The following is a 121,896-nucleotide window of genomic DNA, read 5'->3' as shown; positions in this document are numbered from 1 at the left end:
AGTAATTAATGTGTATTCAATAAATGATCCACTGACACAGGCTCTGAAACAGCTTGTTTGTTTCCTCTTTGTAAAAAACAAAACACACTTGTAGTTTCATAGATGGCTTCACAATAAGCTTATATATGTTCTGAAGTCCAGATCCGGGACAAGTAAACAGCAAGTGTATATATTTAAAGTTGTGTTTTTTTTTAAATCTTAAAAGAATCTAACATAGCCACAATGATATACCATACAAATTTATGACTCACATGCTTTTTAAAATAAAAAGCACACATCTATTAAACATATTAAAATATTTAATTATTTTTTTAAAATAAAAAAATGAATTTAAGCAATGGGCAGATATGTTGAGTGGATTAAGTGTGCCTGCTTCTCCACAGTCTTTAAATGTCCAGGAGGAATATCTACGATGGAGACTTGCACCAAAAAGAATTTTCAAAGAGCAGGCAGGTGGCAAGGGAAACTTCCCATTGTGTTACATCATTGGCATAGAATCTCCCACTCAAAAAAGCTGAATCCCACTCTTCAATTTATGAAGCTCACTCTGGGTCCATAAGAGTCCTGCCGTAAGGAAACCAGACCATTCTGATGAGCTGTAGGAAAAAAGAACAGGACAACAGTGAGGTGACAGAACCATGGCACACAATTACTTCACCAAATGTGGTTATATCATGTGGCAAAAACTGGGGGAATGGTTGGGGTACACCATCTCCTCCAGGAAATCATGGGGCACATGAAATATAATGGAATTGACTCATTCCGAGCTTCTTTAGGAGATTTTTGGATAATCAGACAATTTCAATCAAAAAGCAAGGCAGGGAATGGGGAAATTTATCTGGGTCCTGGTTTATTTAGTTCCGAACTAAATACAAACCTGATCAAGGCCTGAATTTGACTGGACAACAATTGATTACAAATAGACATAGTTTATTTTGGCATTGTGAATTCCAAATGGTTGGTTACATACATCTTTTACATAAAAATGAATAATTTATTAGAGGCAATTTAAACACAGGTTATTTTTAATAATGATTCTTTTGTTTCTTTTCTTTTTTTTTGTTTTATGCTGCCAAAGTCATGTTTGAGTTGGACAGATGGAACGTTGGCCCTATCTGAACATTCTTCTCAGCGTGGCACAGGACGGTTCAGAAGTGGGTTGTTCAATCCTTATTTGCCCAAGAGACTGAGTCATAATTGAAGCCATGCTTCCAGCTCCTTCCTGCTTGGCTCCAATTCACAGTGATTCTTCTGGGGTACAGGTGTATCCTGTGCCTCATAGGCCCGAGCAATGCAACCTCGCAGCCAGCACCCAATAGTGGAAGGTGGCACCCTGGAGCCCACAGCGGAAGGCTGAAACTAGACAAACAATGCCTCCATCTTGCTAGTGGACGCCGTCCGCTTAATGTAAATACGGAGAGCCCTCTGCATATCTAACATATGCCAGTCTTTCTCCCTATCATGAGAGGGATTGGGGCAAAAATCCAGGAGAACTATCCCCTGAATCCTATGAAAGTAAGAATTAACCTTGGGAATGAAAGTAGGATCAGGTCGCAGCACAACCGTATTGGGATGGAAGGCACAAAGGTCCTCCCTCACTGACAGATCCCCCAGCTCAGAGATCCTTTGTGCAGATGTGATGGTGACCAGGAAGGCCACATTCAAAGTGAGAAACTGCAAGGAAGTAGTTCTCAGTGGCTCAAAGGGGTCACTAATGAGAGCCAAGAAAACCACGGACAAATCCCAGGATGGGACCCTGTGAACCACCAGGGGCTTAAGGTTGGCCGCCCCCGGAGAAACCTTTTAACAACCGGATGGCGGCCTAGACTCACACTACCGTCCAACACCAGGACAGGGCTTCCACCTGTCTATGAAGCGTATTATGGGACAGACCCTTCTCCAGTCCACCAGGAGGAATTCCAGGATGTGCAGCAGAGATGAGCCTTTGGGATCCGCGTGTGCCGCATGACACCATTTACAAAAAGCAGACCACGTGGCGTTGTAGATTCTAGTTGTGGAGGGGCTCAGCTGGAACCACTGAGGTTCCAGATGGACCAGGATCCCTGGCAGAGGGAGAGCCCCTCCTGTGGGATCCTCCAGGGTTTGTTAGTGGACAGACCTACTCGATGCACGAACCAAGGCCTGTGCAGCCAGTATGGAGCGGCCATGATTACCTCCGCCCCTTCCGCCACTATCTTCTCCAGCACCCTGGGATGAGAGGAAGAGGGGGAAATGCATAAAGCAACTCCCGAGGCCACCTGCTGCGCAGGGCACTACTCCCCAAGTTGGGAACCGCATGAAAAACCTGGGAAGCTGGGCGTTCTCCGGAGACACGAAGAGGTCCACCTCTGGCCATCCTAACCTCCAGCAAATCTCTTCAAACAGCTCCTGATCCAGTTGCCATTCCATCTGGTCCACCGTGGCTCTGTTGAGCCACTCTGCCTGATGGCTCACCTCCCCGGAGATGTGATCCGCCTTGCTAGGCCCAATGGCCTAGCCTCTGAGACTCCTCCCAGAGAGCCCTGGAATGCATCCCTCGCTATCTGTTCACATGTGCCTTTGCAGCCACGTTGCAGCAGGATGTGACTATGCACAACACAGGCCTGAAAATGGCGAAGGGCCAGATGAGCAGCCCGCAATTCCAGCCAGTTGATGTTATTTGCAAGATCCTTGGGCCAGCTGGGTCCCAAGTAAGGCCCCTCAGCCATAAATACTCGCATCAGTGGTCAGCATGAGCCTCTGCGGTTTCTTGAACACGCACCCCTTAGATAAAGACTGGGGAATCGCACCACTTCAGGGAGAGCCACACTTGAGGAGAAACCCTAACCGGGAATGTGGAAACACTATGCTTGCTCCTCTGATACAGGAGTAAGAACCATTGCAGGGTCCTGGCGTGAAGCCTTGCCCAGGATACAAGATCTATACATGAGATCATTTTTCCTAACAACTGAGACAAGGTAACAATGGGAACACACTGCTGCACCTGGCGAACTAGCTTCACCAGACTAGCCCTGTGATCTTGAGATAGAAAAACCATCCCCATGGCAGTATCTATGATTGTGCCAGGTGGAGCAATCTGATAGTGGGTCTCAGGTGACTCTTCTGAAAATTAAGAGAATCCATACAGTTGCAGTCTCCACAGTCAGGCCAATGTCCTGAAGAAACTGCTCCGGTGACTCCACCTGGAGGAGGATTCAACCAGGTAGCATTGTAATCTGACTGGGATGGACCTGAGATGAGCCGCTAGGGCCACCAGCACCTTCGTAAAAGTTTTGGGAGCTGACGCTAGCCCAAAGGGGAGAGTCCTATACTGGTAGTGAACGCCAGCATAAGAAAACCTAAGGAACCTCCTATGTTGGTGAAACAGTAGTATATGCAAATATTCCTCCATTAAATCAATGGAGGCCAAGAAATCACCATCCTTGATACTTTCCAGAATCGACTTAAGGGAAGTGATCTTGAACCTTTTATATACCAAATAGCGATTCAATCTTTTAAGGTCTAGAATCGCTCTCCACCCCCCTGAAGACTTCGGAACTACAAAAAGGTTGGAGTAGAACCCCCTGCACCTTTCATTCTGCAGGACCAACTCAAACGCTTGGATCTCCACCAGGTGGGCAATAGCCTGACCATGAGTTCCCTCTTCATTTCAAACTTGGAAGATGTGAATGTTCTGAAGGAGTTTGGGGGGATGGAAAGAAATTCCAGCCGCAGGCCAAATCTAACCATATTTAGGACCTAAAGGTCAGAGATAATACACTCCCACTAGTCAGCAAACAATGCCAGCTGGCCTCCAATGAGAGCTGATGCCAATCTTTTTGTTTCTGCAGAAAGGGTGTCCACTCGCCCCCCCAAAAGAGTTAGTTAGTTAGTTAGTTAGTTATTCTGAGGCTTGAAACAGGACTTGTCCCTGTAGGATGATCTATCCTGCCCCCTGTCCTGGCACGATTGAAACCCCCTGGGCTGGTAATTATATTCATTACCTGAGCCCCTATAGTTAGGCCTACGTGTGTAAGGTATAAACCGGTGTTCCTGTTTCTTGGCCGCGGATAGCAAAATCTTACGTTTGTTCTTATCCTCAATAAGAATCGGATCCAGGACCTCGCCAAATAGGTTCTTCCCCATATATGGGGTTGCCACCAACTTCCACTTCATCTTAGTGTCTGTTTGCCAATACCAGAACCACACCATTCTCCTAGCTGAAACAGAGGAAGAAAGAGCCCGGCGAGAATTGAGTCGCAACGATGACCTTGCTGATGTTTTGCAGCAACCTCACATCGTGCAGCCTTAATCACCCACGTCGCAGCCAGGAAGGTCTTACGTAAGGCCAGTTCAGTCCTCATCCTCTGCTTTCAAGTTGTCCATCACATCACTCGCGACCAGGGAAGCCGGGGATGCCAAGGCAGCCACAGGGGCAGCCACTGCCGGGACCTCCAGTGCTTGAGAGAAATCAGGCTCCATACTATAGAAGTGCCTATCATTCCCACCCGGGGTGGAGAAAATACCAGGCTTAGCCCAGTGCTTTTGAACCACATCCAGAAACAATTTCGGTGCCAGAATCTCCTCCTTTGCAGCAGGTTCCGCAAAAAGAGCCCGTTTCCTAGGGGCCTTTTTGGACGCCAAAGCCTCGACTGCCAGATCCTTCTCCTTCTGCTTCTCCACCTCTGTCTCGATGGCCGTGGTCCTCCTGGCCTTGAACAGCAGAGAACGAAACAAATCCAGGGAAAACAAACAAACCTGAAAAAGTGGGAACATTGGGCGCCAAACCTTCGTCATCAGAGACCTCCAGTTCCTTCTGCTCTTCATCCTCCTGGGCGGATATCTCACTCCTCAGCAAAGGAGACACAGCCCTCTATGCCTTGCCTGACTTAGAGGCTGGTGCCTGGGCTTGTTTATGCCTGGCTGCCATCAGCTCCATATCTGCCTGGTCAGAAGACTGCCCACGAAGAGCTATGCCATGAGCTATGGCCCGATGAATAAGAGATCGAATGTTATCAGGCAAATCATCAAATTCACCCTCAAATTGGCTGGGGCCGGCCCGGGTGCCAGTCTCTGCTTCTGTGCTGGTCCTGAAGTAGGTTCTAAGCATGCAAAAGAATGAAAAGCACTATCTTCTTCGTCCACCTCCGAAAGAGGAGAAATGGAACTAGCCCTCAGAGTGCCTAGGTGGAGATGGAGAGAGGGAGAGTTGCACCGCCCCCAACACAGGAGGGGATCTCAGAAGGGACAAAGAGGCCTTGTCTCCATCATCCTGCCTGGACTTCTCTGCCCCCCCCCCAATGCTCCTTGCTGCCATGTGTGGAGCCAACCTGCTTAGAACTGGCTGGAGGGTCAGCCAAGGAAGTCTTCCTCTTCCTGGAGCCTTTCTTGTTAGAGGAAGAGGCAGCTTTAGAAGTACCTTCACCAGGGGAATCAGCCATTGCTGCTCCCCCACTCCCACAGACCGCACACTCAAGGCCCAAAATCTGCTTGGAGGAATAAGGCCCCGCTGCCACTCTCAACCTTGTGACTGTGCTTGCAGGTGCTAGCAGCCAAAATGAGCTCCGTGTCGGCAGAAAGTGCAAACAAGTTGGCTGCCGCCTCGTGACTCAGCAACAAGGTGACCCAAAACGGCCACCGCCTCATGGCTTCACCAATATGGCCACTGCCTGGGAAACTTCAAGATGGCCACCCCCAGGGACCGTAGTACTCACCAGCAGCCATTTTCCACAGGACAATTGGCAATGCAGACAAACAGCTCCGTGAGCACCGGAAAGCCGAAGAAACGCCGCTCTGCAAGCCAGCACTAATAGCTTCGCCGAACAGAGCCGCTGCCATGAGGAGGTGCCGACACTCTCCCGAAGCATCCCTGCAGCGCCGCCGAAACAGCCTGCCTCTGATAACCAGGAGGCAATTGCAGGAGCTCCCAACTGGTCCAGCAGCAGCCCAGCAACATGGCAACAGGCAGGAAACCGCAACAAGCGTCCGATAACTGGCGCAGCCAGCAGCGCTCCCCCCAATGCCCAAGGAGCCTCCAACAACAGAAATCTAACGTATCAAACTAAACAAGGCAGAACGACTCAAAGAGCCAAGTCAGCCCCAAACCAGGAGAAAACCAAAAAACCACCAATAGAAAGGTAAAACAAACGCTTAACTAAATACCCAACTCACGAGCAAACCAAAATTGTGTCTCTTTACGGGCAAGACTGAGTCAGAATTGGACCCAAGCAGGAAGGAGCTGGAGGCGTGGCTTCAATTATGACTCAGTCTCTTGGGCAAATAAGGATTGAACATCCCACTTCTGGACCATCCTGCGCCATCAGCTGGAGAACTATAGATGTTTGTAATCAATCCATCCATCATTCAAATCACATCGGAATCCAGAGAAATTGAACTGGAGAAATTAAGTAATTTGTGGCTTGGCACCCTGGGACACAGTTTAGCAACTTATTCATGGAATAGTGCAAGAACAAAACAACCAGCAATGTAATTACAGAAGCTTTTTCTTCCAATTATTAGAATCACTTCCCCCACAATTCCTTCCAGATTCTGAGATTTTAGCAGCTGGTCAAAACTTTGAGTATATTGACATACATGTAAACTCTACAGAGGATAATTTATTGTCCCATAAAACAGTTGTCTACATTAACTTGGTACAGGTAGAACTTGGTACAGGTAGTCCTTGACTTACAACCACAATGGAGCTCAAAATTTATGTTATGTGAGACATTTGTTAAGTGAGTTTTGCCCCATTTTACCATTTTTCTTGCCATAGTAGTTAAGTGAATCACTACCATTGATATGTTGGTAACCTGGTTGTTAAGTGAATCTAGCTTCCCCATTGACTTTGCTTATCTTGATATAACCACACCAGATGTTACACAAAATGGAATTCATACTGGTGCAGAGAAAAGCAGGTAATATTTACAATGGCCCTGCTCTGAACTTTAGAATGAGCAAAGCCTTATGAAAGAAATGTTTATGGCTATTCTAAAAATTTCGCTGTCCGACCTCAATTTCTCCCAGAAAGCAGGTGCATCCTGTACATCAATCAAGTTCTTCCTCTGGCTTGCGAAAGCAGATGGGGAAAACAGACGCTAATCCCCATCAGTTTCTCTCTTTGCCCTTCAGCAACAGGTGCAATCTCCAGGAGTGACATCTGACAGGAAACACACACACAAACACGCCTGCTCAGAAGGAAAGCTGCTCTCCAAGCATGATTTCCAAGTCAGAAAAACCTCCTTTTCTTACAAGCCACACCTCCATCAAGAGGCATGCACTTTTACTTGTTTGTGAGAACAAATGCTGCTAAGGATTCAAATAAAACATCAAGGAAGATGACAGCGAAGGGAAAGAAGGGAACACAAACGAACAGAATCGCCATCGGAAACTGGTTCAGAGAAAATCCTTTTTTTATATATAGCAATAGCATTTAGGTTTATACAAAGAGTCCTCGACTTACAATCACAATGGAGCCCAAAATTTATGTTAAGTAAAACATTTGTTAAGTAAATTTTGCTCGATTTTACTATCTTCCTTGCTACAATTGTTAAGTGAATAACTGAGGTTCTTAAGTTAGTAACACTTAAGAGGTTGTATAAGAGTTAGGGTAGTGGCTCCATGGCTAAGACTGAGCTTGTCAATAAGAAAGGTTGGCAGTTTGGAAGTTCAAATCCCTAACACCGCGTAACTGAATGAGCTCCCATTATTTGTCCCAGCTTCTGCTGTTCAAAAGCATGTAAAAAGGCAAGTAGAAAAATAGGGACCACTTTGGTGGGAAGGTAACAGTGTTCCATGCAGCTTTGGCATTTAGTCATGCTGGCCACATGACCATGGAGACGTTTTTGGACAGCACTGGCTCTTCGGCTTTGAAACGGAGGTGAACACTGCCCCCTAGAGTCGTGAATAATGAGCACATATGTGCAAGGGAACCTTTACTTTAAGAGGTTGCTTTGAACCTGACTTCCCCATTGACTTTGCTTGTCAGAAAGTCTCAAAAGGTAATCACATGACCGTGGGATACTGCAATTGCCATAAATATATGTCAAGTGTCTGAATTTTGATTGTGTGACCATGGGGTTACTGCAATGGGCAAAGTGTGAAAAGGGGTCATGAGTCATTTTTTTGTGCCATTGTAATTTTGAAGGGTCACTAAATGAACGTTGTAAGTCAAGGACTATCTGTGCTTCTGACCGAGGAGCTCAGCACATAATTATATTTCTCCTCATTTTATTTTAACAGTAGCCCTTAGAGACATCTCAAATTGAGAGGAGAGGAGGCCCACCACCTCAAAGCCTTCCTCATTAATCATTCTTATTCAGCCAAGACTGAACAAGCCTCCCTCTTCCTTTTTCCAAGAGGTAACATTAACTCTTCTCCAACAATAGACGTTTCCCCAATCTCTAGGAAAATACTCACACGTTGTTGTGGGAATTTTTCCTGTCTCCATTCTCCAGTTGGTCAAGAGCCGACATCATGGTATAGTTATCCACTAGCAGGGCATCAGGATCATCCATTTGGCCTGGTAGTTTTCCCAGAGGAAAATTTCTCCATTTCAGTTCATCTGGGGGGGGGGGGGGGGGAGAGAGAATGGCTAGACCTTAGCAAAATCAAACACAGCCAATGATGGATAGAGTCACCCAGGAAGTCACAGGAGCTGAGTTCAAACACTGCACTGAGCCAAAAGGGAACACTAGGAGTATCCAACCTTGGCAACTTTTAGACCTGTGAACTTCAACTCCCAGAATGCTCTGATATTTGGAAATTGGGAAAGGCTGCTTGAGAGCACCTTGGTCTTCTGCTCTTTCAGAAACGGTCCCATCTTGGAATCAATCTAATCCATGGTGTGGCCCAGTGAGGAAGGACAGAGTCACAGCCATCTGAACATGATGTTCCATATGACAGGTCCTCAGCAGAGAAGCCACGCTCCCTTGATCCCACTAGGTGACTTCTTTGAGAGAGGAATTCAAAGCATGCCAACTCTGCTGGATATTACAAAACAAATAGTTGGATACAGGAGGTCCTACAAGTAATCTAATTGGAGTAGATGGGAATCTAAATTCACACCCGTTACTTTGTTCAGTTCAACTAACAATGGTGATTTATGGTTTAGCAATTGTTCAGAAGGTCCCACCTTTGTTATGTTTTTTTCTTAGCAGCAGCTCTCTAAGGTTTTGGCAGGCTCCAAATGCCACATGGAAATTCCAAGGATCAAGCTTAAAAGACATAAAGCCTCTTCCTCTAGACCAGAGGTGTGAAACGATGGCCCTTTATGACTTGCGAACTTCAACTCCCAGAATTCCTCAGAAAGGGCCATAATTCCCCACCCCTGCTCTAGACCAAACATGTTCAACCTTTTGTTTGCCTGGGCCATACTGAGTAAAGATAAATTGTCTTGGGCCACATATAATATATATATTATAGTTAAAGCATATACATAACCATCTTTTTTACATTCTTATACTATCTTATGGGGCCATATTTCTAGCTGTCCAGAGCCAGGGAGTCCATGAACTGCATATGCTTGCTTTGGACTATAGACAGGTGCTATTAAAAGAGATATCCCATTAAACAAAGGCAATTATGGGGCATAGTTTATCTAAACTCTATGTTCCTTTCCTCCTGCTTTTACCATTCTCCACGTTCGCACCTTCCAACCACAGTCTTATTTATACAAGACATTCAGAGATAAACTACAAAGCTCTCAGGCCCATTTTTTGCCCTTAACATGCCAAACATGCAAACTCCCAACAGATTAGAAGCCAGGTTTTACCTGAGCCAACTTGCCAGACTCCCCCCTGAAGAACTTTTCTTTTCTCAGCCAAAGCTGCTGGGTCTTCCAGGAAGAGAGGTTCTTGCTGTGATGGTGATTGAGTGCCAATCTCTTCTTCTTCTTCCTCCTCCTCCTCCTCTTCCTCAGCCAACCCTTTCTCTTTAACCATTCCTGGCAACACCTCTGTCTGCCCTGCTCTCTTCAAGAATTTGTGGGCAGCAGCAGGAGCATTGAGCTCCAGCAAGCTCTCCACGGTGTAAATGGGCTGCTTGCAAATGTCCAGTGTGGTGCCAGAATTGGGGAAGACGCCATCTTCTTGGGTGTAAATAGAAGTCAGGTAGAGGAGCTTCTCTTGAGCCTCAGCCGGCAATGGAGGTTCCATACTCAACAGAATCCTGGCAAGCAAAACCAGATTTGTACAGGTAGTCCTCGAGTTACGACCACAATTTATGTGCTAAGTGAAACAGTTGTTCAGTGAGTTTTGCCCCATTTTACCATCTTTCTTGCCACAGTTGTTGTGACTCTTTTCAAGTGTAAAGTTAGTAACACGGTTGTTAATTGAATCTGGCTTCCACATTGACTTTGGTTGTCAGAAGGTGCCCAAAGGGGTTCAGGTGTTCCCGGGACCCTACAACCATCATAAATATGAATCAGTTGCCAAGCAGCTGAATTTTGATCATGTGACCATGAGGATGCTGCAATTGTTGTAAAGTGTGAAAAATGGTCATGTCACTTTTTTCAGTGCTGTTGTAGCTTTGAACAGTCACTTAATGAACTGTTGTAAGTCGAGGACTACCTGTGCTAAAATTAATAAAATGTGACCTCACATATGGAGTTCACAAAGAAAAGGAGACTCATTGATTACTACCTTAAAGGAGGTTCCTTGCACTACTCATCTGTCCCTCCTGATCCTTTACCAGTCAGCAATCTATACAGGTAGTCCTCACTGTACAACCAACATTGAGCCCAAAATTTCTATTACTAAGCAAGACATGTTAAGTGAGTTTTACCCCATTATATGACATTTCTTGCCACAATTGTTAAGTGAACTACTGTAGTTGTTAGGTTAGTATAATGATTGTTAAATGGCTGTCTTCCCCATTGACTTTACTTGTCAGAAGATCATGAAAGATTATCACATGACCTCAGGACATTGCAACAACCTTAAATTTGAATCAGATTCCAAGCGGCCAAATTTTGATCATGTGACCATGGGGATATTGCAATGGTCATGAGGAAAACAGTCATAACTCACTTTTTCAAGCGCTGTTGTAACTTTAAATGGTCATTAAATGAATGGTTGTAAGTGTTCAAGAACATTCTTGCAAAATGAATATGTCCTAAGAATTGTTATTATGGTATGGGTAAGGCAATACCGTGGCTCAGTGACTGATGCTGAGCTTGTCGATCAGAAATGTCGGCAGTACGGCAGTTCGAGTCCCTAGTGCCACGTAACTGAGTGAGCTCCCGTTACTTGTCCCAGCTTCTGCCAACCTAGCAGTTCGAAAGCATGTAAAAATGCAAGTAGAAAAATAGGAACCACCTTTGGTGGGAAGGGAACAGCATTCTGTGTGCCTTTGGCATTTAGTCATGCCGGCCACATGGCCACTGAGACGTCTTCGGACAGCGCTGGCTCTTCGGCTTTGAAATGGAGATGAGCACTGCCCATTAGAGTCGGGAATGACTAGCACATATGTGCGAGGGAACCGTTACCTTTTTAAGCCAATGGCAAATAGGGGACCTTTAAAAATTCTGGAGACTGGAGAAGGCCTACATGCTCTCTTCTTTGCTAGAAAACATAAGCTCTTGTGTTCTTGAAGAGGAAAGTACAGTGAGGGGAACTTTGCATTGACTGATGGTTCTGGCATTTTCTGAACCTTTCTTATTGGCTCAATGACTGAAAAAAAATTGGAAAGTATTGATTGAGTGAAACTCTGCTGATGGATTCTCAGAAATGAGCCTCTTTCTAAGACCTTCCAGAATTTAATTTAGATCTTGAAACGATGAAAGCCAAAATGGGGAGATCCAAAACTTGCCTTCCTGCTACTCTCTCCTGCCCTAGAACCACGAAAGCCACTTTGTGGCCCCAGACCCACTACTTCGATGTACTTACAGATGCAAGAGGTGAGGACTGGCCCAGCAAGGCGCATCTAGGCAATATCTGAGAAGCTTCAGCCACTGTAATGAAATATGGTGATGGAACAATCTCAAGCAGCTTCGTTTCTTCTTGGCTTTGGAAGACTTTAACTTCTTTTCTAAACCCAGAATCATGGAAAGGAAAGAAGAAAACAGGAAGGAAGGCTCTCACTACCCAACTCAAGAAAAGATTAGAGGTGAAAAAGATATGAGTTGAAGTTCAGATGTTACAAGCATCAGTTGCACTGGTGTGTTGCATGGGGTCATTTCCCAAATTTAAACCTCAGTTCCGTCTATAAAATGGAAGCATAGGAAGGAGACAGAAGCATGTCCATTGACCAAAGCTGTTGCACTGGATCCAGTCTGGCATTTATACTGTGCACTTAAGAAGCTTCTTGGATGAGAAGCGAAACATCTTCAAGGAAAAACAAAGTCCAGTTGCCTTTTGAAAAAGCCCCTTTGGGACAACCATGACCTGGATGATTGAGAATCTCCATAGAAATTTACTTTTGTGTTTCAATAAGGATTTGTTCAGTTAATCATGACTGCTACTTATAGGGTTCACACAACACAACTACACTGGAGTGAGTGCAGGCAAATTACTGAACTACCAACTAGACTTCAACACTTCAGTCTAGGGCTGTGAATGTCCAACTTTCAATTTAGTACAAACAGTTGATCACCATTTTATGGCTTAGGAGCTTAAACTGAACAATACTGGAAGCTTTCCAAAGCATGTGTAGTGTTCAGCCTGCTCTCTTTCGATGTATATAGGTAGTCCTCAATGTATGAACACAATTGAGCCCAAAATTTATGTTGCCAAAGTAGACAGTTGTTAAATGAGTTTTGCCCCATTTTACAACCTTACTTGCTACAATTGTTAAGTGAATCACTGCAGTTGTTAGGTTAGTAACCGGGTTGTTAAGTGAATCTGGCTTCCCCATGGACTTTGCTTGTTAGAAGGTCGTAAAAGAGGATCACATGACTGTGGCACACAGTAACGGTCATAAATATGAATCAGTTGCAGAGTATCTGAATTTGTGATCATGGGGATCATGGGCAAAGGTTGTAATCGTGAAAAACAGTCGCTTTTTTCAGTGCTGTTGTAACTTCAAAACAGTCACTAAGTGAACTGTTGTAAATCGAGGACTACCTGTATAATATTGCTAAAGCAGCAATCAGGAAGCTGCTGAGCTAACTAATACAATTGTAATTGAAGCATTAATGCCAGTGTTTTATTTTTAAAAGGACAGCAATTAATTTGGAAAGATCATTAGCAGTAAAACAGGTTGTGCCATGCTCCGGTGATGGTTTTTGTGTTCTGCAAAGTTATCTGGAACCCAAACAATGATAATGATACACTGCAAAGCATATTGTTGACCATTAGACTCACCCATTTCTTTGTTCTCTCAACATATGTAATCTGCAAGACACACTTGGTTGCTGGTCACAACAGAATCTGGAAAGCTGTTGTCGACTTGATTTGTCTCTTCAAGACAAGCTTTCAGAACACAGCCTGCTTCACAAATGTGATAAAAAATACCACAAACATTCACAAAATGTACTGGTGTTTAATGCACCCTTTGCTTGATTCCTGTCCTGGTAAAGATCACTGCAGAGAATGGTATCTTATGTCTTTGCTAAATTACATCTTTTAGTCTTTTCATGCATTTTATAGGTGAGGATATATTTTTGTAGAACACAAAAGCCTCCACTAGAGCTTCACGCAACCTGTTTTTCTGCTAATAATTTTTCTTGTCCCCTAATTAAGTTTTCCATCAGCCCCCACACTGATAAAGAGAATAATGGCAAGTGAAAAACGTAAATCTTGTCTGAATACCTCCCAATACTTACTAAGTCGCAAGTTAGCCTTCAGAATTTTTGTGATCCAGCTGTTGAGGTACTGAGACCGAAGTGACGTGATCCTTGCGTGGGCCTTCAAATCATCAAACATTTTCTCCAGCAGAGTCTGAGTGAAATGTTTGGAGTGCAAACCTCTCAGCAGGGGCTGCCAGAAACTAAGAAATGCTCGAGGGATCTTAAAATCCAACTTGTGAGTTTCTACACTCCAAACAACAAGGCAAAAGAGGGGCAAGGAAAAAAAATAGAAACTGAATATTATATATGAACAATACTTAATCCCCAGTGCCCTTAAAAGTTACAAAATTAATTTTTGATATTAATTCCTTGGGGTCCAAGGAAATAAAACCATAATCAATATTCCCAAGAGAGAAAGAAGTGTAAGGACAAACATCATCAAATATGTGGCTACTATTTTAAAAAGGGCAAGAAAAATAAAATAGATGAGGCCCTTGGGCAAACATTTTCTTGGAAGACGAAGAATTTAAAAGAGCTGCAACTGTAAAAATAATTCAGGATGATTGGGGGTCAGAGGGCAGAGACTACCAAGCAATCTTAGTGAAGAAAAAGTTACTCTTTCCTTGAATTTTTGAATTCTTCACTAGTATGAACTCATTTTTCACTATGTAGATTGGGGGGTGGGGTGTCAAACGAATTTCATTGAGAGCCGCATCAGGATTGTGGTTGACTTTCGGGTACTGGGGTTGGCACATGGTGGGTGTGGCCAGTCCCCACTGCTGCTGTGTTCTTCTTTGTTTCTCTCTTTCTTTGCCTCTGAGAAAGGAGAGATTTGTTTGGAAATGCTTTTTGTGCCAAGAATGGATGATCCTGGGTGCTATAATATTGCGCAAATTCAGGCACCCATCCTGTTTTGCAGAGAGGCAAGGACCCAGGAACTTTCATTCTCGGTGCGAAAAGTGTTGCTGTCCTCCATTGTCCATGCAAATGGAGGGGTGGGGGAGAAAGAGAGTGCGAGAGCAATCAATGTGTGAGTGAGTGAATGAGGGGGAGGGAGAGAGAGAGGAGAGAGAGAGAGAAAGAAATAAATCTTCAGCCAGGGCACCCGAGCTGCTGGTAGCAGCGCAGGTGGTAGGAGGCACCTGAGCAGCAAGGTAGGTGGGGTGGAGTATGAAGCAAGGCAGGGTGTGGAGCCCCCCCCCCCCCCCGCACTGGCTTACCTGAGTTCCATGCCAGCGAGACAGAAAGATAGAGGAGGGGGGCCCTCTCCAAACTTTGTTAGTGTGTATGTATGAAAGAGAGAGAGAAAACTATCCCTGCTTCAGTCGGGGGGGGGGCATTCAAGCTGCTGGTAGCAGGGGGGGGGAGCCACCTGAGCAGCCTTTTTCTCCCCATCCTCCACACTCAACCAGCGGTGGGCTCTGCGGGACAGGTGGGCTTCTCATTTCTCCCCTGGCACAGTAAACTCCAGCTTCAGTCGGGGCATTCAAGCTGCTGGTGGCAACCAGCTAAGCAGCATGATTGCACCCTCCCCAACCAGCCAGCCAGTCCCGCCTGACCTGCTCTCTGCCTGGCCAGCTGGTGCAAAGTCTTGCCGTTCTCCTCCTCCTCCTGGTCGTCTTCCCTGCCCAAATGGCAGTGGGATAGGGTCTCATTCCTGTCCCGCTGCAGCCAACTCTGGCGGGCTGGACACAGCTATGAAGAACCTGGCCCCACAGTGCTTCCTCACTCAGTTGAAGGTTCCATTCAGCCTTCAAAGAGTAAAGCTGGCCCACGTAAGCAAGCAGCGCACCAGGGCCACGTACAGCGTTGGTTCTTGTACCTGTCCAATTCAAATTCCACAGCCGTCCTTACTGTTTGAAGGCTGAATGAAGGCTTCAACTGAGCAAGAAAGCACTGCAGAGCCAGGCTCTTCACACCCATGTCCAGTCTGCCAGAGTTTGCTGCAGGAATGAGACCCTGTCCCGCTGCCACTTGGGAGGGGAGGACGAGAACGAGGAGGAGAAGAATGATGGTCCCTTGGGTAACATCTCAAATAATAGAAATTAATCATGATCTACATCAGGGGTGTCAAACTCAAGGCCCTTGGATCATCCTGGAAACTGTAAGGATCCAGCCAGCGTCATTTTGGCCCGGCCCACGCCATCCCGGCATGTGTGTGCTCGCACAAGCCCAGTGCTCCATTGTCACGTGCAGAGCAACTTAAGTAGTCTGTGGGACTATGGTATAAAAAATAGTTCAGACCTTCCAACTTCTCACAGACACAAAAAAAAGATCTGAACTATTATTTTTTTACTCAGACTACTTTAGTTGCTCTGCACGTGGCAGCGGCAAAAGGAGCTTGAAAGATTAGTAAAGGGAAGTGGCTGCCCTGGGTGGCAGGGGTGAGGGTTTGGCCTGGCTGAAGGGCCCTCAAGTAAGGCAAGGTGGGTTGGGCAGCTCTGCACCCTGATTGCTTCATCCTCCCTCCTTCATCCTCCACCTCGCTTCATTCTTCATCACTTTTTCTTGCTCTCTGTTGTAACCTAGTAGGAGGCTGAGCAACTCACTGGTATGACAGCCACAAAGCAAGGCGCAGGAGAATGCAGAGCTGCCACCCCATGCCCCGCACCGGCTTACCTGAGCTCCCCACCAGCCAGGTGCTGAAGTATTTATTTATTTATTTATTTTATTTGTTAAATTTCTAGGCCGCCCAATCCCGGAGGACTCCGGGCGGCTTACAAAGAAAGAAAAAAGAAAAGCAAAATAAAAGAATAATTTAAAAATTCCCAACACGCATACATTTCTAATGGGTGCTGGACCTTAACAATAAGGTCAACAACCCCAGCCCTGCCGGAACAGCCAGGTTTTAACAGCTTTTCTGAAGGCCATGAGAGTGGGTAACGTCCGGACCTCTGGGGGTAGCTGGTTCCACAGGGTCGGAGCAGCCACAGAGAAGGTTCTCCTCCGGGGGCCCGCCAGCCGACATTGTCCAGCTGATGGCATCCGAAGGAGGCCCACCCTGTGGGATCTTATCGGCCATTGGGAGGTGTGTGGCAGTAGGCGGTCTCGCAGACACGATGGTCCTGAGCCATATAGGGCTTTAAACCAACACCTTGAATTGCATCCGGAGACTGATTGGCAGCCAGTGCAGCTCATGGAGGACAGGTGTAATATGGGTGTATCTTGGTACACCCAAAATCGCTCGCATGGCTGCATTCTAGACTAGCTGTAGTCTCCAAACGCTTTTCAAGGGTAGCCCCATGTAGAGCGCATTGCAATAATCCAGCCTTGAGGTGACAAGGGCGTGAGTGACCGTTTGAAGTGCCCCCCGGTCCAAGTAGGGCCGCAATTGGTGTACCAGGCGAATGTGGGCAAAGGCCCCCCTGGTCACAGCCGACAGATGGTGTTCCAGTGTCAGCTGTGAATCCAGGGGACCCCCCAAATTGCGAGCCCTCTCTGAGGGGTGTAAGTCTTCACCCCCCAGGATCAAGGACGGACTGTCTGAACTGTCCTTCGGGGGTAGCATCCAAAGCCACTCGGTCTTATCGGGATTGAGCACCAGTTTGTTCATCCCCATCCAGATCCTGACTGCTTCCAGGCATCGGCAAGTGGCGCAATTGCTGCCACAGCAAGACAGAAGGGGGGCTCTCTCCAAACTCTGTTTCTGTGCCTGAATGAGAGAGCAAGCGATCTCTCCTTCAGTTGGGGCATTCAAACTGCTGGCAGTGGCAGCGGGGTTGGGATGGGCAGGAGCCATCTGAGCAGCCTTTTTTTTCCTGTCTGCCCCACTCAAGCATCAGTGGGCTCTGCAGGACAGCAGGGCTTCTCATTTCTCCCCCGGCGCGGTGAATTCCAGCTTCAGTCTGGGCATTGAAGCTGCTGGTGGTGGCAGCCACCTAAGCAGCCATGATTGCCCCCTCCCCAACCAGCCAGCCAGCACCACCTGACCTGCTCACTGCCTAGCCAGCCAGCGCAAAGCCTCGTTGTTCTCTCTTCCAAACTGCCCAAAAGTTTAAACCTGCAGGAGAAACTTTTCTGAACTATTAGAGTCCTGCTGATCTGGCTTATGGTAAAGAGTGTTTGGTAGTTTCAGATGATTAAATTAAAATTAAAACCTTTAGAAAATCACTCAAAATCTCTTTTTAGCGCTGAAAATCCTACCAATTTGAAGTTTCATAGCTTTGGTTTTTATCTTAACAAACCAGTCCTAGTAATCGCTTTGAGTGTTTGGAATGGCCATACTGCACAGACAACTAAATCGATTGCCAGGATCCAGTGCAGGTAATCTGCACAGATTTTGAACAGCCAATGGTTGGAGAACTTTGCTTGTTTGACCAAGGAAAAAAAGCAACTTGACATACCAACCTTGAGGAATATTTAAGATCTGCACAGTGTCAGCAGTTGGAATGAGAAAGCCATCTTCAAGCAACGTATCAGCCACAACTTCCCTATAGGAATTTAAAGCCCAGTGAGTATTTTCCACAAATGTCCTTTTACTCCCCAACATTATTATTATGGTTGGTTGCTCGTTCAGCCAGATATTTAGACTGGATTTGGCACCCACCCCCCACCCCAGTCCTTCCCTGGGATCTGGGATAGTGGATGTCATTGTTTAATAATATCAAAGGTACCGTCACAGGATTTAAGCTGCTCCAAGTAAAGCTGCCTTTTGACTGATGGTGATTTTGTCAATGCCACAACTATTGACTGTTTTTCACACTTATGACAGTCGCAGCATCCCCATACTCATGTAATCAAAATTTGGATGCTTGGCAGCTGACTCATATTTATGATGGTTGCAGTGTCCTGGGGTCAGGTATTCACCTTTTGTGACTTTCTGACAAGCAAAGTCAATGGGGATAGCTAGATTCACTTAACAACTTTGTTACTATTTTAACAACTGCAGTGACTGACTTACCTTTGACAAGAAAGATTGTAAAATGGGGCAAAACTCATTTAACAAATGTCTTGCTTAACAATAGACATTTTGGGTTCAATTGTGGTCATAAGCCGAGGACTTGTATTTTAAAAGGGATTTACTTTGTTGTTGTTGTTGTTAGTTGCAAAATCATGTCCAACCCATCACGACCCCATGGACAACATTCCTCCAGGCCTTCCTTTCCTCTACCATCCTCTGTGCTAAGTCCTGAGGTCTCGAGAAAGACTTGTCAATCAATGGGCAAAAGTAATCCGTTGACTCTGGCGCGGATGCAGGCTCGCAGAAGTCGGGCAGTCTTCCTATTGGTTAACAGTTTGACAGCTCGCATATATAAAAGGTTGTCAGTTAAGTTTGTTACTTTGTTCGTTGTCAGCTACGTTAATAAAAGGTTATCCTTACATTGTGTCCTGAGGTTTCTTCAGGAGAATACTTTTCACTGGCGACGAGGCTGGGATCCCAAGAGTAACCGCTAGTACAAAGATACCGTCTGATAATGATTCGCAGCATGACGGCTATACCTCCATTTGCCTCTTTTATGCCCGACAGAGAGTCGTGGGAGGCGTTTATTCAGCGGTTCAAATGTTTCCTTATTGCCCATGATTTGACGGGGATAACCACAGAAAGAAAGAGAGATTATTTTTTGAGCTTATGTGGCCCAGAGATGTTCTCAATGGCCCTGCCTCCGTGCATACAGTGCCTTGGGAAGTCGTAGTGGCCAAGCTAAAAGGACACTATGCACCGGTGCCATCCCGTTTTGCTAGACGTTTCGCATTTCACCGGTGTGTTCAAAAAGAAAATGAGACTATTAGTCAATTAATGGTAGCTCTCAGGCAAGCCATGTTACTGGAACAACTGATTTATGGCAGCAGGGATTTAAGGCTTCAGCGCCGCCTGCTAACTAAAATGGAGCTAACCTTAGCTATTGCTTTAGATGAAGCTCGAGCAGCTGAACAGGCAGCCCAGTCCGCTGCTGTAATTCAAAAATGTCAAGCTTCCCACATGCCATCCTCAGCAAGCCGTTGTTAATCAGCAATCTGCTGAGGAAACAAAGGAACAGCAAACAATTGACAAAGTAGCACGTATCAAGTTAGCAGCGGATGGCAGATGGAAGCCAGCCACAAATGCTTCTCAGGCAAGTTGCCTGAGTTGTGGAGGGAACCATCTGTGGTCTAATTGCCAGTTTAAATCAGCCATCTACCGGCATTGTGGGAAGACGGGTAATTTAGCCTATGTCTGCCGTGCCATCCTGCCTGCCACAGATGTTGGTCATCCTGTGAATAGAGCGGCGCAAAGATGATCAGCCCGCGCTAAGGAGACCTGCAACGCCGTCGACCGGGACAGCGAGGAAGAAGGAACTGTCAACATAGCCTCTAAAGCAAAAGGCAGCTGCCAGAAGATGTTTACCACTGTTTTAATTGAGGGGTCTCCTTGTAAAATGGAGATCGACATGGGGTCAGTGAGATCCATTATCTCCTGCGGCAGCCTCAAAAGAATCCTGCCCACAATTTCTAGAGCAGAATTAGATCCAACTAGCTGCATTATAAAAGATTACCAAAAAAGGGCTATTCCAATTGTGGGTAGCGGGCAATTTCAAGTTGAGCATGGCAAATTTAAGGGCTCTCTACCGTTAATAGTTGTAGAGGGGCCACTGGCTTCATTATTGGGTTTAGATTGGTTCGAGGCATTGGGATTCTCTATTTCAGGAATTCACTCTACAGAAATTGCTGCCGGTTTTGAAGACCTGACACGGGAGTTCAAGGACGTTTTTAGCAATGAATTGGGTAAATATAATGGAACACCAGTTTCTTTTAATTTAAATCCCAATGTAGCACCCATTAGACTTAAAGCTAGGCGAGTCCCTTTTGCACTGCAAGAAAAGGTGGATGTAGAGCTAGATAATTTAATTAGGCAAGGAATATTAGAACCAGTTGATTATGTGAAGTGGGAGACTCCTATCGTAATACCAATTAAATCAGACGAATCCATAAGGATCTGCGCAGACTATAAAACCACAATTAATAAAGGATTGCAAGCTCATCCCTATCTAGTACCTGTAGTGCAACACCTATTGCACTCGTTAGGTCGTGGACACCTTTTTGCTAAGCTTGACCTAGCTCAAGCTTATCAACAATTATCAGTAGATGATGCGATGGCAGATGCCCAAATGATCATCACATATCAGGGAGCATTCTGTTGCCGTAGATTCCAATTTGGACTCTGCGTGGCTCCCGGCATTTTTCAGAGCATTATAGAACAGCTGCTCCATGGGTTACCTGGAGTGTTACCATATTTTGACGATGTGCTCATCGCAGCACAGTCAGGGGGAGCTACTCAATAAACTTAGAACACTTTTCCTCCATTTCTGGGAGGCAGGTCTGAAATAAAAAAAAATAAGCGTCATATTGGTGTGGAGGCGGTAAATTTCCTCGGGTTTCATATTGACGCCCGAGGTATTCATCCAGCCCCTTCAAAAGTAGAAGCTATTAAGAAAGCTCCAGCTCCAAATAATAAGATGGAGTTACAAGCTTTTTTGCGTTTATTAAATTTTTATGCTATGTTTTTACCCCATAAGGCTTCTGTAGCGGAACCTTTACATAGACTGTTATACGCGTCAGCAAACTGGAAATGGGGCAGTTGTGAGGAACAAGTGTTTACAGCTGTCAAATCACTCCTGACGTCATCTTCTGTCCTCATTCAATACAATGAAGCACTACCTCTAATATTAGCTGTAGATGCTTCTCCGTATGGCATAGGGACTGTACTCAGTCATCGATGTCCAAATGGCAGTGAGGCTCCAATAGCGTATTTCTCACGTTCATTATCCAAGGCAGAAAGAAATTACAGCCAATTGGACAAAGAAGCGCTGGCAGCGGTGGCTGGAATCAAAAGGTTCCACCACTATCTACATGGTCATTCTTTCATATTACAAATCGACCATAAACCGTTGCTTGGCATAATTGCAGGAGATAAGCCAACTCCTACAATTTTTTCACCTCGTATGTCTCGATGGACTGAATTCCTTGCAGCATACAGTTACCAGCTGGAATATAGACCATGCTGATGCTTTAAGTAGATGTCCGTTGCCTCAGAAGGCTCAAGATCCCACTCTCTGCTTCTGATATAGCAGGCCATTCTAAAACTGATCCTATTTTATCTCAAGTCATTGAATGGGTCAGTAGGGGTTGGCCTCGAGGAGAGCGGTCAGAACAGTTTTTGCTGTTTTGGAAGAGACGCCTGGAACTGTCAATAGTAAAAGGTTGTCTTTTATGGGGGAACAGATAGTAGTTCCCCAAAATTTAAGGGTACAAATTTTACAACGCCTACATGAAGGTCATCCTGGCATAGCTAGAATGAAAGCATTAGGCCGTAGCTATGTCTGGTAGCCCAACTTGGATGCAGGAATAACAAATTGGGTGACCAAATGCTCTCCTTGTCAAGCATCATGCCCTAATCCAGCAGCTGCTCATCCTCGAGTTTGGGAATTACCACAATCTCCGTGGGCAAGAATTCATATAGATTTTGTTGGGCCAGTAAAGGGGCATACCTTTTTAGTTGTGGTAGATGCATTTTCAAGGTGGGTGGAAATTGCATCCATGAATACAACTACATCGAAGGCCACTATTAAAGAATTACAAGAACTATTTTCCACGCGCGGACTAGCGGACACCTTAGTATCCGATAATGGCCCTCAAGCCATTCCAAGCTTTTTTAGCAGGGCTAGGAATAAGACATGCATTGATAGCACCTTATCACCTGGCCAGCAATGGTAGAGCGGAACAGGCAGTCAATTCCGCTAAAGACGCTTTGCAACGTTTAGGTTCAGGTCCTTGGGAACAGAAAATAAATCAGTATTTATTAGCACAGCATTCAACACCTTGCCCGTCAACTGATAAAAGTCCAGCTGAGTTATTAATGGGATGGCGTCTTCGCACCATTTTAGACAGATTACATCCTCGTTATCATGCAAATGCTGCTCCAGAGTATTTTTAAGTTGGGAGAAAGAGTATGTGCAAGAAATTGCATAGGTGATCCTAAATGGGTACCAGGTCAGGTAATTCAAATAACTGGCCCGTGTTCTTATAGGGTCCAGTTAGATGATGGTCGGCAATGGCGACGCCACATAGATCAACTTTGGCGCTGCCATCAACAGATAATTCAACATGATACTACCCCATCACAAAATTGTTCGTCCTTGCCTCCGCAATCAGAAGAAAACAACGTCTGACCAGCCTGCTACCAATTCAGTTTCAACGCTTCTACCTTTCCCATATCTTTGTCGTAGGAGCCCTTACCTGTTGACCTATGCCTGACAACAAGGGAGGGACCCCTAGAGGGGCCTGCTGAGGAGTCGGCAACTTCAGAGGAGATGCTTGGAAAGGATCTCCCGGAAGCCCGCATATCTCAGAGACTATGTGTGTACAATCCGGGGGGAACGAGTGCTAAGTTCTGAGGTCTCAAGAAAGACTTGTCAATCAATGGGCAAAAGTAATCCGTTGATTCCAGCGCGTGTGCAGGCTCGCAGAAGTCAGGCAAGCTTCCTATTGGTTAACAGTTTGACAGCTCGCATATAAAAGGCTGTCAGTTAAGTTCATTACTTTGTTCGCTGTCAGCTACATTAATAAAAGGTTATTGTTACATTCTGTCTTAAGGTTTCTGCAGGGGAATACTTTTCACTCTGGAGTCCATTTAAGCTCACGCTGACTGCTTCGGTGACTCCATCCAGCCACCTCATTCTCTGTCGTCCCTTTCTTCTTTTACCCTCAATCTTTCCCAGCATGAGGCTCTTCTCCAGTGAGACCATCCTTCTCATTAGGTGGCCCAAGTATTTGAATTTCATCTTTAGGATCTGGCCTTCTAAAGAACAGTCAGGGTTGATCTCCCCTAGAACTGACCGGTTTGATCGCCTTCTGTTCCAAGGGACTCGCAGGAGTTTTCTCCAGGACCATAGTTAAAAAGCTCTCAGCCTTTCTTATGGTCCAACATTCACAGCCATACATTGCAACTGGGAAAACCATAGCTTTGACTATTTGTACTTTTGTTGGCAGGGTGATGCCTCTGCTTTTTAGAGACATCTGTCTAGGCTGTCTAGATTTGCTAGATTTCCAGGAGCAAGCATCTTTTAATTTATTGGCTGCAGTCCCCATCTGCGGTGATCTTGGAGCCCAGGAAGATAAAATCCGTCACTATCTCCATTTCCCCCCATCTATTTGCCAGATGCCATGATCTTAGTTTTCATAATGTTGAGTTTCAAGCCAACTTTTGCACTCTCCTCTTTCACCCACATCAAGAGGCTTTTTAGGTCCTTTTCACTTTCTGCCATTAGAGTGGTATCATCTGCATATCTGAGATTGTTGATATTTCTCCTGGCAATCTTAATTCCAACTTTTGATTCATCTAGCCCCGCCTTTCTCATGATGTGCTCTGCATATAAGTTAAATAGGCAGGGAAACAGTATACAGCCTTGCTAGACTCCTTTCCCAATTTTGAAACTATCAGTGGTTCCATGTCCTGTTCTCACTGTTGCTTCTTGAACCGCATATAGGTTTCTCAAGAGACAAATAAGATGGTCTGGTACTCCCATCTATTTAAAAACTTGCCACAATTTGTTATGATCCACACAGTCAAAGGTTTAGGATAGTCAATGAAGCAGAAGTAGATGTTTTTCTGGAACTCCCTAGCTTTCTCCATGACCCAGCGTATGTTGGCAATTTGATCTCTAGTTCCACTGCCTCTTCGAAATCCTGCCTGTATTCCTGATAGTTCTTGATCCACATACTGCTGGAACCTAGCTTGTAGGATTTTGAGCAAAACTTTACTAGCGTGTGAAATGAGTGCAATGGTGTGATAGTTTGAACATTCTCTGGCATTGCCTTTTTTTATTTGGAATGTAAACTGACCTTTTCCAATTCTGTGGCCACTGTTGAGTTTTCCAAATTTGCTGGCAAATTGAGTGTAGCACTTTTACTCCATCATCTTTTAAGATTTTGAATAGCTCAGTTGGAATACTGTCACCTACATTAGCTTTGTTGTTGCTCAGATTTTCTAAGACCCATTTGACTTCACATTCTAGGATGTCTGGCTCGAAGTCAGTGACCACCCCATCTTGGTTACCAGAGACAGTATGTTCGTTCTTGTATAGTTCTTCTGTGTAATTTTGCCATCTCTTCTTAATCTCTTCTACCTCTATTATGTCCTGATCCTTTATCATGCCCACCTTTGCATGAAATGTTCCCTTCATATCTCAAATTTTCTTGACGAGATCTCTGGTCCTCCCTATTCTATTGTTTTCTTCTATTTCTTTGCACTGTTCATTTAAGAAGGCATTCTTATCTCTTCTAGCTATTCTCTGGAATTCTGCATTCGATTGGGTGCATCTTTCTCTTTCTTCCTTGCCTTTCGCTTCCCTTCTTTCCTCAGCTATTTGCAAAGGTTCCTCAGACACCATTTTGCTTTCTTGCATTTCTTTTTCTTTGGGATGGTTTTACTGGCTACCTCTTGCACAATGTTGCGAACTTCCGTATTTCAGGCACTCTGTCTATCAGATCTAATTCCTTAAATCTATTTGTCACCTCTACTGTTATTCATATATATTCATATATTCATCAGGGACATGATTAGTTCATACCTGAGTGGCCTAGTGCTTTTCCCTATTTACTTCAATTTAAGCCTAAAGTTTGCCACGAAAAGCTCATGATCTGAGCCACATTTAGCTCCTGGTCTTGTTTTTACTGACTGTATAGAGCTTCTCCATCTTTGGCTGCAGAGTACACAGTCACTCTGATTTCTGTGTTGACCATCTGGTGATGTCCTTGTGTAGAGTCGTCTTGGGTTGTTGGAAAAGAGTGTGTCAGGGTTAACAAAATAAAACTCCAAGGCCTGAGTTTCCTAAAAGTTCCATTTTGTTAGAGATGTCATGTTGGCACATCTTGGAAAATGTGGAAACTTTCAGATTCAGGTTTTCCCACCCAGCCTCTCCTCAGAAGAAAAGTGTGTCTTGTAAAAAATGCAGAGAGTTAATATTTACTAACTAACCCCCTCTTCCCCACCCCGCCCCACCAGAAGACCCTTCAGCTTATCTGGAAATTTGTCATGAAATTGCTTCACTAATTTGTCAGCTTTCACATTCCAACTTTTCACCCACGTGGCTTCAGACAATGGATACCCCTTTCAATGCACTAAATATTTTAAACGACCTCTATACAATCTAGAATCTAGTCTTTTCTTCACTTTGTAATGTGATTCTCCCTATATTACTAAAGGAGGAGTTGGCTCTGCAGTCTTAAATTAAACCCAATCACAGGTTTCAGCAGGCTACAATGAAAAACTGAGTGTATCTTCTCTAGAATTCTAGGCAGACTGAGCTGACCCGTTTACTGGGTTAATTATTTTGATAATTGGGGACATAAAAACTTTGGCCCTAATTTCTTGCTAGACATCCTTAACTGGATGTATTTGGTAGATAGGAAAACTTTATCTCCCACATGAAAGGGGAGTTGAAGCTTGTTTTTTGTATTCTTCCACTACGTCTCCCAGAGCTTTTCTTGTATTCTCCCACCCCTTTTTCAGAGTGTCCATCCATTCAGTCAAAGACATCGAGGAGGGGAGCTCCCTGGGCAGCTCAGGCATGAGGACAAATTCCACGCCACCGGTAACTTAAAAAGGAGTTAATCCAGTGCTGCTGTGAACAGCATTATTATATGGTACTTTGGCGAACAGTAGCAGGTCTGACCAATTGTCCTGTTAGTAGTCTACATAACAATGGATATATTGTTCCACCATTGTGTTAGTCCGTTCCGCTGCTCCATTTGTATTCGGATGAAAAGCCAAGCTGAGTCCTTGCGTGGACCCAATGGACCTCAGGAACTCCCTCCAGAATTTAGCAGTGAACTGGACTCCTCAGTCTGAGATGATTCTCTAGGGCACACCATGAAGGCAAGAGATGTGTTTAACAAACATCTTCACTAGCTTCTTCGCTGACAGTAACCCTGCACAAGCGATAAAGTGGGCTTGCTTGGAAAATAAATAATAATGCTGACCACATCGATAGCCCTTTATGGCTCCCACCAATTTTGGGATAGGCCTTTCAGCTTGCTTTGTTTGTGCTCAGCGACCTAGATGTCTCCTGGCCGGCTTTTTGGTGGCTGGCTTTCGGTGGAGGTTGAGCTCCAAGATGACTGTAGCATTGTACCAATTCTGGATACGTTCAGGCACCCCCTGGATGCCACATGCCTTTCTGAGTTCATAGGTGTGTACAAGGAGGCGCTCTGGCCAGTCTTGTAATTTCCCAGCCAGTCTCCAAAGGTCACAAACTAGCTTTTGTCGGTTGGGCGGCTTGCTTCAACTTTTGAATTTGCGCTCCCACCTCCACTTGATGTTAAATTGTTAAATTTGATTCAGTCCAAATCAGTTGGACAAATCCGGCGGCAGCATCTAGCTCAGAAGCCACTTCATTGTGGAGTTCAGCCATCCATTCCAACGCTTCCCCTTATTCATCCGACTCAATATAACTGAAACCAAATCCCAGTCGGAAAGGTATTGATCCCCATTTTGATCAATATGTGCTCAAACTCGATTCAGGGAATAGATTAACTTTACAGGTGTCCCATCAAACGTCACCTGGAATCGGGGGGTGGGAGCCGGTGGGGCTTGTGGCTGAATTTGTGTGGGCGGTTGGGCAGGCATGTTGCAGCAATACTACCGACAGCTGCTGTTGGACCATGATTTGTGGGGGGATTGCAGCTTGGGGCTGCATTTGCGGTTGCAGCAATACCAGGATCACTTGGGGGGCCATGATCTGTGGGTGGAACATCCCAAGCAGCTGCACCGGCACAGGTTGTGGGATGGGGGCTGGCATCCACTGATACTGCACCCATCCTTGGCCCAGGTAGAAAGCCCACCACGGTGGGATCTGGTTCGCTGGCAGTAACCCAAATGCTGACTGCTGATTTGGGGTCGGAATTCCCCAAAAGCTCTGCTGCAGGCTTGCCATCAGCTCTCCATGCTGATTCATCCAACCCAGTTGTTGGGGCATTTGCAACCCAGGTTAATTGGGGCTGCAGTTGGCCCCCAGCTGTGGGGCTGTGGGCTGATCAGCTTTCCACTGAATGGAAGGAGACAGAATCTCCACTCCATGGTGCTATGGGGTCACGGCCGGGAAGGTGAATGTTGGCTGGGCCAGGGGATTAAGGAGTTGCTATTGGAGCCACGGGGGGGGGGGAGCAGCCTTGACCCATGAGTGGAGGGGACCAAAGCAGACACTAACTGGGTGCTCCAATGATTGGGGATCCCAGCCACCCTCAAGCAGTTAGACTCTGACCAGCCTCCCAGACCAATTCGGACAGCTTAACATGAATGGAATCAATGCTTGCCTTAGCTCCGAACCACCCAGGTGGACCATGGCCCAGCCGACATTTGCCTTCCTGGGTCAAAACTCCGCAAAGCAATGGAATGGGGATTTATACTCTTTCCATACAGTGACAAGCGGGTCAGCACAAAACCTCACCACTGGAATAAGACCAACAACAGTGCCCCTTTGCCCTGGGGCACAGACAGCCCATCAACCAGGATGGGGAAATCAACCTAGCCAAGCAGCAGAGGGGGTGGGGATTTCGCCCCCTAGCCAGCCACCAATGTTTGAGTTGCAACCTGTGAGTCAGATTCCACAGGGTGGGCTTTCTTCCTGGACCATGGCTGGGCAAAATACCAATGGATGCTTGCCCCTCCTCAGCAGATGGCACCATTTCAGATAACTAGTCCAAGGCAACCCCAAGGACTGCCTCAACAGGTTCCAGCCCAACCGCTGCTGCAGGGGCAGCCCCCAGCGCAATGCCTCAACACGTTCCTGTCCAACTGCCGCCACAGGAAGCAGTGCCGCAAGGAGTGCTCCAGCCACAAGCGCCCACCCAACTGCCTACGCAAATCCAGGCACCAGTTCCGCCAGCTCCCATACCCCCTTGATTTCGAGCAACATTTGATGGGACCCCTGGGAAACTAGCCTACTTCCTAAATTGAGTCTGGGTGCACATTGAAATTTGGGGATCAATGCCCTTCTGACCGGGGGCTGATCAGTGATAACTGATGGGATGAATGAAGGGGAAGCTCCACAACAAGGCGGCTCATGAATTAGAAGATGCAGACGGGTTCGTTCAGCTGATGCGAATTTGATTTAGCAATGTGGCCCAATATGTGGAAGCAGAAGAGTAGATCCAAGGATTGCGACATGTTGGCTGTCACAAGTAAAGGAATTAGTTTGGGAGTTTAGAAGGGCGGCTGGAAACAGGGTTCGCAACCTGGGAGTCCTCCTGGACCCACAGCTGACCTTCAACCATCAGTTATCAGCTGTGACCAGGGGGGCATTTGCACAGGTTCGCCTGGTGCACCAGTTGCGACCCTACCTGAACCGGGAGGCTCTCACAACAGTCACTCGGGCCCTTGTGACCTCTAGGCTGGAATACTGCAATGTGCTCTACATGGGGCTGCCCTTGAAGAGCATCCGGCGACTTCAGCTAGTCCAGAATGCGGCCGCGCAAGCGATCGTGGGTGCACCTCGGTACACCCACATAACACCTATCCTCCGCAAGCTGCGCTGGCTACCTGTCGATCTCCGGGTGCGCTTCAAGGTGCTACTTACCACCCATAAAGCCCTTCATGGTAGTGGATCTGGATACTTGAGAGACCGCCTCCTGCCAATCACCTCCTCGCGACCCATTAGATCACATAGATTAGGCCTCCTCCGAGTTCCATCTGCCAGTCAGTGTCGACTGGCAACTACGCGGAGGAGAGCCTTCTCGGTAGTAGCTCCGACCCTTTGGAACGATCTCCCTGTGGAGATTCGCACCCTCACCACCCTCCAGACCTTCCGCACAGCCCTTAAAATCTGGCTATCCCGTCAGGCCTGGGGTTAAAGAATGTAACTCACCCCCACCCGAATGGTATGAATGTTGTGTTCTATTTTTAATTATGTATTGTCCTTATGTGTTATTGTCTGTATCCCCCTCCCTTTGAGTTGTAAGCCGCCCTGAGTCCCCCCAGAGAAAAGGGCGGCCTATAAATAAATTTTCAAAAAAAAAACAAAAAAAAACTAAGGGACTGGCCAGAACAACTCCTTGTGTACAATGCCACAGTTATTCTGGATCACAAACATCACCCCCATCAAAAGCCAACTGCCGAAAAGCTGACTAGAAGTCCTTTGGGCCACCGAACACAAATGAAGCAAGGCGAAACGCCTCCCCACAAGAGCAATAAAACTGGTGTCAACATGGGCAAAGAGCGTTGCAATGCTTGGCCCCGGCCCCAATCCCATAAGCGTGCACCCAAGCTGCCAAAGGGGCAAAAAAACCACCCAAAACCACCCAAAGAGTGTCATCTTGCCCAACAAACAGAAGGATCCGAAACCCCAGCCTGAAGAGATGGAGACTCTGCCAGATGGGGAAACCCTTCCCAGTTCAGAGGAAGAAAAAAGCAGCAAACACGACCTGATGTTAAGTGCATCCATCCACCCTTTTGCCATCAAAGCCAAACTCATAGTGCCCGAGATGTGGATAGAAGGGGCAGTTGTGGACCTGGTGCTTAATCAACATGTCCATTGTAGAGCAGCTGGGCATATGCACAAGACCCTTAGCCAATCCCATTCAGATTGAGCAAGTGGACAGGACACTAATTGGAGGGGCCCCTGCCAAGCTAATTACTGACTTGGTGAAGTTGCAGATAAAGCACCATTATGAACATTTCATGCACCTCAAAAGTAATCAGACCTCCCTGAAAATAAGGCCAAGCGTTTATTTTGGGGGTCAAAAGAAAATAAGACCCTGTCTTATTTTGGGGGAAACACGGTACTATAATAAGCTGTATTCACATGAGAGGGTACCAGAAGGGAAAATAAGACAATTCTTAGAGAAAACCTGAATAACTAAAATAACAGAAAATTTTAAGAAGGCACTAGAAGAAAGAATTACAATGATGGAGGTAATAGAAGGCATTAATTAAAAGGCAAAAGAAAGGGAAAACACCAGGACCAGATGGATTACCGGCAGAACTGTACCAAACATTACAAGAAGTATTAAGCAATGTAATGTTAGAATTATTTAATGACTTAGGAGGCAAAGATACCAGAAACATGGATGGAGGCATATATAACGCTGATACTAAAAGACGACTCAGACCTATAAGAAGTAAAAAATTACAGACCTATTTCATTACTAAATGTAGATTATAAAATCTGCATCAATAATGGCAGAAAAAATGAAGAGACTCCTAAACGAACTTATACACACAGACCAAAATGGATTTCTCCCTAAGAGACAGATCAGAGACAATATGTAAATTGTATTAAATTGTAGTAAATTGCAGATGATTTGGTGTTTATTATGGAAGATGTAGCCAGGCCTAAATCCCGACTGAAAGGGATCTAGATAATCGGTTTCCTCCAAGGACCGCCGGAGCTGAAAGGCCACCACTTTCTCAACAACCTTCCCCACAAAGGGGAGGTTGGAGACTGGACGATAGTTATTTAAAACGGCTGGATCCAAAGATGGCTTCTTCAGAAGGGGTCTCACCACCGCCGCCTTTAAGGCGGGGGGAAAGAACCCCTCCCGAAGAGAGGCGATAACAACCGCCTGGATCCAGCCCCGTGTCACCTCCCTGCTGTTAGCAACCAGCCAGGAGGGGCACGGGTCCAGCACACATGTGGAGGCACTTACAGCTCCCATGGCCTTGTCCACTTCCTCAGGGGTAACAACTTGAAAATCAATCCAGAGATGTCGCTCCAGATGTGCCTCGGCTGGCTCTGTGCAATTGGAGTCCAGGTCCGTCCAAAGCCGAGCAACTTTATCCGCGAGAAATTGGACGTATTCCTCAGCTCTGCCTTGCAAAGGATCGCTCGTATCCCTCCTATTCAGGAGGGAACAGGTTATCCTGAACAAGGCGGCTGGGCGCGACTCAGCGGAAGCTATCAGAGAGGCAATGTGTGTTCTTTTTGTCATCCTAATTGCCCAGAGGTAGACTCTGATGCTGGATCTTAAAAGTGCTCGGTCTGACTCAGACTTACTGGATCTCCATCGTTGCTCTAGGCATCTCTTTCGGCGCTTCATCTCCCGGAGGTCCTCAGTAAACCAAGGAGCCCTCCTGGATCCACTGCCTCGGATTGACCGTAAAGGCGCAATCTGGTTAAGATCCTCTGATGCTGCTGAATTCCAGGCAGCAACCAGAGTCTCCACCGGACTGCAGGCGAGGGTATCAGGAACAACGCCAAGCTCCATCTGAAAGCCCAAAGGGTCCATAAGGCGCCTGGAGTGGAACCACCTAATCGGTTCCTCCTCCCTACAGTGGGGGTTTGGTCTCCGAAAGTCAAGCCTCAGTAGGTAGTGGTCCGACCATGACAGGGGTAAGATCTCACTACCCCTCAAACCAAGATCACAACTCCACTGCTCCGAGAGGAATACGAGGTCGAGCGTGTGACCTGCCAAGTGAGTCGGGCCCCGAATTACTTGGGCCAAACCCATGGCTGTCATGGAAGCCATGAACTCCTGCGCTCCATCAGAGTGTTCGCCGAGTGAAGGCAAATTGAAGTCCCCCAGAACCATAAGCCTGGGGAACTCAATTGCCAGCTCGGCTACTGACTCGAGGAGCGAGGGGAGGGCTGCTGCAACGCTGTTGGGAGGCAGGTACGTTAACAGCAAGCCCACTTGACCCTTGAGGTCCAACTTCACCAGTAAGGACTCACACCCGACAAGCTCCAGAGCAGGGATCCTACGAGGAGCTAGAGACTCTGGGATAACAATAGCCACACCCCCACCCCTTCTCTGGGGTCATGGCTGATGAAGCACCTGAAAACCCTCTGGGCACATCTCAGTGAGGGGGACTCCTCCCTCTGGGCCCAGCCAGGTTTCAGTAATACATGCCAGGTCTGCCCCCTCGTCTAAAATTAGGTCCCGGACGAGGGGAGCCTTGTGAACTACAGACCTGGCATTTAGCGACAGCAGCCTGAGACCAGGGTCCTGATTACTCACGCCATCTGGCCTTGGAGTGGGACTCATAGGGCCGGAAGGAGGGATCTCTCTGACGTAGCGAGCCCTCCTTCCCCGGTAATGGCCAGCCCTAAAGTCCCCGCCATATCTGCCCCTCCCTGTTAAGACCGTAATGTTCCGGCCCATTCCCGTGTCCGTGGTCCCTCCACCCACCCCCATAGCCCCCGCATTCCCCGACAGGCCCTTCGAATCAATCATCCCAAGATTGGGAATAGGTCCAGATCCCCCCCAACACTTCTGCGAAGCACTCAGTGTGGGGGAACCCGGTTCCAATCCCAATCCTCACACACCCAAGCGCTCACTCACTCACACCCCCACAAAAAATTTAAAAATTACAACAATATAATATAAAGGGGAATTACACAAGTTAAAAAGTGGGATCATTCACTTACAATCATACACATCCACACTACTTACAAAGAAATTGCGCAAGTATAAAAGGATGTTAAGATAAGCGAGCAAATCCGTACATAGAGGCATCAAGTTCATAGAACAACAGCACAATAAACCGGTCAAGGCGGGCACGATATGAGGGAGCTAAAGTGACCTCTTTCTCTAATAGTCTGGTATAAGAGGAGTAATAGTCGAGATGGCTAGGATAAAGTTCCTGAAGTAGTAATGGGCGATGATAGCCACGGTAATGGTCGCAGTCCGGGGGGAGAGATGAAAAACTAAAAGTCCAACGGGCTAAGTCCATAAAGATGAAGCGTAATTGGAGGAACCAACTAGGGTAGATGATAAGGATGGTAAACAGAGAAGCCCCCCCCCCCAAGCCACAAAGGAGGGCAAACCGGGGGGGGCCTTACCACAGCGGAAAGTCCGGTCAGATGGGGGAGGGGGCGTCCAAAAGGGGAACAGAGATAACAAATGATAACAATTGCCCACCTCTGTTCGGCACCAACCCCCCCCCATAACCCCCCTCCTTAAAAACGAAGGGCCAGTTGATCTAGTAACACTAAAGGAGGATAACTATTATAAGGTGAGAAAACAAATAGAAATAGATTTGGAAAGATATTTTAACAGAAGGGGGGAATTAAAACAAAAACAAGAATTAGAAAAACAATATAGGATGGTTTCCACAATTGCAAATACAAGTAAGATATGAAAAAGATAAAAGGAAATACGGTTCTACCTTAGGAATTTCGGAGTTGGATAAGATATTTATGGGAACGGAAGAAAAAATAATTAAGAAACTATATATCGTATTTTTCGGAGTATAAGACACACTGGAGTATAAGACGCACCAAGGTTTTGAAGAGGCAATTTTTTTAAAAATGTAGGTAGGTAGACAGATGGATAGAGAGGGAGAGAAAGAGAGAAATACAGTAGGTAGGTAGGGAGAGAGAGTAGTTAGGCAGGTAGGTTGATAAAGGGAGAGAGAGAGAGAGAAATAGAGAGAGAGTGTGTAGATAGGTAGAGGGATAGAGAGAGAGAAATAGAAAGAGAGAAATACCGTAGATAGGTAGGGAGAGAGAGAGTAGGTAGGTTGGTAGGTAAAGGGATAGAGAAAAATAGAGAGAGAAATACAGTAGAAAGGTAGGGGGGAGAGTAGTTATGTAGATAGATAGGGAGAGAGAGAGAAATATAGTAGATAGGTAGGGAGAGAGAAAATAGGTAGGTAGATAAAGGGATAGAAGAGAGAAATAGAGAAATACAGTAGATAGGTGGGGAGAGAGAGTAGGTAGGTAGGTAGGTAAAGGGATAGAGAGAGAGAGAAATAGAGAGAGATAAAGAAATACAGTAAGTAGGGAGAGAGAGTGTGGGTGGCTAGGTGGGTGGATAGATAGGTAGAGGGATAGAGAGAAATACAGGAGATAGATAGGTGTTTCTGCTGGCAGAGCACTTGATCAATGTAATACTCATCAATCAGTTAAAGAGCTTTCCAAAAGGAAAAAAAGTTTTTGCACTCTGCAAACCTCCCCAAAGCAGTCCGTTTTTCATGAAAACGAACCCGTTCCCCCCCCCAAAAAAGCATGAATAGCCTTGGGGGGGGGCTTGTAGAGTGCTCCGTGGGGTGGTCGAGGTAGGCGAAAACGAGCAAAAAATGGCATTTTTCACAAAAACAGGCTCATTTCTTGTCAAAAAAAAAAATTGCATGCATAGCCTTATGGAGGCTTACAGAGTGCCGCTGGGGGCTGGGGGGAGCAAAAACGGCCCATTTTTTGCTCATTTCTGCCCTCCCCAGCCCCCAGAAGTTCTCTGAAAGCCTCCATAAGGGTATGCACAGCCATTTTGGTGAAGGGGTGGGGCTTCAGGAGGCAAAAATGCTATATTCGGTGTATAAGAAGCACCCAGATTGGGGTGATAAGGCAAATCCTCCTGCGGATAGGAGAAACCCCCTAAACAGACGAGGAGCTATCCTGCCATTTGGTTAGGACCGGAGCGATGGCGACCGCGTAAGAAGAGAGCGAATAGACAGAGAAGCAGTGGAAATCGGATACTTGTTACTATTGTTGACAATCCAAAGAGGAAGGCAACGCGAAACTGGTAGAGAGGGTGAGCTGGAAAGAAGAAAGCGCCGGGAGAGAAGCTGTTTTTGCAGCTCGATTTTGCCAAAAAGAACTGGAGCAGACACGCTGAGATGGAAGGGACAGCCAGAAGAGGCTAAAGGAATTAGCCACAGTGAGAACGAAAATCCGACATGGACAAACAGGAGTGGAGTGGAAAATAATATTTGCCGAAAAGTTTTGGAAAGCTCAAAGAAGAGATTGTTTAACAGTGGGGTTGGTACACTGAGTTCCTTTTCTTTTTCTGCTCACTCTTCCTTCTGCTGCTTGTTGAATTTATAAGTATTTGACATTTATTTGCCTCGGAATTTGGAACAGTGTCAGAGACAATAGATAGAGAACTGCATTGGAAAGAGAATTTTGCTTCGATATTAACAATGAGACTGAGGAAAGGGTGACACCTAGTGAATTGTAAATCCGAACCCTGAAATCTGGTGTAAGAAAATATCTGATGACATAAGCTTATATATATATATATATATATATATATATATATATATATATATATATATATATATATATATATATATATATATATATATATATATATATATATATATATATATGTAACATATATATATATATATATATATGTAACATATATATATATATATATGTTTTATTTGTGCTGATAAATAAGGCAACAGTAAAAATATTGGGTTTCTGTCGTGATGGACTCTTGTGACGAGCCGACTGACAGATGATGGAAGCAATTAGCTTCCTCCCATAATTGGGGCTTACCAGGGGTTGTAACACTAAATATATATCTATATATCTATATATCTATATATCTGTATATATATCTGTATGTATGTATGTATGTATGTATGTATGTATGTATATATATATATACACACATATATATATATATATATATATATATATATATATATATATATATATATATATATATATACACATATATATACATATATATTATATATACATATATACATACATACATACATATATATATATATACATATATATTATATATACATATATATATACATATATATATATATATAATATTATATATATATATATATAATATTATATATATATATATATATATAATATTATATATATATATATATATATATATATATATATATATATATATATATATATATATATATATATATATATATATATATATATATATATATATATATGTTATATTTATGCTGATAAATAAATAAAGGCATAAATATAACAAATGTAACAAAAAGGCAACAGTAAAAAATATTGGGTTTCTGTCTGGATGGTCTCTTGTGACGAGCCGAAGACAGAGAGTGGAAGTGTGACCTTCCTCCCATATTTGGGCATACCAGGGGTTGTGACTTTAAATACAGGTTCGATTCCCAACAAGGGTGTGGCTAGCTGATGAGAGCTAAATAGCTTGAAATAGATCTATACTAGTCTCCCTTTATTTATTTATCAGCATAAATATAACATATATATATATATGATGGCAGAAACAGCGGGACCAAAAGATGGCAGAAACAGCGGGACCAGCTCCAACGATGCAGAGTATGCAATCAATCCTCCAGATGATACAAGAGACACTGGCGAAAAGCCAAGAAGTGACAATTACTAATCATGAAGAGACAAGGAGGAATCATGAAGAAATGAAAAATGAAATGGGAGAATTGAAAGGAACTATTAAGATGTTAGATGACAAAATTGAAAAGATACAGAAGGCCTTAACAATCAATGAACAGAAAATCCAGTGTATGGAAGAAAAAATAGAACAATCAGACCAGAGGATGGAAAAAATGGAATTGGAATATAAACAACTTAATAAAGAATTAGAACTATCAATAATTCAACTGGAAAATGAAAGAGCTGCATTCTACCTAAGATTCCAAAACATACCGGAAGAGAAGGAGGAGGACGTAAAAGGAAAAGTAATTAAAATTCTCACTGAATCTCTTAAAAAAAAGAACAAGAATTGAGAGGAGACATTGATGAGGCTTATAGAGTGCATACTAATTATGCCAGAAGAGAGATGAAGTGTACAAAAAAACCAGAGAAGAGACAATTACTCTACAGAGAAAAGAGTTGATCACGCTCAAACAGATTCCACGAAGAATTCAGGAACAATGTAGGCAGTACCAATTCTTAACAAACCAGTTAAATAAAAACAGAATAATGTACAGATGGTTGGTACCAGAAAGGGGTTCTAGTATCTTGGCAAGGAAAAATGATATTAGATAGAAAATATAGAAGATGCACAGAAATTCTATGAAGAATTCCGCTAGAGGGAAATAGAACAAGGAAGCAAGGAGGAATTGGAAAGTGGAGGTCAAGAGGAAGAAACATCAGAACATAACGAAAGAAACAGGAGAGAAGAACAGAGGCAAGAAAGAGAGAGCAGAGAAGGAACACGCGAGAGGGAAAAGTCAGATACAAACCAGAAGTAAAAAAAACAACCCCAGTTAAAGATGGATCAAGAAACAACAATTATCTTGATAAATTTGAATGGACTGAATGCACCCAAAAAAAAAAAGAAGAGCCCAGATGTTTAATAAAATAAGAAGGTTAATGATGGTGAAATCAATTCAGGACAATAGCTGGCATATAGACTATAGAACGAAAGAGAAAAAAGGAAATGATATGAAATTATATGGGTTTGTAGAAATACCATCCCCAAGAAAACACAAATGGAGATTTGAAAGAGACGCCTATAACAATAGAAAAAGAAAGGGAGGGAAGAAGGAAGGAGAGGAGGAAGGAAGTAGAGAAAAGAGGGAAGAAGGAAGGGGAAAGGAGAGGAGGATGGAAGGAAGAGAAAGAGGAGAGATAGTAGGAAAGGAAGAGGAAGAGTGGAGGAGAGGAGGAGAGGTAAGGGAAGATAAAAAGAGATAAGGAAAGGTGGGTGGAAGGGAGAAAAAGAGAAGGAGAGAGGGTAGGAAGGGGAAGAGAGAGGGTAAGAGTAGGGGAGAAGTAAGGGAAGAAAGAAGGGGAAGGAGGGGAGGAAGGAAGGAAGTAGAGAAGGAAGGGAGAGAGAAAAGAAAAGAAAAAGAAAATAAGGTGGTGTTATAACAGACGCTTGGGATGGTAAACAATACAATCCAAACTGTACCCTATAATCTCTTAAATGGAATAACAATAGTATAAGATTGGCAAAAAAAAAAGAATAACCATGTGAATGTATACCTAGAATTGTATGTAAGAGAATAAAGGATAGTAAGAATATATAGCACATTATAGATAAACAATATTTGGTTATAAATAGCTAAGTATAAATAAATATAGAATTATACATAAAAATGGATAACGAATAAAGAGACCATGAATGTAAGATAGAAAGGTATAGAAAGGGAAAACACTAACTGCAAAGAAACCGATACGGAACTGCTGTATGATATATGATGGAACTTCTTGTTCCTATGTTGTCTTAAGTCATGTGTTTGTTCTTGTTGATGTGTTTATGTGTGTAAAATAAAAGCGTAAAAAAAAAAAGAAGCACCAAGATTTTTAGCCTCTTTTTTGAGGAAAAAAGGTGTGTCTTATACTCCGAAAAATACGGTAGCTACCTATTAAGAACTAGCTTAGAAGTGGTTAAAGATACAATGTTAACTTAGTCAAAGAATTTTAGCCACACGATTTGAGCTAGAAAAGTGGCAACAACTATGGGAAAGAAACTATAAATTAACCATATAAAGAAAACTTATACAAAATGTTCTATAGATGGCACATGACACCTGGAAAATTAGCAAAAATGTCTAAAGACAAATCTGCGAATTGTTGGAAGTGTCCACAAGCAATAGGATCATACTATCACATGTGCAAAAGCAAAGGATTATTGGACTAAGATAAGAGTATGGTTAAAGAAAATGTTACAACAAGAAATAGAATTTAGACCAGATATATTCTTATTAGGTATTATTCCAGAGAAATTCAAGAAAGAGGATACCTATTTGATTATACAAGTAACTACAGCAGCAAGAATTCTATTTGCCCAAAATTGGAAATCAAATAAGCTACCAACAGATGAAGAGATAATAAAAAAGATATTCGATTGTGCAGAGATGAATAGGTTGACAATGAAAATAACGGATAAAGAGGAATCGGAGCACTTCAAGACATGGGGGAACATTCTATGATTAGTTAGAGAAACTAGAAAAGAAAATAGGGAGAAGATATAGAACCCAGACGAGGCACTGTTAAATGGAAGGGGGGGGGGAGAAGGGGAAAACAGAAAAGAAAATATTAAATATATAACTATACAGCCAAAAATGAGTTATAAAGGGGAGGAAAATATAGCTAGGATAGATTAGCGAAGGCAAGAGAATAAGAAATGATATCAAATTATATTTGGGTCTGCGGAAATACCATCTCAAGGAAATATAAACTGAGGCCAGAAAGAGACACCTACAATAATAGAAAAGAAAGAGAGAAAGGAGAACATGAAAGGGGGATGGGGGAAAGAAGAAAGAGGCAAGGGGAGGAGGATGGAAGGGAGAGAAAGAGAAGGAGAGATGGTAGGCAGGGGAAGAGGCAGAGGAAGAGGAGGAGCGGAAGAAAGGCAAGGGAAGAAAGAACGGGAAGGAGAGGAAGAAGGAAGAAAGTAGAGAAGGGAGGGAGGGAGAAAAGGAAGGGAAAACAGGAAGAAGAGATGGTAAATAAAACAACCCAAATTGTATATTATAACCCATTAAATGAAATAATAAATGTATAAGAATGATAAATGTATAGAAGAATAATAACTATGTGAATGTATACTTAAAATGCTATGTAAGAGAATAAAAAAATAAAAAAAAATCTCAAAAAAAATGAAAGCAGAAGTGGAAGACTGAAAACCTGTGTCACTTGCGCAACCATGAAAATATAGCCGGGGAGGGAGGAGCCAATTTCATGACAATACGGACCTGCGGTCCCGATGCTCCGAGACCGCAGCCGATACCTTTGCCGCTGGGTGGTCCAATCGGACCTAAACCGTCCCGAAGAGATGGTGAACAGGAAGAATGGGGCATTGGTTCTTACCTGATATGCCCCTTCTCTGGGCAGGTGGAGACAGCGGTCATGCATAGGTTAACTCAGTCAGTAACCAATAGAACTGAGTCTACCAAAGTGATGTCATTGGCACTGAGGAGCATGCTCCCGCTTTTCTTGATGAAGGAGAATTAATAGACTGCTATGTGTGAACAATCGCTTTCTCTCCAGACTCAACACAATATGCTCCCCGCACACCCCTGCGAGGTAGGCCAGAATTCCAGGGTGGGGATGACCACTGTCTCCACCTGTCCAGAGAAGGAGCATATCAGGTTTTCCCAGATGTGCCAACATGGCTCTTAATAAACTGGAACTTTGAGCAATAATTTGCCTTGGACTCTGATTTACTTTTGGATGCTATTTGGAAGCCTGACATTACTCCGCTCTACATCACAACAGCCAGGGTGGGGAAAATTCCTCATAAGCAATTTAAAACCTGCTAATTTCCAAAACCACTGCACAAAAAATTTGGATAGTACCCAAAGTACCCCTTACCCTTCCAGGACTTGAGGAAGTTCACACCTTGGAAAGTCCCTCAACCAGGAAATCCAGCTATGTATTGCAAAATCACAGGCTGATGCAAGAAGTTTAAAAAACCCTGAGGATTTCCTTCCTCCTTCCTTTGCATGCAAACAGAAAGTATCGATCCTGGAGTAGCTAGGAAGATGAGCTTGGCTGACCAAAACACACATGGCCTTACCGTGCTTGTCAGCAAATCTGCTGTGTAAACTGCATAGATTGTAGCCTGCTCCTTTACCCAAATGAAAAGAATGAATTACTTTTTACATGGCCATTTCTATCTAAAGCAAGGGGTCCAATCTTGGCAACTGTTAGGACTTGTGGACTTTTAACTCCAACATTTTTGGGAGTTGAACTCCACAATTGTTAAAGTTGCTAAGGCTGGATACCCCCAATATAAAGTGAAATGGTTGTTTAGAAAACCAGGGAGACAATATGCCATCCCAAACTGTGTTTCCTGATCTCCAAAAACATGGTTGGGACAAAGTCATAAAGGAAGTCCTCGATTTACAATAGTTCATTTAGTGATCATTCAAAGCTACAACAGCGCTGAAAAAGTGACTTATGACCATTTTTCACACAGTTGTAGCATCTCCATGGTGACATGCCAATTCAGACACTTGGCAACTGAGTTGTATTTATGACAGCTGCAATGTCCCGGTGTCAAATGATCTGATTTTGTGACCTTCAATGGTCACAAAAAGCAAAGTCAATGGAGAAGCCAGATTCATCTAATAACCATGTTACTAATTTACCAACTTAATAATGGGAGCTAGAAAAGTCATAAAATGGGGCAAAACTCACTTAACAAATGTTTCACTTGGCAACAGAAATGTTGGGCTCAAATATGGTTGAGCCCAACATTTCAACAGACTACCTGTAATGTGTTTTAAGTCACTAAAAGCAGCCCTCAAACTTACAACTGTAAGATGTTTAAAGTTACAATGATACAGATAAATGTTCTGACTGGTTCTCAGACTTATGACTATTGTAGCATTTCTGTGGTCACATAATCAAAATTTGGGACCTCACTGACATGGAATATGATGGCTGCAGCATTCTGGGATCATGTGATCACCATTTGCAACCTTTCTAGCAGGCTTCCGACAAAGTCAATGAGTGAAGCCTGATTCAATCTTAAAGGCCAGATTTCTACTGCCAACTCTGCTTGCTTCCATTTCATTGACGCAACCCTGCACATGGTTTGGCTGCACAGAGAAATGTTTCTAAGTGAATTCTAACTGAACCTAAAATCTGAAATATGTATTTATGAGGCAAAACGACAAAAATGGAATGGAACAGAACAGAATAACAGAGTTGGAAGGGATTTTGTAGGTCCTGTAGTCCAACCCCCTGCACAGCAGACCCTACACCATGGGTGTCAAACTCAAGGCCCATGGGCCAGATTCGGACTGCAGGGTGTTTAAATCTGGCCCAAGGGGCCAGCCTGGGAATATCAAAGGACTGGCCCACGGTGCCTCTGCCAGCTGAAAACTGGCTGTGCAGGGCCCCCAGTTTTGGTCCCCAGAGTGCTGCAGGAGGCCATGGAGGGTGAAAACGAGGCACAGGGGAGCTACACGCAGCCCCCAGTGCCCTGTTTTGGCCAGTAAAGTGTTGTAGGAGGCTCTTCAGGCTGAAAACGGGGCAGAAGGGGCTATGCACTGTGCTGTACGAGGCATCTGTTCCCCGCCGCCGCCCCCTCCACCAGCCCACGAAGGGGAACTACAATGCTGATCCTCGAAGAAATCCAGTTTGACACTCCTGCCCTACATCATTTCTGACAGATGGCAGTCCAGTCTCTTCTTGAAAGCTTCCAGAGATGAAGTTCCCACAACTTCCGAAGGCAACTTCTGTTCCATGGGTTGATTTTTCCCACTGTCAGAAAATTTCTCCTTATTTCTAGATTGAATCTCTCCTTGTTCAGTTTACATCCATTATTTCTTGTCTGACTTTCAGAGAGCATTAGCACCTCAGAGAAAGCGGACTTCTAAAAACCTAGCCTTAAATAGGAATCTACCTCTTCCTATAAGGACATCCAGGCTTTGAGGATAAAGCAACCTCTACTGCAATGGTTCTCAAACTTCCCAATGCCACGACCCTTTAATACAGTTCCACATGTTGTGGTGACCCACAACCATAAAATTGGTGTCTCAGTTCCTAAGACCATCAAAAATATGTGCTTTCCGATGGTCTTAGGCGACCCCTGTGAAAGGGTCATTCGACCCCCAAAGGGGTCCCGACCCACAGGTTGAGAACCACTGCTCTATTGCTTCAGTCAGCACTCTCTGAATCCCATTTTTTAAACAAAAAAAAAGAGGGGGAAGCAGCACCAAAGAAGACAAGACAGTTTCTTCTTACTTCAGTAAGATTTTTACTTGCAGGAATGTTTTTAAAAACCGCAAGGGAGATTGTTATGACTGACTCAGAAATTCTGAGAGTTGAAATCCACCTACCTGTTCTCTTGTAATAAATCTTTCATTTGGGCCACAACCCACTCCACCTCTGAAGTAGCTATGCTCCAAATTTTGCAAGCTTGATTGACATCTGGCTGCTGCCTCAGAAGCTAAGGCAAGAATGAAGAAGCAATACATCAACTAATGGATGGGATTCACAGGTTGGGTTAAAGCATAATAAAATACAAGTTTGTTTGGAGCCTAGTGTTATATGTAATTGAGTCAACTGCCTTACGGATATGATGTACCGTATTTTTCAGAGTATAAGACGCACCAGAGTAGAAAACGCACCAAGATTTTGAAGAGGCAATTTTTTTTTTAAAGGTTTTGCACTCTGCAAACCTCCCAAAAACGGCTCTTTTTTCGCAAAAATTGGCCCATTTTTTGACAAAAAAAGGGCATGGATAGCCTTTAGGAGGCTTATAGAGTGTTGCTGGGGGCTGGGGTGGGGGCAAAAAATGGCCCGGTTTTTGCTCATTTCTCCATAAGGCTATGCATGGCCATTTTGGTGAAGGGGCGGAGTTTCTGGAGGCAAAAAATGCTGTATTTAGTGTATAAGACGCATCCAGATTTTCAACCTCTTTTTTGGGGGGGAAAAGTGTGTCTTATACTCTGAAAAATACGGTAAGTCATTATGACAACCAACTTGGAAACTGTTGATTCCAACAATCAACCAGGTTAGGAATAGAAAAGACAACAGGAAGAAATCGGAAAGGATAAAACATCTGTACTCATAACTATTCAAAATGAATATAAATCTGGTTCAAACAGAACAAAAATAGACTGTACAAATTAGGTGTGCATATTTATAACATGATGGTCCATTTAAAATTCAAATAAAAGTAGCCCTTGACTTACAATAATTTGTTCAGTGACCGTTCAAAGTTACAATAGCACTGAAAAAAGGGACGAATGAAAGTTTTTCAAACTTATAACCGTGGCAGCATCCTAATGGTCACATAATCAATATTCAGATGGTGTCATGGGATCAGGTGATTACTTTTTGCAATCTTCTGACAAGCAAAATCAATGGGTAAGCTGGGTTCACTTAACAACCACATAACTACCATATGTGATTCACTTTACAACTTTACAACTGTGGCAAGAAAAGTCATAAAATGGGGGGAAATTCACTTAACAACTGTCTGTCTTAGCAACAGGAATTTGGGGGTCAATTATGGTCATACGTTGAGGACTACCTATATTAGTTTAATCCCCTACATTACTTTTGTTGCCACTTCTCTTTGTGTCCAAGAAACTTAATTACCAAGACTGTCAGTCACTTTGATTTTTTGAAAATACTGCTTTATGTTCTCAGTGATGGCATCTCTCCATCTAGCTTTCCATTTCTGCAAGCATAAGGATGTTTTCCAGGGACCCATGCCTTTATCTGATGCATGCTTTAGTTTTGAAAAAAGTGCTTTCAACGAGCAGTGTGGTTAGCATCTCATGTTCTCCAGGTCCAAGATAATTTCAACCAGCACCATACTTCAAGAGCAATATGGGTTTTTTTCACAGTCTTTCTGATGGCCCAGCTTTTAAAGCCACATTTGTAGTTAGGGAAAACCTTGCAGAATCCAATCTCGTTTGGTCACTGTGACCAGAGGTTTAGTCTTCCAAGCTTTTGGTCTCTTGCTGGAGCCGATCGTCAAGGAACATAGAATAGTCCAAAGCACACATTCTGCTAGAAATTCCCTGAGAATGGGCTCCAGCATGAGTCTGAAAGCTTGGAATAATAAACTTCTGGTCCCAGTGACCGACCATGATTGGATCCTGCAACATTATCCTGGGAAATACATATTTGCCTTCATTTCTGGGGAAAACCTTATATACATTTGTTTTGGTCTGATGTCCATGTACCTTAATTTTCAATCTAGATCTGTTGTAGCCTTTATCTCAAGAAAGAACACCTCTTTATTTCATAGTTCTAGCCACCATTCCTAAGAATTTTTGAATTTACTATTTCAATGACTCTCTGCATTAGATTGGCATTGCCTATTGACATGAATTAAGGTTTTCTTTTTTAAAAAACCCTATTGAGCAGCAGCTTGATGTTTACACTCATTTCTCTCACCTTCAAGAGATTCCTTTTCTGTGTCCAACAACATATACCGTATTTTTCAGAGTATAAGACACTCCAAAGTATAAGATGCACCTAGCTTTTGGGGAGGAAAACAAGGGGGGAAAATCTGCCTCTGCCACCCAGCAATTTAGCTCCTTGCAACAAACAGCAAACAGTACAGACAATATACATGTTTGTGGTGTATTTCTGTGCCTGACCCATAGAAATAGGAAAGAAATGTACATTAGGGCAGTATACTAATGCCAGAAAGTTTTCTTAAATATAGTCACACTAGCTCCTCCCAATTATTTAAATAGATCTACTCCAAACAGAACTAAGTCAGAGTCTGATTAAGCAACAGGATAATGTTACATTTCAGACTATACTTGTACAGAAACTTAAAATTGATGTGGCTTTCTGGAAGTATATGTTATTCTCTGCTGTTTAAAAGAAGATACAATAGCACTTCAGATCAAGCATTTATTTTAAAAAGCTTCTTCATTTTGTTAAGTTGTCTAGAGCAATAATAAAGCAGTCTTTTTAAAAAAATGTAATAATTTGAACATTCTATAGGCATTTATAGTTAATGACTTACCTCCTTGCAGCAAACAGCCTGATTAGCACAAAAAAAAATCTGCCTCTGCCTCCCAGCAATTTGCCTCCGTGCAGCAAACACAGCAAGTTTCACTTTCAATTTCAGCATGGGCCTCCCAATCATCAGTTGTTTCAGGCTGCAGGGATTGCCATAACCTATTGCCACCTCTGCAAGCCCCATTTTCCCCATTTGCTGCAAGGAGTTAATTGCTGGGAGGCAGAGGCCAAAGGGTTGGGGCTACATTCAGTGTATAAGACGCACCCAAATTTTCACCCTCTTTTAGGGGGGAAAGGTGCATCATATACTCTGAAAAATATGTTATTGGATTGTTGATATTACTCCTAGCAATGTTAATTCCAATTTCTTTTAATCCAGCATCTTTCTTGGTATATTCTGCATATGTTAAATGGACAGTGGGACAATATGCACATCCCTCTTCCAATTTTGAACCCTTTAGTTGCTCTATGTCATTCTGACCAAAGATAACTGAACTTTCCTTGTTTTTCCTTGAAAACGTTTCACTTCTCAAAGAAACTTCTTCAATTCTGACTGAATGGTGGAGAATGGAAGGATTTATATCCCTTGAAGTTATCTAATCATTAGCAGCAAGGAATATAAATTATAATATAGATGTCAAGGTCTAAAGCGTTTCCATGACTACTATCAACTTGAGAAGTGGGGGGAAATGCCATGCATACTTTTGGCCAGAGTAAAAAGTCTCATATTTCTGTGACTGGGATGTGAACGTGCATGTCCAGAACCCTGCCGTAAGGTCCTGTTGGAGAATATGATTGATGACCTCAGGCAGAGGGGAGGGGACACAGGGGTAAAGTTCAGACGCCATTAAGTGGGATTTAGTTTCAGCTCCACAGAAGTCCGTGCCAAGATGTTAGTCCTAATAAATGAATGGGTTTTCTTTGAACTTTGTCTGGATGCTTGTAAATTAATTAGGTCAGCTCTTGGAAACTTCACAATAAGTATCTTCAAGGAAAAACAAAGAAAGTCCAGTTGCCTTTTGAAAGCATGCCTTTGGGACAACCATGACCTGGATGACTTAGAACCTCCACAAATATTCTAACTGTGGCTTCCTGAACAAGAAATTCATTCTCTGAACTTCTATAGAGATTCTCAGTCATCCAGGTCATGGTTGTCCCAAAGATGCTTTTTTCAGGAGGCACCTGGACTTTCTTTTTTTTTTCTTTGAAGATGTTTCGCTTCTCATCCAAGAAGCTTCATCAGTTTTTTTTTTTTTCAATTTTTTATTTCCATTCCATTCTATACAATCACATGTTTACTGTGCATAACCGGGGCATATAACATTGAATATAATAAACACAGCCCTCGCTTATATAGAAAATGCCCTCTACAATACAAACCCAATATACCTCCTTGATCCACCATACACCCTCTTTCAACCCCCTCCAACTTTCATTCTTCCTTCTTACATACCCCTCTACTACCTACTTCCCCCCCCCTCTATCACTCCCTCTCTTCCATTCCCTCCCTTCCTTCTCTTCCTCCTCTCTCTCACCCCCTCCACTCTCCTTCTTCTTTCGCTCAACTCCTCCCTTCGGTGTACTTCTATTACCTTCCAGTATATTCAGCTTGTTCTATTTTAACACTAACATTAAAAAGCCACAGTATACAAGTGGAATCATGTACTTATTTAACACATATTGTATTTCCCCCCTCCCCCCCTCCCCCTAGAACCCCACCTCCCTTCCCTTCCCCCGACTTCCCAGAGCCCGTACACGGTATAGCATTTTAACAATCACAGTCTAAAATATCTCAACATTGAGCTCAGCTTCTTACTGTTACCCAAAACAGTTTAAGTTATTACTAATGTTAAACATAAACTATCTGGAGTTTCTTAGTCCCATAATAAGCAGTTTACATTGTTCGTATACATTAAACTCAGCTTCTCACCATTACACAAATTTAAACAGTTTGCTTTGTTCTGTCTATTTCCAAACCCATTAATTTTGTTCCCTTTGTGCCTCCTTCCTCTATAACACAATTTAGATACATTTCAAATTTTTCTTTTGATTTCCTCTTCCAACTCTTTTTTGCCTTTATTTATATCCATTCACACACATATATATGTATATATATATATATACATACATATTTATACATATATATTTTCATATTCATTAGTACTCTCATATATGCTTTTCTTAGGTCTCCTGAAAATTCCCTAAATATGCCCTTATTCATATTCCAAACATGATATTCAGATAGCAATTTTTACAATCATTAATATACTTTTCATATCAAAATAGCTCCCATTCGACCTCCAAGATCTTCTTAACTACACTACCCTTCCCAGTTCCATCCAAACTGGGCCATGATCCAAAAGAACCCCCACCACAATCTCTGTCCTCTTCGCCCCAGAAAGTAAATCATCAGTAATTTATATAAAAGTTCATAATTATATCAAGTCAATATCTTTTCTTCAGTATGCAACTATGTCGTTTTTCCTTTGCATGACAGAAATCACAAAGTATTGACCATGTTCGAGATTGAGGCTGTTTGAAATAGCAAAATATTTTCTTTCTCTTTTATAAAAAGTTCGGACATAGCTCCTTAATCAATGGCCGATAGCTATTAAAGTTGTTGCAGACTGCCTTATTTCCCCATTCGTCTGGTAATCGTACCGCTAGGTCCTTGTTCTCTGATCCCTTGCCCCACCGGGAAGGAAAGATGATGCTTTCTATCTTGTGGTTGTATAATTTGTTGTTTATCTTGTCCTTCTCGTTGTCTTTCTCCGGATCCAGATGATTCAGAATGTCCCACCTTCAGGGTCTTATAATAGAAATCTCGGGCTTCCCATACAGAATTGAGACGATATTTTTGCTCACCAAGTGTAATTATAATACCAAATGGCGCATCCCATCTATACTGTATCTGACGGTTTCTGAGTTCTTCCACTAGAAAAGCGTAATCTCTCCTGGCTCTTAACATTTGGGGTGGTATTTCTTTGAAGACAATCAAATCCTGTCCGCCAATTTGTAGCTTGGTATTATAAGACTTTTGTAATATCCTATTTCTAGATTCTCTTGTAGCAAAATATATGATTACATCTCGAGGGAGCTGTCTCTGTTTTGCCGTCCAAGAATTATGGCGGTAAATTTTTTCAATCTGCCAATCAAAGTTGATTCCCGGTCTTCCCACCAGACGACTGAAGGCCTCTGAGAAAATCTGTTTCAGGTCCTCTTGTTCCCTTTCACGCAGTCCCCTGATTCTTAATGCAAGCTCCATCTTTTTATAATTTATCATAACGATTTGTTTTTCTGTATATTCAACTTTTTGTTGCATCACTTCAATTTGGGATGTCAAGTTGGTATTGGCTTCCTCCAGAAGCTTTAGCTTATCTTCCATTCCAGCTTTTTCAACTTTTTGTTGCATCACTTCGATTTTGGATGTCAAGTTGGTATTGGCTTCCTCCAGGAACTCTAACTTATCTTCCATTCCAACTTTTTCAACTTTTTGTTGCATCACTTCGATTTTGGATGTCAAGTTGGTATTGGCTTCCTCCAGAAGCTCTAGCTTATCTTCCATTCCAGCTTTTTCAACTTTTTGTTGCATCACTTCGATTTTGGATGTCAAGTTGGTATTGGCTTCCTCCAGAAGCTCTAGCTTATCTTCCATTCCAGCAACATACTCTGTCAATACAGTTGCAAATCCAATCATGTCTTCCTTTGTATTAGCAATCCTAGTGTCAAACTTGTCACAAAAGTCTGTAATAAGTTGCTTTATCTCCTCTCTGAATTCTCTAAGTGTCTCAAAAAGAAGTTCTTTCGTTAGCAAATCTCCAGTAGGGGGCATAGAAGGTAAAGGCTGCGACTTCATGCCAAATGCATGAGGTGTATTGCTAAAAGGACGTTTCCCCGACTTTGATTTTGGTGCCATTATCAAACAATTAGTCAAGAATTACTCGAACTCTGCTGGCCCGTTATGTAACTTGCAAGAGAAGAAAGTGTTGAGACCCCCCTTTATTTGTTCATAAAGGTTTTTCAAAAGATTTCAAAAAAGAGCGTTGTAACAAAGCACGTCTCAAAAAGAATTAGCATTGTAGTGTAACAGTTCATATTCATCTGTGTTTAAAATATCTCTATATTAACAAGGAGGCTTAACAGCTTTTAAGAATTGATAAGAAAAAGAAAAAGAAATTCTTGGTAGATCTTCAAGGAAACAATGTTAATTAGTCGGAGAATGCTATCAGGTAATACCTTTGATCTTTCTCTCTGTCGGCTGTGCCAGGAAGCTAATAATATACAAATGCGAAAGCTAGAAGATCGCCATCTTAGAACCAATTACACAAAGGGATTTTTTTGTCGCATTGAAACTGGGATTTTTGATAGAGAAAAAAAAAAAGAAAATAAAGTTCTCAAGTTCGGTCTCCGCCTGTATTAATTTCAATAACATAGTTACAAAAATTGTCCAAGGGGGGGGGGTTTCTCGCCTTGCGCTGTAAAAAAAACAGCTGAGATTTTCTGGCCGGAGTAGATGACTCAGCCTTGACTGACTCTTCCCCTCCGTTCGCAGCCAAAAAAAAAAACCTGCGAACTTCAAAGAAGACTCTTGCCGACTGAGACGCTCTCTGCTTTTTTCTTGCCTGAAAAAAGAGATATCTAAAAGATATTAAATAGATAACGAACCAGGAATCTGGGGGCAGCTCCGTTAAGCTGCCGACAACGGCAAGACCCTCCCCGGAAGCCCAAGCTTCATCAGTTCTGACAGCATTGCTTCCCCACTTCTCTTGGAAGAGAAGCAAAATGTCTTCAAAGAAAAAACAAGAAAGTCCAGTTGCCTCCTGAAAAAAGCACTTTTGGGGCATTCTCTGAACTCACTTTTTCCAATCGCAGGAAACATTGGAAGATGCAGACCCAATTCATTTGGAAAAAGTATCGGGTAGTCCTCGACATACGACCATAAGAGAGCTTGCCATTACAGTCATATTCATGATGGTCATGTGACAATCTGATTTTACCCTTTTCCTGTGCCGATCATTAAGCAAATTCTACGGTTTAAGTGTGATCCACTTGTTTGCCGCAAATGTAGTTTTGCCCAAAACTGGAAGTGTTGTTTTTTAGCATAAAAAATATGGGACATTGCAAATGACTGTATAGGTCATGGGTGTCAAACTCAATCACGTCATGTGATATATTGTGATATATCGCAATCTTTTTTTCCCCTTTGCAGAGCTGGGGTGGGCATGGCCTGCACATGACACATGTGGACACACCAGGTTGGTTGGAACTTTGAATGGTTGCTAAGCAACCAGCTGCAAGTTGAGGACTACATGTGGTGAATCAGGAGACTTTGCTTTGTCTTTGCATCAGAAAGTCCAAACTATAACATTTTAATCAAAGCAAAACTCCTAGAATTAATACTTTATTTTTTCATTTACATTTTTATCATTTGAAGAATTTTCAAAGGAAACAAAAATTGCTAGTCTGATTAAGAATCTACAGAGCTTACCTCAAGCTGTTGATTTTTAAACGAAGTCAAAACATCTCTGACTTTTCCTGGGGGAGAGATTGGAAAAAAAGAATCCTTTAGAAAAACATTAAGTGCAGAAAGAAGAAACAATAGATCTGAATACATCTACCACAGAGTTCCTGTTGTTTCTGCTCATCTGGCGTCTTCTTTGAATCTTCTTGACTGCTGGCCATCTCATCTTCGCCATCCACTTCTGATGATTCTTCACTTTCCTCACCTTCTTTAACTAAATTATTGCCAAGTTGGCAACTCCAATATGAGCGCCTCAGCCAGTCCAGCACAGTATCACAACCTGCAGAGAAGAAAGGATGGCACCATTAAAAATAAACAAGATACCGTATTTTTCGGAGTATAAGACACACTTTTTTTCCTCAAAAAAGAGGCTAAAAATCTGGGTGCGTCTTGTACACTGAATACAGCATTTTTTGCCTCCCGAAGCCCCACCTCCTTCCCCAAAATGGCCGTGCATACCCTTATGGAGGCTTTCAGAGAGCTCCTTGGGGCTGGGGAGGGCAATAATGAGCAAAAAAAGGGCTTTTTGCCCCCCCCCCCAGCTCCCATCAGCACTCTATAAGCTCCATTAGGCTATGCATGCAATTTATTTGATGAAAAACAAACCCGTTTTTGCGAAAAATGGGCTGCTTTTTGCTCGCTCCCCCCCCCCCCGGAGCACTCTGCAAGTCCCCCCAAGGCTATTCATGCCTTTTTTGGGGGGAAAACGGGTCCGTTTTTGTGAAAAACGGGCCATTTTTGGGAAGTTTGCAGAGTGCAAAAACTTTCCCCCCCCCTTTTGGAAAGCTCTTTAACTGATTGATGAGAAGTAGATTGATCAAGTGCTGTGCCAGCAGAAACAGTCTTAGGTGCTGCAGATTGTCAGTGATTTCCTTCTCCAGCACATGCATAAATATACCTGGAAACATGTACCTACCTATCTCGTTGTGTTTTTACTGCTAATTATTTGTTACTCACATTTTCTTTTGTGTCTTGTCCTGCACTCCCCTCCCCTATTATTGTAAGCCGCCCTGAGTCCCCTCAGGGAAAAGGGCGGCCTATAAATGTTTAATAAAACTAAACTAAACTAAAACTATCTACTCTCTCTCTCTCCCCCTACCTATGTACCGTATTTCTCTATCTCTATCTCTCTTTCTCTCCCTCTCTATCCCTCTATCTACCTACCTACTTTTTAAAAAAAAATGCCTCTTCAAAACCTTGGTGCGTCTTATACTCTGGTGCGTCTTATACGCTGAAAAATATGGTAATAGTTGTCTCAAATATGCTTTTTCAAATGGCAACTGGACTTTCTTTTCCTTGAGGAAGAAGACAACATTTCGCTTCTCATCCAAGAAGCTTCACTGTGTGGACTTCAACTCCCAGAATTCTATGCATCTGACAAAGTTGCCAAGATAGACCCAATGGTACTTTTTCAGGAGGAAACTGGACTTTGTTTTTTCTCTGAAGACACTTCGCTTCTCATCCAAGAAGCTTCTTCATCTCTGACTGACTGGATGGTGGGGAACGAAAGAATTTATATTCCTTGAAGACAGCTGGTCATTTGCATTCTTATAGAGTCAAGAAGGAACCATTTTGCACTTCAGTTTGAGATGCAAACAACACAGACTCATCCCCAACAGCCTGTGCCTGTCTTCAACAGTGAAAGGACACAGGGCAGAAAACATCCGGCAGCCAAGAAGGCTGCACACCATTTGCTCTTCCCTCTGACAGGGAAGAAAAGTGAGACACAGTTGGTGTAGTGGTGAAGGTGCTAGCCTAGAAACCAGGAGACTGTGAATTCTAGTCCTTTCTTAGGTATGAAAGCTGGCACAGCCAATCTTGAGCCCAGAAGAAAATACTGTGCATGTTTGCTGCTCTGTGTAACTTATAAAATAATAAAGGCAGGATAAAATAATCAGATTTAAAAAACAGTGTTTTCAAATACCCCATTTTTGGAAATGTAAGAAAAAATCCTGGATCTCTGCAAATGATCTGGAACAGTTTTCTCCAGATCTGTGTCTTCCAGGAACATGCTGAAAGGTAAATTCCATACTTCTAGAGGAGAAATCTTATCTGGAGCAGAGAGAAGATTCTGCATTTTCCTTCTACCCTGAAGAGTGAGACATTTCTATTCCCTTACTATATGCTTAAAACCTTTTCCAAACAAGTCACCACTTACAGAGCAGATTGAAACTTAACTCCCTCTGGGGACAGTAGTATTTTCTCCCTGCACTGCAACATCACCATCTGGAGGAAGCACTAAGGATAACATCAGATAACAAATGTATACAGCAGGGCTGTCAAACTTGCTGCCCACAGGCCAGATGCATCACGCCCTGGCCACAGACACACCCTGTTTAGAAAAGGGGGTAAAAGTCTTGATATGTCACGTGATGCCACCATGATGATGCAAGTTTGATACCCCTGGTATACAGGAACTTGGAGCTGACCTCATCTTATTTTTAAAAATATACTGATTACATGCTTGTTTACTCAGGTAGCTGTACAGGAAAGCTACTCTAGGAATAAACTGCCTTTAGCTGGTCTGTTTGGTCTGCCTTCCTTCCTACCTTCCATAACTCAAGGTGGCGAACATATCCAACACACCTTCCTCGGCCTCCTATTTTCCTTACAACAATAACTCTGTGAGATGGGTTGGGATGAGAGTGACCTGGCTTTCATGGCTAAGCAAGGGAACATTGCTTTTGTTTCTGCATTTATTGTTTTAAAGTGAATATTCTAAGAGGAAAGGAGTGAATGCGTTGAAATATTTCAAGTTGCAGCTGCTTCAGAACTGGAACAGCCCCATTTTAAAAGCAGATAGTACTGTTTTAATTATTTTTGGAAGTTTCAGGCTCAAAATACAAAAAGAATGTTCAGAGCAGACCGATTGACTTACAATCATTCATTTAGTGACTATTTGAAGTTACAATGGCACTGAAAAAAGTGACTTGACTGTTTTTCATACTTACAACCGTTGCAGCAGCCCCATGGTCATGTGATCAAAAATTTGACACTTGGTAACTGACTCATATTTATGACGGTTGCAGTGCCTCAGGGTCTTGTGAAGTCAATGGGGAAGCCAGATTCATTTAATAACCATGTTACTAATTTAACAATTGCAGTGATTCATTTAACAACTGTAGCAAGAAAGGCTGTACATTGGGGCAATAGAAATTTTGGTCGTAAGTCAAGGACTACCTATATGCAGCTCCATGTTGAACAGTGGTGTCCTTGGTGCTCTTTGTGCTTGGCTGTTTGCAATTACTAATGGCATAGTACTAGCAATAGCATTTAGACTTATACACCACTCCATAGTGCTTTACAGCACACTCTGAGCAGTGTACAATGTCAGCATATTGCCCCCAACAAACTGGGTCCTCATTTTACCGACCTCAGAAGGATGGAAGTCTGAGTCAATCTTGAGCCGGTCAGGATTGAACTCTTGGCAGTGGACAGAGTTAACCTGCAATAACTGCATTCTAACCACTACACCACCATGGTAACTTTATCAAAATAAAAAATAATCCTTTACCTTTTCGGCAAGTTACCAGCTGGGGAAGGGTGCCATGTGTTAAGTCGTGACGTAGATCCACAATCCAGGTTGGGATGTTCAGCTTGGACAAGAACCAAATGATTATTAAAATCAGAGATGGAAGCAATGCCATTATTTCACAGCTCCCAGAGCTTAATCAATTCAAACCTCTTTTACCTCTTTTGCTAGATGCCTCAGTGGAATGGTAACCATCTTCTGCTTCCGCTCGGTGATGAGATTCACAAACCTGTGGGTGATAGAAGTGTTGAATGATTTCAGGGAAACTACTTGTGTTAGAGAATATCACTTGAACCTGAATCAAACCCAGAAAGACAAATCCTCCCAGCCTTCAGCCACCATCTTAAAATTAATTGTTCATTATGACCCATGGCAGAGGAGCTGGTTATTTGAGGGGCTGTCTGCCTTCCATAGTATTTGCTTTGCCAATTTGAATTGGCAGTGTTGGCATGCTCCAGGTTTCTTCAATTAAACAATGTCTATTCTTGGGGACCCCAGAAGCATGTCTGCCCTCTAGAATGAGGTTTCCACCCCATGATCTGATGGTCCCATTCTTTGTTGTTTTGAAAGGGCTTGAAGATCTGATTCTTTATTCAGAGCTTAGCAAGAATGAAGCCCCTTACAGTAGATAGTGTGGGTTTGTTTCTTTTTTGTTCAGTTCTTGTCATCTTTGGGTCTTCCTTTTCATGTATGTTTTAAAACAGTTTTGTGAGCCCAGAGACAAGCAATATAATATTCAGAACAATGCAGAATAACAATTCAGCTACCACTTGAAGCAATAATGTTCATGAAACAAAACTTACTTGTTTTCAGTTATATGACTTAACAATGCACATGAAATAACTACTTAACATCTATTAATTCAAGAAAGCATTACTGTAACAGCTCAGACTATAAAATAGTTTTCTGCAGCTAAGTAACTGGTAATGTTCAATGGCTTGCTAGTATCTCTTAAACTGTGCATTGGTCCTTCTAATCCAGCGGTTCTCAACCTTTCTAATGCCGCGACCCTTTTTTTTTTTTTAAATTATTAACAAACATGTAAAATACACACACACAAAACTTAGATGTACACCATATTTACACAATACAATACAAACAGGAGCTTCCTGTTCTTTCTAATAGCAATTATCAATTGATACCGCTAACCTTATATTATTTCCCCTTCTATTGTATTTCATTTGGATTTCATCATTCTTAACCCTCTTCCCTGCATGTGCGTCTGCATGTGCATTTGTGGGTGTGTGCGTGCATGCGAGAGAGTGTGACACAGCATGCTTAAAGTCTAAAGATTTAAGAGTTCCGATGGTCTTAGGCGACCCGTGAAAAGGTTGTTCAACCCCCAAAGGGGTCGCGACCCACAGGTTGAGAACCGCTGTTCTAATCCTTGGTGATAAGGTCTTTTTTTTTTTTTTTTACAGAACTAAAGACATCTTTGGAAAAGAGTTTGTTGCCATTTCAGATTAGGACAAGGCTATTAATAAAGAGAATATTTGATATCTGAAGAAGAGAGAACTAAGTAAACTAAGTTTGGTTAGTTGCAGAAGACATTGAATAGATTTATTGAAAAACTACCAATATAAGTTCATTGTCAATATTTACTAGCTGAAAAAAGACTGGGTTTGAAGAACCCACGTAGATTCCTGTTGTTTTTCAATATATTCTTTGCTCAAAGTTTTTAAGAGTGTCTTTAAAAAAAAACCTTCAGAATTCAGAAGCTGCTTTCATTAGAGATAGAAAAAAAGCTTTCTGTAAAAATGTAACTATCTCTTTCCTAGACTCTCCAATAAACCTTACACAGCAGCTCCTGTAACAAGCTTGTTCCCTCTTTCTTACCTCACCAGAGCTAGGCCATAGGTCAGGATCAGTTCATGGGATTTCAGAACTCCAGAGGCATCTAGAAGCTTACAACGGATCAGATCTGCAGTGCATTCCACAGCTAAAGGCATCTTGGACCCAAACCTAATTTCAGAATGAAACACAGTAACATTATGATCTTCTGCATGCCGTGATTTACCGGTATGTCCTTCTATGGCAAACTTAGAACACCTTTTGAGATTACAAACATCCTTAAGGAAAACATCAACTGTTCTGAAAGAGTTTCTCTCTGCAGCAAAAATGAATGGCTTTCTTAGACACACTGAACTCATTTTGAGAGCCAGCAGTCCACAATAGTGCTGAACAGCAACCAGTAAACCCCAAAGTTCTCTGCAATGATTAGGAATTCACTGGATTTCTCTGTACCAAAATTAATATGTAAAGAGCTTCTAAGGGGGAAAATATTTATAAAGTTGAATACATCTGACAAATAAATGATCTACACATGGAACCCCTGAATACCTATTACGGGTAATTCCTGACTTACAACCTTTCATTTCATGATCGTTCATGGTTACAATAGCACTGAAAAAAATGATTACCACCATTGCAGCATCCCCAAGGTCATTTGATCAAAATTTAAATGCTTGGCAACTGGCTCATATTTATGATGGGCGTAGTGACCCGGGGTCACGTGATCACCTTTTCTGACTTTCTGACGAGCAGTCAATGGGGAAGCCAGATTTACTTAATAACCAGGTGACTAATTTAACAACTACGGTAACAACTGTGGCAGGACAGGTAATAAAACAGGGCAAAACTCACTTAACAAGTCTCGCTCAGAAACGAAATGTTGCAGTAAGTCAAGGACTACCTGAGGTAAGGACTATACTGATGCAGCTGAAAGAAAAATGTTCTTCTCACCTGCTCTTCCAGACAGACACTCTGTCCAGTGCCTCTCGTTGTGTGTGGCAGTCTTCACAATACAGCCCCACCATCACTTGGTCCCATTCGGCCTTGCTCTGCCAAGGAACAACATTCCGTGGTCTCTTCAACTGAGATGCCTTGGCTGCCAGTTTCCATCCTGGCTTTTGGTTTCTGGGCTTGCTAGCCATGTTGTTGTAGCTCTGCCCTTCTAGCTCTGCCCTTCTTCAAGCTTCCCAGAATCCGGTGCTACAAATGTAAAGAAAGCAAACCAGCCAAAAATGAACCTCCACCAACTAATTCCCAAGTCCTCTACAAATTGTCCTCAACTTACAACCATTCATTTAATGTTTGAACTTACAACAGATCTGAAAAAGTGACCTATGATCATTTTTCACAACTACGACCGTTGCAGCATCTCCATGGTGATAAGATCAAAATTCAGATGCTTGGCAACTGGCATGTATTGTTGCAGGGTCCTGGGATTATATGATTGGCTTCTTTGACCTTGCAACAAGCAAAATCAAAGGGAAAGCCAAATTCACTAGTTTAACAACAGCAGTAATTCACTTAAGAACTATGGCAAGAAAGGTTGTAAAATGGGACAAAATTCATTTAATTTTAGGCTCAGTTGTGGTCATAAGTTGAGGACTACCTGTATTTAAGTCCTAAACACACTCCAAGATCAATCTTTAAAATAAAACCAAGCAAGACCTCCTCATGCTCTATTTTGTTGAAGATCAGTGCCCTCATCTTTCCCAACAAAATGTTCTCATATTTATTTCTCACTGAGAAAATATGTTGGGCCAGTCCATCCTTCTCAGCCAAACCCACCTCACAAAATTGTTGTTGTGGGAAAAATAGGAGGAGGAAGGTATGTTCACTGCCGAGTTATTTATAAAAATAGTAAGTGAGATGTAAAATAAATAAAATGTGGCTACCCTACTCACTTAGAGTGACTCTGGGCAGTTTACAGAACTAAAACCCCAATACAAAATCCAGTAAACCCTCACCAACCTGGTGACGACATTCGAACCAACCATTTGATGGGCGCTGTATTACCCTGGGGTCTCCAGGCCCCCTCTGCAAAACTCTTCTGGCACACCATCAACAGAATAACCGGACTGGAAGGGACCTTGGAGGTATTCTAGTCCACCTTCTCAAGCAGGAGATCCTATATCATTTCAGACAAATGCTGTCCAATCTCTTCTTAAAAACCTCCAGGGACGGAACCCACACAACTTCTGAAGGCAAGCTTTTCCACTGGTTAATTGTTCTCACTGTTAGGAAATTTCTTAGTTGCTTCTCTCCTTGATTAGTTTCTACCCGTTGCTTCTTGTCTTGCCTCCTGGTGCTTTGAAGAATAGTTCCTCCCACTCTTCTTTGTGGCAGTCAACCTATTTGCCAAAGCTCCAGAAGGCAAGACAAGAAGTAATGGAACATTCCTTCAAAGTATGCAACAGTGAAACACACTATAACCATCTTCTCTCCCCACTTGCCCCTGACAAGCCTTTTTCCTGTTTCAGCTATACAGGTTTTGCCCTCCTCTTCCTGCTCATGGATCTGGAACCTGTAAGCCACCCAAACTCACCTTACAGGAGAGATCCGTGGCAAAATCAAATTAACGAACAAATGGATGGATGGATGGATGGACAAAAACGGTAGCCCAGCCATCTGAAGGGCACCAGGTTGCAGAATAACCCAAAGACGGATTCAATAATATCAGTCTTCTTTCAAATCTGGCCACTTTTAAGATGGGTGAAGTTCAACTCCCATAATTCCCCAGCCAGCAAAGCAAAACTGACTGAAGAATTCTGGGAATGGAGTCTGCCAATCTTAAAGTGGCCAGATTTGGAAAACACTACAGGTATGGTGGCCCTCAACATACAACCATAATTGAGTCCAAAATTTATGTTGGAAGTAAGAAATTTGTTAAGTAAGTTTTGTCCCATGTTATGACTTTTCTCACATTTGTTAAATGAAAATAAATGTAGTTCTTAAATTAGTAACACAGTTGTTAAGTGGATCTGGCTTCCCCATTGATTTTGCTTGTCAGGTCACAAAAGGGGATCGCATGGCCCCAGGACACTGCAACCGTCGTAAGTATGAACCAGTTGCCAAACATCCGAATGTAAATCAGGTGACCATGGGGATTCTATAACAGTCATAAGTGTGAAAAATGGTCATGTCACTTTTTTCAGAGCTGTTGTAACTTCGAACGGTCACTAAATGAACTGTGGTAAGTCGATGACTACCTGTATTATTATAGATGATGATGATGTATTCTATGCATGCCCAGCAGACACAACCCGGTCTCGAAACTGCAGAGGGACCAACGTCACAAATGCCAACACACATCTCCTTGCAAAAACTCTCACACGCCACATACACCCATCTGCGCATTTCGCACGTGCCTGTTTCGGGAGATCCCCCTTCCGTCCACTGCCACGCGTAAGCACCAGCCCGATCACCTGCACCCGCCGCCTGTTGGCCTTTTCCGCACAAAGAGCCCCCGGCGATCCAGCACCGGAGCCGGAAAGGGGCACCCAGCGACGGCAGAAAACCGTGGGAAGGAGGCGGCGCAGAGACAGCGCAGGAAGAGGCGGAGGGATGGGAAAGTTAGCCAATCAATCCCGGTAGGGGGCGGAGAGAAGAAACCAATCGGGGAGAACTCCAGGTGGCGTGTGCAGGAGTAGAAGCGGAAGTTGGTGACGGTTGGTGCGACGCCTACATAGTCCTCGGGAGAGGGGCTTCCGGCTGTTTCAGGCCGAGCGAGCGTCCCCTCTGGCCTAGAGGCAAAATGAAGCCAAGTACAATGTTATCATACATTACGTGCTATATTTATATATTATATTTTGCAGGTATTGTATATATTATATTGTATACAATATTACATATTATATAACACATGAGATACGCACGCAGAGGCAATAATGTAATATATATAACACATACACACGCACACCTTAGTACAAAAACACAAAATAGAATAGATTATTTTCAGAAGTCGTGGGGCTTCGTCACTGGAGGTTTTTTTTAAAAAAAGACTGGACAGCTACTGAAATGAAATAGAGCCTCCTCCTTGAGGTGGAGGGTTGCACTAGAAGACCTCCAAGGTCCCTTCCAGCTCTATTCTAATCTAAAGAACTCAGAAGAACTCTTCTGTGCACTAGTGAATCATGTTGGTAGCAATAAACATACTCGTGAATCTGGTCTGTACAAAGAAGTATTATTCTCTCTCATCTGGATGGCCGTGCTGGCTGGATTAGAGATGGGACTGAATTGCTCTGCTTCACTTCAAAGCATCGAAATGAGTTGAATTGATCTAGCCAGCCGCTTTGGCTCAGTAAAAAGGGGGCACTTGTTGTAGACTTGGGGGTGAGGGGCTTTTAAGTTAAGGAAGAAGCAAAGGAGCTGTTTTATTCCAGCCTTTTGAAAGAGAAGCATTGTTTCAAGCAAAGGTTTGTTGTCTTGTTCATCTCCTTTGAAGCCCAAAACACTCGTCTGGTTAATGACATGTCTTCCAATTATATGTAGCAACAAGCAACAAGTGCTCCCCTTTAGATCTTCAGTATTTTATAATATTAATATTTTAATTGTAGTGATTTTTGTAATTGTTGGGTTTTATGGAGTTGTTGTACACTACCAGAGTCATGTTTTGTGATGTTGGAAGAAATGTCCATCTGAGTTCAGTTCTAAGTGGGGGAAAAGGCACTGGAAACATGAAAACTCTTTGGAAAGATGGTTTTAATGATGAACAAGATCACATGGCTTGAGGTCCTAGGCAAAAAGGGGATCACATGCTTCGAAGATGTTGAGTGAAGAAAAAGAAATGAAGGGGCCTGATGAGAGTTCCTGAGGTTTTTTTATACTCTCTGTTCAGCCCCACCTCTCTGTTTCCTGTTCCTGTTCCTGTGTAAGAAACATATTTTGATTGGTTGTCAGACTCCCAAGAGTGGGGGAGGCGGTCCTAGCTAACTTTATAGGTTGTGTGTCTTTTGAGTCCCAAGCTTGGTTGGGTTCCCAGATGCCCTGTGGTGAGATGAGTAAAGGGCTAATACTATCGTGCCTTCATCCTGGAGCTTAAGGGGGATCTTTGTTATGTAGAATAGACTAGCTCAGGCATTTTAATGGCTCATTGACAAAGGTGGGTGTTATCAAGAGTGAGTCTGTTTCCTGCCTAAAATATTTCTCATCTAGGGAAATATAATATTCTGCCTTATTAATATTTCCCAGGATATTTCATTTTTCTAGCAGAGGGGTGGGTTTTAACTTCCTACAATCCCTCCTTTTTTTCCCAAAAACATGTGAGTGGGACACACATGTTCTTGACAAAAGATGGCCAGATCAGAGAGATTTGATGTTTTCCATGCCAATTAATTTCAGATATCAGATATCACTTTCTGTGAGCTTCCAGACAGGTTTCAAGCAAGCAGAAATCCCAAAATTCTTCAAAGCCATGCTTTTCCTTTAAGTTACAGGCTGCCCTAGCTCTTATTTTGTGAGACCAAATTGAGGTTAGCCAGTCTGCAATCCAGGCTATTTAGTATTTTAAAATTACATACAATGAGCCCTGGTACTCCTACTTACTAGTGCAATATATCCTGCTTTACTGGGCAACTGAGCAGCATCATTTGTGAGTCACAGTCAGGGCTTGGGTTTTGGAGATCCTTTCTGCTAGCTCTTCAAGTGGGGGAATTGCTTGAGGGGAATTGCCCCTCCCCCGTGGAATTAGCAGAGAGATATGACTGCTTGGGCTTTAGTGCCAGAGTAAAAAGAAGCAGCTTTGTGAGGACATAAATGAAGGGAATAAAATTCAATCTGATTCTGAATGGGGACACACAATCTCCTCCCCCCACCTCAAGAAGATCATTGCGCAAGGAAGTTGAGAGGATGACTAAGAAGAATGGACAGGAAGTCGGCCATGATCGAAAGGTCATTTTTCAAAGGAACTGGGGGACAGCCATGGTGATTGGACATAAAGTCCAACATTAATATTAATAACGAGGCATTTAATAATAATGATACTGACATACTCAGTATGGCAGACATACTCAGTATGGCAGACATACTCAGTATGGCATACTGAGTATGATACTGACATACTCAGTATGGCATACTCAGTATGGCAGACTATGGCAGTTCAAAGGAACTGGGGGACAGCCATGGTGATTGGACATAAAGTCCAACATTAATATTAATAATGAGGCATTTAATAATAATGATACTGACATACTCAGTATGGCAGACTTTAATTATGAATTATTAAATTAAATGAATTATCTTAAAATGCTATTTAAAAAGTGTTTTTTCTTGTGGCTACAATACCTGCTTCGACCACAGGATGGCAGTTTTCTGTCTCTTAGCAATAGCGTTGAGGCCATCAGAAAGGCTTATCGTGGCCTCAAAATCAGTGGAGGGAGGAGCCAAGTCGCGATGATACATCGTGCGGACTCGACAGTCCGAGTCCGCCGATGACACTTTTGCCCCTGGACGGTCCAGTAGGACCTAAACCATCCCGAAGAAATGGTGACTAGGAAGACAAAACCTTGGTGGTCGCAGAGACATGGCAAACTCCCTGGTCGACCCAAGGAAAGCGCTTCCAACCGGTGGCAAACAGGCAGCCCCCAGGCTGACGTAGTCGGAGACGGCTCCGGAAGGAAAGAAGAAGTGAAAGTGTTCCATCTGGTGAGGTTTTTTTTACTTTCAGAAGATTGCCCTAAGAAATGTTTTTCCTTTAAAGATATTAGTCCTCTAAGTAAGAATAAAGCGGCGAATTTAATTTTTATTGGACTGTTTTAGAAAATTCTTTACTTTTGCTTGTAACAATCTTTTGTGGATTGAAGTGATTGCAATGTTTCCTGTTTCTCCGCCTGAAGTGAATGGACTGATTTTTTCTTTCCTTATTTTTTACTACCTTAATTCTTTTGGCTTAAATTATTTTTTTTATTTTAACAAATTCCTCCTTTTATTTGTTATAAAAGCATATTAAAGATACTTGAAGAAAAGGTATATATATATAAAAGTTGAATCTGCCAGTCGGAAGCCTGAGCCTGAAGTTTTTTTTAAAAAACAATGTATCCTTTGTTCACTCCTACTTGACTTTGCAAAGGAAGGATTTGGAGCTTGTTTATAAAACCTTATAAAGACTCAAGGGCACAAACAGTGCTTTGCAGGTGAGTTTGGAAAATATTTTGTCAAAAGAAGGAAAAGGAAATAAAAAGGCAAGAACCTTTCTACTTTGAAAACTACAAACGAACTTATGATTAAATATAGATATATTCTCCAAGAAATTTCCCTTTTTGACAGGCTAGAGTGGCAGAGATTATCAGATCCTTTCTTTTTCTTTACATCTCTTTTCTTTTGGAAAAATGGATCAATATTCAGATGAGGAAAACTTAAAAGTTCAAAATATCCTGGATGGACTTCAAAATATTTTAGAAGGATTTGAGAGATTTGACAAGAATGGGATAGACTATGGGGTATCACAGTAAAAGATGATGGGGTTGGACCCCCAAAAATTAAAGAAGAGAATGAAAATACAGAAAAAGATAAGATAACAGATGAACTTACTAATGGAGCAAACGTAAGTGAAAGTGGAAAGAAGGGAAGCTGGAAAAGTGACTTTGACAATTTGGAGCTTTACCCCAAACTTTGAGATCTAGGAGAGAAAAAAAGAGCGAAAAGGATGGAGTTAAGAAGACAAACCTACCTAGAAATAAGTTTGATAACCAAAGTTAAGCTTATGTTAATAACAACCCTAGGGCAGCAAAACTACATGAGAGATCTTCTAAGCTACAAACTGCGGAGAGAAGTTCAAAACTCTGGAAAGGAGATGAAAAGAGAATTGCCACAACATCAGCCAAGAGAGATAAGACCATTCCGCTACTGGAAAGACACTGGTTGATAATGCTAGCTGATGATAAAAAACTAGCCAATTTTTGATGATTAATAAGTAGAGATTTTAGTATCTTGTAGACTGTTTTAGATTATCATTGAATGTTTATTCGTTAACATATAATTTACTATGATATTAATAATTAAATGATAACCTTAATTAAAATAAATAACTGGGCCATAAACTCTAAATTGGGATCTGGCGAAAAGACTTATAAATTTTACTAACAAACCTGTGTCTAGATCTTGTTATGAAGGTAAATTAATCTGGGTCAGAAGAGAGGAGATGTGATACAAACAGTAAACAATTCATTTTTCTTTTTTTTTCAACTATAATAACAATAAGGAGATGTTAATGGATACTTTTGGTGATTATTAAGTAGAAATGTTAGCATCTCTTAGAGTGTTCTAGATTCCAAAGGTTTAGTTTGTTAACATGTAATTAATCAAGATAATAACAATGAAATGATAACCTTAACTAGAAAAATAAACTGGATATAAATTGCAATTTGGGGATTAGGGAAAAGACTTATAAATCTTATTAATAAATTTCTGTTGAGAGCTGGTTATAAAGGTATAATCTCTTTTGGGCCTGAACAGAGGAGAGATGAGATAAATAGTAAACAATTTTTAATTAACTACAATAATAATAAGGAAATGTTGATGGATAATATTTAATGATATATACAGGTGTGTTGTACTAGTAAAAGTAATTTGAACAGAAGCACTAATTTGTGAGTTGGGAGGGGAAAGGGGAGGGAATGTTAGATATCCTACTAATTGACTCTCTTTTAGAATATGTTATAAAGATGTAAAGTTATGGTAGACTCATAGAGATTGTGAGGTGGTTGTGTCTTTAAATATAAATGATTTTAGAAAAAAACAAGTTTAAGTAACTGTAATCAAATACAGTGATAGTAAAATACATAAATTCTAAAATGTACAACTTAATTTGAATGAATTATAGGTAATGATTGTGGAAGAAACGCACAAAATGTATCTGTAACCAAGATGTACAAGATTTATCTGTTACAGTATCTGTTACAAGATGTAACGAAAGATGATTCATTTTTCTTCTTCTTTGTGTGTGTAACAGTGACGTGCGGTGAAGCTTATGGCTGGTGAGGCAAAAAGAAGGAAAGCGGCTTTTGCTCCCCCACCCCCTGCAGAGCTCCGGCAGGCCTACCGAGGAGGAGCCTGGATGAGGCTGGAGCGAGAGCCACAGAGGCGAAAGGCTGACCACTCGGGGCTTGGAAGGGGGAGCGGAATGTGGGTCCTCCACTCCCAGAAAGTCCGGAGAGGGAAGCGGGGCTGGCCCGTTTCCTCCTGGGGCTGCTTGGAGATAGAACCGGGGTTGCGGAGACTCGCCCGCGGCCGGCTTCTCTGGAGCGGAGGGGGGGGCAATAGAAGCGGAGCTGAGCTTCTTGCCGCTGCGGGCCTGGATTGCAAAGTGCAAAAAGGGGAGGGGGCCTCTTGGAACACCCCACCCCCACCCCTCTTCGCCTTTCGCCTTCACGGCTCTCGCTCCAGCCTCGTCCAGGCTCCTCATTTTGTATTTTGTATTTTTTTTTTTGTATTTATTGGACATTTATAGGCCGCCCTTTTCCCTGAGGGGACTCAGGGCGGCTTACAATCAAAAAGGAAAGGGAGTGTAGGACAATACAAAAGAAATGTGAACAAAAATAAATTAAACAGTAAAACTCAACATTCACTCAGCATTCGGGAGGGGCGAAAGTAGACTTATCCCCAGGCCTGATTTGAAGAAGTCAGCTTCTTTTTACCACTTTAAATATTCTTCAGGGAACTATTTCTGTTTTAACTGGTGAACCAAATAATACATACATGTTGCAGTGAATTTTGGGAAGTGTTCAAGAATAACTATAATTTTCTATAGGAAACTGATCATTTCAAAATGATGTCCCATATTACTACACTTATATACTCGGTCAAACATCAAATATCACTTTATAGCTGCATATTATAGGGGATGGATGATTGGAATTTTGAATTCCTCCCCCCTGCCCCCTCCCTCGGACTCATCTTTTCCAGCTGTGTCAGAGGAACATTTCAACTCTCCTCTTGTCCGCCATGATGAAAATGTAAAAAAAAAAAGGCAACTTAGGCAAGACCTGCTGCTCCCAGACCAGGAGGTAGAGAACTACGTGCCTCCTTTGCATAAGGAATTTTTCACCTTTTAACCCTTGCTTAACTCTGAGCAAGGGTTAAAAGCAAAAAATTCCTTATGCAAAGGAGGCCCGTAGTTCTCTCGCCTTCCCCTGCAGTTTGCACTAAGCAGAGTCATTCTGGCAGCAACTACCTTAGCCTTTTTCCTTTTAATTTAATTTTCTTTTCCTCATGACACTGGTGAGGCCCTGCCTCCACTGCCTTCCCTGACTGCATGTCCCTGGTGTGTAATAAAAACAATAAAAAATCTTTTAAAAAAAGAAAGAAAGAAAGGCTTATCATGGCCTCCATGTTAATGCTATGGGATGGAAAGCTGCACCGGCATGTGGTCGAAGCAGATATTGCCGCCATGAAAAGAAATAAACCTTTTCAATGGGATTTAAAGTTATTATCTGGTATCTTTATTATTAGCTTCTTATTAATATTAATAGGGTGACCTTGTTTGCTGCAACACAGGAATGTGAAAAAAAATCCTGCTTCAAAAGTCTAAAACTGACTTTCGAAGGCCTAACATGGCCTATTAATATTAATAAGGTTTTAATAATAATGAATAGCTTAAAATACTATGAATAAAGTTTATTTCTCTTGGTGGCTTGCTATACAATACCTACTTTGACCACAGGATGGCACAATTTTTTATCTCTTAGCAATAGTGTGGACACCATCAAAAAGGCTTATCATGGCCTCCATGTTAATGCTATGGGAAAGAAAATAAGCCTTTCTGTGGTCGAAGCAGATATTGCCGCCACAAAAAGAAATAAACCTTTTCAATTGGATTTTTTTTATTAAAAAAAATTATTTTCAAAACAAACATACAAATCCTCCTTCTTTACATACTGTAGAAAGCGTATCAGTTGGTTACAAAAGGCTTTTGTGCATCTCTTCCACCATCATCAAATATAATTCATATTAATTGTAATATCTTAACTCAGATATTTATTATATTACCATCATCATACTTACACTTTTATTTGACTATAATTATTTAAACTTCCTTCATCATAAAATATACCAAGATTTAATACATAAGCACATGCTGGCATTTCATTTACTTATTTATAAAATCCTCCATTAACATTAAATCATATCCTGTTTACCCATAATATTTAATACCAAAATTTTCTAATCCTCCATGTATATAATTTATTATCATTATCCTTTCTTTATTTAACTATATCTTATAACATTTCCCCCCTATTAGTTAAAACTTAGCTGTGTCTAATTTTGTTCTTTTTTATTGTTATTGTTATTAATAACCTTTATATTTACTCCAAGAATATTTCTACCCTTCCCTTCATGGGTAACATTCAATATTCATATCCAATTATTACTTATCGTAACAGCTCAACATTGTATACATTACTATCATTATCAATTTTTATTTAACTATACTTATTATCACTGAATTTAACTAAGTTTAGCTAGTTTTAAATTATACTCTTCCATCTATCAATCTGTATCTCTCCAATAGCAAAACAATCATGTCTTCTGCCATTTGTGGATCCAGTCCTCCAAACATCTTCTTAAACAAATCTGTATGGACTCCTCTTTGCAACTCCTTGTTTATAGTATCTCTCATATAATATTGACGCCGTTCTTCTGTTTCCTTTTTTAGCTTATCTTTAATTCTCAGCAGTGTTATCAAATATTTTGCAAATAGTATTTCATAGTCCATAAATTCTTTAATGCTTTCTTCTTCTATGTCCTGTCCTTTGAAGTAAATTTTCTCTCCATTTAATTCCTCTTCTAATATTCCACTCTTTCCTCCATCAGAAATAAACCAATTGCCACGAATATCAACAGGCTCAATCTCTTTATATTCATCTTCCATTTCAATTTTTTGAATTTCAATCTTCTTATTTTGTGTTTGAAAAACATCCTCAATTTTTTCATCACATTTTGTTGCCAAATTCATCAAATAATCCAATTTTCTCTCATTTTTTTCCTCTGTCTCCAACACCCTCTGCAGAGCTAAGAGCACTTCTCGGAGAGACACCATGTTTCTACACAGTTGTATTTTTTTCTTAGAAGCTCAGCAAGATTGAAACACTCACTCGCTAACTCTCTGCAAGCAAAAAAAAACTTCAAAGGGACAGCTGTAAAGTCTTATCAGATCTTAAGCCAAACACCCACGCAATAAAAGCTTGGAATGTCAAAGTCAAAACAATCCATTTGTAGCTTACAGAGAGTCACAAGAAGTGTTAAAAGGATAATCCATCTGTTTGAAAAGGTTTTGCTTAGAATCAATCCATGTAAATAGCATTTAAAAAGTAAGATAACCACTGTCCAGAACCATTACAAAAATCAAATTCACCGCTACGTTCTACTATTCTATTCTTTGATTTAAATTAGTTTTTAGATTTTATAGGCAGTCCGGTTTTTTTAAACAATAAAAGTTTCTCAGCAGCTGGAAACACATCTTTCCATTCCTTTCTGGGGCTGCCCTGACTTTGTTAGTCTTGACAGACTGGAATTTTTATTACCAGCAGAAGACTTTCCCTTGCTTTTCTTGGAGATTTTGCGATATCCCTGAGATCAGCAAGATTTAATCTTCCTGTTCACCATCTCTTTGGGATGATTTAGCTCCATTGGAACCACCCAGCAATAAAAGTGTCGACTGCAATCTCAAAGCTTTGAGATCACACGTCGTCTCGCCACGGCTTCGGCCCCTCCTCCTTCAATTGGTTTTTAAGGTTATTATCCGGTATCTTTATTAATATTAATAAGGTTTTAATAATAACAAATCATAACTCTAAAATACCATGAATAAAGTTTAGTTCTCTTAATGGCTTCTATACCTTCATGGGTCACAGCAGGGAACTCTTTTCTGTCCCTTACTATTGAAACTATTGTATGCCTTTTCATCTCGGTTTAAGTCTTTTGAAGAGGATTCCTTCTTCTCTCCTTGTGACCTCCCGGAAGGCTTCTGCTGGGGAGGGGGCTCTGAGCCTTCTCGCCTTCAGGCAGAGCTGATAGCAATAGCAATAGCAGTTAGACTTATATACCGCTTCATAGGGCGTTCAGCCCTCTCTAAGCGGTTTACAGAGTCAGCATATTGCCCCCAACAATCCGGGTTCTCATTTTACGCACCTCAAAAGGATGGAAGGCTGAGTCAACCCTGAGCTGGTGAGATTTGAACAGCCGACCTGCTAAACTGCAGTCAGCTGAAGTAGCCTGCAGTGCTGCATTTAACCACTGCACCTTCTATGTTTTCCCCGGACAGAGTCACGCCCCCCCCCCCCGCCGCCTGTCTTGTCTTATACAAGTTGGTCTGGATTAGGGAACGACCGTTTCTTCTGCTCAATTTACAAATGCTTCCACATCCGCAGCTGAGCTCTTCCTGGACAAAAGGGCGCCTTTTTGGTCCCAGTGGGGCTTCTGGAAGAGAGTGACCAAAGCGGCCTCTCTCCTCCTGCCAGCTGAAGGAAAAGCCCCAGGGAGATATTGATACAAAGTCAATCACCTCATGGCACGCCCGGGAATTACCCTGTCAAGCGGCTACAGCTGATTCAAGTGTCGATCAGAACAGAGATAAGAACAGAAAATTAGCCTCATGTATGTAGCTCATGTAGCGGCAGCAGGCTGTAATCTGCACTGAGTGACTTTCTGATAGAATGGACTAGGTTCCACATGAGCCAAATGGTACTTGTTGATCGCTCCCAGATGCCAGCCGCTCTTCGGCTATTTTGCTACACTTAGCAGAGAGCTCCTCGTGGGATGCCTGTGTTAGACAGCCCCCTCTACAGCCACTTCAATCCTTTCAATTTAGTAAGCCAATCAATGAATTTAAAATATCCAATATCTCCCCGGGACTTTTCCTTCAGCTGCCCAGGAAAAACGTAGAAGGCACAAAATCAGCTCTGCCTGAAGGCAAAAAGGCTCTGCGCACACGCCAGCCAAAACCTCCTGGAAGGCTTCTTCTGGCGGGCGAGCGGGGGGGCAGGCCAGGGGAGGGACCGTTCCGGTACCAGCCCGCCCCCCCCATAAGCCCTGGTACAGGAAGGCACACTAAATTCTTTCAACCAGTATGCGTGTATTGGACAGGATTGGCTGAAACCCACCTCTGGCATATACCCATATACAGTATATGACACAAACAACACAGTCCAGTTGAGATGTCTACATGTACATGGCAACAGCCTAAGAAGATGCTGCACTAAGCTACATGCAAGGAAAATTGATAGCACTAAAGTCAAGGAAGGGAACAAAAGTCAGATTACATTTAAGAGACAAAGACTTGCAAAAACAGTCCATGCACAGTGGTGACAGTGCCAGAATCTAGGCATGCAGGCCCTGGGAACATCATGCCTCAGAAATTGCAGTGGGAAGCTGGCTGCAATGGGAGCATCAAAGTCAATCAAATAAAACCATGAGAGATATGGTATAATTAAGAGGCAGAGTGACAAGATCAGAGTGTCGGTGCCCAGTGGTGGCACAGCCAAAATCCAGGCATGAAAGCGCTGGGAACATCAGAGCCTGATTTTCACGTGTGAGACTTGCTCTCCTGGCTCCTGGTCCGTGTCCGTGTCCGTGTCTGTATCCGTGTCTAAGTCTGTGTCCGGGTCAGTGTCTGTGTCCGTGTCCATGTTCAGGTCCGGGTCTGGTCCCAGGTCCGGGTCGGGGTTCGGGTTCGAGTCCGGTCCTCATCCAGGTCCGCATTATGGTCTGGGTCCGTGTCTGGATCATGGTCTGTGTCCGTATCCATGTCCAGGTCCGGGGCCAGGTCAGGGTCCGGTTCATGGTCCATGTCTGTATCTGGGTCTGGGTCCAGGTCCAGATCCAGGTCTGTGTCTGTGTCTGTGTCCGGGTCTGTGCCCAGGTCCACGTCCAGGTTGGGGTCAGGGTCCGGGTTGAGGTCCGGGTCCATGTCCGGGTCCGGGTCCCTCTCCGTGTCCAGATCTGGTTCTGGTTCCTGTTCAGGGTCCGGGTCCGGGTCTGGATTATGGTCCGTGTCTGTATCCGTGTCCATGTCCCTGTCCAGATCTGGATCCAGGTCCGATTCCAGGTCCGTGTCAGGGTCCAGGTCAGAGTCCGTGTCCACGTCTGGATCATGGTCCATGTCCGTCCTTGTCCGGGTCCAGGTCTGTGTCCGGGTCTGGGTCCAGATTATGGTCTGTGTCCAGGTCTGGATCATGGTCCGGATCCAGGACCGTGTCCGTGTCAGGTTCCGTGTCTGGTTTCGGATCTGGGTCCAGGTCCATGTTCAGGTCCGGGTCCGGGTCCGGATTATTTTCCGGGTCTGGGTCTGGAACATGGTCAAGATCCACATCTGGATCATGGTCCGTGTCCATGACCGTGTCCGTGTCCAGATCCGGGTCCCAGTCCCGGTCCGGACCCAGACCCGGATTATGGTCCAGGTCTGGGTCCGGATTTGGGTTCAGGTTTGAGTACGGGTCTGGGTCGAGATTATGGTCTGGATCCGTGTCCATGTCTCTATCAATATCTGGGGTCATATCCAGGTCGGGGTCCGGGTCTAATTCTGGGTCCAGGTCCGGTTCACGGTCCAGGTCCAGATTATGGTCTGGGTCCAGATCTGGATCATGGTCCGGGTCTGCATCTGGAATATGGTCCGTGTCCAAGTCTGCGTCTAGGTCCGTGTCCGATCCGGATCCAGGTCCATCTCCGGGTCCAGGTCAGGGTACGGTTCCGGGTCTAGGTTCAGGTCGGGGTCGGGGTCTGTGTCCAGATCGTGGTCCCTGTCCTTGTCCGTGTAGTGGTCCGGGTCTGCATCCGGGTCCAGGTCCGTGTCTGGGTTTGGATTATGTTCTGGGTCTGGGTCCAGTTCTGGATCTGGATCGAGGTCTGTGTCTGAATCCAGGTCCGTGTCCAGGTTGGGGTCCGGGTCCGGGTCCAGGTCCGGGTCCGGTTCCAGGTCTGGTTTCAGGTCTGGATCATGGTCTGGATCCGGATCCGCGGCCGCGTCCTGTTCTGGGTTATGTTACGTTATGTTACGTTACGTTACGTTACGTTACGTTACGTTACGTTATGTTATGTTATATTGTTATGTTATGTTATAGTGTTATAGTGTTATGTTATGTCATAACATAACATAACATAACAATGTAACATAACATAACATAACATAACATAACATAACAACATAACATAACAACACATAACATAACACAATGACATAACATAACATAACAAAATAACATAACAATATAACATAATTTAACAATATAATATAACAAGACATGACATGACAACACAATATAACATAACATAACAATATAACAACATAACAATATAACATAACATAACAATATAACATAACATGACAAGACATGACATGACATAACATATCATATCATAATAACAATATAACATGACATAACAATATAACATGACATGACATGACATGACATGACAATATAACATAACATAACATAACATAACAATATAACATGACATGACATAACATGACATAACATAACAATATAATATGACATGACACGGCATGGCATGACACAATATAACAACATAACAATATCACATGACATGACATGAAATAACATAACAATATAACATAACATAATATAACATGACAAGGCATGACATGAAATAACATAACAATATAATATAACATAACATAACATATAACAATATAACAAGACATGACATAACAATATAACATATCATAACATGACATGGCATGGCATGACATAACAATATAACATAATATAACAATATAATATGACATGACCTGACATGATATGACATGAGAAGATGACATGACATGACATGAAATAACATAACATAACAATATAACATAACAATATAACATAACAATTTAACAATATGACATGAAATGACATATAACATTACATAATATAACATGACATCACATGACATGACATGACATAACATAACAACATAACATAGTATAACATAACATAACAATATAACATAACATAACAATATAATATAACATAACATAACAACATAACATAACAACATAATATAACATAACACAAAATAACACAATGACATAACATAACATAAAAACATAACATAACAATATAACATAACATAACAATATAATATGACATGATTTGACATGACATAACATAACAATATAACATAACGGAACAATATAACATAACAATATAACATGACATAACTATAACATAACAACATAACATAACAACATAACATAACAACATAACATAACAACATAACATAACAACATAACATAACAACATAACATAACAACATAACATAACAACATGACCTAACTTAACATAACCTAACATGACAACATAACATAACAATATAACATAACAATATAACATAACATGGCAATATAACATGACATGATATGACATAACATAACATGACATAACAATATAACATAACATAAAAACATAACATGACATGGCATGACATGGCATAACAATATAACATAACATGACAATATAACATATGACATGACAAGACATAACAATATAACATGGCATGTCATGACATAACATAACAATATAACATAACAATATACATTAACATGACATAACATAACAATATAACATAACAGTATAGTTTAACATGCCATGACATAACATAACTTAACAATATAGCACAACAAAGCAATATAACATGACATGATATGACATGACAATATATCATAACATGACATGACAGGAGATAAAAATGTAACATGACATGACAATATAACATAACATAACAATATGACATGACATCAAATAACATAACATGACATAACCTAACATGACATAACATGGCATAACATGACATAACATGACAAAATAACATGACATAACAATATAACATGACATAACATAATATAATATAACATAACATATCATATCATATCATAACAACAATATAACATGACATAACAATATAACATGACTTGACATGACATGTCATGACATAACATAACAATATAACATGAAATGACAAGACATGACATGACAATATAACATAACATAACAATATAACATGACATGACATAACATAACATAACAATATAACATGACATGACAAGGCATGAAATAACATAACAACATAACATAACAATATAACATGACTTGACATGACATGTCATGACATGACATAACAATATAACATGACAAGACATGACATGACATGACAATATAACATAACATAACATAACAATATAACATAAAATGACATAACATGAAATGACATAACATAACATAACAATATAACATGACATGACAATATAACATGACATGACATGATATGACATAACATAACATGACATAACAATATAACATAACATAAAAACATAACATGACATGACAAGACATAACAATATAACAAGGCATGTCATGACATAACATAACAATATAACATAACAATATACATTAACATGACATAACATAACAATATAACATAACATAACAGTATAGTTTAACATGCCATGCCATGACATAACATAACAATATAGCATAACAAAGCAATATAACATGACATGACATGATATGACATGACAATATATCATTACATGACATGACAGGAGATAAAAATGTAACATGACATGACAATATAACATAACATAACAATATGACATGACATCAAATAACATAACGTGACATAACATGACATAACATGACATAACATGACATGACAAAATAACATTACATAACAATATAACATGACATAACATAACAATATAACATAACATATCGTATCATATCATAACAATATAACATGACATAACAATATAACATGACTTGACATGACATGCCATGACATAACATAACAATATAACATGACAAGACATGACATGACATGACAATATAACATAACATAACATAACAATATAACAACATGACATAACATGACATGACATAACATAACATAACATAACATAACAATATAACATGACATGACATAACAATATAACATGACATAACAATATAACATGTCATGACAAGACATGACATGACAATATAACATAACATAATATAACATGACTTGACATGACATGTCATGACATAACATAACAATATAACATGACATGACACGGTATGGCATGACACAATATAACAACATAACAATATCACATGACATGACATGAAATAAAATACAATATAACATAGCATAACAATATAACATGACTTGACATGACATGTCATGACATAACAACAATATAACATGACATGACAAGACATGACTTGACATGACAATATAACATAATGTAACAATATAACTTAACATGACATAACATGACATAACATGACATAACATAACAATATAACATGACATGACACGGCATGGCATGACACAATATAACAACAACAAGATCACATAACATGACATGACATGAAATAACATAACAATATAACATAATATAACATGACAAGACATGACATGAAATAACATAACATAACAATATAACATAACATAACATATAATAATATAACATGACATGACATAACATAACAATATAACATATAACATGACATGGCATGGCATGACATAACAATATAACATAACATAACAATATAATATGACATGACATGATATGATATGATATGACATGAGAAGATAACCATGACATGACATGATATGACATGAAATAACATAACATAACAATATAACATAACAGAACAGAACAATATGACATGAAATGACATGTCATGACATAACATAACAATATAACATAACAATATAAATAACAATATAAAAATATGACATGAAATGACATGACAAGACATGACATAACAACAATATAACATGACATCATGACATGACATAACAATATAATATGACATGACAATATAACATAACATAACAATATGACATGACATAACAATATGACATGACATGACATGACATGACAATATAACATGAGATGACATGACAGGAGATAAAAATGTAACATGACATGACAATATAACATAACAACAATATGACATGACATGACATCAAATAACATAACATGACATAACATGACATAACATGACATAACATGACAAAATAACTTAACATAACAATATAACATGACATGACATAACAATATAACATATCATATCATATCATATCATAACAATATGACATGACATGACATAACAATATAACATGGCTTGACATGACAGGAGATAAAAATGTAACATGACATGACAATATAACATAACAACAATATGACATGACATGACATGAAATAACATAACAATATAACATAACATAATATAACATATAACAATATAACATGACATGACATAACAATATAACATATAACATGACATGGCATGGCATGGCATCATAACAATATAACATAACATAACATAACAATATAATATGATATGACATGATATGATATGACATGAGAAGATAACCATGACATGACATGACATGACATGACATGAAATAACATAACATAACATAACATAACATAACATAACATAACATAACATAACATAACATAACAATATAACATAACAATATAAAAATATGACATGAAATGACATGACAAGACATGACATAACAACAATATAACATGACATCATGACATGACATAACAATATAATATGACATGACAATATAACATAACATAACAATATGACATAACATGACATAACAATATGACATGAGATGACATGACAATATAACATGAGATGACATGACAGGAGATAAAAATGTAACATGACATGACAATATAACATAACAACAATATGACATGACATGACATCAAATAACATAACATGACATAACATGACATAACATGACATAACATGACAAAATAACATAACATAACAATATAACATGACATAACATAACAATATAACATATCATATCATAACAACTATATAACATGACATAACAATATAACATGACATGGCATGGCATGGCAAGACATGACATGATAATATAACATAACATAATATAACATGACTTGACATGACATGTCATGACATAACATAACAATATAACATGACATGACACGGCATGGCATGACACAATATAACAACATAACAATATCACATAACATGACATGACATTAAATAACATAACAATGTAACATAACAATATAACATGATTTGACATGACATGTCATGACATAACAATATTACATGACATAACAATATAACATAACATGACATAACTTGACATGACATAACATAACATAACATAACAATATAACATGACATGACACGGCATGGCATGACACAATATAACAATATAACAATATCACATAACATGACATGACATGAAATAACATAACAATATAACATAACATAATATAACATGACAAGACATGACATGAAATAACATAACAATATAATATAACATAACATAACATATAACAATATAACATAACATAACATAACAATATAATATAACATGACCTGACATGTCGTGACATAACGTAAAAATATAACATAACAATATAACATAATATAACATAACATGACATGAAATGACATGAGAAGACATGAAATGACATGATATGACATGACATAACATAACAATATAACATAACATAACAATATAACATAACATGACATGACATGACAATATGACATGACAAGACATGACCTGACATATCATAACATAACAATATAACATGACATAACAATATAACATGACATGACATGACATGACATGACATGACATGACATGACATAACAATATAACATAACATAACAACAATATAACATAACATAACAATATAACATTACATAATATAACATGACATCACATCACATGACATAACATGACGTAACATAACATAACATAACATAACATAACAACATAACATAACATAACATAACAATGGAACATAACATAACAACAACATAAAATAACATAACAATATAACATTACATAACATAACAATGTAACATAACAACATAACATAACATAGCAATATAACATAACATAACATAACAATTAACATGACATGACATGACATAACATAACAATATAACATAACAATATAACAATATGACATGAAATGACATGACAAGACATGACATGACATAACAACATAACATAACAATATAACATAACAACATAACATAACAACATAACATAACAACCGAACATAATAACATAACATAACACAATGACATAACATAACATAACATAACATAACATAACATAACGTAACATAAGAACATAACATAACAGTATAACTTAACATGACATGACATGACATGCCATAACAACTTAACAATATAACATAACATAACAATATAGGATAACATGACATAACATGACATGACATGAAATAACTATAAGATGACATGACATGACATGACATGACATGACATGACATGACATGACAATATGACATGACATGACATAACATAACATAACATAACATAACAATATAACACAACATGACACGGCATGGCATGACATAGCAATATAATAACATAACAATATCACATAACATCACATGAAATTACATGACAAGACATGAAATGACATGAAATGACATGACATAACATAACAATATAACATAACATAACAATATAACATAACATGACATGACAATATGACATGACAAGACATGACCTGACATATCATGACATAACAATATAACAAGACATAACAATATAACATGACATGACATGACATCAAATGACATAACATGACATAACATGATATAACAATATAACATAACATAACAATATAACATAACAATATAACATAACATGACATAACAATATAGCACAACATAACAATATAACATTACATAATATAATATGACATCACATCACATGACATAACATGACGTAAAATAACATAAAATAACAATATAACATAACAACATAACATAACAACATAACATAACAACCGAACATAATAACATAACATAACACAATGACATAACATAACATAACATAACGTAACATAAGAACATAACATAACAGTATAACTTAACATGACATGACATGACATGCCATAACAACTTAACAATATAACATAACATAACAATATAGGATAACATGACATAACATGACATGACATGAAATAACTATAAGATGACATGACATGACATGACATGACATGACATGACATGACAATATGACATGACATGACATAACATAACATAACATAACATAACATAACATAACATAACATAACATAACATAACAATATAACACAACATGACACGGCATGGCATGACATAGCAATATAATAACATAACAATATCACATAACATCACATGAAATTACATGACAAGACATGAAATGACATGATATGACATGACATAACATAACAATATAACATAACATAACAATATAACATAACATGACATGACAATATGACATGACAAGAAATGACCTGACATATCATGACATAACAATATAACAAGACATAACAATATAACATGACATGACATGACATCAAATGACATAACATGACATAACATGATATAACAATATAACATAACATAACAATATAACATAACAATATAACATAATATAACATAACATGACATAACAATATAGCACAACATAACAATATAACATTACATAATATAATATGACATCACATCACATGACATAACATGACGTAAAATAACATAACATAACATAACAACATAAAATAACATAACAATATAATATTACATAACATAACAATATAACATAACAACATAACATAACATAACATGACAATATGACATGACAAGACATGACCTGACATATCATGAGGTGGCGCAGTTGTTAAATGCAGCACTGCAGTTCAGCAGTTTGGCTGTTCAAATCCCACCAGGCTCAAGGTTGACTCAGCCTTCCATCCGTCCGAGGTGGGTAAAATGATGACCCAGATTGTTGTTGTGGGCAATATGCTGACTCTGTAAAGCGCTTAGAGAGGGCTGAAAGCCCTATGAAGCGGTATATAAGCCTAACTATTGCTATAACATAACAATATAACATAACATAACATAACAATATAAAATGACATGACATAACATAACAATATAACAATATGACATGAAATGACATGACAAGACATGACATGACATAACAACATACCATAACAACATACCATAACAACATACCATAACAACATAACATAACAACATAACATAACAACATAACATAACAACATAACATAACAACATAACATAACATAAGAACATAACATAACAATATAACATAACATAACAATATAATATAACATGACAAGACATAACATAACAATATAACATAACAACATAACATGACATGGCATGACATGACAATATAACATGACATAACATGACATGACAAGACAAGACATAACAATATAGCATGTCATGTCATGACATAACATAACAATATAACATAACAATATGTATTAAGATGTCATGACATAACATAACATAGCAATATAACATAACAGTATAACTTGACATGACATGATATAACATGACATAACATAACAACAATATAACATAACATAACAAAATAGGATAACATGACATAACATAACATGACATGAAATAACTATAAGATGACATGACATGACATGACAATATGACATAACATAACATGACATAACATAACATAACATAACGTAACAATATAACATGACATGACATGAAATAACATAGCATAACAATATGACATAACATAATATAACATGACAAGACATGACATGAAATAACATAAGATAACAATATAATATAACATAAAATAACATATAACAATATAACATGACATGACATTACATAACAATATAACATATAACATGACATGGTATGGCATGGTATGACATAACAATATAACATAACATAACATAACAATATAATATGACATGACATGACATATTATGACATGAGAAGATAACCATGACATGACATGACATGAAATAACATAACATAACATAACATAACCACATAACATAACATAACATAACATAATAACATAACATAACAATATGACATGAAATGACATGTCATGACATAACATAACAATATAACATAACAATATAACATAACATGACAATGTAACATAACATAACAATATGACATGACATGACATGACATAACAATATGACATGACATGACATGACATAACAATATGACATGACATGACATGACATGACAATATAACATGACATGACATAATATAACATAACATAAGAGTATAACATTACATAATATAACATGACATGACATACCATGAAGTAACATAACATAACATAACATAACATAACATAACATAACAACATAACATAACATAACAATATAACATAACATAACATAACATGACAAAATAACATGACATGACATGTCATGACATAACATAACAATATAACATAACAATATAACATAACAACATAACATAACATAACAATATAACATAACATAACATAACATAACATAACATAACATAACAATATAACATGACATGACATGACATGACATAACATAACAATATAACATAACAATATGTATTAAGATGTCATGACATAACATAACATAGCAATATAACATAACAGTATAACTTAACATGACATGACATTACATGACATGCCCTAACATAACTTAACAATATAACATAACATAACAATATAGGATAACATGACATAACATGACATGAAATAACTATAAGATGACATGACATGACATGACATGACAATATGACATGACATAACATGACATAACATAACAATATAACATAACATGACACGGCATGGCATGACATAGCAATATAATAACATAACAATATCACATAACATCACATGAAATGACATGACAAGACAGGAAATGACATGATATGACATGACATAACATAACAATATAACATAACATAACAATATAACATAACATGACATGACAATATGACATGACAAGACATGACCTGACATATCATGACATAACAATATAACATGACATGACAAGTCATGACATCAAATGACATAACATGACATAACATAACAATATAACATAACATAACAATATAACATAACATAACAATATAACATAACATAACAATATAACATAATATAACATAACATGACATAACAATATAGCACAACATAACAATATAACATTACATAATATAACATGACATCACATCACATGACATAACATGACGTAAAATAACATATAACATAACAACATAAAATAACATAACAATATAATATTACATAACATAACAATATAACATAACAAAATAACATAACATAACATAACAATATAACATAACATAACATAACAATATAAAATGACATGACATGACATAACATAACAATATAACATAACAATATAACAATATGACATGAAATGACATGACAAGACATGACATGACATAACAACATACCATAACAACATACCATAACAACATAACATAACAACATAACATAACAACATAACATAACAACATAACATAACAACATAACATAACACAATGACATAACATAACATAAGAACATAACAATATAACATAACATAACAATATGATATAACATGACAAGACATAACATAACAATATAACATAACAACATAACATGAAATGGCATGACATGACAATATAACATGACATAACATGACATGACATGACAAGACAAGAAATAACAATATAGCATGTCATGACATAATATAACATAACAATATAACATAACAATATGTATTAAGATGTCATGACATAACATAACATAGCAATATAACATAACAGTATAACTTAACATGACATGACATGATATAACATGACATAACATAACTTAACAAAATAGGATAACATGACATAACATAACATGACATGAAATAACTATAAGATGACGACATGACATGAAATGACATAACAATATGACATGACATAACATGACATAACATAACATAACAATATAACCTGAAATGACATGAAATAACATAACATAACAATATAATATAACATAACATAACATATAACAATATAACATGACATGACATAACAATATAACATATAACATGACATGGTATGGCATGGTATGACATAACAATATAACATAACATAACAATATAATATGACATGACCTGACATGATATGACATGAGAAGATAACCATGACATGACATGACATGACATGAAATAACATAACATAACATAACATAACATAACATAACATAACATAACATAACAACATAACATAACATAACATAACATAACAATATAACATAACATAACATAACATAACAACATAACATAACAACATAACATAACACAATGAAATAACATAACATAACATAAGAACATAACATAACAATATAACATAACATAACAATATAATATAACATGACAAGACATAACATAACAATATAACATAACAACATAACATGACATGGCATGACATGACAATAAGCATGACATAACATGACATGACATGACAAGACAAGAAATAACAATATAGCATGTCATGACATAACATAACATAACAATATAACATAACAATATGTATTAAGATGTCATGACATAACATAACATAGCAATATAACATAACAGTATACCTTAACATGACATGACATGATATAACATGACATAACATAACAATATAACATAACATAACAAAATAGGATAACATGACATAACATAACATGACATGAAATAACTATAAGATGACATGACATGACATGAAATGACATAACAATATGACATGACATAACATGACATAACATAACATAATATAACATGAAATGACATGAAATAACATAACATAACAATATAATATAACATAACATAACATATAACAATATAACATGACATGACATGACATAACAATATAACATATAACATGACATGGTATGGCATGGTATGACATAACAATATAACATAACATAACAATATAATATGACATGACCTGACATGATATGACATGAGAAGATAACCATGACATGACATGACATGACATGACATGAAATAACATAACATAACATAACATAACATAACATAACATAACATAACATAACATAACATAACAACATAACATAACATAACATAACATAACAATATAACATAACATAACATAACATGACAAAATAACATGACATGACATGTCATGACATAACATAAAAATATAACATAACAATATAACATAACAACATAACATAACATAACATAACATAACATAACAATATAACATAACATAACATAACATAACATAACATAACATAACATAACATAACATAACATAACATAACAACAATATGACATGACATGACATAACATAACAATATAACAATATGACATGAAATGACATGACAAGACATGACATAACAACATAACATAACAATATAAAATAACAACATAACATAACAACATAACATAACAACCTAACATAACACAATGACATAACATAACATAACGTAACATAAGAACATAACATAACAATATAACATAACAATATGTATTAAGATGTCATGACATAACATAACATAGCAATATAACATAACAGTATAACTTAACATGACATGACATTACATGACATGCCCTAACATAACTTAACAATATAACATAACATAACAATATAGGATAACATGACATAACATGACATGACATGAAATAACTATAAGATGACATGACATGACATGACAATATGACATGACATAACATAACATAACATAACATAACATAACAATATAACATAACATGACACGGCATGGCATGACATAGCAATATAATAACATAACAATATCACATAACATGACATGAAATGACATGACAAGACATGAAATGACATGATATGACATGACATAACATAACAATATAACATAACATAACAATATAACATAACATAACAATATAACATAACATGACATGACAATATGACATGACAAGACATGACATCAAATGACATCATGACATAATATGACATAACATGACATAACAATATAACATAACATAACATAACAATATAACATAACATAACAATATAACATAACATAACAATATAACATAACATAACAATATAACATAATATAACATAACATGAAATAACAATATAGCAAAACATAACAATATAACATTACATAATATAACATGACATCACATCACATGACATAACATGATGTAACATAACATAACATAACAACATAACATAACATAACAATAGAACATAACATAACATAACAACATAAAATAACATAATATAACATTACATAACATAACAATGTAACATAACAACATAACATAACATAGCAATATAACATTACATAACTTAACATAACAATATAACATGACATGACATGACATAACATAACAATATAACATAACAATATAACTATGACATGAAATGACATGACAAGACATGACATGACATAACAACATAACAATATAACATAACAATATAACATAACAACATAACATAACAACATAACATAACACAACGACATAACATAACATAACGTAACATAAGAACATAACATAACAATATAACATAACAATATGTATTATGATGTCATGACATAACATAACATAGCAATATAACATAACAGTATAACTTAACATGACATGACATGACATGACATGCCCTAACATAACATAACATGACATAACATAACATAACAATATAACATGACATGACATGAAATAACATAACATAACAATATAATATAACATAACATAATATAACAATATAACATGACATGACATGACATAACAATATAACACAACATAACAATATAACATTACATAATATAACATGACATGACATGACATGATATAATGTGACATAACATAACATGACATATCATAACAACATAACATAACAACATAACATAACACAATGACATAACATAACGTAACATAACATAACATAACATGACATAACAATATAACACAACAAGATAACATTACATAATATAACATGACATGACATCAAATCAAATGACGTAACAACATAACATAACAATATAACATAACAATATGACATGAAATGACATGAATAGCAATTAGACTTTCAGCCCTCTCTAAGCGGTTTACAAAGTCAGCATATCGCCCCCACAGTCTGGGTCCTCATTTTACCCACCTCGGAAGGATGGAAGGCTGAGTCAAACTTGAGTCAGTGAGATTGGAACAGCTGAACGGCAGAACTGCAGTCAGCTGAAGTAGCCTACAGTGCTGAATTTAATCACTGTTCAAGATAACAACATAAAAGCATAACAACATAACAACATGACATGACATGACATGGTATGGCATGACAATATAACATGACATGACATGACTTGATATGACAGGACATGACATGACAATATGATATGACATGACATAACATGACATAACATGACATAACATGACATAACAATATAACATGACTTGACATGACATGCATTGACATAACTAACATGACATGACATGAAATAATATAACATAATATAACATAACGTAACAATATAACATGACATGACATGACATAATATAACATAACATAATATAACATAACACATGACATGACATGATATAACAATATAACATGGCATGGCATGACCTAACAAAATGACATGACATGACATGAAAATATAACATAACATGACAATATGAGATAACATGAAATGAGATAACAATATAACATGGCATGACATGACAATTTAACAACATGACATGATGTAACATGACATGACAACATAACACAACAATATAACTTGTCGTGACATGACATGGCATGACATGAGATAACAATATGACATGACATGACATGAAATAATATATCATATAACATAACATAACAATATAACAATATAGCATAACAATATAACATGACATGGCATGACATAACAATATAACACAACATAACACGGGAGCTGGACTAGAAGACCTCCAAGGCCCCCTCCAACTCTGTTATTCTGTAAGGGTCTCCTGCTTGAACAAGGGGGCTGGACTAGATGACCTCCAAGGTCCCCTCCAACTCTGTTATTCAGTAAGGGTCTCCTGCTTGAACAAGGGGGCTGGACTAGATGACCTCCATGGTTCCCTCCAACTCTGTTATTCAGTAAGGGTATCCGGCTTGAACAAGGGGGCTGGACTAGAAGACCTCCAAGGTTCCCTCCAACTCTCTTATTCTCTAAAGATCTCCTGCTTGAGTAAAGGAGCTGGACTAGAAGACCTCCAAGGTCCCTTCCAACTCTGTCATTCTGTAAGGGTCTCCTGCCTGAACAAAGGGGGCTGGACTGGATGACCTCCAAGGTCCCCTCCAACTCTCTTATTCTGTAAGGATCTCCTGCTTGAGTAAAGGAGCTGGACTAGAAGACCTCCAAGGTCCCTTCCAACTCTGTCATTCTGTAAGGGTCTCCTGCCTGAACAAAGGGGGCTGGACTAGAAGACCTCCAAGGTTCCCTCCAACTCTCTTATTCTCTAAAGATCTCCTGCTTGAGTAAAGGAGCTGGACTAGAAGACCTCCAAGGTCGCCTCCAACTCTGATATTCTGTAAGGGTCTCCTGCTTGAGCAAAGGGGGCTGGACTAGATGACCTCCAAGGTTCCCTCCAACTCTCTTATTCTCTAAAGATCTCCTGCTTGAGTAAAGGAGCTGGACTAGAAGACCTCCAAGGTCCCTTCCAACTCTGTCATTCTGTAAGGGTCTCCTGCCTGAACAAAGGGGGTTGGACTAGATGACCTCCAAGGTCCCCTCCAACTCTATTATTCAGTAAGGGTCTCCTGCTTGAACAAGGGGGCTGGACTAGATGACCTCCACGGTTCCCTCCAACTCTGTTATTCAGTAAGGGTCTCCTGCTTGAACAAGGGGGCTGGACTAGAAGACCTCCAAGGTCCCCTCCAACTCTGTTATTCTGTAAGGATCTCCTGCTTGAACAAGGGGGCTGGACTAGATGACCTCCAAGGTCCCCTCCAACTCTGTTATTCTGTAAGGATCTCCTGCTTGAACAAGGGGGCTGGACTAGATGACCTCCAAGGTTCCCTCCAACTCTCTTATTCTCTAAAGATCTCCTGCTTGTGTAAAGGAGCTGGACTAGAAGATCTCCAAGTTCCCTTCCAACTCTGTCATTCTGTAAGGGTCTCCTGCCTGAACAAAGGGGGTTGGACTAGATGACCTCCAAGGTCGCCTCCAACTCTGTTATTCTGTAAGGGTCTCCTGCTTGAGCAAAGGGGGCTGGACTAGAAGACCTCCAAGGTCCCCTCCAACTCTGTTATTCTGTAAGGATCTCCTGCTTGAGCAAAGGGGCTGGACTAGAAGACCTCCAAGGTTCCCTCCAACTGTTATTCTGTAAGGATCTCCTGCTTGAACAAGGGGGCTGGACTAGATGACCTCCAAAGTCCCCTCCAACTCTGTTATTCTGTAAGAATCTCCTGCTTGAGTAAAGGGGCTGAACTAGAAGACCTCCAAGGTCCCCTCCAACTCTGTTATGCTGTAAGGGTCTCCTGCTTGAACAAAGGGGGCTGGACTAGAAGACCTCCAAGGTCCCCTCCAACTCTGTTATTCTGTAAGGGTCTCCTGCTTGAGCAAAGGGGCTGGACTAGATGACCTCCAAGGTCCCCTCCAACTCTGTTATTCTGTAAGGGTTTCCTGCTTGAGCAAAGGGGCTGGACTAGATGACCTCCAAGGTGCCCTCCAACTCTGTTATTCTGTAAGGATCTCCTGCTTGAACAAGGGGGCTGGACTAGATGACCTCCAAGGTGCCCTCCAACTCTGTTATTCTGTAAGGGTCTCCTGCTTGAGTAAAGGGGCTGGACTAGAAGACCCCCAAGGTCCCCTCCAACTCTGTTATTCAGTAAGAGTCTCCTGCTTGAGTAAAGGGGCTGGACTAGAAGACCCCCAAGGTCCCCTCCAACTCTGTTATTCAGTAAGGGTCTCCTGCTTGAACAAGGGGGATGGACTAGATGACCTCCAAGGTCCCCTCCAACTCTGTTATTCTGTAAGGGTCTCCTGCTTGAGTAAAGGGTCTGGACTAGAGGACCTCCAAGGTCCCCTCCAACTCTGTTATTCTGTAAGGATCTCCTGCTTGAGTAAAGGGGCTGGACTAGATGACCTCCAAGGTCCCCTCCAACTCTGTTATTCTGTAAGGGTCTCCTGCTTGAGTAAAGGGGCTGGACTAGATGACCCCCAAGGTCCCCTCCAACTCTGTTATTCTGTAAGGGTCTCCTGCTTGACTAAAGGGGCTGGACTAGAAGACCTCCAAGGTCTCCTCCAACTCTGTTATTCTGTAAGGATCTCCTCCTTGAGCAAAGAGGGCTGGACTGGATGACCTCCAAGGTCCCCTCCAACTCTGTTATTCTGTAAGGGTCTCCTGCTTGAGTAAAGGGGCTGGACTGGATGACCTCCAAGGTCCCCTCCAACTCTGTTATTCTGTAAGGGTCTCCTGCTTGAACAAGGGGGCTGGACTAGATGACCTCCAAGGTCCCCTCCAACGCTGTTATTCTGTAAGGGTCTCCTGCTTGAACAAGGGGGCTGGACTAGATGACCCCTAATAGGTGTTTGTTGTCTGATTCTGAGTTTGGTTCAAAAGTTACTTTCTCGTTAAAATTGAGTTCTTTCGCCAATTCTGAGATACGGTTTGGTCTAACTCCTCAGGGAAAGCTCATCAGCCAATGAAGTGGTTTTTTAGCTTTCCCGACTCAGGACACCCCTAGTAGATGTTTTTGCTTCGAAGCTGAGCTTTAGTTCAAAAGTTACACTACCTGGTTGAATTTTCTTTCGCCAATTCTGAGATACACTTTGGTCTAACTCCTCAGGGAAAGTTCAGATCACCAAACGGAGTGGTATTTTAGCTTTCCCGACTCAGGACACCCCTAATAAGTGTTTGTGTTTCGAAACCGAGCTTTGGTTCAAAAGTAACACTTTCTGGTTGAATTTACTTCTTTGGCCAATTCTGAGATACGGTTTGGTCTAACTCCTCAGGGAAAGTTCATCAGAGAATGAAGTGGTTTGTTAGCTTTCTCGACTCAGGAAACCCCTAATAGATGTTTGTGCTTCCAAGCTGATCTTTGGTTCAAAAGTTACACTTTCTGGTTGAATTTTCTTTCACCAATTCTGAGATACAGTTTGGTCTAACTCCTCAGGGAAACCTCTGATCACAATACGGAGTGGTTTTCTAGCTTTCCCGATTCAGGACCTCCAATATCCCCTCCAACTCTGTTATTCTGTAAGGGTCTCCTGCTTGAACAAGGGGGCTGGACTAGATGACCTCCAAGGTCACCTCCAACTCTGTTATTCTGTAAGGGTGTCCTGCTTGAACACGGGGGCTGGACTAGAAGACCTCCAAGGTCCCCTCCAACTCTGTTATTCTGTAAGGGTCTCCTGCTTGAACAAGGGGGCTGGACTAGATGACCTCCAAGGTCCCCTCCAACTCTGTTATTCTGTAAGGGTCTCCTGCTTGAACAAGGGGGCTGGACTACAAGACCTCCAAGGTCCCCTCCAACTCTGTTATTCTGTAAGGGTCTCCTGCTTGAGCAAAGGGGCTGGACTAGAAGACCTCCAAGGTCCCTTCCAACACTGTTATTCTGTAAGGATCTCCTGCTTGAGTAAAGGGGCTGAACTAGAAGACCTCCAAGGTCCCCTCCAACTCTGTTATTCTGTAAGGGTCTCCTGCTTGAACAAAGGGGGCTGGACTAGAAGACCTCCAAGGTCCCCTCCAACTCTGTTATTCTGTAAGGGTCTCCTGCTTGAGTAAAGGGGCTGGACTAGATGACCTCCAAGGTCCCCTCCAACTCTGTTATTCTGGAAGGGTCTCCTGCTTGAAAAAGGGGGCTGGACTAGATGACCTCCAAGGTCCCCTCCAACTCTGTTATTCCGTAAGGGTCTCCTGCTTGAGCAAGGGGGCTGGACTAGAAGACCTCCAAGGTCCCCTCCAACTCTGTTATTCTGTAAGGGTCTCCTGCTTGAGCAAAGGGGCTGGACTAGAAGACCTCCAAGGTCCCTTCCAACACTGTTATTCTGTAATGGTCTCCTGCTTGAGCAAGGGGGCTGGACTAGAAGACCTCCAAGGTCCCCTCCAACTCTGTTATTCTGTAAGGGTCTCCTGCTTGAGCAAGGGGGCTGGACTAGAAGACCTCCAAGGTCCCTTCCAACTCTGTTATTCTGTAAGGATCTCCTGCTTGAACAAGGGGGCTGGCCAAGATGACCCCGAATAGGTGTTTGTTGTTTGATTCTGAGCTTTGGTTCAAAAGTTACTTTCTCGTTGAATTGAGTTCACATTAACATATGACGTTTCTTCGAATCTGAGATCTGGGTCAAAAGTAGCGTTTTCTAGTGGAATTGACTTATTCTGCCAATTCTGATACACTTTGGTGTAACTCCTCAGGGAATCCTCAGATTACCAAATGGAATGGTTTTTCAGCTTTCTCGACTCAGGAAACCCCTAATAGGTGTTTAAATCTGAGCGTTGGTTCAGAAGTAACACTTTCTGGTTGAATTGAGTTCTTTCGCCAATTCTGAGATACACTTTGGTCTAACTCCCCAGGGAAAGTTCAGATCACCAACGGAGTGGTATTTTAGCTTTCCCGACTCAGGACACCTCTAATAGGTGTTTGTGGTACGAATCTGAGCTTGGGATCAAAAGTTACACTTTCTGGTTGAATTGTGTTCTTTTGCCAATTCTGAGATACGGTTTGGTCTAACTCCTCAGGGAAAGCTCATCAGCCAATGAAGTGGTTTTTTAGCTTTCCCGACTCAGGACACCCCTAATAGGTGTTTGTTGTTCAAATCAGAGCTTTGGTTCAAAAGTAACGCTTTCTGGTTGAATTGAGTTCTTTCGCCAATTCTGAGATACGGTTTGGTCTAACTCCTCAGGGAAACCTCTGATCACAATACGGAGTGGTTTTCTAGCTTTCCCGATTCAGGACCTCCAAGATCCCCTCCAACTCTGTTATTCCGTAAGGGTCTCCTGCTTGAACAAGGGGGCTGGACTAGATGACCTCCAAAGTCCCCTCCAAGTCTGTTATTCTGTAAGGGTCTCCTGCTTGAACACGGGGGCTGGACTAGAAGACCTCCAAGGTCCTCTCCAACTCTGTTATTCTGTAAGGATCTCCTGCTTGAACAAGGGGGCTGGACTAGATGACCTCCAAGGTCCCCTCCAACTCTCTTATTCTCTAAAGATCTCCTGCTTGAGTAAAGGAGCTGGACTAGAAGACCTCCAAGGTCCCCTCCAACTCTGTTATTCTGTAAGGATCTCCTGCTTGAGTAAAGGGGCTGGACTGGATGACCTCCAAGGTCCCCTCCAACTCTGTTATTCTGTAAGGATCTCCTGCCTGAACAAAGGGGGTTGGACTAGATGACCTCCAAGGTCCCCTCCAACTCTGTTATTCTGTAAGGGTCTCCTGCTTGACCAAAGGGGGCTGGACTAGAAGACCTCCAAGGTCCCTTCCAACTCTGTTATTCTGTAAGGGTCTCCTGCTTGAGTAAAGGGTCTGCACTAGAGGACCTCCAAGGTCCCCTCCAACTCTGTTATTCTGTAAGGGTCTCCTGCTTGAAAAAGGGGGCTGGACTAGATGACCTCCAAGGTCCCCTCCAACTCTGTTATTCTGTAAGGGTCTCCTGCTTGAGCAAGGGGGCTGGACTAGAAGACCTCCAAGGTCCCTTCCAACTCTGTTATTCTGTAAGGATCTCCTGCTTGAACAAGGGGGCTGGCCAAGATGACCCCTAATAGGTGTTTGTTGTTTGATTCTGAGCTTTGGTTCAAAAGTTACTTTCTCGTTGAATTGAGTTCACATTAACATATGACATTTATTCGAATCTGAGATCTGGGTCAAAAGTAACGTTTTCTAGTGGAATTGACTTATTCTGCCAATTCTGATACACTTTGGTGTAACTCCTCAGGGAATCCTCAGATTACCAAATGGAATGGTTTTTTAGCTTTCTCGACTCAGGAAACCCCTAATAGGTGTTTGAATCTGAGCGTTGGTTCAAAAGTAACTTTCTGGTTGAATTGAGTTCTTTCGCCAATTCTGAGATACGGTTTGGTCTAACTCCTCAGGGAAAGCTCATCAGCCAATGAAGTGGTTTTTTAGCTTTCCCGACTCAGGACACCCCTAATAGGTGTTTGTTGTTTGAATCTGAGCTTTGGTTCAGAAGTAACACTTTCTGGTTGAATTGAGTTCTTTCGCCAATTCTGAGATACACTTTGGTCTAACTCCTCAGGGAAAGTTCAGATCACCAAACGGAGTGGTATTTTAGCTTTCCCGACTCAGGACACCCCTAATAAGTGTTTGTGTTTCGAATCCGAGCTTTTGTTCAAAAGTAACGCTTTCTGGGAAGAAGGCGGGGCTTAGCAGGGAGAAGACGGACTTTCAGGCATTTCCTGAATGACCATCTATACCGGAGTCTTTTTTGGAGGATTCATTTGAATCTAAGCTGTCCCGTAGAGACAGTGACGTGGGGGGAACTCCAGTGGTCCCAGAGATTTTCGCAAAATCTCTGGGAACCTAAGGAAAGCCTTCCTAATCCAGTGACTTCCAGATCGGCTCAAAGATGCCGACTGCAACTGCAAAGGCCCAGAGAGAGAGCTGAATATGAACATGTCATTTGATGTGAGTTTTAAATCCTTTTTTCTTGTTGGAAAGAGAACACTCTAAATTTGGAAACTTAGTTTAAAATAAGGCTGATAAGTGAGAAAAGCGGCGGTGATAAATGTTTGCCATTTGGAAGTTTATTTTTCTGTTCCTTTTTTTTAATTCCTGGAAGCCGGGCTGGACTTTCCTGTAATTTGAATCGGCTTTTTGCGTTCCTTCTCTTTGTTGTCGATACCTTTAACTTTGAATCGAATGGGGCACTAAATCTCAAATTTAAAGTGCTTTGAAGATCTGTTTTTTTTTTTTCTTCGTTGCCTTTTAGCCCTTTTGATGTTTTTTTTTTAACAATTAGTAATTAACAAACGCCACGACGGACTAAAACAAGCTGTAAACTACAAACTACAAGCCAACACTGTCATCTTGTGGACTCGAACTTTGTTATTAAAATCCCCCCTGTAATGCATTTGATTTACGTGTTTACGCAGCTGGGAACCTGTGAGATAAAACAGCAAAGCTGAGAGTGACCTTGGAGAGACTCTTATCTTAGGGGGGGGGGGGGAAGAGTCCGGAAAAAATCATTTGTTTTAGCTTGTTGGCATCCTTTCATCTCCCAACACCATTCTCATATTACCGGCTGTGGAGACATCGACATTGAGTTTTTCTTTTTTGATCATCAACACCGACCTTTTGATCTTTTACATTTTTTTTTCTTTTCTGTTTTGATTATTCTTTTTAACCTTTGGATCACCTCTTGACTATTTACATTTTTTCTGCCTCTTTCTTTTCTCACTTGTAACTGAAGCACCCCTTCTCCCCTTTTTGGAGGGGGGGTGTCTTCCTTTTCTTTTTTACTAGTTCATATTCTCTTATTTATTTATATATATATATATATATATATATATATATATATATATATATATATATATATATATATATATATATATATATATATATATATATATATATATATTTTATTGCATTCTTACTGCATTTCATCTTTGAAACAAAAAAAAAGTTTCCTTTTCTTTCCTTCCTTTTCCCTCCCTTCTCTCTTTTCCTTCCCTTTCTCTTTTCCCCCCTTTCTTATCTCCCCCCCTCTCCTCTGTGTACCTTACGTACTTAATCCACCATACTTATAACCCTCTACCCTCTAATACTAATTGGCTATGAGTAGAAAAGCAGCTGCCTCTGGCTTTACATCAACCCCTGCCCCCTCACCTGCGGGAGGCCAGAGGACAACACAGACGATGTCCCATCAGGAAAAAGAGAAGGAAGCCAACTTTGAAACACTTATACAAATGATGCAGAAAATGCAAGCAGGAAACAATACCCTTGTAAAAAAAAATGGAGGCAATGGAACAACAAAACCAAAGCATAGTGCAAAAAGTTGATAATATGGAAGGAAAAGTAGAAAGTATACACAACTGGATGCTGAAATACGAAAATAGGATTCAAAAAATTGAAAATAAGATTCAAGAAGGAGAGAAGAAAACTGAAAAGCTAGAGATCAGACTAAGTGATGTAGAAAGAGAGAGCAGTGGAATTTTAAGATGGGAGATGGACAGGTCTGAATTTTTTTTAAGATTTCAAAACATAGAAGAAGAAAAAGGAGAGGACTTAGTTCAGATAATTTCAAATATTTTGATAGATGTTCTGGGGATGTCCCAGGACCAAATAAAAGAAACAATTGATGAGACTTTTAGAGTATACACAAGATATGCAATGAGAAATGCTCTTCCAAGGGAAGTGCATGTAAGATTTACTAAGAAAACAATTAAATCACAAATCTTACAGAAAATGAGAGATAGAAAATTAGAATATAAAGGTAAGGAGATTGTAGTACTCAAACAAATTCCAAGAGAGGTGAGAGAGAGGAGAAGAGAATATCAATTTCTGACCAAAGTATTGATAAAAAAAGGTGTTAACTACAGATGGCTCATACCGGAAGGTTTATTATGTACTTGGCAAGGACAAAGACACAGGATAGATACAACTGAGAAGGCAGAAGCTTTCTATGAAGAATACTTTAGAGAAACGGCGGAGAAAGCTGGGAAAGACGATGCAGTGATACAAATACTGGAACCACCTGTAACCGTGACCGAAAAAATAGAAGGAGCAGTAGGTGGAAGTGAGAAAGAAGGGGAGACAGGAAATGGGAGCCGCAAACGAGAACCTAGATCCACTAGAGCGATAAACCCTGTATATAAAGTATAAACATGGAAGAAAGAAAAATGATTACAATTAACATTAATGGACTCAATTCGGTAACTAAAAGGAAGAAAGTATTCCATAAATTAGAGAAACTACAACTTGACATAATCTGTCTGCAAGAAGTACATATTCAAAAGAAATATGAACATTTACTAACTCAACCAAAGCTTGGGAAAATGTTTTCATCATTGGCAAATTGTAAGAAAAGAGGAGTGGCCTTCTATATTAAAGGCAACATCCCAACAAAAGTAGTATACGCAGAGGAAGAGGGAAGAATTTTGATGGTGGAAATTATGGATACCAAAAAGACACTCCTAATTGGAATCTACGCCCCCAATGAAAAACAAGATGAATTCTACAAAAAACTACACAAAAAAGTTTTGGAACTAGACTATGCTGATATTTGTATGATGGGTGACTTTAATGGCATTGTGAATCAAAATATGGACTATAAAACACATAAAACAAAAAAATTAAATAGGAAGCCTCTGCCGAAATCTTTTTTTAGGATGACAGATGAACTAAATTTAAAAGATATATGGAGAGAAAGAAACGCTAAAAAAGAACAATATACCTTCTACTCAAATAGACATTCTTCATTCTCTAGAATAGATATGATATGGGTCTCAGCGGAGTTGAGCTCCAACATAAAAGAAATTGAGATTGAAGCAAGTACCTGGGCGGACCACAATCCAATTTTAATTAAATGGAAAGGCCAAAGGGCAAGATCTAGATGGACACTAAATAACACTATATTGAAAGAAAAAGAGTTTGTACAAAAAATGGAAAAAGAGCTAGTCTTTTTTTTAAAAGAAAATAGGAAAGAAGATACGTCGTTGCAGAATCTCTGGGACACAATGAAGGCTGTTATCAGAGGTTTGACAATAGATTACACAAGGAAGAGAAACTCAAAAAAAAGACAAATGCATAAAGCTTTAGACAATGACTATAAAATACTTGAAAGAGACCTACAGAGAGCACCACAAAAAAAAAGATGTTAAAATAAAAATGGACATAATTAAACACAAAATGGACCTATTAGAAAAGGAAGAACTGGCACAAAAAATTAGAGGTGCCAAACAGAATTATTTTGAAAATGCGAACAAACCAGGCAGGTGGTTAGCATATAAGATGAAAAAAGAGAGAGAAACAAAGAAAATACTTCAACTAAGAGATAAACAAGGAGAAATTCAATATGGAAATACCGAAAAAAAATATATTATACATGACTACTACGTTAAACTCTATGAACAAGAGAAGGTGGAGGAGGGACGAGTCAAAAAGTACTTACAAGATGCCAATCTCCCCCAGGTACCAGATGAAACTAGAACAATATTAGAAAGAAAAATAACAATGATGGAACTAACAGAGGCACTTAAAAAACAAAATAATGGGAAAGCCCCAGGACCAGATGGCCTACCCGTGGAATTTTACAGAACATTTGAAGAAATATTAACCCTCCCACTCCTACAAGTCATGAATGAAGTGATGACTGAGAACCAAATACCGAAGTCATGGTCAGAAGCGTATATCACATTACTACCCAAGGAAGAGACTGATTTAACACAAATCAAGAATTATAGACCAATTTCTTTATTAAACTCAGACTACAAGCTATTTGCATCTATACTAGCTGAGAGACTTAAAAAATACTTAAATGGCTTCATTCATTCAGATCAAAATGGCTTTTTACCTAAAAGACAAATCAAAGACAATATGAGAATAATTTTGAATACCTATGAGGCCCACCCAGAAAAACAATTGGCACTGATGTTCCTCGATGCGCAGAAGGCCTTTGATAATGTGAATTGGCAGTTTATGTTTTTGCAACTGGAGCAGATGAACTTTGGCAAGAAATTCACTCAAAGTATACGAACGATATACCAGAAACAAGCAGCAAAGATAATGGTAAATGGAGAACTAACAGAACCGATTGAAATAAAGAGAGGTACAAGACAAGGCTGCCCACTATCACCGCTACTCTTTGTCCTAACACTAGAGGTCTTAAATAGAAAGATCAGAGAAGAAGAAGAAATAAGAGGAATGAAAATTAAGAGAGAAGAGTATAAACTGCAAGCGTTCGCAGACGACTTAGTTTTCATTCTTGAAGATCCATTAGAAACCGCACCCAAATTGTTAGAAAGAATAGAGGAATATGGAGAAGTAGCAGGCTTGAAAATAAACAAAGATAAAACAAAGATCATGACAAAGAATATCCCAGCTACACAAAAGGAACAGTTGTCAGAAATGTTGCAGATTCAAAACACAAGTAAGATTAAATATTTGGGGATACATCTATCACCTAGATGTAGCACTCTTAAAGAGGATAATTATACCAGATTAAAACGACAAATAGCAATCGATTTGGAGAAATGGGAAAACTTGCATTTATCAATGATGGGAAGAATTTCCACAATTAAAATGAACATTCTACCTAGAATTCTATATCTGTTTCAGACAATCCCAATTAGACTGGGTAAGGATTTTTTTCTAGACTTAAATAGAATAGTTTTGAAATTTATTTGGCAAGGGAAAAAAGCTAGAATAAAGCTTAAATTACTACAAGATGTTAGATCAAGAGGAGGTTTTGGTTTACCCGATTGGGAGCTATACTATCAGGCAGCAAACCTGATGTGGATTAAGGAGTGGATATCATTAAAAAACTTTAGATTATTGAACGTAGAAGGTCACAATTTGCTGTTGGGATGGCATGCTTTCTTATGGTATAAGGGAACTAAACCACATGGTTATTTTAGAAGACATTATATAAGGGAGGCGTTGTTGTTAAATTGGGAAAAGATTAAAAAATTACATTATTTAAAAATTCCAGTCTGGACATCAACAATTGAAGCATTCTCGTATCCGATAATACATAAAAAGGAACAAACAGTTAGATATATAGAATTATTGAATACAGAGGGTGAGCTCAAATCTAGTCAAGAGTTGAAGCAAGAAGGGATGGAAATGAACTGGTATTCATATGTACAGATACAATCTAGATATAATGAAGATAGAAAAACTAAAGGTCTCTATAATAAAATGACTGAGCTAGACAAAATTCTAACAGGTACTGATGAAAAAGTAATTAAAAAACTATATGGATATTTATTGGAGTTTAAATTGCATGAAGAACAAGTTAAAGAAACTATGATTGCTTGGGGGAAAAATTTTAAGTATGGGATTGATTTAGAGAATTGGCAGAAATTGTGGTCTCAAAATTACAAAATGACAATGTCTACTGCATATAGAGAAAACTTGTATAAGATGTTTTACAGGTGGCATCTACCCCCGACCAGAATCGCAAGAATGTTCAAGAATAAATCAGAAAAGTGTTGGAAATGTCACCAGATACCTGGCTCATACTACCACATGTGGTGGACTTGCACTGAAGCCAAAAGATACTGGACTAAAATCCACATGTGGTTGGAGAAAATGATACACAAACAAATAGACTTTAAACCAGAGGTCTTTTTATTGGGAATTTTACCAGAAACCTACAACAAAGACTTAAAATATTTGATTGTAAATGTGTTAACAGCAGCCAGAATTGTATTTGCAAAAAACTGGAAAAATGAAACAATACCAAAAGAGGAAGAAATCATTCGAAAAATAATGGACTGTGCCGAAATGAGTAAATTGACATTTGAAATTAGAGAGCAAGAGGATGAACAATTTAATAAGATATGGGACTTGTTTTATCGATGGCTAAGGGGAAAAAAACAAAATTTTGGAAATGAAAAATGATATACCTATGCCTTAATTGGAAAAAGTAAATGATGATATAATTATGCTGTGAAATAATTCAACAATGATATAAGGAAGTACTAATATAAGGTCTGGTGATATAATGTATAAGGTTAAGAACTTATTATAATGATATTTCGCTGCTGATAAGGCAATTCTAATAGGGGAACAAATGAAAACTGGTATATATAGGCAGCGATGCCTTGTTGAACAAAAAAGGAATAAGATCTCTGTTTGAAGGTATGAAATGCAAGATTAACAATGAATAGAAGTATATTCTCTGGGGGAAAACAATGCTAATGTTAATTGAATATATATGGTAGAAGGAAAATGAGACCTTTAGTTACATTAGAGGAAATATCTGAGATGGTAAACATTATTTGAAGATGTAGATGTTAAAACAACCGTAATCAAACGACATGCAGCATGTGATGATGTTTTTTTTTTTGGTTGTTTTTTTTTTTTTTTCCTTTTTCCCCTTTCCTTCTTGGACCATTTTTTTGTCCTTTTTGGCTTCCCCCCTCCCCCCACCCTTTTCCCCCCCTTTCCTTCTTGGACCTTTTTTTGTCCTTTTTGGCCTCCCCCCCTCCCCCACCCTTTTTTTTCCCCTCTCTCCCTTGTTTTATTTTGTTGTTTTTTGTTTTTTAAACCCTAGCTTATTGTGGTGCTTATTAAATATACAATAGAGAGATACGGGATGTATAAACTTAGTAGGGATGCACCTGTGATTAAACGACATATTGTATGTGAAGATGGGTTTCCCTTCCCCCACTTTTTTTCTTCCCATCCTCTCCCTTTCCCATTGTTGTCTGTGTAACAAAAAAATAAAAATAATAATTAAAAAAAAAAAGTAACGCTTTCTGGTTGAATTTACTTCTTTGGCCAATTCTGAGATACGGTTTGGTCTAACTCCTCAGGGAAAGCTCCGATCAGAGAATGAAGTGGTTTTTCAGCTTTCTCGACTCAGGAAACCCCTAATAGATGTTTGTGCTTCGAAGCTGAGCTTTGGTTCAAAAGTTACACTTTCTGATTGAATTTTCTTTCGCCAATTCTGAGATACAGTTTGGTCTAACTCCTCAGGGAAACCTCTGATCACAATACGGAGTGGTTTTCTAGCTTTCCCGATTCAGGACCTCCAAGATCCCCTCCAACTCTGTGATTCCGTAAGGGTCTCCTGCTTGAACAAGGGGGCTGGACTAGATGACCTCAAAGGTCCACTCCAACTCTGTCATTCCGTAAAGGTCTCCTGCTTGAACAAGGGGGCTGGACTAGATGACCTCCAAAGTCCCCTCCAACTCTGTTATTCTGTAAGGGTCTCCTGCTTGAACACGGGGGCTGGACTAGAAGACCTCCAAGGTCCCCTCCAACTCTGTTATTCTGTAAGGATCTACTGCTTGAACAAGGGGGCTGGACTAGATGACCTCCAAGGTCCCCTCCAACTCTCTTATTCTCTAAAGATCTCCTGCTTGAGTAAAGGAGCTGGACTAGAAGACCTCCAAGGTCCCCTCCAACTCTGTTATTCTGTAAGGATCTCCTGCTTGAGTAAAGGGGCTGGGCCGGAGGACCTCCAAGGTCCCCTCCAACTCTGTTATTCTATAAGGGTCTCCTGCTTGAGAAAAGAGGCTGGACTAGATGACCTCCAAGGTCCCCTCCAACTCTGTTATTTTGTAAGGGTCTCCTGCTTGAGTAAAGAGGGCTGGACTGGATGACCTCCAAGGTCCCCTCCAACTCTGTTATTCTGTAAGGATCTCCTGCTTGAGTAAAGGGGCTGGGCCGGATGACCTCCAAGGTCCCCTCCAACTCTGTTATTCTGTAAGGGTCTCCTGCTTGAGAAAAGAGGCTGGACTAGAAGACCTCCAAGGTCCCCTCCAACTCTGTTATTCTGTAAGGATCTCCTGCTTGAGCAAAGAGGGCTGGACTGGATGACCTCCAAGGTCCCCTCCAACTCTGTTATTGTGTAAGGGTCTCCTGCTTGAGCAAGGGGGCTGGACTAGATGACCTCCAAGGTCGCCTCCAACTCTGTTATTCTGTAAGGATCTCCTGCTTGAACAAGGGGGCTGGACTAGATGACCTCCAAAGTCCCCTCCAACTCTGTTATTCTGTAAGGGTCTCCTGCTTGAGCAAGGGGGCTGGACTAGAAGACCTCCAAGCTCCCTTCCAACTCTGTTATTCTGTAATGGTCTCCTGCTTGAGCAAGGGGGCTGGACTAGATGACCTCCAAGGTCCCCTCCAACTCTGTTATTCTGTAAGGGTCTCCTGCTTGAGTAAAGGGGCTGAACTAGAAGACCCCCAAGGTCCCCTCCAACTCTGTTATTCTGTAAAGGTCTCCTGCTTGAACAAAGGGGGCTGGACTAGATGACCTCCAAGGTCCCCTCCAACTCTGTTATTCTGTAAGGATCTCCTGCTTGAGCAAAGGGGGCTGGACTAGAAGACCTCCAAGGTCCCCTCCAACTCTGTTATTCTGTAAGGATCTCCTGCTTGAGTAAAGGGGCTGGGCCGGATGACCTCCAAGGTCCCCTCCAACTCTGTTATTCTATAAGGGTCTCCTGCTTGAGAAAAGAGGCTGGACTAGATGACCTCCAAGGTCCCCTCCAACTCTGTTATTTTGTAAGGGTCTCCTGCTTGAGTAAAGAGGGCTGGACTGGATGACCTCCAAGGTCCCCTCCAACTCTGTTATTCTGTAAAGATCTCCTGCTTGAGTAAAGGGGCTGGGCCGGATGACCTCCAAGGTCCCCTCCAACTCTGTTATTCTGTAAGGGTCTCCTGCTTGAGAAAAGAGGCTGGACTAGAAGACCTCCAAGGTCCCCTCCAACTCTGTTATTCTGTAAGGATCTCCTGCTTGAGCAAAGAGGGCTGGACTGGATGACCTCCAAGGTCCCCTCCAACTCTGTTATTCTGTAAGGGTCTCCTGCTTGAGTAAAGAGGCTGGACTAGATGACCTCCAAGGTCCCCTCCAACTCTGTTATTCTGTAAGGGTCTCCTGCCTGAACAAGGGGGCTGGACTAGATGACCTCCAAGGTCCCCTCCAACTCTCTTATTCTCTAAAGATCTCCTGCTTGAGTAAAGGAGCTGGACTAGAAGACCTCCAAGGTCCCCTCCAACTCTGTTATTGTGTAAGGATCTCCTGCTTGAGTAAAGGGGCTGGACTGGATGACCTCCAAGGTCCCCTCCAACTCTGTTATTCTGTAAGGGTCTCCTGCCTGAACAAAGGGGGTTGGACTAGATGACCTCCAAGGTCCCCTCCAACTCTGTTATTCTGTAAGGGTCTCCTGCTTGACCAAAGGGGGCTGGACTAGAAGACCTCCAAGGTCCCTTCCAACTCTGTTATTCTGTAAGGGTCTCCTGCTTGAGTAAAGGGTCTGCACTAGAGGACCTCCAAGGTCCCCTCCAACTCTGTTATTCTGTAAGGGTCTCCTGCTTGAGCAAGGGGGCTGGACTAGAAGACCTCCAAGGTCCCTTCCAACTCTGTTATTCTGTAAGGATCTCCTGCTTGAACAAGGGGGCTGGCCAAGATGACCCCTAATAGGTGTTTGTTGTTTGATTCTGAGCTTTGGTTCAAAAGTTACTTTCTCGTTGAATTGAGTTCACATTAACATATGACATTTATTCGAATCTGAGATCTGGGTCAAAAGTAACGTTTTCTAGTGGAATTGACTTATTCTGCCAATTCTGATACACTTTGGTGTAACTCCTCAGGGAATCCTCAGATTACCAAATGGAATGGTTTTTTAGCTTTCTCGACTCAGGAAACCCCTAATAGGTGTTTGAATCTGAGCGTTGGTTCAAAAGTAACTTTCTGGTTGAATTGAGTTCTTTCGCCAATTCTGAGATACACGTTGGTCTAACTCCTCAGGGTAAGCTCGGATCAGCGAATGAAGTGGTTTTTTAGCTTTCCAAACTCAGGACACCTCTAATAGGTGTTTGTGGTACGAATCTGAGCTTGGGATCAAAAGTTACACTTTCTGGTTGAATTGTGTTCTTTTGCCAATTCTGAGATACGGTTTGGTCTAACTCCTCGGGGAAATCTCTCATCAGCGGATGAAATGGTTTTTTAGCTTTCCCGACTCAGGACACCCCTAATAGGTGTTTGTTGTTCAAATCTCCAAGATCCCCTCCAACTCTGTTATTCTGTAAGGGTCTCCTGCCTGAACAAAGGGGGTTGGACTAGATGACCTCCAAGGTCCCCTCCAACTCTGTTATTCTGTAAGGGTCTCCTGCCTGAACAAAGGGGGTTGGACTAGATGACCTCCAAGGTCCCCTCCAACTCTGTTATTCTGTAAGGGTCTCCTGCTTGACCAAACGGGGCTGGACTAGAAGACCTCCAAGGTCCCCTCCAACTCTGTTATTCTGTAAGGGTCTCCTGCTTGAGCAAAGGGGCTGGACTAGATGACCTCCAAGGTCCCCTCCAACTCTGTTATTCTGTAAGGGTCTCCTGCTTGAGTAAAGAGGCTGGACTAGATGACCTCCAAGGTCCCCTCCAACTCTGTTATTTTGTAAGGGTCTCCTGCTTGAGTAAAGGGGCTGGACTAGAAGACCCCCAAGGTCCCCTCCAACTCTGTTATTCTATAAGGGTCTCCTGCTTGAGCAAAGAGGGCTGGACTAGAAGACCTCCAAGGTCCCCTCCAACTCTGTTATTCTGTAAGGATCTCCTGCTTGAGCAAAGAGGGCTGGACTGGATGACCTCTAAGGTCCCTCCAACTCTGTTATTCTGTAAGGATCTCCTGCTTGAGTAAAGGGGCTGGACTGGATGACCTCCAAGGTCCCCTGCAACTCTGTTATTCTGTAAGGGTCTCCTGCTTGAACAAGGGGGCTGGACTAGATGACCTCCAAGGTACCCTCCAACTCTCTTATTCTGTAAGGGTCTCCTGCCTGAACAAAGGGGGTTGGACTAGATGACCTCCAAGGTCCCCTCCAACTGTGTTATTCTGTAAGGGTCTCCTGCTTGAGCAAAGGGGGCTGGACTAGAAGACCTCCAAGGTCCTCTCTAACTCTGTTATTCTGTAAGGGTCTCCTGCTTGAGCAAAGGGGCTGGACTTGAAGACCTCCAAGGTCCCCTCCAACTCTGTTATTCTGTAAGGGTCTCCTGCTTGAACACGGGGGCTGGATTAGAAGACCTCCAAGGTCCCCTCCAACTTTGTTATTCTGTAAGGATCTCCTGCTTGAAGAAGGGGGCTGGACTAGATGACCTCCAAGGTCCCCTCCAACTCTCTTATTCTCTAAAGATCTCCTGTTTGAGTAAAGGAGCTGGACGAGAAGACCTCCATGGTCCCCTCCAACTCTGTTATTCTGTAAGGATCTCCTCCTTGAGTAAAGGGGCTGGAGTGGATGACCTCCAAGGTCCCCTCCAACTCTGTTATTCTGTAAGGGTCTCCTGCCTGAACAAAGGGGGTTGGACTAGATGACCTCCAAGGTCACCTCCAACTCTGTTATTCTGTAAGGGTCTCCTGCCTGAACAAAGGGGGTTGGACTAGATGACCTCCAAGGTCCCCTCCAACTCTGTTATTCTGTAAGGGTCTCCTGCTTGAGCAAAGGGGGCTGGACTAGAAGACCTCCAAGGTCCCCTCCAACTCTGTTATTCTGTAAGGGTCTCCTGCTTGAACAAGGGGGCTGGACTAGATGACCCCTAATAGGTGTTTGTTGTTTGATTCTGAGCTTTGGTTCAAAAGTTACTTTCTCGTTGAATTGAGTTCACATTAACATATGACATTTCTTCGAATCTGAGATCTGGGTCAAAAGTAACGTTTTCTAGTGGAATTGACTTATTCTGCCAATTCTGATACACTTTGGTGTAACTCCTCAGGGAATCCTCAGATTACCAAATGGAATGGTTTTTTAGCTTTCTCGACTCAGGAAACCCCTAATAAGTGTTTGAATCTGAGCGTTGGTTCAAAAGTAACTTTCTGGTTGAATTGAGTTCTTTCGCCAATTCTGAGATACACGTTGGTCTAACTCCTCAGGGTAAGCTCGGATCAGTGAATGAAGTGGTTTTTTAACTTTCCAAACTCAGGACACCTCTAATAGGTGTTTGTGGTACGAATCTGAGCTTGGGATCAAAAGCTTCAACAAAGGGGGCTTCAACAAAGGGGGCTGGACTAGATGACCTCCAAGGTCACCTCCAACACTGTTATTGTGTAAGGGTCTCCTGCTTGAGCAAGGGGGCTGGACTAGATGACCTCCAAGGTCGCCTCCAACTCTGTTATTCTGTAAGGATCTCCTGCTTGAACAAGGGGGCTGGACTAGATGACCTCCAAAGTCCCCTCCAACTCTGTTATTCTGTAAGGGTCTCCTGCTTGAGCAAGGGGGCTGGACTAGAAGACCTCCAAGCTCCCTTCCAACTCTGTTATTCTGTAATGGTCTCCTGCTTGAGCAAGGGGGCTGGACTAGATGACCTCCAAGGTCCCCTCCAACTCTGTTATTCTGTAAGGGTCTCCTGCTTGAGTAAAGGGGCTGAACTAGAAGACCCCCAAGGTCCCCTCCAACTCTGTTATTCTGTAAAGGTCTCCTGCTTGAACAAAGGGGGCTGGACTAGATGACCTCCAAGGTCCCCTCCAACTCTGTTATTCTGTAAGGATCTCCTGCTTGAGTAAAGGGGCTGGGCCGGATGACCTCCAAGGTCCCCTCCAACTCTGTTATTCTATAAGGGTCTCCTGCTTGAGAAAAGAGGCTGGACTAGATGACCTCCAAGGTCCCCTCCAACTCTGTTATTTTGTAAGGGTCTCCTGCTTGAGTAAAGAGGGCTGGACTGGATGACCTCCAAGGTCCCCTCCAACTCTGTTATTCTGTAAGGATCTCCTGCTTGAGTAAAGGGGCTGGGCCGGATGACCTCCAAGGTCCCCTCCAACTCTGTTATTCTGTAAGGGTCTCCTGCTTGAGAAAAGAGGCTGGACTAGAAGACCTCCAAGGTCCCCTCCAACTCTGTTATTCTGTAAGGATCTCCTGCTTGAGCAAAGAGGGCTGGACTGGATGACCTCCAAGGTCCCCTCCAACTCTGTTATTCTGTAAGGGTCTCCTGCTTGAGTAAAGAGGCTGGACTAGATGACCTCCAAGGTCCCCTCCAACTCTGTTATTCTGTAAGGGTCTCCTGCCTGAACAAGGGGGCTGGACTAGATGACCTCCAAGGTCCCCTCCAACTCTCTTATTCTCTAAAGATCTCCTGCTTGAGTAAAGGAGCTGGACTAGAAGACCTCCAAGGTCCCCTCCAACTCTGTTATTGTGTAAGGATCTCCTGCTTGAGTAAAGGGGCTGGACTGGATGACCTCCAAGGTCCCCTCCAACTCTGTTATTCTGTAAGGGTCTCCTGCCTGAACAAAGGGGGTTGGACTAGATGACCTCCAAGGTCCCCTCCAACTCTGTTATTCTGTAAGGGTCTCCTGCTTGACCAAAGGGGGCTGGACTAGAAGACCTCCAAGGTCCCTTCCAACTCTGTTATTCTGTAAGGGTCTCCTGCTTGAGTAAAGGGTCTGCACTAGAGGACCTCCAAGGTCCCCTCCAACTCTGTTATTCTGTAAGGGTCTCCTGCTTGAGCAAGGGGGCTGAACTAGAAGACCTCCAAGGTCCCTTCCAACTCTGTTATTCTGTAAGGATCTCCTGCTTGAACAAGGGGGCTGGCCAAGATGACCCCTAATAGGTGTTTGTTGTTTGATTCTGAGCTTTGGTTCAAAAGTTACTTTCTCGTTGAATTGAGTTCACATTAACATATGACATTTATTCGAATCTGAGATCTGGGTCAAAAGTAACGTTTTCTAGTGGAATTGACTTATTCTGCCAATTCTGATACACTTTGGTGTAACTCCTCAGGGAATCCTCAGATTACCAAATGGAATGGTTTTTTAGCTTTCTCGACTCAGGAAACCCCTAATAGGTGTTTGAATCTGAGCGTTGGTTCAAAAGTAACTTTCTGGTTGAATTGAGTTCTTTCGCCAATTCTGAGATACACGTTGGTCTAACTCCTCAGGGTAAGCTCGGATCAGCGAATGAAGTGGTTTTTTAGCTTTCCAAACTCAGGACACCTCTAATAGGTGTTTGTGGTACGAATCTGAGCTTGGGATCAAAAGTTACACTTTCTGGTTGAATTGTGTTCTTTTGCCAATTCTGAGATACGGTTTGGTCTAACTCCTCGGGGAAATCTCTCATCAGCGGATGAAATGGTTTTTTAGCTTTCCCGACTCAGGACACCCCTAATAGGTGTTTGTTGTTCAAATCTCCAAGATCCCCTCCAACTCTGTTATTCTGTAGGGGTCTCCTGCCTGAACAAAGGGGGTTGGACTAGATGACCTCCAAGGTCCCCTCCAACTCTGTTATTCTGTAAGGGTCTCCTGCCTGAACAAAGGGGGTTGGACTAGATGACCTCCAAGGTCCCCTCCAACTCTGTTATTCTGTAAGGGTCTCCTGCTTGACCAAACGGGGCTGGACTAGAAGACCTCCAAGGTCCCCTCCAACTCTGTTATTCTGTAAGGGTCTCCTGCTTGAGCAAAGGGGCTGGACTAGATGACCTCCAAGGTCCCCTCCAACTCTGTTATTCTGTAAGGGTCTCCTGCTTGAGTAAAGAGGCTGGACTAGATGACATCCAAGGTCCCCTCCAACTCTGTTATTTTGTAAGGGTCTCCTGCTTGAGTAAAGGGGCTGGACTAGAAGACCCCCAAGGTCCCCTCCAACTCTGTTATTCTATAAGGGTCTCCTGCTTGAGCAAAGAGGGCTGGACTAGAAGACCTCCAAGGTCCCCTCCAACTCTGTTATTCTGTAAGGATCTCCTGCTTGAGCAAAGAGGGCTGGACTGGATGACCTCTAAGGTCCCTCCAACTCTGTTATTCTGTAAGGATCTCCTGCTTGAGTAAAGGGGCTGGACTGGATGACCTCCAAGGTCCCCTGCAACTCTGTTATTCTGTAAGGGTCTCCTGCTTGAACAAGGGGGCTGGACTAGATGACCTCCAAGGTACCCTCCAACTCTCTTATTCTGTAAGGGTCTCCTGCCTGAACAAAGGGGGTTGGACTAGATGACCTCCAAGGTCCCCTCCAACTGTGTTATTCTGTAAGGGTCTCCTGCTTGAGCAAAGGGGGCTGGACTAGAAGACCTCCAAGGTCCTCTCTAACTCTGTTATTCTGTAAGGGTCTCCTGCTTGAGCAAAGGGGCTGGACTTGAAGACCTCCAAGGTCCCCTCCAACTCTGTTATTCTGTAAGGGTCTCCTGCTTGAACACGGGGGCTGGACTAGAAGACCTCCAAGGTCCCCTCCAACTTTGTTATTCTGTAAGGATCTCCTGCTTGAAGAAGGGGGCTGGACTAGATGACCTCCAAGGTCCCCTCCAACTCTCTTATTCTCTAAAGATCTCCTGTTTGAGTAAAGGAGCTGGACGAGAAGACCTCCATGGTCCCCTCCAACTCTGTTATTCTGTAAGGATCTCCTCCTTGAGTAAAGGGGCTGGAGTGGATGACCTCCAAGGTCCCCTCCAACTCTGTTATTCTGTAAGGGTCTCCTGCCTGAACAAAGGGGGTTGGACTAGATGACCTCCAAGGTCACCTCCAACTCTGTTATTCTGTAAGGGTCTCCTGCCTGAACAAAGGGGGTTGGACTAGATGACCTCCAAGGTCCCCTCCAACTCTGTTATTCTGTAAGGGTCTCCTGCTTGAGCAAAGGGGGCTGGACTAGAAGACCTCCAAGGTCCCCTCCAACTCTGTTATTCTGTAAGGGTCTCCTGCTTGAACAAGGGGGCTGGACTAGATGACCCCTAATAGGTGTTTGTTGTTTGATTCTGAGCTTTGGTTCAAAAGTTACTTTCTCGTTGAATTGAGTTCACATTAACATATGACATTTCTTCGAATCTGAGATCTGGGTCAAAAGTAACGTTTTCTAGTGGAATTGACTTATTCTGCCAATTCTGATACACTTTGGTGTAACTCCTCAGGGAATCCTCAGATTACCAAATGGAATGGTTTTTTAGCTTTCTCGACTCAGGAAACCCCTAATAAGTGTTTGAATCTGAGCGTTGGTTCAAAAGTAACTTTCTGGTTGAATTGAGTTCTTTCGCCAATTCTGAGATACACGTTGGTCTAACTCCTCAGGGTAAGCTCGGATCAGTGAATGAAGTGGTTTTTTAGCTTTCCAAACTCAGGACACCTCTAATAGGTGTTTGTGGTACGAATCTGAGCTTGGGATCAAAAGCTTCAACAAAGGGGGCTTCAACAAAGGGGGCTGGACTAGATGACCTCCAAGGTCACCTCCAACACTGTTATTCTGTAATGGTCTCCTGCTTGAGCAAGGGTGCTGGACTAGATGACCTCCAAGGTCCCCTCCAACTCTGTTATTCTGTAAGGGTCTCCTGCCTGAACAAGGGGGCTGGACTAGATGACCTCCAAGGTCCCCTCCAACTCTCTTATTCTCTAAAGATCTCCTGCTTGAGTAAAGGAGCTGGACTAGAAGACCTCCAAGGTCCCCTCCAACTCTGTTATTGTGTAAGGATCTCCTGCTTGAGTAAAGGGGCTGGACTGGATGACCTCCAAGGTCCCCTCCAACTCTGTTATTCTGTAAGGGTCTCCTGCCTGAACAAAGGGGGTTGGACTAGATGACCTCCAAGGTCCCCTCCAACTCTGTTATTCTGTAAGGGTCTCCTGCTTGACCAAAGGGGGCTGGACTAGAAGACCTCCAAGGTCCCTTCCAACTCTGTTATTCTGTAAGGGTCTCCTGCTTGAGTAAAGGGTCTGCACTAGAGGACCTCCAAGGTCCCCTCCAACTCTGTTATTCTGTAAGGGTCTCCTGCTTGAGCAAGGGGGCTGGACTAGAAGACCTCCAAGGTCCCTTCCAACTCTGTTATTCTGTAAGGATCTCCTGCTTGAACAAGGGGGCTGGCCAAGATGACCCCTAATAGGTGTTTGTTGTTTGATTCTGAGCTTTGGTTCAAAAGTTACTTTCTCGTTGAATTGAGTTCACATTAACATATGACATTTATTCGAATCTGAGATCTGGGTCAAAAGTAACGTTTTCTAGTGGAATTGACTTATTCTGCCAATTCTGATACACTTTGGTGTAACTCCTCAGGGAATCCTCAGATTACCAAATGGAATGGTTTTTTAGCTTTCTCGACTCAGGAAACCCCTAATAGGTGTTTGAATCTGAGCGTTGGTTCAAAAGTAACTTTCTGGTTGAATTGAGTTCTTTCGCCAATTCTGAGATACACGTTGGTCTAACTCCTCAGGGTAAGCTCGGATCAGCGAATGAAGTGGTTTTTTAGCTTTCCAAACTCAGGACACCTCTAATAGGTGTTTGTGGTACGAATCTGAGCTTGGGATCAAAAGTTACACTTTCTGGTTGAATTGTGTTCTTTTGCCAATTCTGAGATACGGTTTGGTCTAACTCCTCGGGGAAATCTCTCATCAGCGGATGAAATGGTTTTTTAGCTTTCCCGACTCAGGACACCCCTAATAGGTGTTTGTTGTTCAAATCTCCAAGATCCCCTCCAACTCTGTTATTCTGTAAGGGTCTCCTGCCTGAACAAAGGGGGTTGGACTAGATGACCTCCAAGGTCCCCTCCAACTCTGTTATTCTGTAAGGGTCTCCTGCCTGAACAAAGGGGGTTGGACTAGATGACCTCCAAGGTCCCCTCCAACTCTGTTATTCTGTAAGGGTCTCCTGCTTGACCAAACGGGGCTGGACTAGAAGACCTCCAAGGTCCCCTCCAACTCTGTTATTCTGTAAGGGTCTCCTGCTTGAGCAAAGGGGCTGGACTAGATGACCTCCAAGGTCCCCTCCAACTCTGTTATTCTGTAAGGGTCTCCTGCTTGAGTAAAGAGGCTGGACTAGATGACCTCCAAGGTCCCCTCCAACTCTGTTATTTTGTAAGGGTCTCCTGCTTGAGTAAAGGGGCTGGACTAGAAGACCCCCAAGGTCCCCTCCAACTCTGTTATTCTATAAGGGTCTCCTGCTTGAGCAAAGAGGGCTGGACTAGAAGACCTCCAAGGTCCCCTCCAACTCTGTTATTCTGTAAGGATCTCCTGCTTGAGCAAAGAGGGCTGGACTGGATGACCTCTAAGGTCCCTCCAACTCTGTTATTCTGTAAGGATCTCCTGCTTGAGTAAAGGGGCTGGACTGGATGACCTCCAAGGTCCCCTGCAACTCTGTTATTCTGTAAGGGTCTCCTGCTTGAACAAGGGGGCTGGACTAGATGACCTCCAAGGTACCCTCCAACTCTCTTATTCTGTAAGGGTCTCCTGCCTGAACAAAGGGGGTTGGACTAGATGACCTCCAAGGTCACCTCCAACTCTGTTATTCTGTAAGGGTCTCCTGCCTGAACAAAGGGGGTTGGACTAGATGACCTCCAAGGTCCCCTCCAACTCTGTTATTCTGTAAGGGTCTCCTGCTTGAGCAAAGGGGGCTGGACTAGAAGACCTCCAAGGTCCCCTCCAACTCTGTTATTCTGTAAGGGTCTCCTGCTTGAACAAGGGGGCTGGACTAGATGACCCCTAATAGGTGTTTGTTGTTTGATTCTGAGCTTTGGTTCAAAAGTTACTTTCTCGTTGAATTGAGTTCACATTAACATATGACATTTCTTCGAATCTGAGATCTGGGTCAAAAGTAACGTTTTCTAGTGGAATTGACTTATTCTGCCAATTCTGATACACTTTGGTGTAACTCCTCAGGGAATCCTCAGATTACCAAATGGAATGGTTTTTTAGCTTTCTCGACTCAGGAAACCCCTAATAAGTGTTTGAATCTGAGCGTTGGTTCAAAAGTAACTTTCTGGTTGAATTGAGTTCTTTCGCCAATTCTGAGATACACGTTGGTCTAACTCCTCAGGGTAAGCTCGGATCAGTGAATGAAGTGGTTTTTTAGCTTTCCAAACTCAGGACACCTCTAATAGGTGTTTGTGGTACGAATCTGAGCTTGGGATCAAAAGCTTCAACAAAGGGGGCTTCAACAAAGGGGGCTGGACTAGATGACCTCCAAGGTCACCTCCAACACTGTTATTCTGTAATGGTCTCCTGCTTGAGCAAGGGTGCTGGACTAGATGACCTCCAAGGTCCCCTCCAACTCTGTTATTCTGTAAGGGTCTCCTGCTTGAGCAAGGGGGCTGGACTAGAAGACCTCCAAGCTCCCTTCCAACTCTGTTATTCTGTAATGGTCTCCTGCTTGAGCAAGGGGGCTGGACTAGATGACCTCCAAGGTCCCCTCCAACTCTGTTATTCTGTAAGGGTCTCCTGCTTGAGCAAAGGGGCTGAACTAGAAGACCCCAAAGGTCCCCTCCAACTCTGTTATTCTGTAAAGGTCTCCTGCTTGAACAAAGGGGGCTGGACTAGATGACCTCCAAGGTCCCCTCCAACTCTGTTATTCTGTAAGGATCTCCTGCTTGAGCAAAGGGGGCTGGACTAGAAGACCTCCAAGGTCCCCTCCAACTCTGTTATTCTGTAAGGGTCTCCTGGTTGAGTAAAGGGGCTGGACTGGATGACCTCCAAGGTCCCCTCCAACTCTGTTATTCTGTAAGGATCTCCTGCTTGAGTAAAGGGGGTTGGACTAGATGACCTCCAAGGTCCCCTCCAACTCTGTTATTCTGTAAGGGTCTCCTGCTTGAGTAAAAGGGCTGGACTAGAAGACCCCCAAGGTCCCCTCCAACTCTGTTATTCTGTAAGGGTCTCCTGCTTGAAAAAGGGGGCTGGACTAGATGACCTCCAAGGTCCCCTCCAACTCTGTTATTCTGTAAGGGTCTCCTGCTTGAGCAAGGGGGCTGGACTAGGAGACCTCCAAGGTCCCTTCCAACTCTGTTATTCTGTAAGGATCTCCTGCTTGAACAAGGGGGCTGGACTAGATGACCCCTAATAGGTGTTTGTTTGATTCTGAGCTTTGGTTCAAAAGTTACTTTCTCGTTGAATTGAGTTCACATTAACATATGACATTTCTTCGAATCTGAGATCTGGGTCAAAAGTAACGTTTTCTAGTGGAATTGACTTATTCTGCCAATTCTGATACACTTTGGTGTAATTCCTCAGGGAATCCTCAGATTACCAAATGGAATGGTTTTTTAGCTTTCTCGACTCAGGAAACCCCTAATAAGTGTTTGAATCTGAGCGTTGGTTCAAAAGTAATTTTCTGGTTGAATTGAGTTCTTTCGCCAATTCTGAGATACACGTTGGTCTAACTCCTCAGGGTAAGCTCGGATCAGCGAATGAAGTGGTTTTTTAGCTTTCCAAACTCAGGACACCTCTAATAGGTGTTTGTGGTACGAATCTGAGCTTGGGATCAAAAGTTACACTTTCTGGTTGAATTGTGTTCTTTTGCCAATTCTGAGATACGGTTTGGTCTAACTCCTCGGGGAAATCTCTCATCAGCGGATGAAATGGTTTTTTAGCTTTCCCGACTCAGGACACCCCTAATAGGTGTTTGTTGTTCAAATCTCCAAGATCCCCTCCAACTCTGTTATTCTGTAAGGGTCTCCTGCCTGAACAAAGGGGGTTGGACTAGATGACCTCCAAGGTCCCCTCCAACTCTGTTATTCTGTAAGGGTCTCCTGCCTGAACAAAGGGGGTTGGACTAGATGACCTCCAAGTTCCCCCCAACTCTGTTATTCTGTAAGGATCTCCTGCTTGAGCAAAGAGGGCTGGACTGGATGACCTCCAAGGTCCCCTCCAACTCTGTTATTCTGTAAGGATCTCCTGCTTGAGTAAAGGGGCTGGACTGGATGACCTCCAAGGTCCCCTGCAACTCTGTTATTCTGTAAGGGTCTCCTGCTTGAACAAGGGTGCTGGACTAGATGACCTCCAAGGTACCCTCCAACTCACTTATTCTGTAAGGGTCTCCTGCCTGAACAAAGGGGGTTGGACTAGATGACCTCCAAGGTCCCCTCCAACTGTGTTATTCTGTAAGGGTCTCCTGCTTGAGCAAAGGGGGCTGGACTAGAAGACCTCCAAGGTCCTCTCTAACTCTGTTATTCTGTAAGGGTCTCCTGCTTGAGCAAAGGGGCTGGACTTGAAGACCTCCAAGGTCCCCTCCAACTCTGTTATTCTGTAAGGGTCTCCTGCTTGAACACGGGGGCTGGACTAGAAGACCTCCAAGGTCCCCTCCAACTCTGTTATTCTGTAAGGGTCTCCTGCTTGAACACGGGGGCTGGACTAGATGACCGCCAAGGTCCCCTCCAACTCTCTTATTCTCTAAAGATCTCCTGTTTGAGTAAAGGAGCTGGACGAGAAGACCTCCAAGGTCCCCTCCAACTCTGTTATTCTGTAAGGATCTCCTCCTTGAGTAAAGTGGCTGGAGTGGATGACCTCCAAGGTCCCCTCCAACTCTGTTATTCTGTAAGGGTCTCCTGCCTGAACAAAGGGGGTTGGACTAGATGACCTCCAAGGTCACCTCCAACTCTGTTATTCTGTAAGGGTCTCCTGCCTGAACAAAGGGGGTTGGACTAGATGACCTCCAAGGTCCCCTCCAACTCTGTTATTCTGTAAGGGTCTCCTGCTTGAGCAAAGGGGGCTGGACTAGAAGACCTCCAAGGTCCCCTCCAACTCTGTTATTCTGTAAGGGTCTCCTGCTTGAACAAGGGGGCTGGACTAGATGACCCCTAATAGGTGTTTGTTGCTTGATTCTGAGCTTTGGTTCAAAAGTTACTTTCTCGTTGAATTGAGTTCACATTAACATATGACATTTCTTCGAATCTGAGATCTGGGTCAAAAGTAACGTTTTCTAGTGGAATTGACTTATTCTGCCAATTCTGATACACTTTGGTGTAACTCCTCAGGGAATCCTCAGATTACCAAATGGAATGGTTTTTTAGCTTTCTCGACTCAGGAAACCCCTAATAAGTGTTTGAATCTGAGCGTTGGTTCAAAAGTAACTTTCTGGTTGAATTGAGTTCTTTCGCCAATTCTGAGATACACGTTGGTCTAACTCCTCAGGGTAAGCTCGGATCAGCGAATGAAGTGGTTTTTTAGCTTTCCAAACTCAGGACACCTCTAATAGGTGTTTGTGGTACGAATCTGAGCTTGGGATCAAAAGCTTCAACAAAGGGGGCTTCAACAAAGGGGGCTGGACTAGATGACCTCCAAGGTCCCCTCCAACTCTGTTATTTTGTAAGGGTCTCCTGCTTGAGTAAAGGGGCTGGACTAGAAGACCTCCAAGGTCCCCTCCAACTCTGTTATTCTATAAGGGTCTCCTGCTTGAGCAAAGGGGGCTGGACTAGATGACCTCCAAGGTCCCCTCCAACACTGTTATTCTGTAATGGTCTCCTGCTTGAGCAAAGGGGCTGGACTAGATGACCTCCAAGGTCCCCTCCAACTCTGTTATTCTGTAAGGATCTCCTGCTTGAACAAGGGGGCTGGACTAGATGACCTCCAAGGTCCCCTCCAACTCTGTTATTCTGTAAGGTTCTCCTGCTTGAGTAAAGGGGCTGAACTAGAAGACCCCCAAGGTCCCTTCCAACTCTGTTATTCTGTAAAGGTCTCCTGCTTGAACAAAGGGGGCTGGACTAGATGACCTCCAAGGTCCCCTCCAACTCTGTTATTCTGTAAGGATCTCCTGCTTGAGCAAAGGGGGCTGGACTGGATGACCTCCAAGGTCCCCTCCAACTCTGTTATTCTGTAAGGATCTCCTGCTTGAGTAAAGGGGCTGGACTAGATGACCTCCAAGGTCCCCTCCAACTCTGTTATTCTGTAAGGGTCTCCTGCTTGAGTAAAGGGGCTGGACTAGAAGACCCCCTAGGTCCCCTCCAACTCTGTTATTCTGTAAGGGTCTCCTGCTTGAAAAAGGGGGCTGGACTAGATGACCTCCAAGGTCCCCTCCAACTCTGTTATTCTGTAAGGGTCTCCTGCTTGAACTAGGGGGCTGGACTAGATGACCCCTAATAGGTGTTTCTTTGATTCTGAGCTTTGGTTCAAAAGTTACTTTCTCGTTGAATTGAGTTCACATTAACATATGACATGTCTTCGAATCTGAGATCTGGGTCAAAAGTAACGTTTTCTAGTGGAATTGACTTATTCTGCCAATTCTGATACACTTTGGTGTAACTCCTCAGGGAATCCTCAGATTACCAAATGGAATGGTTTTTTAGCTTTCTCGACTCAGGAAACCCCTAATAGGTGTTTGAATCTGAGCGTTGGTTCAAAAGTAACTTTCTGGTTGAATTGAGTTCTTTCGCCAATTCTGAGATACACGTTGGTCTAACTCCTCAGGGTAAGCTCGGATCAGCGAATGAAGTGGTTTTTTAGCTTTCCAAACTCAGGACACCTCTAATAGGTGTTTGTGGTACGAATCTGAGCTTGGGATCAAAAGTTACACTTTCTGGTTGAATTGTGTTCTTTTGCCAATTCTGAGATACGGTTTGGTCTAACTCCTCGGGGAAATCTCTCATCAGCGGATGAAATGGTTTTTTAGCTTTCCCGACTCAGGACACCCCTAATAGGTGTTTGTTGTTCAAATCTCCAAGATCCCCTCCAACTCTGTTATTCTGTAAGGGTCTCCTGCTTGACCAAAGGGGGCTGGACTAGAAGACCTCCAAGGTCCCCTCCAACTCTGTTATTCTGTAAGGGTCTCCTGCTTGAGCAAAGGGGCTGGACTAGATGACCTCCAAGGTCCCCTCCAACTCTGTTATTCTGTAAGGGTCTCCTGCTTGAGTAAAGAGGCTGGACTAGATGACCTCCAAGGTCCCCTCCAACTCTGTTATTTTGTAAGGGTCTCCTGCTTGAGTAAAGGGGCTGGACTAGAAGACCCCCAAGGTCCCCTCCAACTCTGTTATTCTATAAGGGTCTCCTGCTTGAGCAAAGAGGGCTGGACTAGAACACCTCCAAGGTCCCCTCCAACTCTCTTATTCTGTAAGGATCTCCTGCTTGAGCAAAGAGGGCTGGACTGGATGACCTCCAAGGTCCCCTCCAACTCTCTTATTCTGTAAGGATCTCCTGCTTGAGTAAAGGGGCTGGACTGGATGACCTCCAAGGTCCCCTGCAACTCTGTTATTCTGTAAGGGTCTCCTGCTTGAACAAGGGGGCTGGACTAGATGACCTCCAAGGTACCCTCCAACTCTCTTATTCTGTAAGGGTCTCCTGCCTGAACAGAGGGGGTTGGACTAGATGACCTCCAAGGTCCCCTCTAACTCTGTTATTCTGTAAGGATCTCCTGCTTGAACAAGGGGGCTGGATTAGATGACCTCCAAAGTCCCCTCCAACTCTTTTATTCTGTAAGGATCTCCTGCTTGAGTAAAGGGGGCTGGACTAGATGACCTCCAAGGTCCCTTCCAGCACTGTTTTTCTGTAATGGTCTCCTGCTTGAGCAAGGAGGCTGGACTAGATGACCTCCAAGGTCCCCTCCAACTCTGTTATTCTGTAAGGGTCTCCTGGTTGAGTAAAGGGTCTGGACTAGAGGACCTTCAAGGTCCCCTCCAACTCTGTTATTCTGTAAGGATCTCCTGCTTGAGTAAAGGGGCTGGACTAGATGACCTCCAAGGTCCCAACTCTGTTATTCTGTAAGGATCGCCTGCTTGAACAAGGGGGCTGGACTAGATGACCTCCAAAGTCCCCTCCAACTCTGTTATTCTGTAAGGATCTCCTGCTTGAGTAAAGGGGGCTGGACTAGAAGACCTCCAAAGTCCCCTCCAACTCTGTTATTCTGTAAGGATCTCCTGCTTGAGTAAAGGGGGCTGGACTAGAAGACCTCCAAGGTCCCCCCCAAATCTGTTATTCTGTAAGGGTCTCCTGCCTGAACAAAGGGGGTTGGACTAGATGACCTCCAAGGTCCCCTCCAACTGTGTTATTCTGTAAGGGTCTCCTGCTTGAGCAAAGGGGGCTGGACTAGAAGACCTCCAAGGTCCACTCTAACTCTGTTATTCTGTAAGGGTCTCCTGCTTGAGCAAAGGGGCTGGACTTGAAGACCTCCAAGGTCCCCTCCAACTCTGTTATTCTGTAAGGATCTCCTGCTTGAACAAGGGGGCTGGATTAGATGACCTCCAAAGTCCCCTCCAACTCTGTTATTCTGTAAAGGTCTCCTGCTTGAACAAGGGGGCTGGACTAGAGGACCCCCAAGGTCCCCTCCAACTCTGTTATTCTGTAAGGATCTCCTGCTTGAACAAGAGGGCTGGACTAGATGACCTCCAAAGTGCCCTCCAACTCTGTTATTCTGTAAGGGAATCCTGCTTGAGTAAAGGGGGCTGGACTAGAAGACCTCCAAGGTCCCCTCCAACTCTGTTATTCTGTAAGGATCTCCTGCTTGAGCAAAGAGGGCTGGACTGGATGACCTCCAAGGTCCCCTCCAACTCTGTTATTCTGTAAGGGTCTCCTGCTTGAGTAAAGGGGCTGGACTGGATGACGTCCAAGGTCCCCTCCAACACTGTTATTCTGTAAGGGTCTCCTGCTTGAACAAGGAGGCTGGACTAGATGACCTCCAAGGTCCCCCCCAACTCTGTTATTCTGTAAGGATCTCCTGCTTGAGCAAAGGGGGCTGGACTAGAAGACCTCCAAGGTCCCCTCCAACTCTGTTATTCTGTAAGGGTCTCCTGGTTGAGTAAAGGGGCTGGACTGAATGACCTCCAAGGTCCCCTCAAACTCTGTTATTCTGTAAGGATCTCCTGCTTCAGTAAAGGGGCTAGACTAGATGACCTCCAAGGTCCCCTCCAACTGTGTTATTCTGTAAGGGTCTCCTGCTTGAGCAAAGGGGGCTGGACTAGAAGACCTCCAAGGTCCACTCTAACTCTGTTATTCTGTAAGGGTCTCCTGCTTGAGCAAAGGGGCTGGACTTGAAGACCTCCAAGGTCCCCTCCAACTCTGTTATTCTGTAAGGATCTCCTGCTTGAACAAGTGGGCTGGATTAGATGACCTCCAAAGTCCCCTCCAACTCTGTTATTCTGTAAAGGTCTCCTGCTTGAACAAGGGGGCTGGACTAGAGGACCCCCAAGGTCCCCTCCAACTCTGTTATTCTGTAAGGATCTCCTGCTTGAACAAGAGGGCTGGACTAGATGACCTCCAAAGTGCCCTCCAACTCTGTTATTCTGTAAGGGAATCCTGCTTGAGTAAAGGGGGCTGGACTAGAAGACCTCCAAGGTCCCCTCCAACTCTGTTATTCTGTAAGGATCTCCTGCTTGAGCAAAGAGGGCTGGACTGGATGACCTCCAAGGTCCCCTCCAACTCTGTTATTCTGTAAGGGTCTCCTGCTTGAGTAAAGGGGCTGGACTGGATGACGTCCAAGGTCCCCTCCAACACTGTTATTCTGTAAGGGTCTCCTGCTTGAACAAGGAGGCTGGACTAGATGACCTCCAAGGTCCCCCCCAACTCTGTTATTCTGTAAGGATCTCCTGCTTGAGCAAAGGGGGCTGGACTAGAAGACCTCCAAGGTCCCCTCCAACTCTGTTATTCTGTAAGGGTCTCCTGGTTGAGTAAAGGGGCTGGACTGGATGACCTCCAAGGTCCCCTCCAACTCTGTTATTCTGTAAGGATCTCCTGCTTCAGTAAAGGGGCTAGACTAGATGACCTCCAAGGTCCCCTCCAACTCTGTTATTCTGTAAGGGTCTCCTGCTTGAGTAAAGGGGCTGGACTGAAGACCCCCAAGGTCCCCTCCAACTTTGTTATTCTGTAAGGGTCTCCTGCTTGAAAAAGGGGGCTGGACTAGATGACCTCCAAGGTCCCCTTCAACTCTGTTATTCTGTAAGGGTCTCCTGCTTGAGCAAGGGGGCTGGACTAGGAGACCTCCAAGGTCCCTTCCAACTCTGTTATTCTGTAAGGATCTCCTGCTTGAACAAGGGGGCTGGACTAGATGACCCCTAAGGTGTTTGTTTGATTCTGAGCTTTGGTTCAAAAGTTACTTTCTCATTGAATTGAGTTCACATTAACATATGACATTTCTTCGAATCTGAGATCTGGGTCAAAAGTAACATTTTCTAGTGGAATTGAGTTATTCTGCCAATTCTGATACACTTTGGTGTAACTCCTCAGGGAATCCTCAGATTACCAAACGGAATGGTTTTTTAGCTTTCTCAACTCAGGAAACCCCTAATAGGTGTTTGAATCTGAGCGTTGGTTCACAAGTAACTTTCTGGTTGAATTGAGTTCTTTCGCCAATTCTGAGATACACGTTGGTCTATCTCCTCAGGGAAAGCTCCGATCAGCGAATGAAGTGGTTTTTTAGCTTTCCAAACTCAGGACACCTCTAATAGGTGTTTGTGGTACGAATCTGAGCTTGGGATCAAAAGTTACACTTTCTGGTTGAATTGAGTTCTTTCGCCAATTCTGAGATACACTTTGGTGTAACTCCTCAGGGAATCCTCAGGTTACCAAATGGAATGGTTTTTTAGCTTTCTCGACTTAGGAAACCCCTAATAGGTGTTTGAGTCTGAGCGTTGGTTCAAAAGTAACTTTCTGGTTGAATTGAGTTCTTTCGCCAATTCTGAGATACACTTTGGTCTAACTCCTCAGGGAAAGTTCAGATCACCAAACGGAGTGGTATTTTAGCTTACCCGACTCAGGAGACCCCTAATAGATGTTTGTTGTTCAAATCAGAGCTTTGGTTCAAAAGTAACGCTTTCTGGTTGAATTTACTTCTTTGGCCAACACTCCAACTCTGTTATTCTGTAAGGGTCTCCTGCTTGAGTAAAGGGGCTGGACTAGAAGACCCCCAAGGTCCCCTCCAACTCTGTTATTCTGTAAGGATCTCCTGCTTGAACAAGAGGGCTGGAGTAGATGACCTCCAAAGTCCCCTCCAACTCTGTTATTCTGTAAGGGTCACCTGCTTGAGTAAAGGGGCTGGACTAGATGACCTCCAAGGTCCCCTCCAACTCTGTTAATCTGTAAGGGTCTCCTGCTTGAGTAAAGGGGCTGGACTAGAAGACCCCCAAGGTCCCCTCCAACACTGTTATTCTGTAAGGGTCTCCTGCTTGAACAAGGGGGCTGGACTAGATGACCTCCAAGGTCCCCACCCAACTCTGTTATTCTGTAAGGATCTCCTGCTTGAGCAAAGGGGGCTGG

At 41.7% G+C, this 121,896-nt stretch overlaps 1 protein-coding gene across 3 annotated transcripts; it reads right to left on the bottom strand.

Annotated features, from left to right (window-relative positions):
* Nucleotides 1-281: 281 nt before the first annotated feature.
* On the bottom strand, nt 282-60,161 carry LAS1L (LAS1 like ribosome biogenesis factor). Of its 3 annotated transcripts, none has more exons than XM_087727813.1 (14): nt 59,993-60,161; nt 57,579-57,827; nt 56,673-56,798; nt 54,996-55,065; nt 54,819-54,900; nt 51,402-51,584; nt 51,272-51,318; nt 43,131-43,240; nt 18,053-18,135; nt 13,742-13,948; nt 11,865-12,006; nt 9,752-10,146; nt 8,398-8,542; nt 282-596 (listed from the first exon to the last, which is right to left on the bottom strand). In XM_087727813.1, exons 2-14 carry the CDS (start codon nt 57,767-57,769, stop codon nt 506-508), a joined length of 1,872 nt encoding a protein of 623 aa, XP_087583939.1. In that variant the 5' UTR covers nt 57,770-57,827; nt 59,993-60,161; the 3' UTR covers nt 282-505. The 3 variants fall into 3 exon arrangements, with proteins under 3 accessions (XP_087583939.1, XP_087583941.1, XP_087583940.1); XM_087727815.1 differs by having other exon boundaries at nt 51,510-51,584; XM_087727814.1 differs by lacking the exon at nt 59,993-60,161 and adding an exon at nt 58,596-58,936.
* Nucleotides 60,162-121,896: the final 61,735 nt, after the last annotated feature.

Source organism: Thamnophis sirtalis, unplaced genomic scaffold (assembly GCF_051295495.1).
Source record: "Thamnophis sirtalis isolate CommonGarterSnake01/CBP01778 unplaced genomic scaffold, rThaSir2_p1.2 scaffold_13, whole genome shotgun sequence".
Taxonomy (NCBI): Eukaryota; Metazoa; Chordata; class Lepidosauria; order Squamata; family Natricidae; genus Thamnophis; species Thamnophis sirtalis.
This window is presented reverse-complemented; position numbering and strand designations above follow the sequence as displayed.

Bases quoted from the DNA above. Each gene is read 5' to 3' on its own strand.
- LAS1L (XM_087727813.1), bottom strand. From the start codon at position 57,769: ATGGCTAGCAAGCCCAGAAACCAAAAGCCAGGATGGAAACTGGCAGCC. The intron at 54,901-54,995 runs GTAAAAGAGGTT...TTCTTGTCCAAG, and splicing joins TGAGGCATCTAGCAAAAGAG to CTGAACATCCCAACCTGGAT. The intron at 10,147-11,864 runs GTAAGTACATCG...TTTGCTTGCCAG, and splicing joins AGTCCTCACCTCTTGCATCT to GATTCTGTTGAGTATGGAAC.